The 109,603-nt window shown below is 41.1% G+C and overlaps 3 protein-coding genes and 2 long non-coding RNA genes across 5 annotated transcripts; 3 read left to right on the top strand and 2 right to left on the bottom strand.

Moving 5' to 3' along the window:
* Positions 1 to 21,944: 21,944 nt before the first annotated feature.
* LOC115800696 (uncharacterized) lies at positions 21,945 to 26,387 on the bottom strand. Its single transcript, XR_004021690.1, has 4 exons — positions 26,311 to 26,387; positions 22,771 to 22,844; positions 22,462 to 22,530; positions 21,945 to 22,015 (listed from the first exon to the last, which is right to left on the bottom strand). It is a non-coding gene; the product is annotated as an uncharacterized LOC115800696 (long non-coding RNA).
* Positions 26,388 to 32,082: 5,695 nt separating this feature from the next.
* LOC115778393 (cyclin-dependent kinase-like 5) lies at positions 32,083 to 82,126 on the top strand. Its single transcript, XM_030726495.1, has 20 exons — positions 32,083 to 32,156; positions 36,120 to 36,154; positions 50,751 to 50,796; positions 50,889 to 51,025; positions 51,440 to 51,560; positions 51,870 to 51,929; positions 52,864 to 52,954; positions 56,549 to 56,651; positions 59,296 to 59,382; positions 59,835 to 59,915; positions 60,048 to 60,223; positions 62,601 to 63,457; positions 63,745 to 64,085; positions 70,843 to 70,944; positions 71,288 to 71,393; positions 71,764 to 71,899; positions 73,717 to 73,822; positions 74,226 to 74,348; positions 75,767 to 76,027; positions 78,947 to 82,126. The coding sequence occupies exons 1-20, from the start codon at positions 32,120 to 32,122 to the stop codon at positions 79,355 to 79,357; spliced, it is 3,417 nt and encodes a 1,138-aa protein (XP_030582355.1). The 5' UTR covers positions 32,083 to 32,119; the 3' UTR covers positions 79,358 to 82,126.
* A 40-nt stretch (positions 82,127 to 82,166) lies between these two features.
* rs1a (retinoschisin 1a) lies at positions 82,167 to 88,754 on the bottom strand. Its single transcript, XM_030726496.1, has 6 exons — positions 88,621 to 88,754; positions 88,371 to 88,396; positions 87,990 to 88,116; positions 85,135 to 85,276; positions 84,243 to 84,438; positions 82,167 to 83,439 (listed from the first exon to the last, which is right to left on the bottom strand). The coding sequence occupies exons 1-6, from the start codon at positions 88,673 to 88,675 to the stop codon at positions 83,287 to 83,289; spliced, it is 699 nt and encodes a 232-aa protein (XP_030582356.1). The 5' UTR covers positions 88,676 to 88,754; the 3' UTR covers positions 82,167 to 83,286.
* A 1,010-nt stretch (positions 88,755 to 89,764) lies between these two features.
* On the top strand, positions 89,765 to 90,477 carry LOC115778396 (uncharacterized). Its single transcript, XR_004019777.1, has 2 exons — positions 89,765 to 90,051; positions 90,212 to 90,477. It is a non-coding gene; the product is annotated as an uncharacterized LOC115778396 (long non-coding RNA).
* A 2,047-nt stretch (positions 90,478 to 92,524) lies between these two features.
* On the top strand, positions 92,525 to 109,343 carry ppef1 (protein phosphatase, EF-hand calcium binding domain 1). The gene is made up of 18 exons (XM_030758097.1): positions 92,525 to 92,677; positions 93,576 to 93,608; positions 95,229 to 95,356; positions 95,440 to 95,500; positions 99,684 to 99,847; positions 99,948 to 100,062; positions 100,533 to 100,579; positions 101,252 to 101,418; positions 101,524 to 101,560; positions 101,690 to 101,839; positions 104,238 to 104,389; positions 104,510 to 104,747; positions 104,851 to 105,036; positions 106,614 to 106,756; positions 107,013 to 107,119; positions 107,218 to 107,381; positions 107,722 to 107,806; positions 107,916 to 109,343. Exons 1-18 carry the CDS (start codon positions 92,536 to 92,538, stop codon positions 108,143 to 108,145), a joined length of 2,349 nt encoding a protein of 782 aa, XP_030613957.1. The 5' UTR covers positions 92,525 to 92,535; the 3' UTR covers positions 108,146 to 109,343.
* The last annotated feature ends 260 nt before the right edge of the window (positions 109,344 to 109,603 follow it).

Raw genomic sequence — 109,603 nt, 5'->3', positions numbered from 1 at the left:
CCCTAAACCCGAACAGAAGTCCGCCATTTTGAATTAATTATGCAAATTTGGCGATTTGCAGCCCTCACACTTTTTCTAATAAACTCAGAGGTTTTAGACGTTATCATCTTCATATTTGGTTTGTCTAACCTACACCCCCAGGGGAATCTAAATCTCGAAAATGGTGAGTTTTTTGCCAAGGGGGAGGGGTCCTTATGCCCCTTTGAACTTTGATCATTCGCCATGAAATTTTGATTGCCTCTCATTCATACCTACATGATCCAATGTGCATCAAACTTCTCCAGTAGGATGAGGGTGCCCCCCTGAACACATACATATGACAATATTTAATATCAGTCGCAGCGCCACCTAGTGGGAACAGGAAATGTCATATTTTACACTTGGAGGTCCAGCTCCAAGGTGGTTTAGCAGAACCATCTCAAATTTCACCTGGAAAGCCTTAAGAAGTTGGACTTACTGTGTTTTCAAAACTGTGACTTTTTGACAAAAGGGCGTGACCCTTATGGGACGGCAAAGTTCGATGATTCGCCATGAACACAAAAATGGCTGTAACTCAAAGCCAACTTGCCCAATCTGGCTCAAACTTCAGTGGTGTGATAAGCATGCTGCCCTGAACACACTCATATGCATAAAGTCCATAAACGTAGAGCGCCGCCTAGTGGCAGCTCGGAATATCTTAAAATAGCATGTTTTTTGAGTAGCCCCGGAGCTACGTTTTATCTACATGTATGAAAATGTACAGGCTCATGTAACATCCTAAGACGTACAAAAAAGTCTCTTGGACCCATACCCCAAACCCTACAGGAAGTCGGCCATCTTCAATTGAAGGTGTCAATTTTTGCGATTTCCACGCCTGCTATTTGAACGAACTTGTCCTAGGGCATTTGACCCAGTGAGACCAAATTTGCTCCACATCATCTAGACAAGGAGCCCATCAAATATTGTGGAAATCTTTACAAAATATTAAATGGCCTTATCACACCAGGCCATTGAAGTTGGCCTTCGTTTTTCTCCCTCACCACCAAAATTGTTTGTGCACTTGTTCGCACATGCTTTGTCTGATCAGGCTGAAAATTTAATCACTCATGTACACACCCAGGCTGAATCCATAACTACAGATTCAAGACTGTAGGCGCAATAGCGCCCCCTACAGAAGCAAATGAAAATTTGTATGACGTCCACATAATTAGTTTTGCTCTGAAATGCATGAAACTATCTTTCACCATTCCTTACGAAATCCTCATCAATTTGATAAGCCTCCTGCCCTGAACACATTGATATGCATAAAGTCCATAAATGTTACAGCGCCACCTACTGGCAGCTTGAAATATCATAAAATAGCATGTTTTTTAGCTAGCCCCAGAGCTACATTATATCTACAGCTCTGAAATTCTGCACACTCATGTAACATCCTAAGACGTACAAAAAAGTCTCTTGGAGCCATACTGGAAACCCTACAGGAAGTCCAGCATCTTCAATTGAAAGTGTCAATTTTTGTCAATTTTTGCCATTTTCAGGCCTGCTATTTGAATGAACTCCTCCTAGGGCATTTCAGCCAGTGAGACCAAATTGGCTCCAGATCATCTAGACAAACAGCCCATCAAATATTGTGGAAATCTTGACAAAATATTAAATGGTGTTGTCACACCAGGCCATTGAAGTTGGCTTTCATTTTTCTCAATGGCGACCAAAATTGTTTGGGCACGTGTTCGTACATGCTTTGCCCGATCTGCCTGAAAATGTAATCACTCATGTACACAGCCACTCTGAACCCATAACTATGGATTCAAGGCTATACGTAGCTGCAAGAGCGCCCCCTACAGAAGCAAATGAAATTTTGTATAGCATCCACAAACTTAGTTTCTCGGAAATGTATGAAAATGTGTTTCAACATTCTTGACATCATCCTGATCAAAACAGTCTATCAGACCCATGCCCTATTTTGCATGCTGGAGCCGTGACCCCACCCCCAAATATTCCATTGCGTCTATGCCGAGAGCAAAAGATATCTTTTCCTATAAAAGAATTCAACTTTCTACAGACCTTCTGTACACCATCACGATCACAAGACCTCCGAGTGCGGCACGGGTCGACGAGCGCCACGGGTCGACGCGCAGGGAGTGCGAGGGCCCGATATCACCGCTTGCGGTTTTAATTATTAGGGCCCGAGCACGAACTGTGCGAAGGCCCTATTGTAATTGCTTCGTTTATTATTATTATTATTAGGGCCCGAGCACGAACTGTGCGAAGGCCCTATTGTAATTGCTTCGTTTATTATTTTTTTTTTATTATTATTATTCAGGCAAATGAATTGGCTTTTTGGGGGCTTTATCATATTCAAAAACTCATGAAACTTTGCACATGCGTCACACCTGGTGAAAATTTACGTATTTTAATGGGCTCGGGCAAGGGCGCGCCCAAATGGCTCGCTAGCGCCCCCTAAACTGGAGCCCCACCGCTGTGTTTCACGTACATGAATGAAACTTCATACACATGTATATCATGTCCAGGCGCACAAAAAATCCTCTTGGAGCCATGCCCTAAACCCAACAGGAAGTCCGCCATTTTGAATTAATTATGCAAATTTGGCGATTTGCAGCCCTCACACTTTTTCTAATAACTCAGAGGTTTTAGACGTTATCATCTTCATATTTGGTTTGTCTAACCTACACCCCCAGGGGAATCTAAATCTCGAAAATGGTGAGTTTTTGCCAAGGGGGAGGGGTCCTTATGCCCCTTTGAACTTTGATCATTCGCCATGAAATTTTGATTGCCTCTCATTCATACCTACATGATCCAATGTGCATCAAACTTCTCCAGTAGGATGAGGGTGCCCCCCTGAACACATACATATGACAATATTTAATATCAGTCGCAGCGCCACCTAGTGGGAACAGGAAATGTCATATTTTACACTTGGAGGTCCAGCTCCAAGGTGGTTTAGCAGAACCATCTCAAATTTCACCTGGAAAGCCTTAAGAAGTTGGACTTACTGTGTTTTCAAAACTGTGAGTTTTTGACAAAAGGGCGTGACCCTTATGGGACGGCAAAGTTCGATGACTCGCCATGAACACAAACATGGCTGTAACTCAAAGCCAACTTGCCCAATCTGGCTCAAACTTCAGTGGTGTGATAAGCATGCTGCCCTGAACACACTCATATGCATAAAGTCCATAAACGTTAGAGCGCCGCCTAGTGGCAGCTCGGAATATCTTAAAATAGCAAGTTTTTTGAGTAGCCCCGGAGCTACGTTTTATCTACATGTATGAAAATGTACATGCTCATGTAACATACTAAGACGTACAAAAAAGTCTCTTGGACCCATACCCCAAACCCTACAGGAAGTCGGCCATCTTCAATTGAAGGTGTCAATTTTTGCGATTTCCACGCCTGCTATTTGAACGAACTTGTCCTAGGGCATTTCACCCAGTGACACCAAATTGGCTCCAGATCATCTACACAAGTAGCCCATCAAAAGTTATTCATGGTTTTGTAGAATATTGAACGGTGTTGCCATAGCAACCCTCTGAATTTGGACTTTTTTCAATTTCAAATTCACAGAGATTCTAAACATCAGCCCCTGGGCTGTGCTTTCTCTATGTACCTGAAAATGTGCCTGCTGATGTAAGATGCTAACATCTACAAAAAAGTCTCTTGGACCGATAGCCGAAACCCAACAGGAAGTCAGCCACGTTCACTTTAAAGTGTCATTTTTGCAGCATTTTTCGCCTTTTCAGGCCTTTTTGCCTCAACTCCTCCTAGGGCATTTGACCCAGTGACACCAAAATGGCTCCAGATCATCCACACAAGTAGCCCATCAAAAGATATTCATGGTTTTGTAGAATATTGAACGGTGTTGCCGTAGCAACCCTCTGAATTTGGACTTTTTTTCCATTTCAGGCCCAGATAGGTTCTAAACATCAGCCCCAGGGCAGTGCTTGGTCTGTGTACCTGAAATCGTGCATGCTGAAGTAACATCCTAAGACGTACAAAAAAGTCTCTTGGACCGATAGCCGAAATCCAACAGGAAGCCTGACATGTTCTAATTAAGGTGTCATTTTTGCAGCATTTTTCACATTTTTCAGGCCTGCTATTTGAATCATCTTCTACTACAGCTTTTCATCCAGTCACACCAAAATGGCTCCAGATCATCTACACAAGTAGCCCATCAAAAGATATTCATGGTTTTGTAGAATATTGAACGGTGTTGCCGTAGCAACCCTCTAAATGTGGGATTTTACTCATATACCACAGTGCACCAAATTGTTACATCTCTGACATACATTGTCCGATGTGCCTCAAACTTCACAGGCTTAATGGGAGGGTAAGGGAGACTGGACACACCCCTCTATCACCTTTGTTTCACACTCATAACGCCACCTAGTGGCAACAGGAAATCAGTAGGACACTGATAATATTCATCCTATGATCATTGCAATTTATTTGATGGCTGCAGGCATTACATAGACCATTGTGATACTTTCATTAGTGGGCACTCACCGATGCCACCTAGTGGAAGCGGGAGAGGAACGATGCGAAGTACGGCTAGCCTGCTGAGCTGTCAGCAGCCGGGTGAGCCCGCTACTCTCTCGTCTGCGAGAACCTCCGAGCGCGGCTCGGCTGGAGCGTGCCATGGGTCGACGCGCGGCTTGGCTGGAGCGCGCCACGGGTCGACGCGCGCCGGGTGCGAGGGCCCGATCATCGCCGCTTGCGGCTTTAATTAGGGCCCGAGCACGAACTGTGCGAAGGCCCTATTGTAATTGCTTCGTTTATTATTTTTATTATTATTTTTATTATTATTTTTATTATTATTCAGGCAAATGAATTGGCTTTTTGGGGGCTTTATCATATTCAAAAACTCATGAAACTTTGCACATGCGTCACACCTGGTGAAAATTTAAGTATTTTAATGGGCTCGGGCAAGGGCGCGCCCAAATGGCTCGCTAGCGCCCCCTAAACTGGAGCCCCACCGCTGTGTTTCACGTACATGAATGAAACTTCATACACATGTATATCATGTCCAGGCGCACAAAAAATCCTCTTGGAGCCATGCCCTAAACCCAACAGGAAGTCCGCCATTTTGAATTAATTATGCAAATTTGGCGATTTGCAGCCCTCACACTTTTTCTAATAACTCAGAGGTTTTAGACGTTATCATCTTCATATTTGGTTTGTCTAACCTACACCCCCAGGGGAATCTAAATCTCGAAAATGGTGAGTTTTTGCCAAGGGGGAGGGGTCCTTATGCCCCTTTGAACTTTGATCATTCGCCATGAAATTTTGATTGCCTCTCATTCATACCTACATGATCCAATGTGCATCAAACTTCTCCAGTAGGATGAGGGTGCCCCCCTGAACACATACATATGACAATATTTAATATCAGTCGCAGCGCCACCTAGTGGGAACAGGAAATGTCATATTTTACACTTGGAGGTCCAGCTCCAAGGTGGTTTAGCAGAACCATCTCAAATTTCACCTGGAAAGCCTTAAGAAGTTGGACTTACTGTGTTTTCAAAACTGTGAGTTTTTGACAAAAGGGCGTGACCCTTATGGGCCGGCAAAGTTCGATGATTCGCCATGAACACAAAAATGGCTGTAACTCAAAGCCAACTTGCCCAATCTGGCTCAAACTTCAGTGGTGTGATAAGCATGCTGCCCTGAACACACTCATATGCATAAAGTCCATAAACGTTAGAGCGCCGCCTAGTGGCAGCTCGGAATATCTTAAAATAGCAAGTTTTTTGAGTAGCCCCGGAGCTACGTTTTATCTACATGTATGAAAATGTACATGCTCATGTAACATACTAAGACGTACAAAAAAGTCTCTTGGACCCATACCCTAAACCCTACAGGAAGTCGGCCATCTTCAATTGAAGGTGTCAATTTTTGCGATTTCCACGCCTGCTATTTGAACGAACTTGTCCTAGGGCATTTCACCCAGTGACACCAAATTGGCTCCAGATCATCTACACAAGTAGCCCATCAAAAGTTATTCAGGGTTTTGTAGAATATTGAACGGTGTTGCCATGGCAACCCTCTGAATTTGGACTTTTTTCAATTTCAAATTCACAGAGATTCTAAACATCAGCCCCTGGGCTGTGCTTTCTCTATGTACCTGAAAATGTGCCTGCTGATGTAAGATGCTAACATCTACAAAAAACTCTCTTGGACCGATAGCCCAAACCCAACAGGAAGTCAGCCACGTTTACTTTAAAGTGTCATTTTTGCAGCATTTTTCGCCTTTTTCAGGCCTTTTTGCCTCAACTCCTCCTAGGGCATTTGACCCAGTGAGACCAAAATGGCTCCACATCATCCACACAAGTAGCCCATCAAAAGATATTCATGGTTTTGTAGAATATTGAACGGTGTTTCCATGGCAACCCTCTGAATTTGGACTTCTTTCAATTTCAAATTCACAGATATTCTAAACATCAGCCCCTGGGCTGTGCTTTCTCTGTATATCTGAAAATGTGCCTGCTGATGTAAGATGCTAACATCTACAAAAAACTCTCTTGGACCGATAGCCCAAACCCAACAGGAAGTCAGCCACGTTCACTTTAAAGTTTCATTTTTGCAGCATTTTTCGCCTTTTTCAGGCCTTTTTGCCTCAACTCCTCCTAGGGCATTTGACCCAGTGAGACCAAAATGGCTCCAGATCATCCACACAAGTAGCCCATCAAAAGATATTCATGGTTTTGTAGAATATTGAACGGTGTTGCCGTAGCAACCCTCTGAATTTGGACTTTTTTTCCATTTCAGGCCCAGATAGGTTCTAAACATCAGCCCCAGGGCAGTGCTTGGTCTGTGTACCTGAAATCGTGCATGCTGAAGTAACATCCTAAGACGTACAAAAAAGTCTCTTGGACCGATAGCCGAAATCCAACAGGAAGCCTGACATGTTCTAATTAAGGTGTCATTTTTGCAGCATTTTTCACATTTTTCAGGCCTGCTATTTGAATCATCTTCTACTACAGCTTTTCATCCAGTCACACCAAAATGGCTCCAGATCATCTACACAAGTAGCCCATCAAAAGATATTCATGGTTTTGTAGAATATTGAACGGTGTTGCCGTAGCAACCCTCTAAATGTGGGATTTTACTCATATACCACAGTGCACCAAATTGTTACATCTCTGACATACATTGTCCGATGTGCCTCAAACTTCACAGGCTTAATGGGAGGGTAAGGGAGACCGGACACACCCCTCTATCAGCTTTGTTTCACACTCATAACGCCACCTAGTGGCAACAGGAAATCAGTAGGACACTGATACTCATCATCCTATGGTCATTACAGTTTCATTGATGGCTGCAGGCATTACATAGAGCATTGTGACATATTAATTAGTGGGCACTCACCGACGCCACCTAGTGGAAGCGGGAGACGATCGACGCGAAGTACGGCTAGCCTGCTGAGCCGTCAGCAGCCGGGTGAGCCAGCTACTCTCTCGTCTGCGAGAACCTCCGAGCGCGGTTCGGCTGGAGCGTGCCACGGGTCGACGCGCGGCTTGGCTGGAGCGCGCCAGGGGTCGACGCGCGCCGGGTGCGAGGGCCCGCTCATCGCCGCTTGCGGCTTTAATTATTATTATTATTATTATTATTCAGGCAAATGAATTGGCTTTTTGGGGGCTTTATCATATTCAAAAACTCATGAAACTTTGCACATGCGTCACACCTGGTGAAAATTTAAGTATTTTAATGGGCTCGGGCAAGGGCGCGCCCAAATGGCTCGCTAGCGCCCCCTAAACTGGAGCCCCACCGCTGTGTTTCACGTACATGAATGAAACTTCATACACATGTATATCATGTCCAGGCGCACAAAAAATCCTCTTGGAGCCATGCCCTAAACCCAACAGGAAGTCCGCCATTTTGAATTAATTATGCAAATTTGGCGATTTGCAGCCCTCACACTTTTTCTAATAACTCAGAGGTTTTAGACGTTATCATCTTCTTATTTGGTTTGGCTACCCTACACCCCCAGGGGAATCTAAATCTCGAAAATGGTGAGTTTTTGCCAAGGGGGAGGGGTCCTTATGCCCCTTTGAACTTTGATCATTCGCCATGAAATTTTGATTGCCTCTCATTCATACCTACATGATCCAATGTGCATCAAACTTCTCCAGTAGGATGAGGGTGCCCCCCTGAACACATACATATGACAATATTTAATATCAGTCGCAGCGCCACCTAGTGGGAACAGGAAATGTCATATTTTACACTTGGAGGTCCAGCTCCAAGGTGGTTTAGCAGAACCATCTCAAATTTCACCTGGAAAGCCTTAAGAAGTTGGACTTACTGTGTTTTCAAAACTGTGAGTTTTTGACAAAAGGGCGTGACCCTTATGGGACGGCAAAGTTCGATGATTCGCCATGAACACAAAAATGGCTGTAACTCAAAGCCAACTTGCCCAATCTGGCTCAAACTTCAGTGGTGTGATAAGCATGCTGCCCTGAACACACTCATATGCATAAAGTCCATAAACGTTAGAGCGCCGCCTAGTGGCAGCTCGGAATATCTTAAAATAGCAAGTTTTTTGAGTAGCCCCGGAGCTACGTTTTATCTACATGTATGAAAATGTACATGCTCATGTAACATACTAAGACGTACAAAAAAGTCTCTTGGACCCATACCCCAAACCCTACAGGAAGTCGGCCATCTTCAATTGAAGGTGTCAATTTTTGCGATTTCCACGCCTGCTATTTGAACGAACTTGTCCTAGGGCATTTCACCCAGTGACACCAAATTGGCTCCAGATCATCTACACAAGTAGCCCATCAAAAGTTATTCAGGGTTTTGTAGAATATTGAACGGTGTTGCCATGGCAACCCTCTGAATTTGGACTTTTTTCAATTTCAAATTCACAGAGATTCTAAACATCAGCCCCTGGGCTGTGCTTTCTCTATGTACCTGAAAATGTGCCTGCTGATGTAAGATGCTAACATCTACAAAAAAGTCTCTTGGACCGATAGCCGAAACCCAACAGGAAGTCAGCCACGTTCACTTTAAAGTGTCATTTTTGCAGCATTTTTCGCCTTTTCAGGCCTTTTTGCCTCAACTCCTCCTAGGGCATTTGACCCAGTGAGACCAAAATGGCTCCAGATCATCCACACAAGTAGCCCATCAAAAGATATTCATGGTTTTGTAGAATATTGAACGGTGTTGCCGTAGCAACCCTCTGAATTTGGACTTTTTTTCCATTTCAGGCCCAGATAGGTTCTAAACATCAGCCCCAGGGCAGTGCTTGGTCTGTGTACCTGAAATCGTGCATGCTGAAGTAACATCCTAAGACGTACAAAAAAGTCTCTTGGCCCGATAGCCGAAATCCAACAGGAAGCCTGACATGTTCTAATTAAGGTGTCATTTTTGCAGCATTTTTCACATTTTTCAGGCCTGCTATTTGAATCATCTTCTACTACAGCTTTTCATCCAGTCACACCAAAATGGCTCCAGATCATCTACACAAGTAGCCCATCAAAAGATATTCATGGTTTTGTAGAATATTGAACGGTGTTGCCGTAGCAACCCTCTAAATGTGGGATTTTACTCATATACCACAGTGCACCAAATTGTTACATCTCTGACATACATTGTCCGATCTGCCTCAAACTTCACAGGCTTAATGGGAGGGTAAGGGAGACCGGACACACCCCTCTATCAGCTTTGTTTCACACTCATAACGCCACCTAGTGGCAACAGGAAATCAGTAGGACACTGATACTCATCATCCTATGGTCATTACAGTTTCATTGATGGCTGCAGGCATTACATAGAGCATTGTGACATATTAATTAGTGGGCACTCACCGACGCCACCTAGTGGAAGCGGGAGACGATCGACGCGAAGTACGGCTAGCCTGCTGAGCCGTCAGCAGCCGGGTGAGCCAGCTACTCTCTCGTCTGCGAGAACCTCCGAGCGCGGTTCGGCTGGAGCGTGCCACGGGTCGACGCGCGGCTTGGCTGGAGCGCGCCAGGGGTCGACGCGCGCCGGGTGCGAGGGCCCGCTCATCGCCGCTTGCGGCTTTAATTAGGGCCCGAGCACGAACTGTGCGAAGGCCCTATTGTAATTGCTTCGTTTATTATTATTATTTTATTTTTTTATTATTATTATTCAGGCAAATGAATTGGCTTTTTGGGGGCTTTATCATATTCAAAAACTCATGAAACTTTGCACATGCGTCACACCTGGTGAAAATTTAAGTATTTTAATGGGCTCGGGCAAGGGCGCGCCCAAATGGCTCGCTAGCGCCCCCTAAACTGGAGCCCCACCGCTGTGTTTCACGTACATGAATGAAACTTCATACACATGTATATCATGTCCAGGCGCACAAAAAATCCTCTTGGAGCCATGCCCTAAACCCAACAGGAAGTCCGCCATTTTGAATTAATTATGCAAATTTGGCGATTTGCAGCCCTCACACTTTTTCTAATAACTCAGAGGTTTTAGACGTTATCATCTTCATATTTGGTTTGTCTAACCTACACCCCCAGGGGAATCTAAATCTCGAAAATGGTGAGTTTTTGCCAAGGGGGAGGGGTCCTTATGCCCCTTTGAACTTTGATCATTCGCCATGAAATTTGATTGCCTCTCATTCATACCTACATGATCCAATGTGCATCAAACTTCTCCAGTAGGATGAGGGTGCCCCCCTGAACACATACATATGACAATATTTAATATCAGTCGCAGCGCCACCTAGTGGGAACAGGAAATGTCATATTTTACACTTGGAGGTCCAGCTCCAAGGTGGTTTAGCAGAACCATCTCAAATTTCACCTGGAAAGCCTTAAGAAGTTGGACTTACTGTGTTTTCAAAACTGTGAGTTTTTGACAAAAGGGCGTGACCCTTATGGGACGGCAAAGTTCGATGATTCGCCATGAACACAAAAATGGCTGTAACTCAAAGCCAACTTGCCCAATCTGGCTCAAACTTCAGTGGTGTGATAAGCATGCTGCCCTGAACACACTCATATGCATAAAGTCCATAAACGTTAGAGCGCCGCCTAGTGGCAGCTCGGAATATCTTAAAATAGCAAGTTTTTTGAGTAGCCCCGGAGCTACGTTTTATCTACATGTATGAAAATGTACATGCTCATGTAACATACTAAGACGTACAAAAAAGTCTCTTGGACCCATACCCCAAACCCTACAGGAAGTCGGCCATCTTCAATTGAAGGTGTCAATTTTTGCGATTTCCACGCCTGCTATTTGAACGAACTTGTCCTAGGGCATTTCACCCAGTGACACCAAATTGGCTCCAGATCATCTACACAAGTAGCCCATCAAAAGTTATTCAGGGTTTTGTAGAATATTGAACGGTGTTGCCATGGCAACCCTCTGAATTTGGACTTTTTTCAATTTCAAATTCACAGAGATTCTAAACATCAGCCCCTGGGCTGTGCTTTCTCTATGTACCTGAAAATGTGCCTGCTGATGTAAGATGCTAACATCTACAAAAAAGTCTCTTGGACCGATAGCCGAAACCCAACAGGAAGTCAGCCACGTTCACTTTAAAGTGTCATTTTTGCAGCATTTTTCGCCTTTTTCAGGCCTTTTTGCCTCAACTCCTCCTAGGGCATTTGACCCAGTGAGACCAAAATGGCTCCAGATCATCCACACAAGTAGCCCATCAAAAGATATTCATGGTTTTGTAGAATATTGAACGGTGTTGCCGTAGCAACCCTCTGAATTTGGACTTTTTTTCAATTTCAGGCCCAGATAGGTTCTAAACATCAGCCCCAGGGCAGTGCTTGGTCTGTGTACCTGAAATCGTGCATGCTGAAGTAACATCCTAAGACGTACAAAAAAGTCTCTTGGACCGATAGCCGAAATCCAACAGGAAGCCTGACATGTTCTAATTAAGGTGTCATTTTTGCAGCATTTTTCACATTTTTCAGGCCTGCTATTTGAATCATCTTCTACTACAGCTTTTCATCCAGTCACACCAAAATGGCTCCAGATCATCTACACAAGTAGCCCATCAAAAGATATTCATGGTTTTGTAGAATATTGAACGGTGTTGCCGTAGCAACCCTCTAAATGTGGGATTTTACTCATATACCACAGTGCACCAAATTGTTACATCTCTGACATACATTGTCCGATCTGCCTCACACTTCACAGGCTTAATGGGAGGGTAAGGGAGACCGGACACACCCCTCTATCAGCTTTGTTTCACACTCATAACGCCACCTAGTGGCAACAGGAAATCAGTAGGACACTGATACTCATCATCCTATGGTCATTACAGTTTCATTGATGGCTGCAGGCATTACATAGAGCATTGTGACATATTAATTAGTGGGCACTCACCGACGCCACCTAGTGGAAGCGGGAGACGATCGACGCGAAGTACGGCTAGCCTGCTGAGCCGTCAGCAGCCGGGTGAGCCAGCTACTCTCTCGTCTGCGAGAACCTCCGAGCGCGGTTCGGCTGGAGCGTGCCACGGGTCGACGCGCGGCTTGGCTGGAGCGCGCCAGGGGTCGACGCGCGCCGGGTGCGAGGGCCCGCTCATCGCCGCTTGCGGCTTTAATTATTATTATTTTATTATTATTCAGGCAAATGAATTGGCTTTTTGGGGGCTTTATCATATTCAAAAACTCATGAAACTTTGCACATGCAGTCACACCTGGTGAAAATTTAAGTATTTTAATGGGCTCGGGCAAGGGCGCGCCCAAATGGCTCGCTAGCGCCCCCTAAACTGGAGCCCCACCGCTGTGTTTCACGTACATGAATGAAACTTCATACACATGTATATCATGTCCACGCGCACAAAAAATCCTCTTGGAGCCATGCCCTAAACCCAACAGGAAGTCCGCCATTTTGAATTAATTATGCAAATTTGGCGATTTGCAGCCCTCACACTTTTTCTAATAACTCAGAGGTTTTAGACGTTATCATCTTCATATTTGGTTTGTCTAACCTACACCCCCAGGGGAATCTAAATCTCGAAAATGGTGAGTTTTTGCCAAGGGGGAGGGGGCCTTATGCCCCTTTGAACTTTGATCATTCGCCATGAAATTTGATTGCCTCTCATTCATACCTACATGATCCAATGTGCATCAAACTTCTCCAGTAGGATGAGGGTGCCCCCCTGAACACATACATATGACAATATTTAATATCAGTCGCAGCGCCACCTAGTGGGAACAGGAAATGTCATATTTTACACTTGGAGGTCCAGCTCCAAGGTGGTTTAGCAGAACCATCTCAAATTTCACCTGGAAAGCCTTAAGAAGTTGGACTTACTGTGTTTTCAAAACTGTGAGTTTTTGACAAAAGGGCGTGACCCTTATGGGACGGCAAAGTTCGATGATTCGCCATGAACACAAAACTGGCTGTAACTCAAAGCCAACTTGCCCAATCTGGCTCAAACTTCAGTGGTGTGATAAGCATGCTGCCCTGAACACACTCATATGCATAAAGTCCATAAACGTTAGAGCGCCGCCTAGTGGCAGCTCGGAATATCTTAAAATAGCAAGTTTTTTGAGTAGCCCCGGAGCTACGTTTTATCTACATGTATGAAAATGTACATGCTCAGTGTAACATACTAAGACGTACAAAAAAGTCTCTTGGACCCATACCCCAAACCCTACAGGAAGTCGGCCATCTTCAATTGAAGGTGTCAATTTTTGCGATTTCCACGCCTGCTATTTGAACGAACTTGTCCTAGGGCATTTCACCCAGTGACACCAAATTGGCTCCAGATCATCTACACAAGTAGCCCATCAAAAGTTATTCAGGGTTTTGTAGAATATTGAACGGTGTTGCCATGGCAACCCTCTGAATTTGGACTTTTTTCAATTTCAAATTCACAGAGATTCTAAACATCAGCCCCTGGGCTGTGCTTTCTCTATGTACCTGAAAATGTGCCTGCTGATGTAAAATGCTAACATCTACAAAAAAGTCTCTTGGACCGATAGCCGAAACACAACAGGAAGTCAGCCACGTTCACTTTAAAGTGTCATTTTTGCAGCATTTTTCGCCTTTTCCAGGCCTTTTTGCCTCAACTCCTCCTAGGGCATTTGACCCAGTGAGACCAAAATGGCTCCAGATCATCCACACAAGTAGCCCATCAAAAGATATTCATGGTTTTGTAGAATATTGAACGGTGTTGCCGTAGCAACCCTCTGAATTTGGACTTTTTTTCCATTTCAGGCCCAGATAGGTTCTAAACATCAGCCCCAGGGCAGTGCTTGGTCTGTGTACCTGAAATCGTGCATGCTGAAGTAACATCCTAAGACGTACAAAAAAGTCTCTTGGACCGATAGCCGAAATCCAACAGGAAGCCTGACATGTTCTAATTAAGGTGTCATTTTTGCAGCATTTTTACATTTTTCAGGCCTGCTATTTGAATCATCTTCTACTACAGCTTTTCATCCAGTCACACCAAAATGGCTCCAGATCATCTACACAAGTAGCCCATCAAAAGATATTCATGGTTTTGTAGAATATTGAACGGTGTTGCCGTAGCAACCCTCTAAATGTGGGATTTTACTCATATACCACAGTGCACCAAATTGTTACATCTCTGACATACATTGTCCGATGTGCCTCAAACTTCACAGGCTTAATGGGAGGGTAAGGGAGACTGGACACACCCCTCTATCAGCTTTGTTTCACACTCATAACGCCACCTAGTGGCAACAGGAAATCAGTAGGACACTGATACTCATCATCCTATGGTCATTACAGTTTCATTGATGGCTGCAGGCATTACATAGAGCATTGTGACATATTAATTAGTGGGCACTCACCGACGCCACCTAGTGGAAGCGGGAGACGATCGACGCGAAGTACGGCTAGCCTGCTGAGCCGTCAGCAGCCGGGTGAGCCAGCTACTCTCTCGTCTGCGAGAACCTCCGAGCGCGGTTCGGCTGGAGCGTGCCACGGGTCGACGCGCGGCTTGGCTGGAGCGCGCCAGGGGTCGACGCGCGCCGGGTGCGAGGGCCCGCTCATCGCCGCTTGCGGCTTTAATTAGGGCCCGAGCACGAACTGTGCGAAGGCCCTATTGTAATTGCTTCGTTTATTATTATTATTATTATTTTTATTTTATTATTATTCAGGCAAATGAATTGGCTTTTTGGGGGCTTTATCATATTCAAAAACTCATGAAACTTTGCACATGCGTCACACCTGGTGAAAATTTAAGTATTTTAATGGGCTCGGGCAAGGGCGCGCCCAAATGGCTCGCTAGCGCCCCCTAAACTGGAGCCCCACCGCTGTGTTTCACGTACATGAATGAAACTTCATACACATGTATATCATGTCCAGGCGCACAAAAAATCCTCTTGGAGCCATGCCCTAAACCCAACAGGAAGTCCGCCATTTTGAATTAATTATGCAAATTTGGCGATTTGCAGCCCTCACACTTTTTCTAATAACTCAGAGGTTTTAGACGTTATCATCTTCATATTTGGTTTGTCTAACCTACACCCCCAGGGGAATCTAAATCTCGAAAATGGTGAGTTTTTGCCAAGGGGGAGGGGTCCTTATGCCCCTTTGAACTTTGATCATTCGCCATGAAATTTTGATTGCCTCTCATTCATACCTACATGATCCAATGTGCATCAAACTTCTCCAGTAGGATGAGGGTGCCCCCCTGAACACATACATATGACAATATTTAATATCAGTCGCAGCGCCACCTAGTGGGAACAGGAAATGTCATATTTTACACTTGGAGGTCCAGCTCCAAGGTGGTTTAGCAGAACCATCTCAAATTTCACCTGGAAAGCCTTAAGAAGTTGGACTTACTGTGTTTTCAAAACTGTGAGTTTTTGACAAAAGGGCGTGACCCTTATGGGACGGCAAAGTTCGATGATTCGCCATGAACACAAAAATGGCTGTAACTCAAAGCCAACTTGCCCAATCTGGCTCAAACTTCAGTGGTGTGATAAGCATGCTGCCCTGAACACACTCATATGCATAAAGTCCATAAACGTTAGAGCGCCGCCTAGTGGCAGCTCGGAATATCTTAAAATAGCAAGTTTTTTGAGTAGCCCCGGAGCTACGTTTTATCTACATGTATGAAAATGTACATGCTCATGTAACATACTAAGACGTACAAAAAAGTCTCTTGGACCCATACCCCAAACCCTACAGGAAGTCGGCCATCTTCAATTGAAGGTGTCAATTTTTGCGATTTCCACGCCTGCTATTTGAACGAACTTGTCCTAGGGCATTTCACCCAGTGACACCAAATTGGCTCCAGATCATCTACACAAGTAGCCCATCAAAAGTTATTCAGGGTTTTGTAGAATATTGAACGGTGTTGCCATGGCAACCCTCTGAATTTGGACTTTTTTCAATTTCAAATTCACAGAGATTCTAAACATCAGCCCCTGGGCTGTGCTTTCTCTATGTACCTGAAAATGTGCCTGCTGATGTAAAATGCTAACATCTACAAAAAAGTCTCTTGGACCGATAGCCGAAACCCAACAGGAAGTCAGCCACGTTCACTTTAAAGTGTCATTTTTGCAGCATTTTTCGCCTTTTCCAGGCCTTTTTGCCTCAACTCCTCCTAGGGCATTTGACCCAGTGAGACCAAAATGGCTCCAGATCATCCACACAAGTAGCCCATCAAAAGATATTCATGGTTTTGTAGAATATTGAACGGTGTTGCCGTAGCAACCCTCTGAATTTTGACTTTTTTTCCATTTCAGGCCCAGATAGGTTCTAAACATCAGCCCCAGGGCAGTGCTTGGTCTGTGTACCTGAAATCGTGCATGCTGAAGTAACATCCTAAGACGTACAAAAAAGTCTCTTGGACCGATAGCCGAAATCCAACAGGAAGCCTGACATGTTCTAATTAAGGTGTCATTTTTGCAGCATTTTTCACATTTTTCAGGCCTGCTATTTGAATCATCTTCTACTACAGCTTTTCATCCAGTCACACCAAAATGGCTCCAGATCATCTACACAAGTAGCCCATCAAAAGATATTCATGGTTTTGTAGAATATTGAACGGTGTTGCCGTAGCAACCCTCTAAATGTGGGATTTTACTCATATACCACAGTGCACCAAATTGTTACATCTCTGACATACATTGTCCGATGTGCCTCAAACTTCACAGGCTTAATGGGAGGGTAAGGGAGACTGGACACACCCATCTATCAGCTTTGTTTCACACTCATAACGCCACCTAGTGGTGACATGAAATCAGTAGGAATACTGATACTCATTATCCTATGATCATTATAATTTCATTGATGGCTGCAGGGCATTACATAGAGCATTGTGATACTTTCATTAGTGGGCACTCACCGACGCCACCTAGTGGAAGCGGGAGACGAACGACGGGAGGTACAGCTAGCCTGCTGAGCCGTCAGCAGCCGGGTGAGCCCACTACTCTCTCGTCTGCGAGAAACTCAGAGCGCGGCTCGGCTGGAGCGTGCCACGGGTCGACGCGCGGCTTGGCTGGAGCGCGCCACGGGTCGACGCGCGCCGGGTGCGAGGGCCCGCTCATCGCCGCTTGCGGCTTTAATTTTTTTTATTATTATTCAGGCAAATGAATTGGCTTTTTGGGGGCTTTATCATATTCAAAAACTCATGAAACTTTGCACATGCGTCACACCTGGTGAAAATTTAAGTATTTTAATGGGCTCGGGCAAGGGCGCGCCCAAATGGCTCGCTAGCGCCCCCTAAACTGGAGCCCCACCGCTGTGTTTCACGTACATGAATGAAACTTCATACACATGTATATCATGTCCAGGCGCACAAAAAATCCTCTTGGAGCCATGCCCTAAACCCAACAGGAAGTCCGCCATTTTGAATTAATTATGCAAATTTGGCGATTTGCAGCCCTCACACTTTTTCTAATAACTCAGAGGTTTTAGACGTTATCATCTTCATATTTGGTTTGTCTAACCTACACCCCCAGGGGAATCTAAATCTCGAAAATGGTGAGTTTTTGCCAAGGGGGAGGGGTCCTTATGCCCCTTTGAACTTTGATCATTCGCCATGAAATTTTGATTGCCTCTCATTCATACCTACATGATCCAATGTGCATCAAACTTCTCCAGTAGGATGAGGGTGCCCCCCTGAACACATACATATGACAATATTTAATATCAGTCGCAGCGCCACCTAGTGGGAACAGGAAATGTCATATTTTACACTTGGAGGTCCAGCTCCAAGGTGGTTTAGCAGAACCATCTCAAATTTCACCTGGAAAGCCTTAAGAAGTTGGACTTACTGTGTTTTCAAAACTGTGAGTTTTTGACAAAAGGGCGTGACCCTTATGGGACGGCAAAGTTCGATGATTCGCCATGAACACAAAAATGGCTGTAACTCAAAGCCAACTTGCCCAATCTGGCTCAAACTTCAGTGGTGTGATAAGCATGCTGCCCTGAACACACTCATATGCATAAAGTCCATAAACGTTAGAGCGCCGCCTAGTGGCAGCTCGGAATATCTTAAAATAGCAAGTTTTTTGAGTAGCCCCGGAGCTACGTTTTATCTACATGTATGAAAATGTACATGCTCATGTAACATACTAAGACGTACAAAAAAGTCTCTTGGACCCATACCCTAAACCCTACAGGAAGTCGGCCATCTTCAATTGAAGGTGTCAATTTTTGCGATTTCCACGCCTGCTATTTGAACGAACTTGTCCTAGGGCATTTCACCCACTGACACCAAATTGGCTCCAGATCATCTACACAAGTAGCCCATCAAAAGTTATTCAGGGTTTTGTAGAATATTGAACGGTGTTGCCATGGCAACCCTCTGAATTTGGACTTTTTTCAATTTCAAATTCACAGAGATTCTAAACATCAGCCCCTGGGCTGTGCTTTCTCTATGTACCTGAAAATGTGCCTGCTGATGTAAGATGCTAACATCTACAAAAAACTCTCTTGGACCGATAGCCCAAACCCAACAGGAAGTCAGCCACGTTTACTTTAAAGTGTCATTTTTGCAGCATTTTTCGCCTTTTTCAGGCCTTTTTGCCTCAACTCCTCCTAGGGCATTTGACCCAGTGAGACCAAAATGGCTCCAGATCATCCACACAAGTAGCCCATCAAAAGATATTCATGGTTTTGTAGAATATTGAACGGTGTTGCCGTAGCAACCCTCTGAATTTGGACTTTTTTTCCATTTCAGGCCCAGATAGGTTCTAAACATCAGCCCCAGGGCAGTGCTTGGTCTGTGTACCTGAAATCGTGCATGCTGAAGTAACATCCTAACACGTACAAAAAAGTCTCTTGGACCGATAGCCGAAATCCAACAGGAAGCCTGACATGTTCTAATTAAGGTGTCATTTTTGCAGCATTTCTCACATTTTTCAGGCCTGCTATTTGAATCATCTTCTACTACAGCTTTTCATCCAGTCACACCAAAATGGCTCCAGATCATCTACACAAGTAGCCCATCAAAAGATATTCATGGTTTTGTAGAATATTGAACGGTGTTGCCGTAGCAACCCTCTAAATGTGGGATTTTACTCATATACCACAGTGCACCAAATTGTTACATCTCTGACATACATTGTCCGATCTGCCTCAAACTTCACAGGCTTAATGGGAGGGTAAGGGAGACCGGACACACCCCTCTATCAGCTTTGTTTCACACTCATAACGCCACCTAGTGGCAACAGGAAATCAGTAGGACACTGATACTCATCATCCTATGGTCATTACAGTTTCATTGATGGCTGCAGGCATTACATAGAGCATTGTGACATATTAATTAGTGGGCACTCACCGACGCCACCTAGTGGAAGCGGGAGACGATCGACGCGAAGTACGGCTAGCCTGCTGAGCCGTCAGCAGCCGGGTGAGCCAGCTACTCTCTCGTCTGCGAGAACCTCCGAGCGCGGTTCGGCTGGAGCGTGCCACGGGTCGACGCGCGGCTTGGCTGGAGCGCGCCAGGGGTCGACGCGCGCCGGGTGCGAGGGCCCGCTCATCGCCGCTTGCGGCTTTAATTTGTGTTTGTTTTTTTGTAAACACTTGTATGGCCTTTTATCATTGTACTCCAGCTTCAGCCAAATACATTGTGCCTTTCATATGTTTGAAATAATATAAACAATGATAATCAAACTTTTGACTGCCTTTCTTTAATATACACAGTACTTGTACTTTTACTTGTACTTGTACTTTCGGTACTTGAGTAGCAATTTTTGAAATACTTCTACTTGCAATACTTAAGTACCAAAAAAATTGAGTACTTCTGTACTTCCACTTGAGTATGGTGTTGAAAGAACACTTCAACTTTTACTCAAGTCAATTTTTTTATATAGTACTTGTACTTCTACTCCACTCCTCTACTCCAGTACTTTATACATCTCTGCAGCCTTTATTCTTCAACACAGCCTGAACTCTCTGAATGTTGGCTGCCTTTTGTTTCATTCTTTGTCAATAATGTGGAGGTCCGGGCTCTGGGGAGGCCAATCCATGACCTCCTCTGTACACACTGACAACAATTTCCATCCATCCATCCATCCATCCATCCATCCATCCATATTAAAAATATTAATAGGGGGGGGGGGCTAAAGCCTATCCTACCTCATTTGGATTAATCACTTCATAAGACCTGTCGCCACCAATTTTGAGTCCAGTTCTTGCATAATGTGGCATACCTCAGCCTTTTCTCCCTGTTTCCCTACATTAAGAATGGCTTCTTGACAGCCACCCTTCCACTGAAACCATTTCTGATGAGGTTTCAGTGGACAGTAGATGGGTTAACTGAAGGTCCGGATGCATCTCTTAGGTCCTGTGTCAGGTCTTTGCTGGATTTTTTTTTCCAGCAAAGACCTGATATAAATGAAATATGAAGAAATGAGGGGTGGCTGAAGAATAATTCAGTTGAACAAATCCAGGTAATATGGGAGGTGTGTTGCTTGTAGATTGTGGTGTTTTGATTCTTAGTGGCATTGCTGCTGTTGTCGCAGAGCTCTTTGAGGTTAATGCATGTAATGACTGTAACTGTGATGTCTCTTTTGTTCTTGAAGTGTTCACTGACAGCTGAGGCAAATCTCTGAATCTCTGAAAGGCTAAAAAAAAACCTTACTAACTGATAGTAAAGAAGAGGAAACATTCAAGGTAAAAAGCCAGCTTTCAACTAATACCAGTTCATATTACATAACTTGGTCCTGAGCCTCATCTGTTTGGGAGCCAGTCCAGGTTTCCTTAAAGTTGAACATAATGTTTGTTTAACATTAAGACTGATGTGCAGTGTCAGGAAGGTTACTTTCAAGTTGCAATAGCTTACTACTTAAACTATGCAACTTATTGTTCTAAGAGGCTTAACTTATTACATTTGATCACTTTTTTTTATTATTCTAACAATTGTAACTGATGGCATAAAGCTGAAAAATACTTAAACCAGCAGGGTGAACCTCATAATGGGTGTGCAGCTGTGCAAAACGCAGCTCTTAGCTATAAACCAATTCATTTGTCATGAGCACTTCACCATACCGAGCCATTTTTGATAATGCTATGCTTCCAGCTTTTGTGGGAACAGTCTGGGGAAGGCCCTTTTCTTTTCCAGCATGACTGTGACCCAGTGCACAAAGCAAGGCCAATAAAGGCACGGTTGGAGTTTGGTGTGGAAGGACTTGACTGGCCCACACAACAACCCTTGCCATAACCGCGTCGAACGCCTTTGGGATGAACTAGAACAGAGGCTGTGAGCCAGGCCCCAGCATCAGCATCTGAGCATCTGACCTCACAAATGGTCTTCTGGATAAAGGGGCAAAAATTGTCACGAGTACACTCCAAAAATTATGCTCAGTCAAGCTCAATTTTTTTTTTGTTGGCATTTCTTGGTGCTTTTGTTTTTTGGCTGACAGTAAATCATCACCTGAGCAACACTTCTTTATAAAACATTTTGTCTGAAATTATCACAGAATGTTTTCATTCAAGGACAAATTGAAGACAACAATACACTCAAAGGGGAGATTAATGATGTGGCATATTAAAAATTCTTCTTAATGATCAGGTACCTGCTTGAAGCACGAAGGCGATGCTGCAATGGAGGACGTTTCTCTCAGATATTCCTCCCAGCTGAATGGTTCTAGCAATATGGACAGAAACAAAATGCTGATCACTCAGGTACAGAATTTGTGATTGAAAAAGGAAAGTGACAAAAATCAAGTGTTAAAATAAAACGAATCAATTTGTACTCAAAGTATTTTTTGTTTGAAAAAAGCTGTTTACAACACTAAGACTGATTTAAGTAAAAGAAAAATGTTATGATTGTTAATTCAAAGTAAATCTTAATCTGTACAGGATGTTAGAAACAACCAAAAAAAAAGTGATAGATGTGAGTAATACTGGCAGAAAAGTAAGGGTGCTTTTGTGATCCTACCCCCGAAACTTCCTAAAAAAAGATATAATGGGTTATTAACTGTGGAAGTGGTGACACTGAAGTGGCTGGATTAATAAAAATAGGTTTAAATTAGACTGATAATGAGAGGGTTAACAATGAGGAGTGACAAGGCAGAGATCTGCATAGCTAACCATTAGACTTGTCAAGAGCAGAGCCTGCTGTGATGCTGCTCCGTCTCTCCTTCTTCTCCTCCTTTTGATCTGAAATCAAAGCGGTGATTGAACGGCTCATCAGAATTATGAAGCTTCTGATATACAGACTTTAATTACTGTGAGAATGGAGGCATTGTAACAGTTCTCAAACTACCTCAAACATACCAAACACGAAAGACTCCAATCATGTCTTTGTAAAAATCAGTGAGGATTTTCATCGTTTTGGTGATGCACCTTTTGAGGGTTTCTTTTGGATCAAATTGGCACAACCGCGCTGTGCAGGCTTACCTCTGTGTGGTGTTCGGCCCATGATGACGGTGCTTCTTCAGGTCAAGTCAGACAGGCAGTCACCCCAACAGATGCTAGAAATAACACAGTCCAAAAAGTTCATCTCACAACAGACCAAATGAAATCATCTAATAGTACAGGTAACTTTTCTTGAGAGTTTTCATGTAACATAAAACTATATTTTAAGTATGGCAGCCTTTAGCTGTTGAAATTTAATTATTCTGGATAATTAAGTGTAAATTACTCTGCACTAAGCGTACATAACTTAATTAAGGGATTATAAACTTATGCTAAAAATTAATTTCACTTTTGTTATACTGCGAAAGATGACATCCCTCTATGTGTCCATGTTGGAGAATTTACTTTAGAATGCTACTGCTGGTTTATAAACACTAAATAGTTTAGAGCTAAATTACATTTCTGATCTGCTGCTACATTATGAAATATCCAGATCTCTCAGATTGTCTGGAACATGTCTGCCTACTGTCCACAGGATCAAAAATAGACACTAGAAAGCTGCATTCACTTTCTAAGAAACATGCATCTGAATGAAAGCTTGACATCTTTTTATTAAATTAAATGTCGGCTCATATAATGATCCATTCTAATGTATACTCCCCTGTTTTATCTTCAGCTCTATTTCATGCTTGTTTAAATGTCTTTTTCACTGCTCTTTTGCCTTTTCTGTCCTCTGTAAAGTCTACTGATTTGCCTCGTTGTTCAAAATTGCTCTGCAAATAAATTTGCTGGACCTTTTTCAAAAATGGGATTTTTTTTTTTTTACTCTCAACAAATCACATGGAAAGACCAAAACAAAAAAGTGACTTTATCCAACAAACCTAAACTGTGTGGCCAAAGCCCACTAACCCATTCTTGTTACTGTCAGTTACCTGAAACATTCACAACCGTTATTCTGAGTCAAGCACATCTATAATCACATGAATCCAGCCACGGCTAAAAACAGTACCTAACAAACAACATCCACACTTGTTTGAGTAACATTTGTGGCACCATACAGACAGGTTAGCAAAGCTGGAAAGAACTGACAGAGGTGGATCAACACATGCAGGTTTAGTCATTTTATGGGTTCTGTTGAGAGTGAGAAAAACTAAATATCATACATTCCAGACCTTCTTATTTATCTGACCGCGATCTATAATTTACTTCAACTTTGCCCATGAAAATGTCAGAGGTCATAAAGGATCCACGAGCGCTGTTAAGTGTGTAAAACAAATAAAGAACTTCAATCAGAGGCAAGGAGGTAACTAAAACCTGTCCTGCTTACGATTTGGATTAAAATATCTTGCTATTCAATTCCATATGGACTTCTCTGGTAGCAGCTTTTTCACCATTACCACTCCTTTTTAAGAAAATAAAACTGTTACCCCGCTGTTTATGCTGAAAATCTGGCCCAAAACTATAGATCAATTTTAAGTAAAACCTCAGCACAGTCCCACGCCATGCGAATTCTGTCCATAGTTACAGCAGAAATAATCCACAGCATACAAAAGAGGGAAAAATACAACTTAAATCCATAAATTCAAAGGCTAAAATTTCTTCAGAAGCCTGGCAGTGTCTCCTCTCTTTGTGCTTCAAAGTTTTAGCATCTGCAATATATTGTGGCTGTCCCTCCCTCTGAAGATCCCCCCCCCCCATCTGTGCAATGAATCCCACTGAGTCAGAAGAAGTCATAAAGATTCCAAGCTGCCATAAAAGGCCATTAAGACGTGTGGATGTGGGACGTCTCCGGGCAGACATGAAAAGGATTCCAGCTCCAGACCGGTTCAGTGTTTGCATTGGTTTGTCCTCCTTTCTCAAGAGGGTCAGACAAAACTGCCCCGCAGACCAGGAAGCACTTAATTTTTACAATCTCCATTTCCACTCAGGCAGCCACTGATCTGGGATTAGTGCGATGTTCACAAAACTGAACAGTGAGAAGATGCGAAAAAGCTGTGACTCTCACTCAACAGGAGGAGCTGTCACAGTGTTTGTCACTGATTTCTTTTTTTGTTTGTTTGTTTCTTATAAGGAACACATTTTTCATATCAAAATTTCTTTTTTTATACTTATTTTATTTTTTCTATACTTTTATATCAATAAAACACATCCCAGTTATCTTCCAAACAAGCTTTTGATTTCTGACTTTCAAACTAATGAAGAGTCAGATGCAAGTAATTTATTGCCATCATTAATCAAACTTTATTTTAATTATTATTGTTGTTTTTAGATTGGAAGGCAAAATGTGGAAAGAAATGCTGAGAAACATCCATGGCAGTTTTATAAACCACCGGGTAATGTGGCATAAAAGTTTGTTCACATTAAGATAAAGAGGAGGGGAAAGCCTGGGAGTGAACCAGGTAGTGGATTACTTTACTTTTGATAATCAATAAATGGTTTAAGTAATTTCTCAGCCCCAAATGCTGCATATTCACAGGTTCTAACGTCCTTTATGAGGCTGTAAACTGCACGTGTCTTAGTTTTTAATGTTCTCATTATTTCACAGTTGGAGCTGCATTTCAGAAACAAGCAGAAAAAAGTAAACGAGAAATTGTTTGTCAGATCAAGAATGAATCAATTACCAATGACCAAATTATAGGAGGTGACTTATTGATGTTTAGATAACATCATAGCGTGTTCGGTTAATTGTTAAATAATATCACTCTAAAAATGGTGAGGGGTGTTCACCCTACATCACGCCCTTCAGACTCTTTTTTTTTTTTTTTTTTAATTTGACAACAGTGAGCTCAGCTCGCAAACCCTGCTCTCGGCCTCGCCTGGTGTTTCCTCTGTGAGGCAGGACAGTTTGGAGACAGGACAGTGGATGGATCGCATTACTGCTGCTGGGAGGCTGAGGGGTGTGTGAGTCGCTGCAGGGCGTCACCTCCGCGATCATAACTTGGGAGATCGTCTCACACCCTACAACTTTCACGGCAATTTATTTTTTATTTATTTATTCTTTTTAAACCCAAACTGCTTTCCTAACACCAGCGTTGAAGATGAGTCTCATAAAACCTCTGCGGAATGAAACAGCGTGTATGTTTGGGCAAAAAATAAACGCGTATTGTTCTCTTTTATTTTGCAGCCTGGGAGGAGTGAGGTTAAATAAGCAGAAGATACCAATTTAAATGTGAAGAAAAGTCTGTGACGCATTTTCATTTGGGTTACGGTCACATTTAGTGGGCGGGACAGCGCTCCTCACGCAGGCTAAACACTGCTAACGATACAATGTATCCACGGCGGTGTTACTACGAGGCTGCAGGATCGCGCTAAACGTTTTTTGTTTTTTGGGGGGTGTTTTTTCTCAGTTGCAGTGCAATCCTCTGCAGGAACCCTGTAGACAGAAAGCGAAGGGAAAGCTGCAGAGTTCAATGTAGCTGCTGTGAGCAGCACCGAGCTCCCCGTCTGCACAGAATCCAGTATAAACACGCTCCGCTCTCTATCACTGCGCGCACTAATAGCAGGAAAGCCGACCGCTTTTGATCGCAGCACGGAAAACAAAACAGCACACGAGAGGAATAAAGAGACATGAGCCGTACCAACCGTGTGAAACCGGGTATTTTGATGCGAGATTCCTCACTTTCTATCAGATGCAAGCCGCCATATTCGCTGCAGCATCGCGCATGTCCACCGCGCAGTGCTGTAATTCATATTTTAACACAGGAGGTTAAAAAATAACTGGGGTAGAGGAGGGGAAATATTAATAGCATTTTATTAAGGAAGGTATTGTATCATGTTGGGGTTTTGTATTAAACAGTAGGTCACGTGGAAACGAAAATTTCTCTCTTGTGTATTTTTTTATTGTGGCATGCTAATTATCATACAGGAGGCGATGAGAATAGAGATGACATGGAATAGCAAGGGATGGAAGGTGAGCTATGTTAATGATTAAAAATGAAAATATTCGTCAATGAATTAGATAAACAGGTAAAAAAAAACCAGACTGTTCCTATAATCTGTGTTACTACAACGACAAAACACGTTTAAAAAACTAATTTAAGGAAAAGTGGGAGATTATCAGCGTCAGGTGGTCTGATTGCTAGTTAATGTGGGAAGAAGTACTTAAATCATGTTTTATTCAGGTAAAACTATAAATTCTCTTTCACAAAAGTTATGCATTCAAAACAGCACAATCAATAAATTACACTCAAATATCACTTTAGAGCAATTTGTGTTATATTATCAAATTTGTAACTGCTGGAATAGGATTTCATTTTAATTGCCTTGTTATTTCATTTATAACAATGTGATGTGATATATATATATATATATATATATATATATATATATATATATATATATATATATATATATATATATATATATATATATATATATATATATATATATATTTCACTTTGTATTAATTTAATTTCATCATTATAAAAAAACCAGACCCACCTTTTAGGCTAATTTTGGTATATTTTCTTTGATTCTTTAATTATTTAATCTATGATATATCAACATTGTAATTTATAGTGTTAATGAATGAACTGTTTCCATCTTAAATGGAGTGGACAAAGAAATGTCCAGTAGGTAAGGTACCTCAAATGTGTCCTTAACAAAACTACATATTTTAAAGATACCTACAGAGTAGTCAAGAAATATTGTCACATCAAAGTAGTTCAAGTCAGAATAACAGCTAAATATTAAGATTCTTTTCCAGTAATGAAACTGTGTCTGTCAGATAAAAAAAAGAAACAAAAAAAAATGAGGGGAAACTCTTTCAGATTAAAGTCTCTAAACAGTAATTAGTTTTTGCTCTTATATAATAATTGTGGTATGAAATCTAAGTGAGCAGGTTTTTTATTTTTTGTTTTCCTTTGTAAGATGTAATGCACATTCATTAACCAATGACACCACAATATGTTACCTAGTAATAAGTTGGCTACAATCCAATAAAATACATTGTATAAAGCTGAACTCTTTGAAACTGACACATTGTCACCTATAAAGTAACAAAGCAATTAAAATGTAATCTTTCTCTACAATAATGCACCCCACATTGAGGAGTTAGCTTTCACAACCCTAATGTGTTAAAACTATGTGCACATACAGTACTTAATAGCAAACTAAAATACTTGTATTTTAAATTGATTTAATATTTGCACTTTCTGTACCAAAAGGAATGAGCTGAACATTTACGTCACAGCTATATTTACATATTCAGATTTACACAATACAGAGTAAAAAAGTTTTTTCTTTTGTATTTTGTTTAATGGTGCATTCTAGTATTATTTTGTTTTATTATAATTTTACAAATGATCGTCAGCCTTGTACTACAATTATTGTGGTATCTTATTACACTGGAATTACTTTATAGACTTTAACACACAGCTGCCTCAGCTGTGATGCATTGACATGTGAAATTATCCAATACAGGCAAATTTTGCTAAAGAAAAAAAGAAAATTAAAGTACATTTGCTGATGATACCTACAGTATTTCCATCAGGACACACCTAAGTGAAACACATTGTCATGTCGATAATCTATCTTTTGAATCCATGAAACGGTCTTCTCGGCAAAGATAAATCACACCTGCTTGAACACAAATCCTGTTATAGCACAATGGCTTTTTATGAAGGCAATTTCCTTCATTTTCACGTCCTACTAAAGTTGTTGCAGTGAGCACAATGTGCCAAAATGAACCCGAGAAGGTCAAACGGAGACAAGAAGCAGGCAGCTATTTTTTTTTTCCCACAAACAAAAATAAGGCAGCATCTTTGGAACACCTGCTCATTATGAAGCAGGTCGATGCAGTGTCTGTGAGTCCAGTGAATACACACCGATTTCGACAATTAGTGCAGGCATGGAGGGGAAGTGTAGGTGAGACAGAGTGGAGATGAGCTGCAGGAAGATTTTTAATCAGTGACACAACATGGGTTGACCATAGGGGAGGGGGGGGAGGCAGCAGCGGTAATTAGCAGTGTAAAATCTGCGTGCTGCTGGAAGGCGATTATTATCAGGCAAATCAAATGCTAAACAAATAGTGAGCTCGTCTGCATTTCCTTCCCAAACTTTTATTTTATCTCAGCTCGCTGTGGATGTTAAACCACTGCTGGAACGCGCAGACGTCCGTGTTTCTATTGGCTGTGCGCGGCGTCGCTCAGAGGAATGACGATTTTGCTGCTATAACCAGCTGATGCTGAGGCTATGAATACGGAGCCTCTGAAGAACTGTTGACGGTACACTGACACCCCGTCATCGGCGTTATGCCTGCGGATTCGGTCTCCCCTCCGTCCAAAGACTGAGTGAGTAGGACATTTGATCGTGTCACGACGCGCAGGCCCCGGGTTTTCCCCCCGTCGCTCCCCATGATGTTTCTTCGTCTTCCCACATCATCATTTTCACGGGCATGATGCTCTGCGCTTCACAGATTGAGCTTTCTCACCTCGTACAAGCGTCACATCGCATCTGCAGGTAAATCTTCGCTCGGTTTAAAGGTGAATGGGCTGCGATGTTTTTTATCCATTTTATGATTTCTGTGTGCTTGAAACGATCTCTTATTATGGATTCACTAGTAAACGTTATTTGTGGGTGATGTTGTGCAACACTGTCGTGAACATGGACCGTTATAATGTATGCACTGGTTGCTGTGTAGGCTGAGAAACGCGTGGACAGCGATGGAATGATGGTGCGCTCCGCAACGCAGCGACGAGAGACGCAGTTTCGGTGCAGAGAGAGCAGCATTACTATCCCCCCACCACCAGCACCTCTCCCCTTCCCTCCCCCCTCACCGCAAGCAAACACACATAGTCTCGTGCACGCCGACGCACGCACCTGCCTATTAAATTCAGGCTCCCAAACTCACTTATTGCCATGGTTTTCTTTGCATGCTGACTCCAACCAGCATTAGTTTCGATATTATGTTGTCCTCCATTCTGTCAATATTTTCTGGACTTCTACAGTGATGTTTTCACCTTATTTCCGTTTCGTTGCAAGAAGAAGCAGCAGCGTATCAACAAACCGAATCCATGCTGTATCCTTTTTAGGAACATTTTTTTTTTCTAAAGTACAAGCTCTAATACCTAATAGGTCACTCTCGATGTTGGCTTTTAGTCTATACCTAAATTGAATCACTACCCAGTGTCCTTAAATGACAAACCATGGGTGGCCTCAACGTCCACTTTATCTCTTCCCCTGGAAAGACTTAGCTGTGTGGAGCATACACTGCATAGGAAAACGCCCACACAGGCACATGAGCCAAGTCAACATTAAAGTGTTTTTTTTTGCACTGCTGAATAAATCAAATGAAGCTGGACTGATACTGTGAGAAGCTTTGATGGTTCCAGTCCAGCAGCATCCACATTACAAAAGAGGCATTTAATAATCGTGGTCAGTTTTGGATGTGTGACAAGAGATGATCTGCCTTTAGATGTAATTGTTCTGAGCCTTTTTTCTCTCTCTTTGTTTAAAAAAATAAAATAAAATTGTTGTGCATAAATGTACAGCAGAATAACCTCATAGAAACCGGAATGTAAAGGAGGGGGGGGGGGGTGAACATAAGCAATGAAAGAAAATGTTAGTTGTGAAAATATTAAATCTTCACATCAGCCAGCTCAGCTCAACATTTTGAATGTGTCAGATTCAGAGATCTGCAGATAAAGCGGTCACTTTGTAAATTGCAACTAATGTGAGTGTTCTTGCAATTTTTGGGGAGCCTGCTGATCCTATAGCTTAAAAGTCCAGACGTCACCAGAATTATTCAAAATCATCCCAACGTGGACATGAATTTGTACATCACCTTTCAAGTTAGTACATTTAATAGCATTCCACCCAATAATTCACCACATAATCACGCTGTGTGCATGCGTGCGAGGAACAGCAGTGCTGTTCTTACCTGACAGGGTTATGCTGAGGTCTAAGTCATCGTGAGAACCCCAACTTTTATATTTTGGAGAAAGACAAAACAGACTTTTTTAAGGAGAAAAGTGAATAGTTTTTGATGCTTGTCAGTTGGGCTGATTACTTTCTCTTCTCTTCTCTTCTCTTCTCTTCTCTTCTCTTCTCTTCTCTTCTCTTCTCTTCTCTTCTCTTCTCTTCTCTTCTCTTCAAGAATGACATATTTTGATTGTCCAGATTCAGAGTTGGTGTTTGGGCTTGGATTGTTACTGATGATATCTTAGATATCAGAGGGTTAACTTGCTGATAGCAAGGAAGTGTGATATGTACTCTGTTCAGCAGTTTCCCACATTAACGGTTCTTTGTTAGCACAAACACAATTTGTAATTGTCAAAAGTTTTGCAGTTATTTTTATAAATAAGTACTTGACAAATTGCATTTTTGGAGCCGATAACAGGAAGCATGAATGACGATACGGAGTGTAATAGTTAATCAAATAGAGACCTTTCACTGAAAACCGCAATGATCACTCAGCTGGTGGCTTCAGAGGAAAAGTCAAAGCAAAATCTGTGTAATACATCATGCATCACTGTTTGTTGCAAAATTGTGCCAACCCATTTAGTAAATGTTGAGATGTTTTATCGGCTAACTGAAAACTGACCTGCTGATGGTGCCGAGCGCTGTAGGCAAATCTAGGAGGATTCATTCTCCTTGCACCATGGATATTAAAGCAATCCATCCAGAGGATGTCAATAACTTCATTAAATAGCAAAAATGTGAATTTTCTTTTTTTTTTTTTTTTGTAGTGCTGCTAGAGGAAAATGTAGGGGATCACCCAGAGGATTCCTCTTCAGAGGACCAGCAGCATCTATATAATATTTACTGGTCATTTTCAGTTGCTGTTGACATACTTTTTTGCAGCATCCTCTTTGTTGATGGATAGATAATTAGAATAGTGTAGAAGTGATGCTTAAGTCATCCCTTATTTAAACATGCCCTCAAGGAAATGTTGCCTTTCTGTACATCTACATGTCCCACTTATTCACCATCTGTGTCAGGAATACCAACAGCATGCCACTGCTTGTGCAAGGAATGATGGTGTAGTTGGACCTTGGAGGGACCCTTTGATAACACATTTGATTACATCTTGCTTTTTGTCTCTGGTCTTCCAGGTGTGCCAGTGTGCAGTTTTGGATGGAAGTAGAAGACGGACATCAGGACATGGAATAAAGGGAGTGCAAGGACAACTGAATAAACTTGAATCAGCTCCCTAATAATAATAAAAAATAAAGCAAAATTATTTTCAGAAGTCTGGAAGAGAGGTAGAGAGAAAGAGAGAGAGAAGCTATGGTGGAAGAGGAGTGAAGATGGGCTGTGGTCAGACGCTTACAATGCTTCTCCTGGAGTCTGCAGTTCACTCCGTCAGCTGTTGGTCAAAGCAGGAGCCTCCTCGCTAAAACCCGAGCAGCTCATTTCACCTGCTGGAGGAGCCCTCACTCTCGGTGATGTAATGAATAAGTTTGAAGTCCTTGGCATTGTGGGCGAAGGTGGGTGGATTTACACTGCAGATTTAACTGCATGTTTTAAAACTTGAAGACTTTATGTACTGTTGCTGGTAACACTGGGGGCATAACCAGTGTACATTTTAATGGGATTTGGGAGTCTTACACTGCACAGCTGAAACCTACACATAGCTGTTGACAGATCTTATATATCCTACTTTAGCATTTTTGAGTGCAGGCAGATTTTAAAGTAGAGTGTGAGCCTTGGAGTTTGGTGAAGTCTTTAGTCATTAGGTCATCAAATCTTTTCGCTTACTTTCTGGAGCATTTGTTTATCTTGAAACAGGATTGTGTAACAGGCGGATCGTTTTATACGTTTGCCTGTTTGATAAGCATACCTTATTAGATTTTAGTGTGAAGTCTCCCTGTTTCCGGTTTTAGTTTACTCCTGATACAAACTAAAAACATCCTCTGCACATACCTGTTGTTTGGCTACTTTCCACAGTACTAATTTAATCAGTATAACAGTCAAGGATACTCACCACTCTGCTGCTCAGTTTCTCTTCTCTAACTGTGGCTGTTTTCATTCCTTGATTACTTTGAGTTGCCTCTATTCTGTGTGTTATTTTAAAGCATGGTGAGGTTACCATCAATGCGATCTGACCCTTTTTGGTCTGGTGTAGCATTTGAATATAAAAAATCTGCAATCAAAGGACAAGATTTTTGGACCCTAAAGTCTTGTCTGCATAGTTTTGACCAAACATGTTTCATTGGCTCCCTGTTAAATTCAGAACTGAATTTAAAATCTCTCTCCTCACATACAAAATCTTGAATAATCAGGCCCCGTCATATCTTAAAGACCTCATAGTACTGTATCAGCCTGATCTCGGACTGCAGGCTTACTTGCGGTTCCTGAAGTAGACGCCCTCTTTGCTTTTAAGATTAGGCTTAAAACCTTCCTTTGTGATAAAGCTTATAGATAGGGCTGGATCAGGTGACCTTGAACCCTCCCTTAGTTGTGCTGCAATAGGCCTAGGTAGCTTGGGGGCTGGGCATGTTTCTGCTTCACTCATCTCTTTTCACTCCCCACTACTGCATTAGTAATTATTACACTCTTCCTCCCATAGTGTGTCTTTCGTCCTGTCTCTCAGTGCTCTCTGCTCTTTCCCCTACACCCCCAACCAGTTGTGTTTCTTCCTGTTAAAAGGGAGCTTTTCCTTCCTACTGTCACCAAGTGCTTGCTCATAGGAGGCTGTATGATTGCTGGGGTTTCTAGGCTGTGTGATTGCTGGGGTTGCTAGGCTGTGTGATTGCTGGGGTTTCTAGGCTGTGTGATTGCTGGGGTTTCTTTCTAATATTTTAGGGTCTTTACCTTGAAAAATAAAGTGCGTTGAGGTGACTGTTGTTGTGAATTGGTGTTATATAAATCAAATCAAATTGAATGTAAGAAGGTGTTTTTAGCGTACAGGTAAACAGCTTGGAGAGTTAAAAAAAAAAACTGTTATATGTTTATTCAGTTTCACTTTTTTAAATTTGTCTCCATTTCTAAACATGGGATCCGGCTATTCCGGAAGCCCCAAAGTGTTTTCAGATGATAGCCGATGGGTTCCCATGCTGAATGCCTTTAGGTCAAAGGGTATGATCAACCACTTCCTGGCCAGAAGGAAGTGTTGAGTTTCCGAAATGCTGCTTGGAAAATGCAGCTGAAATTTAATTTGCTTATTGAATGAAAAGACACTTAAAGCAGAAGAGCAGGACCTGATTGGAGTACTGATAAAACTGATATTCTACATATTCTACAATACGCTGAATTTACCATGTCATATATCGATGTAAAGGTAATTCAAACCTTAATTTTTTTTTTTTACTCCAGCCTTAATTTGTTTGTGGTTTGTATAAAATCATTTAGATACGAACACTTGTTTAATAGTTTATATAAAAAAATAATAATCAATGCCTGTTTGACAAAGACCTCTGGTGTGAATTATGACTCTTTTCTGCTAAAGTATGTTTCTGCAGTTTTCTGTTCATATTGATACCTCTTTTTTTTTTTAGCTTTATACCTTTTTAGTCCATATATGAGGGTAATTCATTATTTTCTCAACCAGAAATTTATTCCTGTCAGCATGGCAGGGAAATCTCTAAAATACTTGTTTCAAAAACATGAACATGTGCATCAGTTATGTTTGTGTGCATGTTTGCCTCTATGTGTGTGTTTTGCTGTAAAAGGCTGAGCAGTCTTGCTTAGCAGATTCATTGACTATGAAATATATTCTATGCTTAGAAAATGGAAAAAAAAAATTGGGATAAAATTTGACTTTTAGCTGTGAATGACTCTTAAATGCCCTTTAAACAACAATCCATGAAATTTCTATGTCTTTTAGCCGGATTTCATTTGGCTGGATGGACATGCATTCCTACTTTACTCTAATGTGAGAAGACAGAGGAGCCAAGTGTTTATTCTGCTGTTGCTTATTCTCATAAACTGTGATCTACACCAGCACTCGTTACTACATCTATCAAAAAGTTATATCCACAAGGAACTGCAATTAACAGTTTTCTGATTTTTTTTCATCTTAAAGGCACTATGTGTAAAATGTATTTATACTTTACACAGAGCATCTTTTACATACACAGCGTGATGGTGGCATATATTAACTTTTTGTCACTTTTTTTTACTGTATTCCCATTGTTCTTCAACATAGACACAATATCTGCTGGGTAATTCGGCTGCATTTTAAATTTACACTGTCACTAAAAATGTTTTTTTTGTCAGTTAAATTGTGTTTTGATTTTCTTTTTTTTTCTTTTTTATACAGTTAATGAATCTTGATTCACCTCAGCCAGCAAAGTACTCTAACTACCATAACTAAGCTATCATGGTTCATGGCAAAATTAAGAAAGTGCTATAAGTATTTACTGCAGGAATCCTGAAGCCACTTCATTTTATTTTTCATTTTTTTACAATTTGCAACACATCTCCTCATTTTAATAATCAAGCCAAATGGATTTGTAACTCATGCACAAGCTTGTGAGAGGTCTGTACCATGGAAATCACAAATTTATCAGCAAATTATGAATAATTATGAAATGTTTGCTATGTGCATGTGATTAAATCAAATTTGCATAGCTCTGGAACAGCATAAATGTTATCACAGACTTTTTAAAAACTATTTTTATGAATCCTTGTTTTTCCTGAAAAGATAAATGATGTTGCTGCAGGTTACCACTTTCCTGGATAGACCTATTCACCCCCATGTAGCAAACAGATAAATATATACAGTGAATTTTTACAACTACAGCTGCACAAGTCTTATGATAAGACATGCCATTGCAAAAATAATTATTATTTAAGGTTTTTTAGTTCTTTTGCAAAAAAATGCTGAAAGCAACTCTGAAAGCAAAGTAACAGATGGTGGCTATGCAAAAGGGTATCGCTCTCCATAAGAGCAAAGCCGTAAAAACCTCCAAAACCCTGCACAGAAATCAGGCCATTGCCACAAAAACATTGCCAGATTCTGGCAGAAAGACAAGCATTATCTAACCTATTACGCTGCATATGTGATCTGAACAGCAACAAAAGCAGTTTGGAAATGTGGAAAACAATTAACTTTAGAAAATGCAAGCCTATCTGACATCTTTGCAAGACAGAGCCAGAGATTCGGCTTCTGAAACATCAGCAGTCATCCGAGTTTTGTTAAATGGACACAATCGCCTGTCTTAGCAAAGACAGAAACAGGGACACAGTGTACGTGTGTGTATTACTTGTGAAAGGTATAGCTGTGAGTGTGTGCTGAGTGTGTGGGAGAGTGAGTATGGATGCCTCCGCCTCACCTATTAACTGTTGTTTCTCTGGTGGTTCTCACCTACTGTACTTCTTTTTCATGAACCTGTCTGTTTAAGGTTTGGAGGTCGAAACATAATTAAGATGCTAAAACTTAACAACACATCCCAGCCTCACTTCCTTATTGATCTTTTGTATCTTTCTGTCTATTTCTCGTTGTCCAGGAGCATATGGAGTGGTGCTTAAGTGCAGGCATAAGGTAAGATAGCATTTCTGATTACTCGGAAAGTCTTATAGTCTTTTGCAGAACGGTATGCTTGGTTTGCTTTATTGTGATGTGAAGTGTTTGTATGGTGGTACATGTTCACTTAAAAGAATCAGACAATGGCAAAGATTCAAAGAAATATAAGTGGTATTTTTTTTCTTATATGGTTTAAGTACTGCATATCTCAGAAAACTACAATGCCAACAGTGACCTATTTTGTCCCTAATGTTAGCTACCATATATTAGCCTGATGTACCGTATTTTTCGGACTATACGTCGCTCCGGAGTATAGGTCGCACCAGCCAAAAAATGCATAATAAAGAAGAAAAAAACATATATAGGTCGCACTGGACTATAAGTCGCACTTTTTGGGGGGGGGGGGGGGGGGGGGGGTTAGGGTTAGGGGGGGGGGGGGGGGGGGGGGTTGATAGAATCCGAGACTCAGAGCACAAATTCCATCTTGAACGGCAATTTAAAATAATAATGGATTAAAGAACAGGACGAACACGGTTACACCTACGTTATGCTAACGTAGCACATTCAGCTACATGATGCACAACGAACACGTGTTCGGTATTGTAACGTTGTAAACACACTTCCAAAGTCGGCGATATTCACAACAAAGGTCGTCTTTATTAACAGAAAAACGGCTGCTGTAGGCCACAGCCACGCCAACCACAACTACAACAGCGGAACAGCAACACACACACACAGGCAAGCTCTCGGTCTTTTTCTCTCTCTCCATGCTGCCTTCACGAACCTCCCGAACAGTCCGAAATCCCACAACATCAACACGCTCTCTAACTAAGAGAATCGCTACAGTATGTTAACGTAACATTAAGTTATTCAGATAACCATAGCATAAAGAACATACTAACAAGTTAACCAAACCATCAATCCATTGAATTCTTCATCCTCGGTGTCACTTCTAAACAATTCCGTACACTCCGTAGACGAAGCGCCGCTTCCTCTTCTGTGTCGCGTTAGTCAGACTTGTCGTCAGCTGCAGTTCCAATTATTCCAGCCTTTCTGAATCCCAACAGGATGGTTTGTCACTGAAGCCCATGTTTTCTTGATCCATCCAATGACTTCCAGGAAAGTTGGGTGGCGCATTCTCCCAGTTGCCGTTAAGCTGTGCTCTCCATCCATCATCCACTGCGCCCACAGGTTACGCAAGACTGCCTTAAAGCTGCAGTTCACGGAGATGTCAAGTGGCTGGAGTATTTTGGTTCATGTGTTATAAATGTCACATATACGTCGCTCCGGAGTATAGGTCGCACCCCCAGCCAAACTATGAAAAAAAGTGCGACTTATACTCCGGAAAATACGGTAAAAGCATGCAATAATGGTGTTTTTATCATGTTTAATATAATTACATTTTCAGTACAAAAACAGTTTTCTGGCAGTAACTAAGCAAGAGTAACAGGCATTTCATACAGGACACAATAACTCTGCTGCCTACCTAAACCAAATATTTCCAGTGGCTTCTGCTATGCATCAAAGGTTTATTGCTGCACTGTGCACAGCTAGAAATTAATGTTCAACCAATAATTAAAGTCCTAGTTATTTAAACGTTGACCACGGTATGCTCTGACAAATGCCCGTGTGGCCTGGAGAAATGAGGCCTCTAGCAGACACAGAGGGGAAAATGGATGATGAGCTGATCTTGTCTCCCTGAATTCCCGTACAAGTTTGCCTTTGTATCGAGACCTCTGGAGGAAACCCTTTGCTTGGGAAACAGGCTTCCATCCAAGTCAATATACTATTTGAACAAAAGTGCTGTGCCACCTACACGTTACACCTGCAGTAGCTGCTTGGCCTTGGAAACCCATGCCACGAAGCTCCCAGCTTACAGTTTTTGTGCTTCAGCACTTGGTGACCCCGCTCTGTAACTTTATGGGGTCTAAAATTTTGTGGCTGAGTTGCTGTGGTTCCTTAACATTTCTACTTTACTTACAGTTGATCATTGTCTAGAAGGGTTTTAACAACCAGGTTCTGCAGCTTACTCTAGGCAGACAAGCTGTATAAGCACAGCTTAGACTTACAGGTGTAATTAACTTCATAAAGAAAAGATGTACTGTTTCATACAGAATATTATTGATGCATCGCCTTAGTTGTGAACATTCTGATCCCTATAATAATGCACAAAACTGACACACCCACAGTTGCTCCATTTGTTTTGCAGACAGTGTGCATGGTCACAAAAATTTTGAGCTACAGACCACTGTGCTCATTGGCAGATGGCATAATTTACCTCACATGCACCAACATTTGCAGCCTCACCAAAAGCACATCTCAGAGCTGTGAGGCTAACCTTTATTTATGCTAACATAGTTATGCGTACAATGCCAAGCAAGTGTAATTTTCCCCATGTTCACCATCTAGTTTATCATGCTAGTCATCATCAAAGTGATTTATTTACCAGATGATGGGAAAGGTGAGTAGACAGGGAATCCCTTCAGAGTGAAAGAATGATTTCAACTTCCTTAAAGGGCGATTAGAAACTTTAATGTCACCACTTGCACATGTGCACACTCATATGAATCACTCACTTGGTGCTTACTCACTGTGTAACACTGTAAGCATGAATCTGAACGTTCTCTGACAAATGTCGTTGGATCACGCTGAATTCTAGTGGTGGCTCTTTAAGTATTTAAATGGATGTCATTAATATACTCTACATGCATGAATGAAAGGCCTGCAGGTGTGACTCGTCCAGCCACGTCTTACTTTGTGTAATTGTCTCTAGCTTAACTTTAGCTGTTATATGGTCCTGTTACTTGTTTCTCTGCAGTCTGTTTGTGAGGCAAATGAATGTTCTCAACATGTGACAACATTGCAAATTAAAGTTACTAAATGATATATATATATTTTTTTTTTATCTTTTTGACTTGCAATGCTCAAGCAAAGCTCAAAGGTTTCACACTGTTGAAATTTTTGACTTCAGTCCAAATTTAATGAAACAAAAATTCCTCTATGAAACACCAGTGACACGGCAACCAAAGACTGCCTGCAGTAGAATTACAGATGTTCACAGTGTGACTTCTAATAAGACTCCTATATGCACACCAGCTGGTCAAAATGAAATGAGGTAGAATACAAGGAGCCAGTTTTGTAATATTTGAATAAATGTTAGGAATAAAACATATTTCTTCCTTGCCAGGTCAAAACTTTCCTTTCTCATAATCCCATCGTGTGTTTAGAGCTCAGCTGTTTGGACTCTATGGACTGAACTGATGAGTTGTGCAGTTGCATCATAATGCAATGCTTTTATTTTTCATTTTTTTATTATCATTATTATTAGTAGTAGTAGTAATAGTAGTAGTAGTAGTAATAATACTGAAATTCACCACCCATTCATTGGAATAGATGACACGCCTCACAAGGATATTGCATTCTATAGATTTAATTGGACTCAGCCCACACAGTGTGACGTTAGGTAAACATGCATGATGATTATTGCTACACAGTCCAAAGCTCTCTACATAACAAGTAGTCAGCTAGCAGGCTCAGTCAGTTTGCTCTAGTGGCCATATTAAACGAGGGCAGTCGGTCACCTTTATCGACATTTTAATGTGTCAGATTCAAAAGGCCTCCACGCATTTCTGTGGTTTGGCATCGCGGGTGTTCTTTCAGCACAGTTCTTTTTGTTTTCCGTTAGCACAGAGAACAAGCAGAGTTTAAAGTACAAATCAATGTACAGTTATGGGAAGACATTTACAGCCACTCATCATGGGCATGAATGTCATGGAAATTTTGGGCTTTTGATTTTTTTTCCAGGGTGGAATGATTGTATGGCATGCATCGTTAATGACCTTAAAAAAAGCAAGTTTTTCTTTTTTTTTTTCTCTCTAATCCACACAAGGACAACAGTATACATACAGGCTCAAACATATACATACACTCACTTAAATCTTCAATAAGTGGTGCTGAATGTTCTATACTGTCTTTTTACTTGACAAGACCAAGGCCTATTAACTTCTCATTAGTGATCATGATTGACTACTACTGGTAGTTTCTCTTTGCCAGCATAAAAAGGGTTTATTTGACAGCACTTATTAGACAGACCAGTACTCAGAACAATGGGAAATCCCAAGGAACTCAGTGAAGATCTAAGAAAGAGAGCTGTAGATTTATTCAAATTGGGAAGGTCTGTTGGAGTCATTTCTAAACAGCTGCAGATTCCAAGACCATCAGTTCAAACAACTGTACATAACCTTAAGAACACTTTACCAACTGTTATGGCTGTTTTGCTGCCAGTGCTGGTCCATTGTTCAAAGTGGATTGAATAATAAAGAAGGAGGTCTACCTACAAATTCTTCAGCTTCCCAGACAAAACTGGGAATTCCAACATGACAATGATGCTAAACACACATCAAAACTGGTTCTGAATGGATAAAGCAGGTTAACATTAAGCTTCTAAAATGCTCCAACCTCAAGCCTGGTCTGTGTCAGGAAACCAACTAGTTAAAATGAACTCTACCAATTCTGTCAAGAGGAGTGGTCAGATATCCAGCTGGAATTATGCCAGAAGATTGTTGATGGCTACCAAAAGTGTCTGGTAGAGGTGCAACTTGCTAAGGGACATTTAACCAAATATTAGTGGGGTTGTATGTATATATTTAAGCCTGTATGTATACTTTTGACCCTGTGTGGATTGGCAAAACTCCAAAATAAATTCAAACTCACAAACCAAATTCTTGTTTTTTAAAGTCATTAAAAATATATGCTGTATAATCATTCCACCCTGGAAAAAGAACAGTTCCAAGAAATCATTAAGAGCCCAAAATTACAGTAACATTCATGCCCATGATGAGTAAACCTTTGTCTACAATTGTAGTTTAAATAAAGCAGTAGCATAAAATAAAATAATTCAAATGAAGTACAACTCAAAAACCTTGCAATACTTGAGCAAATGTTGTTACTGTTAATTCCAACAGTGACTATAATTTGTTATGAATGATAATTGTGTTTCATAGTACTTAATTCACTACCACTAGTTATTCATTTATAATAATTTATAAATAACTAATGTCTTGAAGTGCTTCTCGAGAAAGTGGGAAGAAAAAACCTTCTAGATGGTTTCAAAGAAATGTCTTTTATGTGCCAAAGACTGATGAGATTGATGTTTAGAAAACGTGACTTTCACTCAGGAGACTTCTAATTAATGTGATTATTTTTCCAGCACTTTTATTTATTAGACCCTAAGATTCACAATGCAGTCTTTTCCAATACATCTCACCCGTTTCATGTGGTGGAGGATAATGACCAGACAGCCCATTGGGAAGTGTTGCACATAGGGGTTCGGATTGATAGCCTAAGGTTTTCCATTCATCCTTTCAGATTTTTTTGTATTGTATCTATTTATTGATCTAGCGTTATTCAGGGCTTTCCCAGGTTTTTGAATCAGTCTTATGCAAGTTGACTGCCAGCATGCCGTATGGAGCACTGATGTTTTAGAAAGCAGAAATAAAATAGTTGGAAAGTTACAAATAATACAGCTGATCACGCACATTAGTGGATAAACATGGAAGCAATCTTGGAATATAAAACATCTGTGAATGTAAAACATCTGTTATGAATGAAACACACACACACACACACACACACACACACACACACACACACGCACATACCGGTATTCTGCCTCGGTCAAAGAGGAATGGGGTTAATGGTGGATTACTGCAAATATTTTGAGCACCTGTATTTAGGCCTTCATTAATAAATAGACATTAACAAAGAGTTTAATCACAATGAGAGCAAAAATGGGGCCCTTTTTGATTCTAAGTATTGATGCAGTTTACATATAAAATAGATTAACCCACGTTGTGCCTGATGAAAGTAAGTAAATTTTCTGGGCTTTCTTTAATATAAACATTAAAGAAGCTACAATGTACATTGTCTTTAAATATATTTACTCTTTAACATGTGGAAACATTGAAATTGCCATCTGTTCAGTGACATCTGGAAGTTATTTGACCTCCTTTTGTGTTTGGGTTCTATATTTTTATAATTAGTGTTTTTTTTTTATATATATACTGTTTGAGCAATATGTTGCTCTCCAGTGCACACAATAGAGTCTTATGGCTATTTTGTGATTTCATTTATAGCTAGAAAATTGAATGTTTGACAATTGAATTGCTAACAGCAGAGATTTTAGGGAGTCCTTTGGATGCTTAGTGTTTTCCCTGAAGTCCATTTTCCAGCATGCCACACAGTTTGAGCATGTTTCCTTCAATATAGGTCCTATCATTCTGAAGTCATTTATATTCTGTGCTTCATAAAATTGAAAAAGAAAAAAGTCATAAATTAAATACAACGAGTGACATTTTAAATATACATACATGTGCATTCTGAGACATGAACAAAATGACATTAAGAACACAGTGGTTAGGCAGGAAGTTGAAATTCAAAGAGAAACAGATAAAAGAGAAGCTGGATACCAGATGTATCAAAATGCAGGACACGACCGAATGTGAATTTGGACAATGCCTCATCTTTCAAACATATTGGCCTGTTGTGGGGGGAAGGCTTACGTTTTTATGCCCTCTGTAAGGTCTTTGTGTTCTAAAGATAAGTGCTGCATTTGTGAGAGAAACCTTTGCCTATCAGTAAACTTCATTTGTGTCATTTTTGTGAATTTTAATGGCACAGAGGAGCGTCAGGGGTGCATTCTTCTGGTTTCTGGCTACATTCCAGAGTACTAATACGTCTAAACATAAAGAAATGCTGCAGCAAAGTCAGTAGATTGCACCCAGTCGTTTTTTTTTTCCTAAAATGGTAATTAAAATATGTCTTTTAGTAAATTGCTTTCCACTGGTTATTGATACTGTGTGTATTATTATATGTATTTTACTGAAACACAGAGTGAGCAACCAGGAAAGACACCTGAGAGACAGAGCAGGAGAACAGACACCATTAGATGGTAACCTTTACTCTCTAAGCTTTATCATACTATATTGATTACTAGGCCACAATTAAAAGGCTTCTCAATCATTAAATTTTAATGAAATATATGCATAAAAATCCATCCAGAGCACTCTAGTGACTATAAAGACTTTTAAATTTCAAGCCTTATATAATGCATTTTTTGGTCAAAGTGGTATAAAACATGTGATCTTAACAAAAAAAGGCATAGAGTTTATATAAAGAGGCTTTTAGGCTTTGCAGATTGTAAATGAAACCCAGACTTCTGGATGTATTGTTAGGTAGCTAGAAGGCTAACTTTATGCCTTAAAGGAAAACAGGTTTTCAGTCTGTCATCTAGCGATTGCTAAACACACCCTGGAGCTCCCAACTTAACATGCAGAGGTGAAAATACCACCAAACTTAGCTAATGCTTTACTTATACCATCAGCACATTCATTCAGCTGTTAAGTCTCATTGCTTTCATGGACTCCTCATTGGCAGCCTTTCTAAACAGCAAAGCTCTCATAAAACCACAATGCACTACCTGCCCACAGTCAGTCTTTACATTATTATTAATGTAATATTACATTATTATGTCCATGGTTTCAAAACATGACCTGTCTTAATTCCATGAATTGACTGTGTTTGTGCGTGCACTTCACAAAACCCCCTGTGGCACAACATCAGTGATTTTTCCATGTTTGCATAGCACAAATAGAACAGCTAATAACACAGCATATCTTTAGAATTCATAATTTTTTTTGCGTCACAGACTTTTTTGAGTTCATTGGACCATGGATTTGTTCTTTTCAGCAAATCTCCAAATCTCTCCATAAAAAAATTAAATACCAGCTGTCAAAGTGTGGGTATGCTGAACTGGGTATTGCTTCTGTTTCTCTGGGTTACTAAGAAGTGACATGCGACATATTTATAATAGTGTAGAGCTATAACGGTGTAGGGATTCATTTTCAGACACACTTAGAGCCAAAGATTCAGACCATTGCAATAAAAGCTTTTTTAGCTTTGGTGCAAGAGAGCAGATATTTTTACTTTTCTCAGCTGGAAGCAGGGCAAAAGAGAAAAGGGTAGCTGAGGGAGAGAGCTACAGAAGCAATGTTTGTGTGTGTGTGTGTGTGTGTGTGTGTGTGTGTGTGTGTGTGTGTGTGTGTGTGTGTGTGTGTATGTGATGGAGAGAAGGAAGGAGGTGCAGAGGAATGTATGGAATAGGGAGAAGAGGCTGATGGTAAATGGGTCACCCTGTTAGGAGTCTACAGCAGACCTGTGTATAATCAAGGCTGGAGTCTGTGTGCACTGGGCTAAAACCTTACCTGGTGACACAGTAACTGTACAAGAAAGAAGTTAAATGCATTTTAAATGCATGTTCCTGTGTAAATTATATATGCTTCACCTCACAGTATGCGTCTGATGGAACATTTAATTAGTGTAGTGAATGTGTGCCAGTGTTTGTGCAATGTTCTGCCACTTTATGCAAGTGTTTTTATTAGCGTATGTGGGTGTGTGCATAGAAGCTTGTGTTATCTTGAATTTGTGTTTTTGGAGTGACAATAGCACAACCTACACAGCCAGTGTTTCCTGGTGCCTATACAGTATCTCAGCACAGTGCTGGAGGGCTGAGAGGACCTGTTAATTAATAACTGGTAGGCGATCAGTGGAAAATTCATCAGTGACTCTTTGATAATTGATTATTTGTTTAAGTGGTTTGTCACATTAAAGCACCAAACATTTACTGGTTACAGATTCCCACATGGAGTTTGATTTTCTCAGTTTAAAAAAATCTTTGTGTTTTTTTCACTTTTCAATGCAATTTGAAAATAGAAGAAGAAGAACTAGAAAATTTCTAAAGAAATTTTGAATATGTAAAATGCACTTGCTGCCCGTTGCGATGTCAGCATAAATATGAGCTAACCAAATAAAAGCTTTGGGGAAGCTGTAAGAAATTTAGTAAAATCAAACAAATAAATAAAAACCTAGATAAAGAAACTGGTGTAGAATTGTCATTTTAATATGAAAGGAATTTCACAGGTATCCTGTTCATACAATAATAGTCATAAATTGAGCCAATGATGCACCCTGGAGATAGTGAATTATACATAAAAACCTCTTTTCATAAACCCTGAAAAGCAGCTTTAATATTTGCAAGCTTTTATTTTGACAACCTAGTACTATTTGGCTAATCTTTCTCACAAAGTGAAACTAAGTGTAGCTGTTGTTCAGCAGTCACCAAGTATCTAAGTGTGAAAGTGACAGCTAGAAACATGTTAACATTCTGATTATTGAGTGGGCTTTATTTTGGAAGGCCAAAACATTTAAACACATTCACACTGAGAGTCATAAAAGGGCACTAGGACACCAGGGCAGCCACACAACAGTTCATTATATAAAGAAGCACCATTTATAGCCCACAATAAGTGGCTTTAATATTTGCAAGCTTTTATTATGAAGGACACGGTTTGCTTAGAGTCTGATTTTGAAGGTGAAACAAAGCATAGACAGTCTAGATCACCTTCCCACTCTTTGCCGTCCTTTTGGCAACACTTATCCTGTCCAAATGATATCCTGATGTCCTCGCTGTAGATCCTAATGAGATGTATCAGTGAGTCAGTGTCTCACTTGCTCCTGGCATACAGCTTGATGCCATCCATGTGCAGGAGGTGGCAGATGGTCATTCCACTCCTGAATGTGTATCTGTAACCACTTGCTGCGATGAGCTGGCTGAGGGGGTTGAGGCCTATGCAGCAAAGCAGCAGGGACAGTGTATCACCTTGGTATATGCTGCACCTGATGGTGACTTGTGTGACTGGCATGGAGTTATTGTCTTCCACAGCTGCATTCAGTTTTTGATGAAGGTTATCAGTGCACTGTTAATCTTGTATACAGCCAAGCACTACATATTAGGGTCACTGAGTTGCAGGCTTTCTTGTGGGCAGTCCAGGCAGTGCTTAGGCTGGCCTGCCTGGTCTTATAGTATTTGCCTCTGTGGCTGGATGTGTCTTTGGAAAATGGGCTACTTGTTCTCTTGACCTCTACTTACCTTCAGTCTAGTAGTCAGTGGTGTAAGCCTTTGTTTAGTTATGGATATCTTGTACATCTTATCCTCAATTTTAGCTTCCAACATTCTTCTCCATGGGAGGTTTCCAGTGGCACTGTGGCAGTGACTTCTCTTCACTGACTGCCTGTTAAATCCAGAATTGAATTTAAAATCCTTCTCCTCACATACAAGGTCTTGAATAATCAGGCCCAATCTTATGTTAAAGACCTCATATCACCCCAATAGAGCACTTTGCTCTCAGACTGCTGGCTTACTTGTGGTTCCTAGGATACTTAAGAGTAGATGGGGAGGCAGAGCCTTCAGCTTTCAGGCCCCTCTTCTGTGGAACCAGCTCCCAATTTGGATTCAGGAGACAGACACCCTCTCTATTTTTAAGATTAGGCTTAAAACCTTCCTTTTTGATCAAGTTTATAGTTAGTTATGTTTAAGCTTTGCAGTTTTGTGACTTATTCACATCAGCCAAAATAAGTAAATAAATAAAAAATAGCATTGCTGAGGCTATTTTTGGGTATGCTGACCTAACCGTGGTTCCAAAGGTAAATCGGTGGCGGTCAGAGAGACCACGCACGAGCAAAAGTATCATCAGAGCTTTAGATATTGCTGCTTACAGAGCTTGAAATGACCCATACGCTGCATAGCTGCTGGTGTGTGTGTTTTTGTCTGTCTGGTAAACACTGTAAAGCTCCCAGTTTGCGCTTCACATTTTTTTTCCCCTTGGCTAAAATCTCTGACTTTACTCTCAGGATTAAGTGCTGTCAGAGCTCTAAATCCTTGTTGTTTTATTTCATTTGTCTCTCATGTGAAAATCTCTAAACAGACAACTTTGTATTTAAAAACACAGACGCAGTCAAACAATTTGTTTGTGTGAGCAGAAGCACTGCAAATGACGTGTAGCTCATCATCGCGCTGCTCTTTCCAACACTGAGACTGATTCTGTTGCCTATCCCACTGAAAACAAAAGGACAATAGAGGAACATAAGAGCAGCCAAGGACACTGAAAAGTATGTTGTAATTCCCACTGGTCTGCTATCTTCACCCAACAGAGCCTCAGAGTATAACATTAACACAATAGGCAAACAATATCGTGATAGCAAAGACATGTCCTTCTTTGTTTGTTTTATGTTGTGACACGCGTGTAACAGTTGCTGTCTATAATTTTATATGATATAGCACATGTTGAGAGACATCACTGGTATCTTACCTTTAACATGCATGCAGTTAAAAGGACTGTGGTTTAGAAACATGGAGATTCCACTTAGTCCTAAAATTACTGCTTTTTTTTAGTGAAGTAAGTCTGATATTGGGTGGTTAAGGATGTAGGCAGGTTTTCTACTAATTGGAAGGCTGGTGGTTCAATTCCTTGGACAAGATGCTTATTATTTTTTTTTTTTAGCCTGTCATGTCTGGCAGTTTTCACAGTCAGTAATGATCCGAATGCATTGTTGTACCAAACATACTTGCTTTTACAAGAAGAGCTCTATAGGTTCTCTATAGAGTACTCTTGTTAATGTTTGTCTTTTTCTTTAATTTATTCATTCATTTTGATTATTGTTCACAGAATATGACGGACAGGTCTGACAGGCAGGAAGGCAAGAGTAAGAGAAGAAGAGAGAGGGGAGAAAACAGAAGAAATAAGGGGACAGAGCTAGATACACACACATGAACACACTGACATATATACATACACACACATACACACAATTTTGCTGTGTTATGTTGTAATGTATGCCTGTGCGTGACTCTGTCTTGAAACATACTCAATAATAAGGGTGATAAGCCGCAGCAACACCCCCTGGGATCTAGAGGTAAATAGGGAAAGACCCAGGAAACCCGGGCCATCCACAGCCCACCAGGAGCTCAGAAGACCTGCGGCCACACATCCCGATGATAACCGCACACACACACACCCCAGAGGAGGAAGGAGCTCCCATGGCCAAAGAGCAAGAGCCTCAGCGAGCCAGAGACGATGAGCATATATAGAAAATAAAAGAGAATGTATAAAAATATATAACACACCTCAGAGCCCCACTGCACTCAAGGCCAGCACCCCCCCCCCCCCACCCCCCACCCACACCGCAGACAAACATGATGCAAATGGAACCACACACACACAACACACACACACACACACACAAACACACACACATAAAAGACAACAAACATCACACACACATGCGCTGGTCCCCCGCGGGAAACGGCCACTCCCTCATCTGAGCACCCCCCCACACACACACACACACAATCTGCGGGCACCCTAGACAACCAGGGCCAACCCATCCCGCATGATGGTGCGCCCAAGGGGGCTCAGACCCCCCCCAGCACACCCCACCAGGAAATAGGCAATCCCATGCACCAGGGCACCAGGGTGCCAGATCCCACACCCTGACCCCCACAGAGGGGGCCAGCCACCTGGCCAGGGGTCAGCACCCACCACCACAGGCACCCCAGCCCCCACACCCCCAAACAATAAGAGCATCTACCCAAGCCCCCATCGCTAACAACCAGGGCCTGCACACAGACATCACAAAATGGCAGCTGCAGTCCCCAGTCCAAGAACCATTAGACACCCAAGACACCCAGACACACAGACACTTGGGCAAGATACTGAAACCCAAGTTGCTCCTGATGTGTTCATCAGAGTGTGAATGTTAGATAGAAAGTACTTAGATGTTGAAAAAGTTCTTGTATGAATGTGTGTGAATGAAACATGTTGTATACAGTGAGTAGCAGGGTTATAATAGTTTTGGATTTTACATTATAGTTTAGTTTTAGTTAGTTTTTACTTTTTTCTCTCTAATTCAGTTAGTTTTAATTAGTTTTCAGAGTGGTTTTGCTCGTTTTTATTAGTTTTTATTTTTGGTTTCATGCTTAGTTTTAGTTAGTTTCAGTTAGTTTCAGTATTAGTTTTAGTATTTTCATACCTGATCAGGTGCAAGATTCAAGGCGCAAAAGTGACTATTGTGTAATGAAAACTTGACAAAAGATACAGTTTAAAGAAATATAGTCAACAACCAACTGTTCACAAGACATGCTAAATTTGTGTAATATTAAGGACACACATGAACATCAACAGGGAGAAACAAAGAAAAACATGAACTCCCAAACTCAATAAATTCTACAATAAACTCCACAATAAACTTCAGCATCAGTGCAGCAGATTAATAACGCCTACATGTGGTGTTAAACAAAAACAAACTCTTTGAAGGAGTCAAAGCTCAAATCCAGCTGCATCCTGATGTTCTCACCACCTGAAGCTGCTTCTGTTTTGGAGCTAGCTTGGTTAGATGCTCGCTAATTAAACATGCAGGGTCTTTGCGGCCTCTGTACACAACCTACGGAAGTTGTCGACCTCATGTCCGCATTTATGCTTGTGTAGCTGGATTGTGTATGTTAATTACCTTGTGGTCGTGTGCAGGTGTTTGTACTCAAAGAACCTCCATACGGGACTCTGCCGCTTTCTCGGCAGACCGCAGCAATTACTTTGCGGACCAGCGCGGTGAGCGCACGCACATGCGCACTCACACACACAGTTGTCCTGTGGCGCTCCCAGCTTAAACTCCGAGAGCGGAAACAATGATTTCATATCAATCCACAAGGCTTAAAATGAAAGTCAGTTTATCGATAATTTCAGTTAGTTTTAGTTAGTTTTGTAAACTCACAATTCAGTTTTAATTAGTTATCGTTTTTTCCTTTTAATTATAGTTTTTATTTATTTCAGTTAACGACAATGTTTTTTCAATTTCAGTTTTCGTTATTTCGTTCGTTTTCGTTAACTATAATAACCCTGGTGAGTAGAAAGGCACTATATAAGAACCAGTCCATTAACCATATTAAATTTTCAGTGAAAAAGGTCATGGTGCCACAGTACAGGCCTGCAATAATATTGTATGAAGGGAAATTTCACCTACCATTAAAAGGGACGGTTACACACCTTTTACCTCTGAAAAATCCTAACATGATGCATTTTCCATCCACAACTGTCCCTCAGTCCATATAACATGGACTGAAAAAAAGGAATCCATATGCTATAGATTGCGGGTCTATCTGGGTTACTGAGGGTCCATCCGTTTGCACTGTTTGCTAAAGGGGCTGCTATTTAATGTGCTGTTGCTGGACCATAGCAGTCGAGCAGCAGCACAAATCTCTGTGATTGTGTTGTAAAATTCAGCAAGGTCAATCACGAAACCTGCAAGAAGCCAAAGGAGGCCTAAGAGCATTTTAGCTACACCAAAGAAGTGCTGTTTTTTATGCCTCTGTGCATGTGTGCATGTGCCTGTGTGTGTGCGAACGTGTGATAGTGCATGCGGGCGCGCGTGTGTGCATGCATGTATGTGCACATGAGAGCCCTGTGGTAAAATAATTGAAATGAGAGCAACAGCGTCGCTCTTGTGTTGGCACTGCCACAACAACTTTTCCTTCTTAATGTTAAGAGTGGGCAGGAATGGAATTTTAATGTCCTCTGTGTTTCTTTTTACCTTTTTTGTTCTGCAGATGCCTTCTATTTCTTACTTCTACTTTGATCTCAATGGTCTGTGTATACATCTAATTGTTGAGCCCTTCGTTTGGCCCAGTAAGAGCTTTTATTTTACGTTGATCCTCATGTCTTCACAGGAAACCAATGAGCTGGTGGCAATTAAGAAGTTCAAAGACAGTGAAGGTGAGTAGAGGTGGCAGGAAGTAAGGGTAAGAGAAGAGGAAGAGGAAAGGAAGAGCTGTTGCATAATTGCTGCCTCTTTAATTTCCACTCAGAAAATGAGGAGGTCAAGGAGACCACTCTTCGGGAGCTGAAGATGCTTCGGACACTGAAGCAGGACAACATCGTGGAACTGAAGGAGGCTTTTCGCAGGCGGGGGAAGCTCTACCTCGTCTTTGAATATGTTGAGAGGGTCAGTTCAGTGATGATTATTTTTTGACTTTGCCTGCATGCTATGCACACATTCCTCTTCTCTGCTTGGCTGTATCTAGATTCCTAGCCTACTTCTAAGTTTCAGGATGTTGAGACTGCTCACTTAAGCATTAAAAAGTGTCACCATGGCAACATATGAACTATGCTGTTGGTGAGTAATGGTATTCCCCACTGTGTTGCCAGGGTACTCGGCCAAGTGTTTATTTTATGACAGGTTTTATTTTCATACTGTACTCTAGTCATTTAGCATGGTGTCCCCTCTCACCCCCTGTCAGGGTTAAAAGAAAAAACGAAATTAAAGGTTAACACCATTCATATTTTTAGAGCACACTTTCACCAGGCTGCAGCTGAACAGCAGTGCTCTTTCTAAAGGGGAATTTCTTGTGGTTGGCAGAATATGCTGGAGCTATTAGAGGAAATGCCCAATGGTGCACCACCTGATAAAGTCCGCAGCTACATTTATCAGCTCATCAAAGCCATCAACTGGTGTCACAAGAATGAGATTGTGCATAGAGGTGAGGAAATGATCTTTATGTCTGCATTTCAGTGTCACATGGTCTGATGTCACATCTGAAAATCACACTTTGTACCTTTCTTCTGGTGCACACATAAGTTACATTGCTGAGTCTTTTCTCACATCAAGTATAATTTTCTAAGAAAAAACATGTCACAGGAGGAAACTGAAGCTGAAGTAGACCTTTAACTCTCTGCAAAAGATGTAGATTGTAATGTTGTATTCATATTATGTAATCATATGGTGGAGCAATGTCTGAAGCATGTTGTTAATGAATTTTTTTTTTTTTTTTTTTGCATTTTTCGTCCAGATATTAAGCCAGAGAACCTCCTTATCAGCTCTGAGGATGTTCTCAAACTTTGTGACTTTGGTGAGTCTTCTTCTGTCCTTTACAGCAGCTGTATGGTCTGTATTGTTCAGATTTAGAGTCCGTGCGCAATGCAGGAAAAACCTCCAGACTATGCACATTTCACTGCTCAAGTAATAATAATGACTGCTTTTAAAATCAAGCAAATTCTTTAACACAGTGAATCACTTTCTGCAGTTCTTTTGTGTGTGCAGACTGATCGTGATTATTTGTGAGTTTTGCAGTTATCTCTGTGATTGCATTGTGCCCGGTTTGGTTTCTTGGGCTTAGTTCAGTGTGAAAAATCCCACCATTAATTTGTCACCTTGTAAGCTGTGTATCAGAAGGATCAATTCTGCCATTTGGGAAGCGGCCAGCTAGCATTATAAAATGCAGCCTGGTGGTTGTTAACACAATTAATCTGCCAAAGGTACTGTATATTTCAAAGAAGTCGGATTTATTAAGCGCCTGCTTTCTCTGTAAAACACTAATAAATTGCACCTACATGGCATACCTTTGCCATTTTACAGTTTCCTAGGTGTGTATCCTACATTTGCATGAGGATTACCAGAATCACATGGTCAGTTAGCTTTGCATAATTGGCTAATGCAATGCTATTTAGTCAGCTGGGGTGAGATTTGTTTGTTATTCACTGTTGGAGCTGGCATTCTGTTTATTGTGACTTTTTATGATTAAAACTGACTCTCTGTACACCACTTTTCTAAAGCACAGTCTCCAACCGCCTGCAGTGACATAACTAATTAGTGTGATCACATGGGAAGACCATGTTGTTACTGAAGCTGTCCAAATTATTTGAACACTAAGTGTCCTTTATTTGTATTAATTGACCATTTAAAGACGCTAAATTGTCTGCATATTATCACACTTCATGTGGTGGCTGTGTAACATACAGAATCAGGTCTATGTGATTTATTAAAGATCTGTTACTCTGGCTCAGGTTTTGCTCGTAACCTGTCTGAAGGAACAGATGCCAACTACACTGAGTATGTGGCCACAAGGTGGTACCGCTCACCTGAGCTGCTGCTGGGGTGAGTTCTTGTGTGTGGATCTGTGTGTGCATGCTGATATCTGTACTTAGAGCCAATTTAGAATCACTACTGAACCCCACTAACTGCATGTCTTTGGACTGTGGGAGGAAACCCACAAACACAGGGAGAACATGCAAACTCTGTACAGAAAGGTCCTGGTAATGGATTTGAAGCCAGGACCTTCTTGCTGGGAGGCAGCAGTGCTAACCACCACACCACCGGATTAACTCACTATAATTATTTTTACGCTGTATGTTTTATGTATCAGCTTGTGCCTCCAGCCTGTCGAGTAAATGAAAGAAAGTTATAGTAAAAACGTTTTATTATTATGCCAAAGAAACTATAAATAGAGAGTGTTTCTCATTCCCAGGGTTATTATAGTTAACGAAAACGAACGAAATAACGAAAACTGAAATTGAAAAAACATTGTCGTTAACTGAAATAAATAAAAACTATAATTAAAAGGAAAAAAACGATAACTAATTAAAACTGAATTGTGAGTTTACAAAACTAACTAAAACTAACTGAAATTATCGATAAACTGACTTTCATTTTAAGCCTTGTGGATTGATATGAAATCATTGTTTCCGCTCTCGGAGTTTAAGCTGGGAGCGCAACAGGACAACTGTGTGAGTGCGCATGTGCGTGCGCTCACCGCGCTGGTCCGCCGAGTAATTGCTGCGGTCTGCCGAGAAAGCGGCAGAGTCCCGTATGGAGGTTCTTTGAGTACAAACACCTGCACACGACCACAAGGTAATAACACACACAATCCAGCTACACAAGCATAAATGCGGACATGAGGTCGGCAACTTCTGTAGGTTGTGTACAGAGGCCGCAAAGACCCTGCAGGTTTAATTAGCAGCATCTAACCAAGCTAGCTCCAAAACAGAAGCAGCTTCAGGTGGTGAGAACATCAGGATGCAGCTGGATTTGAGCTTTGACTCCTTCAAAGAGTTTGTTTTTGTTTAACACCACATGTAGGCGTTATTAATCTGCTGCACTGATGCTGAAGTTTATTGTGGAGTTTATTGTAGAATTTATTGAGTTTGGGAGTTCATGTTTTTCTTTGTTTCTCCCTGTTGATGTTCATGTGTGTCCCTAATATTACACACATTTAGCATGTCTTGTGAACAGCTGGTTGTTGAATATATTTCTTTAAACTGTATCTTTTGTCAAGTTTTCATTACACAATAGTCACTTTTGCGCCTTGAATCTTGCACCTGATCAGGTATGAAAATACTAAAACTAATACTGAAACTAACTGAAACTAACTAAAACTAAGCATTAAACCAAAAATAAAAACTAATAAAAACGAGCAAAACCACTCTGAAAACTAATTAAAACTAACTGAATTAGAGAAAAAAAAGTAAAAACTAACTAAAACTAAACTATAATGTAAAATCCAAAACTATTATAACCCTGCTCATTCCAAACTAACTTTCCAGAGATCCCAAATGTGTCAAGCTAAAATGAAGAGCATTCTAATTGGTTTAAACAGTGAGGCCAGTAAAAACGGTTTTAGAGTATCTGAGCCAGTATGAGACCTATTTAATTGTATATGTACCAACATACACTCGTGGGCCATTCCATTAGGCATACCTCACTAGTACCGTGTTTTTTCCCCTTTTGTTTCCAGAACTGCCTGAATTTGTCATGGCACAGATTCAACAAGGTGCTGGAAACATTCCTCACAGATTTTGGTCCATATTGACACGATACCATCACATGGTTGCTGCAGATTTGTCAGCTGCACATCCATGATGTTCCACAACATCCCAACAGTGCTGTTCTGTATTGAGATCTGGTGACTGTGGAGACTATTTGAGTACAGTGAACTGATCGTCATGTGCAAGAAACCGGTTTGAAATGATATGAGCTTTGTGACATGGTACATTATCCTGCTGGAAGCAGCCATCAAAAGATGGGTATACTGTGGTCATAAATGGATACTATTACCGTTGCCTTCCTATCAGTTTGAAGCTGTCTGGACATTCTCCTCTGACCTCTGGCATCAACAAGGCATTTCCACTCAGAGACCTTTCACTCACTGGATATTTTCTTTTTCTTGGACCATTTGCTAAAAATCCTGGAGATGATTATGAAAGAAAATCCCAGCAGATCATCAGTTTCTGAAATAATCAGACCAGCCCGTCTGGCACCAACAACAGTGCCTCGTTAAAATTCATTTAAATCAAAATTCTGATGCTCAGTTTCAACTTCAGAAGGTAGTCTTGACCATGTCTACATGCCTAAATGCATTGAGTTGCTGCCACGTGATTGGCTGATATTTGCATTACCGAGCAGCTGAACAGGTGTACCTAACAAAATGGCTGGTTACTGTATTTAGATGAGGTGGGATTACAGATTTTTTTTGAAGAGTGCTATTATCCAAATAGCAGCTAAATCAATAAATATTACAATCTTGTAGAATTACCCTTAAAAGAAAACTGTTAATGGATTTTCAAATATGAAGTCTGAAGCGGATTCACTGTATCTGGAAATTAGTTGGTATAAAAAGTGTGACAGCACTGAACACAATTTCATCTTTTTGATTTATCCTGACATTTTTGTAATTTAATGAAAACTGATAAACTGAATATCATTTTTAATTAGTGTGCTACTGAAAGTGATGCGTTGATTCTGTTTAGTCCTCAGCTGTAAATCCTAGTTAAACATGATTCGATACGCTCTATATCTGCACTTCTAGCTGATACAAACACTCCCAAATCCTCAGTAAGTCTAATTGGATTGTGTTTATTTAGGTTTTATTACATCTGGCTGGAAACATATTTAATATTACTGCAGTATGTAGAATAAAATTTTATTGATTATTGTCCTATATGATAAATCATGATAAATCACCCAGTTAGTCAGCTCTAAATTATTACATTGTTTTTATTTGTATCTGTGTGTGGTTTCGAGCACAAAGCTAAGCTCACAAGCCATTTCAGTGTTCAGCCTTTCTTTTGCATTTCTTTAATTCAGATCGCTGGGAAAACAGCCAGTGAATCATGTGCTACATTATTACATGAGCCATCACGTACGCGCCACATCCAGAGATCAAATATCAGTTTCCTCGTTGACTTTTCTTGCCTATGTTGTTTTGGTGCTTTTGCTGCATTTTATGTCCATTCTAGCTTGGAGACAGCAGAACGTCATCTAGCCTCGGTGCTGTAGCCTGATTTAGTAAATGCCCTGGAACATTTATTGAGACAGCGTTTGAATGCCGCCCACTCAAATACTCTCTCCCTCCAACACCACCACTCCTCTGCTTCTCTGCTGCCAGATCTCTCGCCATTTCTCACCAGACTTCTCAGCTCTGTTCCCTCAGAAATGACCATCTTCTTTATGAGCCTCTCCATCAGAAACACGACATCGATCGTTTTATTTTAATTGCACCACCTCCACGAATTATATCACCCCCTCAGCATCATCCTTCTCATAATCATCTCCTCTTCATTTGGCGACTTAGCTTTCACCCCTATCCTCCCCATTTTCATTTTCTCCATCATTATTATCACCCTGCCATCTAAATAACAAGGTCTTCTTGCTCTCTTTGACATTCACATATGTGTCTGTTTTTCTCTGTCTCAGTGCTCCTTATGGAAAGGCAGTGGACATGTGGTCGGTGGGGTGTATCCTCGGGGAGCTGAGTGATGGCCAGCCCTTGTTTCCAGGGGAAAGCGAGATTGATCAGGTTGGTGAGCCAAAACAAGGGTGAAGCATGCGGTTAATTAAGCAGGCTGACTGAAAAGTAGAAACAGCTTTTGATGTGAATAAATCAAATTACAAAAAAACCTTAGATATGAAAGTTTAAAGAGGACTGACAGGTTTTATTTATTTCATATTGTTATAAAGGAAACAGTCATTCATAATACTTGATGCTCATGTACTTGACAGAACGCCTACTTGGGTTTTACTGGTTTCTTTCTGATATAATAAAATAACAAAAATGAGTCCTTGAGAGGTAAAAATCACAGTTACAGTTTTGTTGGACTCCATACCTGTGCAAGAGAGATGGCGATTATGGTGTCGGAAATTAAGCAATTGGGAGACAACAAATTGAACTGGTGGAGATCTTTGAGAGGTAATGAGCATTTTTGGAAATTTAATAACTACTCAAATAAAATTTTATTAATCCCAAAATCATAAGTTTGTCCAGCAGAACTTTACAACATGCAGTTTGTACAAAATAAAAAACCTTTCGCTCTCTCAGCTCACAAACAACCAATCAATATATTGGAGAATTAACATAAATAATCAGTGTCAGGCCTACCCTCAAAGACTTTATGAATTATGTGTCCAATTTTCTGTTCCAACAATTTTAGTAGGAAATTTATGGAAACAATGTGCATCACTTTCAGGTCAATGCACCTGGGCTCATGCTCTCATTATCAGCACTTTCCTTGATTGGACAGTGCACTCTAAATAATATAATAAAATATATATTCATGCAAATTAAAACTGAAGTGAAAATGCTGTTACCTGTTTTGGAGTTTTGGTGGTGGTGGGGGGGGGGGGGGGGGGGGGGGGGGGGGGGGGTTGTTATTCATCAAGGGCAACAGATAATAATTAACTATGCTATAAATCTTTAAGATTTAAGGGTTATACTGAGGGAAGCACAAATGTAAAACAAAACACATGATTATGTCTTTATGATATATTTCAATTAGCAAAAATGGAGCATAGGCTGTTCCAAACAGTGGGTTTTATTATTTGTCCAGTAATTCCATTGAAAATGCTCCAAAAGGCACCAACACCACAAACTTGGTCCTGAGGTTCAATGCAGTGACTTGAATTACCAGAGGTAGAGGTGAAGTCTCGCAGAAAGCAGTCGACTACAGCTGCCTCTTTCTGAAAAGCTATTTTCGGCTGCTCCTTGAAAATGTGTTTTTTGCCCTTCCTGATCCAACCCCGAAAGGATTTGTGCCTCCTTCTAAAACTGAATCAGGGAGCATTTTCTTATTAGGCAAATGTGTAAACCACTAAACCAACCACACAGGTTTTGTGAAGGGGGTAGCTAATCCTAGAGATCAAAAACATTTTTTGTACCAAGCTGTAAACATGCTTTTCATTCCTATTAAATTCACATTTTAACACAGGACTAAAGGCAGACTGAGAAAATGCACAGCATGGTGACAGGCAGGCAGGTAGGAGTGCAAGGGCCAGAAAGAAGTGTCATAAACAGCATTATAGTCTGGGAACACGGGGAAGGTGGTTCCAGTTGGCACAGGTGAGCCTTTCCCCGCTGACCAAGAAACACTTGCAGAGGAAAAGCTGAGTAAAGGGCCGGGGTCATCACAGTGGTGACTGACTTGACTGACTTGAAGCCAGCCTTCCTCAAGTGAGACCAGTGCCTTCAGGGAGTGCCACTGATTGCATGAGTACTTGTTCTGCATCAATTAATGATGCAGAACATCACTTTGCATCAAGATGATCAATTTTATTCACTTCACCTGTCAGTTACATTGTGGTTGAGCTGTGAATGATCTATAATGATGACACTGTAAAAATGTAAATCTGTAAGAATAAAACTATTCTGCTCTAATTAATATTTTTATGAAAACAACACAAAACAAAACAAATAAGTGCGTATAATAGGTTCTCTGACTCACACACCCACAGTAAATGAGGTCAGCTCTGCAGTTTCTCCTCAGCTTTACAGAGGTCTTCCTGCTGGTTTGATTTTCCAGCTCACGACTTTACTGCTTTGCTTTTACCATTCTCATGAACATTGCTTTACTTGGCAGCAAGTGGCTGCTGAAGATTGTGCTAAATCAACTGAGCAGACAGTCTGACAAAGGGTGTGGGGTTGGCTTAGCAGTGGAGCATTTAGCCCCCAGAGAGACATTCAAACCCCCCCCCCCCCCCCCCCCCCCCCATGAATGATAATGTTTCTCTGCATCTGAACTGTGCACATTATTAAATTTGTAAGGTAATAATACATCACTGTTGGAAATTTTTTAACAATAAAAACCCATAAGGCAGAAGAATGAACTCGTCATCTGTTCCCTAGTCTCTGCCACTTTTGATCGTGTTACATGATCTTCATCAGTTTGCGTAGCTGTCAGAAATGTGCTGTCGGTGTTTTTGAATGCTTTGAAAACTCCTCGTCCACAAATGCACCTTGAAGTGAAATTATTTGAAGTGGGATTAACTGCTGTTTACAAAGTCAAGAATGAACTTTGAAGCTCAAGATTTGCATACTTTTTTACAGGCTTTTTTTTTTTTTTTTTCCAATTGTCAATATTAAAAGAAAAAATTATTCAGGGAGCATTTCTGGATTCAAAACTTATAATGCACCATGTGTTTTCTATGATGTCTCTTTTTTTTATCTCCAGCTTTTCACCATTCAGAAGGTTTTGGGGCCACTTCCTGCAGAACAGATGAAACTCTTCTACAACAACCCTCGATTTCATGGAATCAGGGTACAAAATACTAACTGCCTTCTCTACTTTTTCTTCTTCTTTCTCCCCGTCCTCCTCATCTCTGATTTTTTTTTTTACCTCCTTTCCTTCTCTCTCAGCTTTGTCTCCTATCTCTCTCTCTCTCTTTTGTGGCAGTGTTCCCAGCACCATGACTGAGTGGATTGCTATGACTCATGAGTTAGGTGGTTGGTGTTCAGTTTAGCAGCTAGAGAAAATGCCCCAGAGGGACGATCAAGACTTTTTTTGTGTGTTTGTGTGTATGCACATGCTTTGTAGTTTGTTCAGCGTGATCCAGTGATAGATTTCTGTGTGATTTGAAGTGAGAACTACATTTTTCACTGGCAGCCACATCAACTGTATGTTGGAAATTGTAATAGTAATCTTCAATGCACAGAAAGTTTTGGGTTGGATATGAATTTGATCCAGTTTTTGTGTTTTTGCGCTTGTGCCAGTTTCCATCAGTTACTCATCCTCAGACTTTGGAGAGACGTTACCAAGGCATCTTGAGTGGTTTGATGTTGGACTTGATGAAGGTAAAATGCACAGAAGCACACCATCTCTCATATAAGAAACATATCTTGAGTTATATCCCTCAAATCATATCTGAGACACCAGTCACTAAAATGCATCCATCTCTCTATGATGATCTCTCTTTTTCCAATCAGAATCTGTTGCTGCTAAACCCTACTGAGCGTTACCTAACAGAGCAGAGTTTGAACCATCCAGCCTTCCAGCCTCTGAGGCAGGCAGAGAGAGAGAGGCCTCCGCCTGCATCTCCCAACCCGCCACGCTCCTCCAAGAGAAAAACACACCATCATGGCGAGAACACAGTTCCTACAAGGTTAGAATACGTTCCTTTATTTCAGTCTTCTGTCAGAGCCTCTACATGCCGTCACATTACAGTGCCCAATTTGGATGTCTCTGTGTTAACACTGGAACTAATGCTACACCTACACTGTACAGTTTGTATCTGATTATACTGAGATTTAATACTCTTTTAGTTCAACTAATGCTGTTTTAGTGCGTTTTCTATATCTTAGCAATATCCCAACCCAAGCTGGCACCCAAATTTACTAAAACATCTCCAGAGAGCGTGCAGTATTCTTAAAGCAGTGAAACAGCTCTGCAATAGTGGCCCTTACCACCACGCTGTACCAGAAAAAACACAGTATTCTGATGTTCTCTTGCTCTCTTACTCACACAGGCATGCAAACACACACACACACACACACACACACACAGTTAGCACAATTAGCACCATGGACAGCAACTGCAGTCAGCAATGAGGGCACATCTTCTTCAACTTGACTACCACAAGCCCAAAACAGATTTGGCCTCGCTGAAGTAACATAATGACAGCTTTAATGTCAAAAGCATGGAACAAAGAAGAGAAGCCCATAAATCACAGGTCCTCACATGCTGACTGGATGGAGGGGGGGGTCACCGCACCAAAGAAGCACACTCAATTATAGAATTCCTCACTCAACAGTCATTCCCAGTGGACCAGCTTCTAGATATATCACACACATATTACAGTATGAGTGAATAAATAAATGGGAACAACGTTTCAAAACACAAACTACTCACTCATTTTTCAGGTCTTCTTCTGGTGGTATACTCACCCTCTTCTGCTCTCTTCTGTCCTCCTTCTTTTGTGCACGGTTTTTTGTTTTGTTTTGTTTTCTTTGGCTTGCTAAACATAAAATAAAATGCTGCTGTGGCGGCTAACTATTCTATAAGACACTAGGCAAAAAAACTAATTGTTGCACAGTTGATGTCAACAGATACATGGAAATTTTTTCCAAAGAACAACGAGCGTGATCAGAAAGTACAAGTAATATATTTCCCAGCATTCCTCACTGCTGTCAAAACATTTCAGAAAAAGCGCCTATTTTTAGTCAGTGGAGTTTAAAATAATTGAGTAAACCATTGCAACAGTTGCCCTGTTGAAAGTTACACTACAAAGTCAAAGTTAGATGAAGTGTCTTCTGAAGATCTTTTCCAACTGTGTTTGGTAACTATAATATATAGAGTCAATTCTAAGGTTTTCTGTATCGGGGCATGAAAAAAGAAACATCTGCCCCTTAGCAAGTCTTAAAATTACCCATGACAAATTATAGCTTGTCATTATTTATTTAACAAAAACCATAAAGCCATAATGCAGAAGTGGTATTTGAAAAACTAAGTAAACCTCATAATTCAGTAGCTTGTAGAACCACTTTTAACTGCAGTAACTTGAAGTAATCATTTTCTGTATGACTATCCATCTCTCACAGCACTGTGGAGGAGTTTTGGCCCACTCTTCTTTATAATGTAGCTTCAGTTCATTGAGGTTTGCAGCAGTTGTGTAGCTGTCAGATAAATGGTCTCACATTTAACTCTAGAATACTTTGGTATACAGAGGAGTTCATGGTCGACTCAATGACTGCAAGGTGCACAGGTCTTGTGGCTGCAAAACAAACCCAAATCATTACCCCTCCACCGCCATGCTTGATAGTTGGTATGAGGTGTTTGTCTTGAATGTTTTCCACTTGTGAATAATCTTTTTCACTGTAGAATGATGGACTTCGTATTGTTCAGAAATGGCCTTGTAATCCTTCCCAGACTGATGAGCAGCAACAATCACTTCTCTAAGATAACTGCTGATATCTCTCCTCCATGGCATTGTGTTAACTCACACCTGAATGCTCCAGACCAGTAAACTGCCAAAACTTCTGCTTTTATAGAGGAGTTCACACTAGCTGATGATCAGTTAATCAACTGCATTTGATTAGCAGCAACAGGCTGCTACTGACCCTCTGAATTCCTGTGGAAGCAGTAATGTTGTACTTAGTTTTTCCACATGCTACTACTGCATTTTGACTTAGGTTTTGTTAAATAGATTATGATAATTTTTTCTTATTTTTTTGTTCAACTGGGACTCAACAAACATAAACCAAAAAGAACTTATCATTATTTTGACCCACTCATAGATCTAGCATTGAAAAAAGTAGTAAACAAACTATTGGCCTGAGATTGTATATTTTAAATTAAAATTCTCATCTAACACTTGAAAAACATCTAACAGTTCAGTGTGAAAGAAAGGCTGAAAAAAACTGAATTCTTTAGTTTCTTTTTTTTAAGATATTTTATTTATGGTTTTCAAAAGTAACTATCAGGACTTTGGGGTGAAAAGTAATGTGAGCCCATACTAATTGTCCCTCCCTCCATTCCTCCAGGAGTCACAGTAAGAGTACAAGTCGTCGTTCCAATAGCAAAGAATGTTCCAGCCTCCCTCGCCACGGAGACCTCCATCACCTCGGCAATGAGAGTTTTCTCAATGGCAACAAACCGGCGCCATCCAGTTTAAGTCCAACACTGCACCCCAAGAGCCAGTACATGTCCCAGACCCTTAATCGTTCTGTCTCATCCAGCAAAGACCTGGCTAACAACAACCTGCCACACCTCCTGAGTCCCAAAGAATCTAAAAGCAAGACAGAGTTTGACTTCAATTTGGGGCCCTCCCCAAAGCTGCCAGACCAGGGACATGGAGCGAAATATGGTCACGGCAAATCCAACTCCTCTCGCTCTCAGCAGCAACAGCAGCAACAGCAGCAGCAGCAGCAGCAGCAGCAGGCCAGTCGCCACACTTTCCTGGAAAACAAAACTAACACACTACAGTCTGGAGCAGAAAAACAACACAGCCGACATGCCCACAGTATGGCTGACTCTGCCCACGGGTCTATGTCCTCATCCTCTAAGAGTTCAGCGTCTTATCTCAGCCTGTCCAAGAGCCACAGTGGGCTAAGTGATGCCAAATCTGTGGGGAATCTCAGCGATGGTCGACTCCACCCAGATGACCCAAACTCTAACACGACAGCTGGAGTGGGACCCAGTGCCCGCTTCTTCCCTGCCAGCTGTTTGGACCTCAACACCCCTTCAGGTCCCTCTGGGCCTCCTGGGAGCCCCTCTACCCGACACAGTGATCGATCTGGACACAGTCCCGCCTCTCGTAGCAGCGGCAATGCCCGCATGGAGAGCAGCACACTGGACTCTTCATCCAGACACAAATCCAGACATAAATCTTTAGCTCCAGGTCAGTTTAATAAGTGCTCAAGAGTCAATTCATTTTACACTCTTGAAAGCTTTTCTTTTAAACTTTATGTTCAGTTCATCACAGCGAATTCCAGCACAAACTCTAACTCAACAAAAACAAATAAAGAAATAAATAAAGGTAGATAGAGAATTTAAACTAGAGTCTCTGTTTGGACTCCTGTTTGCACATTTTATAGAGTTAACAATTAAGCAGTCAGATAATAGTATATTTGTGAGTATTCACTTCTTATCACTCTATTAACTTGGACCTCTTTCTCTCATCTCCAGAGGATGCTGGGGCTCCAGAGCTCATGGACCCAGGAGGAGCAGGGATGCCCTCCACTCACACTCTGCCTTCCCCTCATGAGTCTTATCATTACGGACTCGGCTATACCTCGCCTTTCTCCTCTCAGCAGCGGCCGCAGCGTCACTCCATGTATGTGAGAAGGGAACGCCACCGACCCCACGGGGCAGAGAGCGTAATGGCAGGCTTGCCTCCACCGGGGCAAGCGATACCAACACGAGCGAGTAGCCTGCAGCTCCTCTCTCCACAGCTGCAGCACAGGACCACCCTCGCTGGACACTCAGTGAGCTCTTCAAGAGAGGACTGCACGGACGACATGACGAGGGTTAGTGGCAGAAAGCCTTACAAGTGTGGTGGGGACTGACCCTAAAATACCAACAGAAACACAATGAAAAGGTTAACTTACGACATATTATATTGCATGGTGATGTTACCATCTCCGTGGTAACAGCAATATCTGTAGTTTCTAAAAAGTTATAACATTGAAATAAAAATAAAAATTGTTAAACAAAAACAAAGAGACATACCATGACATACCCACACTCCCCCACCCATCTACAGTACCAACCCAACAGTAGTCATCACTCATGTTATCATATATATTGCACCCATTTCCATCCTTCATTGCAAAACATCTGACCAAGATCTCTCCGCACATTATGGACCAAGTCCAGAGTCAAAAAAAAAGAAGAGGATATTTGCCCCACTTTTAAAAATTCATTACAAATCATCTGTAGGACATCTTTCAAATGCTGCAGATTTTCCCATCTCCTCAACCCATTCTTGCATTGAGAGTACTCCCTTAGACTTCCATCTTTTCAGAAGAATCAATCTGCCTATCATAATGCTAGTTTGGACCCAATTTTTTCATTTTTATCTTTTCCCCCTACTTCTATATCCTTACTCAGCAAAGAGTGGGGGCCTGAATGGGATTTGAATTCCTGACATATCACAATATAAATTAAAGCCGCAAGCGGCGATGAGCGGGCCCTCGCACCCGGCGCGCGTCGACCCCTGGCGCGCTCCAGCCAAGCCGCGCGTCGACCCGTGGCACGCTCCAGCCGAACCGCGCTGGGAGGTTCTCGCAGACGAGAGAGTAGCTGGCTCACCCGGCTGCTGACGGCTCAGCAGGCTAGCTGTACCTCCCGTCGTTCGTCTCCCGCTTCCACTAGGTGGCGTCGGTGAGTGCCCACTAATTAATATGTCACAATGCTCTATGTAATGCCTGCAGCCATCAATGAAACTGTAATGACCATAGGATGATGAGTATCAGTGTCCTACTGATTTCCTGTTGCCACTAGGTGGCGTTATGAGTGTGAAACAAAGCTGATAGAGGGGTGTGTCCAGTCTCCCTTACCCTCCCATTAAGCCTGTGAAGTTTGGAATAGATTGGACAATGTATGAGAGAGATGTAACAATTTGGTGCACTGTGGTATATGAGTAAAATCCCACATTTAGAGGGTTGCTACGGCAACACCGTTCAATATTCTACAAAACCATGAATATCTTTTGATGGGCTACTTGTGTAGATGATCTGGAGCCATTTTGGTGTGACTGGATGAAAAGCTGTAGTAGAAGATGATTGAAATAGCAGGCCTGAAAAATGTGAAAAATGCTGCAAAAATGACACCTTAATTAGAACATGTCAGGCTTCCTGTTGGATTTCGGCTATCGGTCCAAGAGACTTTTTTGTACGTGTTAGGATGTTACTTCAGCATGCACGATTTCAGGTACACAGACCAAGCACTGCCCTGGGGCTGATGTTTAGAACCTATCTGGGCCTGAAATGGAAAAAAATTCCAAATTCAGAGGGTTGCTACGGCAACACCGTTCAATATTCTACAAAAGCATGAATATCTTTTGATGGGCTACTTGTGTGGATGATCTGGAGCCATTTTGGTCTCACTGGGTCAAATGCCCTAGGAGGAGTTGAGGCAAAAAGGCCTGAAAAAGGCGAAAAATGCTGCAAAAATGACACTTTAAAGTAAACGTGGCTGACTTCCTGTTGGGTTTGGGCTATCGGTCCAAGAGAGTTTTTTGTAGATGTTAGCATCTTACATCAGCAGGCACATTTTCAGGTACATAGAGAAAGCACAGCCCAGGGGCTGATGTTTAGAATCTCTGTGAATTTGAAATTGAAAAAAGTCCAAATTCAGAGGGTTGCCATGGCAACACCGTTCAATATTCTACAAAACCCTGAATAACTTTTGATGGGCTACTTGTGTAGATGATCTGGAGCCAATTTGGTGTCACTGGGTGAAATGCCCTAGGACAAGTTCGTTCAAATAGCAGGCGTGGAAATCGCAAAAATTGACACCTTCAATTGAAGATGGCCGACTTCCTGTAGGGTTTAGGGTATGGGTCCAAGAGACTTTTTTGTACGTCTTAGTATGTTACATGAGCATGTACATTTTCATACATGTAGATAAAACGTAGCTCCGGGGCTACTCAAAAAACTTGCTATTTTAAGATATTCCGAGCTGCCACTAGGCGGCGCTCCAACGTTTATGGACTTTATGCATATGAGTGTGTTCAGGGCAGCATGCTTATCACACCACTGAAGTTTGAGCCAGATTGGGCAAGTTGGCTTTGAGTTACAGCCATTTTTGTGTTCATGGCGAATCATCGAACTTTGCCGTCCCATAAGGGTCACGCCCTTTTGTCAAAAACTCACAGTTTTGAAAACACAGTAAGTCCAACTTCTTAAGGCTTTCCAGGTGAAATTTGAGATGGTTCTGCTAAACCACCTTGGAGCTGGACCTCCAAGTGTAAAATATGACATTTCCTGTTCCCACTAGGTGGCGCTGCGACTGATATTAAATATTGTCATATGTATGTGTTCAGGGGGGCACCCTCATCCTACTGGAGAAGTTTGATGCACATTGGATCATGTAGGTATGAATGAGAGGCAATCAAAATTTCATGGCGAATGATCAAAGTTCAAAGGGGCATAAGGACCCCTCCCCCTTGGCAAAAACTCACCATTTTCGAGATTTAGATTCCCCTGGGGGTGTAGGTTAGACAAACCAAATATGAAGATGATAACGTCTAAAACCTCTGAGTTATTAGAAAAAGTGTGAGGGCTGCAAATCGCCAAATTTGCATAATTCATTCAAAATGGCGGACTTCCTGTTGGGTTTAGGGCATGGCTCCAAGAGGATTTTTTGTGCGCGTGGACATGATATACATGTGTATGAAGTTTCATTCATGTACGTGAAACACAGCGGTGGGGCTCCAGTTTAGGGGGCGCTAGCGAGCCATTTGGGCGCGCCCTTGCCCGAGCCCATTAAAATACTTAAATTTTCACCAGGTGTGACGCATGTGCAAAGTTTCATGAGTTTTTGAATATGATAAAGCCCCCAAAAAGCCAATTCATTTGCCTGAATAATAATAATAAAAAAAAAAAAAAAAAAAAATAAAATAATAATAAACGAAGCAATTACAATAGGGCATTCGCACAGTTCGTGCTCGGGCCCTAAATATTTTCATAGATTCTAGTCCAAAATCCCTGAATTTTATTATATGTCCACAAAGCATAGACCTGCCAAATGTTTACATTGCCAACAGTTTGCTGTATGTAGTTGAAATAAACTGCATGGTGTCCAGCAAAGATTATTTTAAAATCTTAAATTGAATCATTCATATCTTGACATGATTTTAATGTTCTTTGCTCTTTCCGTCACTTTTCCATGCCTTCGTGAAAGCTTTCCAATATTCTGAATCAGCATAGAATAATATACAGACCTTGCAATCCCTGCCAAGGTCAGACAGTGCAATGCTCCGAGAAATTGCAAAAAAAAAAAAAAACCTGAGAGCTACATGTCAGACTCTACAGGCCTCAGTTAGCATGTTAAATGTTAACAAGTAATGACAAGTATGGCTTGTTTAAAAACATTACCAGGAAAAAGCCTCTTCTCTCAAAATGTAACATGGCAGCACGGCTTAGGTTTGCAAATTTTCATCTGAAGAAACGATACTTCTTGAACATTGTCCTTTGGAAAGATGAGATCAAAGTGGAGATGTTCAGCCATAATATCAGCAGAAACACCTCATACCAGCTGTCAAGATGGAGGGGTGACGATTTGGGCTTGTTTTGCAGCCACAGAACCTGGGCACCTTGTGGTCATTGAGTCGACCATGAACTCCTCTGTATACCAAAGTATTTTAGAGTTAAATGTGAGGCCATCTGTCTGACAACTAAAGCTTGGCTGAAACCGGGTCATGCAACAGGACAATGATCCCAAGCACAGCAGCAAATCTACAATAGTTTACTGAAAAAAGACTCGAGCTGTTCCAGTGGCCCAGTCAAGGTTCAGACCTCTGACTGAAATGCTGTGGCTGAACCTTAAGAGAGCTGTGCATAAACAAATGGCAGCAAACTTCAATGAAGTGCAGCAACATTATAAAGAGTGGGCCAAAATTCCTCCACAACAATGTGAGACTTCCTAAAACAGGGCTGAAGATGAGAGTTAAACATAGCCAAACAAAGCATCTTTTAAAATACATTTTAATTCAAAATGAGATTTAACTCAAGAATACTGCTACAATGCCACATCAGTCAAGCAAAAGACGTCAATTAAAATATGCTGAAAAGCAAAGAAATGGTTACTCAAACCAAAGAAAAACATTTCAGCTGCTAAAGGGCATAGCTAATCGCTAGTAGCTTAAACCAGAGGTGGCAAAATTAAAGACATTCTTTACTTAAGTAGAAGTATAGATATTTGTGTTGAGAAAATACTCTGAAAATACTGGTAAAAAGCTCAAGTATTGATTCAGGTTTTATTCAAGTAAAAGTGAAAAGGTACAGGCTCTGAAATATACTCAAAGTAAAAGTAGCTCTTTGGAGTACATTTCTACCAAGGATTTGTGCAAAGCTAACTTAACCTTGTGCTATATTAATATTATAATATAATATAATAAAACATGGGAATACAAACTTTTTTTACTTTGCCTCCACAGTCAGGGCTTAAAGTGGGATTTGGCAGTTGTAGTGGCTCAGCGTGGGGAAAAGAATCGCAACTCAGTCATTTCTGTTGTGCTGCTGCTCTGAGATTTACGAAAATGAATTCAACCAGATGTTTCACAAGCTATCTTGGCTGATTTCCACCCCCTATACTGACAGTATACGTTAATACTGTCTTTATACTGATAGTATGCAGTTGGTACAAAGGTGGAAATTCATCTCTGCTACACTTGATGTAACCTGTAACTCTGACCATGAACAACACAGCTGCTGTGCACCAGTCCAACACAGAGCTTTACTGTAAAATCACCACAACCAACCTGCACTAAACTGCTGTAGTTTCATGCAACCTTTGAAAAACTTAAAGTTAGTGTACCTCAGTTTGTTTTGCAGGACATTTCACAATATGAAAAACATAACTTCATATCATATACAGGTCTGAGATCTGATTTTAAAAATGAGGACGTTATATGTAAGCTTTAAACTTCCAGTTTATCAGATGTCACTGAGCAGTCCTTACCTTTAAATCTAACCTCTCTTCTTCCTTTCCTGTCCTCTTTCTTCCATCTTTCTCCATCTCTGAGTGAAGTTATCTCTCTTTTCTCTCCCTGGAAATACAGCAGCTGGACCTTTAGCTAGCAGGCACACTGTGTGACAAACTGCACAGAAACAATTTGTGGGTTTGCTGATATTTGTTGAGCAGTTGGAAACTTTGTATTTGAAATGACCTGCCATCTAAAAATCATTACTCCCTTTACTCATCACTCTTCTTTAGCACTAGCTAGATGCCAAAGTACCCTGACCACAAAAATACAGATATTTGTGAAAGTACAGATATTTGTGTTACGATGTAGGGAGTAAAAGTAAAAAGTTGTCAGAAAAATAAAAACTCAAGTAAAGTACAGATACCTGAAAGTTCTACTTAAGTACTTAATTAGTAAGTAATACTAGAATTTTACCCACTACAAAAAATAAACAAATGAATAAATAAAATCTGAGCTGGCTTATTGGTCCAATTGCTAGTAAAATTAATTAACTAGCAAGTCATGTTATGTCAGATAATTCAATAAATTTACTCCAAAAGGCACTAACACCACAGAGTCAAATGGTGCATTTCAGTGACTTGAATTAATCCAGGTGAGGCTGTTCAGACGGGAAGCAAGGAAGCACTAGACTCCCATGATTATATATATATATATATATATATATATATATATATATATATATATATATATATATATATATATATATATATATATATATATATATATATATAGAGAGAGAGAGAGAGAGAGAGAGAGAGAGAGAGAGAGAGAGAGAGAGAGAGAGAGAGAGAGAGGCTCATAGCCTTCCTATAGGCTTAATTTTTCAGCCTGTGTGGCTGAAAAATTATAAACAGTAGAAATAAGTCAGAAATGCGAGTTTGTATGTTTTGCTCTTTGACACAAGTAATGTGTCAAGATTAAAGGTGTTGCATTTGACATGAAATCACTATGGTCAAAAGGAAGGCAGGTGCCAAATTTCAGTTATTTCTAAAATACTGTGACATTTTACCTTAAATTCTGTTGAGATAAAGGGGGATGAAACGTGCAGCTTCAACATTTTAACTTTTCCAGAAGTGCTTGAAAACCTTTTTTTGTTTCCCAGAAAAAACTGAAACGCTGCATCTGCGATTTAAAAGCCTGTCTGAAAGCAATAATAACTACAGCTGTTTTCTTGGATTGTTCTAAGTTACTGAAAGATGATGGAAGATGAGGCAGGCTGATGAAAAATCACACAGAGACAAAAAATTACAGTTCCTGAAATGTATGAAAGCTCATTTACTGAAGATATTAAACAATGTAAGAGGAACAAAAGGAGAAATGTCCCTTTGTTATGTGCACTGACTTTGTGTGTGTGTGTGTGTGTGTGTGTATGTGTGTGTGTGTGTGTGTGTGTGTGTGTGTGTGTGTGTGTGTGTGTGTGTGTGTGTGTGTGTGTGTGTGTGTGTGTGTGCATTGTGAGTATGGGTATTTGATGCGTCTGTGTAGGAAGTGTCACTGTCTCGCATTATCATTGCCACTGCTTCATGCTGCTTCTTCAGTCTGCTTTGACCTGCAACTGTCCGTCTTCTCAACAGAGTGAGCAGTCCCCTAAAGACATGAGCCACCCTTGTGCCCCCATCAAAGACTCTACGAGGGACAACACTGCTGCCTTTCATACGCAGCGCTCTAAAAACGAGGTCCGATCCCCTGACTCCTCCCTATCTCCAGCCAGTTCAGCAAACACAGACAGTAGCCCTTCTGACTGCTTTTTTTTTTTTGTTTCTACTTAGGCCAACAGCTTCACTGCACGTTGTCGCTGGTATAAATGTAACCTCACTGAAAACCGCTAAGATGTCCTGAATGTTTGTGATGTGAGCCAGAAAAGATTGTTATAGCTAATAATAAGGGATGAAGTGAGATTAAACAGGAATGTCACTCAAAAAGCTGAAGACACTGAGAACATTTGTAAGGTCCTGCATCCATGTGTGTCTTTGTGTCTGCATGATGTGTGCGTTTTTTTTGTTTTTTGTTTTTTTTTAGGTTGGCATGTATCACGACCCTCATGTTGAGGATGGAGCTTCCTCCAAGGAGAACCGGATGATCTTCACCGAGTCCATGCCCCGTAGAGTAGGGAGCTTTTATCGAGGTAAGGAGCAGGAATCACCAAAAGACAGTGTTTGCAGTGTGGCACTGCGAATTTCACAAATATCCACACAGACCAACACAAATGAAACAGTCGTAAAACCTGCATAACAACAGGGTTGTTCAGCATAGTTCCTGTTTGCGCTGTTGATTGATTGTCTGAGGCAGGAGCTGGGACACTCTTTAGCATGTCAGGATTATCCCATAAATTTCTATTCAGGATTCCATGGAGCAGCAAATAAAACACTGTGGAAAAAAAGCACATCATGTCTAAATTATCAAAGACGTTTTCATTTTCACAGCAAACACTCCTCATTAAAATATTCAGAAATACACACTTTCAGTTATTTCCACCTTTTTTTGTTTCTCCTCAGTCCCTTCTCCAAGACCGGACAACTCCTCCTCTTTCCACGACGGTGTCGGCCAGGGTCGAGGACCAGTTGTGCCCGTTGTCCCTGGAGACCCTGTTGCCATGGTCAGCCACTCCAAACGCCAGACAGCTTTTGACTGGTGAGAATTCGTTTGTTGTCTTTACGTGGCTTGTTGAGGCAGTAGTAGAGCACATACAGGAACAAAGATGAATCAAAGAAACATGAACAACTATTCAGCTGTTAACTGTTAGAATTGTGCAATTTCAGTACAAAGTGTGCTGGAAGTGCAGCACGTTTATGGATGAAGACATTTTTTTCCTTTTCTTTATAGTTTCCTTGCTAAATATGAGCATCATCCCTGTTGTTAAAGCATCTGACACTTCTTCCTCACTGTCACACGAAGGTCTGTCGTTAACTCCGATCAAGATCTGTTTTTCAGGTTCCATGGTGTTACAGTGGAGGCATAAATAATGAATTCACAGTTCAAAAAAAATCTATAGTTCTAGTCCATACACTCACTGTCCACTTCATTAGGTATGCCTGTTCAACTGCTCGTTGATGCAAATATCTAAGCAGTCAATCAGATGGCAGCAACTCAGTGCCTTTAGGCATGTAGACATGTTCAAGATGACCTGCTGAAGTTCAGGATGAGGAAGAAGAAGATGTAAGTGACTTGCTTGCTGGTATAAGTATTTCAGAAATTGCTGATCTACTGGGATTTTCCCACACAGCGAGAATGGTCTGAAAAATGGTCTGAAAATATCCAGTGAGCAACAATTATCTGGGTGAAAGAGCCTTGTTGATGCCAGAGATCAGTGGAGACTGCTTCAAGCTGATAGGAAGGCAACAGTGACTCAAATGACCACTCGTTACAACTGAGGTATGCAGAAGAGCATCTCTGAAGGCACAACACATTGAACCTTGAAGAAGATGGGTTACAGCAGCAGAAGACCACGCTGGTTGCCACTCCTATCAGCTAAGCACAGGACATTGAGGCTATAGTTTGCACAGGCTCACAAAAATCGCACAATAGAAGATTGGGAAAGCACTGCCTAGTCTGATGAGTCTAATTTCTGTTGCAACCTTCAGATGGTAGGGTCAGAATTCAGTGTAAACAAGATGAAAGCATGGATCCCTCTTGCCTAACTTAGCATCATTTAAGTGCCACAGCCTCCCTGAGTATTGTTGCTGACCTTATCCATCCCTTTGTGACACTCACAGCGTACCCATCTTCTGATGGCTGTTTCCAGCAGGATAACATGCCATGTCACAAAGCTCAGATAATCTCCAATGGGTTTCTTGGACACAACACTGTTCTCAAATGGCCTCCACAGTCACCAGATCTGAATCCAATAGCGCACCTTTGGGATGGGCTGGAACAGGAGATTCACATCATGGATGTGAAGCCAACAAATTGCAGCAGCTGTGTGATGCTTTTGTGCCAGTAGGGACCATTATCTCTGAGGAATATTTCCCTCACCTTATTGAACTTTTGTTGAATTAAGGCAGATATGAAGGCAAAAGGGGGTCCAACTGATACTAGCACAGTGTACCAAAGTGGCCGGTGAGTGTGTATATAATAGTTTTTGTTCTTATGTTGACTGTGATGGCAGTGGCAGTAGAAGAAGCCTGAATTCCACATAAACTATATGATTATGGTTTTTACATGACTTTTATATTCAGAGTCCTTATTACAACATTTTTTTTGCATTTTCTGTTTCAAAGCATGAATAATTTGATTAAGTGTTTACATGCAGCTGATTTAAAATTGAAATTGTGAGGATTATTCAGTTTACTGTGCTGCATGTGTTATTTCAGAGCTGTCAAAGTATATGCAGTACTCTATTTATTTTGGTTGCCCCCAGGCAAATGAGACACACCTGAAGTCAGTATTTATTCCTGAGTTTGTAATTACAAATGCAAGTTATGTGAAACGTTTCCACATTTGCCATGCAGGACTGCTGCAGAAGCAATGGTCATGAATCCACCAGAGCCCACCAAAGAGAAGGAAAAACAAGGCTTCTTCAGAGCTATTAAAAAGAAAAAGAAGAAGACACAAATAGTAAGATTGTTGTTGCTGCCTGGTTTTTGATTCAAAACGCATCAAATATTTGTAGTCTGGTTCCATGTGCCGTTTGAGTTTAGCTTTGTCCATGTAAAGTGAATCTGCAATATTAGAAGTGTTTCATATGTGCTTAACAGTGAAAACAAGTAAGATTAAAGGGTAATTCTGATTTATTACACTCTTGGTCTTATATTTATTGAGTTCACATATAATTTGCACAAAAGTTGGTCTGAATTTCCAACATCTCTGTTTTGCTTGCTGTTCATCAAATATTATTGTGTAGCTCTTATCGTGTAGCTTGTTAAGTGTTATTGCCGAGGATCAGTTACTGCAGATATTTTTATGTTGGATGTCAGAGATTTGTGTTTAGAGTTGTGGCTGTGCATCTTCTGCTCCACAGACCGACGTGGAGGACGGGAGGAATCCCAGCATCAAGAAAAGCCTTTTCCCCCTCTTTAGCTCTAAGAATAGCTTAAAGCACAACTCAGCTGTCAAAGTCCTACCTGTAGTCGCATCGCCTATGGTACAACACCAGCCTACCGCGCCCTACCCTGCCTCACCAGTAATCTAACCTCGACACTACGGCTGCATGTTAACCTACTCTGCACTCACCAGAATGGCCTGGTTTGAAATCCTCTCAGTTGACCGATTGATTGGCTAAGAAATATTTCACAGTGAAAGGATTTCAAATGTGTTTTGGATCTAATACTGCACGTTGTTTGCACATCCATTTTGTCTTGCTATACTGTTTGTCAAATGCAGTCACTTTGCGCTCACTTTGCATTGTGAGACATTTCGGTCTGCACTGTGTGCTGTTTGTCAGGCCGACATAATGCATCATATTCAGCACATGAACACACACAACTGCTGTAGAAATTTCTGGTCTCTTTACTATATTGTGTAATAGAAATAACTATTCTTGATTCAAGCACTTTCTTTCTTTCTGAGAGACAGGTGGGGCTAACTAGTTAGCTTAGCAAGGCAGACAGGAAAGGAAACGGGAGAAACTGCAGGCAAATTTGACTTATCAGCACTTCACAAAGGGGACCTATTATGCTTTTCCCTATTTTCTGTTTCAATGCTCCATACTCATATTGAACATGGTTAAATTTTCAAATAATGAGATTAGTTAGTATAAGTGCAAGTAAACCCTATGTGCCAAAATCGCAGTCTAAGCTTCTATTCGTGACAGTTTATGGACAGTTTTTTCCTGCTCTTCTCAGTATGGTCAGCTCAGGTACATAGCTCTGGCAGTGAGCACAGCAGCCCCACCCACACTCTTTACTCCTTTTGTTCTTGAGGGGCAGCCAATCAGAAGAAAGTTGGCTTAAAAGGAGGGTGGCCTTAAAGGGAGAGGTGCTAAAACAGCTTGATTCAGACAACGGATGAATGGAAGGGCTGCACCAAGGCCCAGTATGAGATCAAATATTTTAAACTACAAATGCAAAACTATTTTAGTGCAGTCCAAAAAAATACAGAACTGGGAGTAAGAGTAAGAAGTCCACTTTGAACAGTTCTCATGTAACTAACTGATAGCTAAATATTTCAAGCAAAACACCAAATATTTGCCAGTTTCAGCTTATTGACAAGTTGATGACTTTCTTTGTTTTTTTTTAAATCATCATTTTTTTTTCTTTTTTACCTTTTCGTCAGATTAATTACCAACTATCACTCTGCACAGTAATGAAATTGTTAGTCACATCCCCAGTGTACATTCAAGTTTATCTGAACATACTCAGACACAAGAATAGAGAGCAAAGAAGCATTTTTTCATAAGATAATCATCATCACCATTTACTTGTGTCCTGTCTGTTGCTGCCAAAGCAGTGCATGAAGCGCCTCACTGGGATTTTAATGCGATGTGCAATGATCATTTCTGTGGTAGCCTTTACAGCAGTATTTCTTTATAATACTCCCGTATATTTATTTTTGGAATGCCAGGTTCCTGGGAACGGACAAGAACATCTATCCCTGCAGAGGAGCTCCAAGTCATCCTCTCACCACAGCAGCCGGCGGAAAAACCGCGAGCGATCCCGTGACAGAGATCGGGACCGGGAACAGAGCCGGGACAGAGACCGGGACAGGGAGAGAGAGAGGGAGAGGGAACGGGAGCGAGAAAGGGAGAGAGAGAGGGAGAGAGGGAGGGAGAGAGAGAGAGTCAATGACTGGCCACCAGACAAACAAGTGGACTCGCACTCTCAGGTATGTGCCTACTACTAGAGCATAGTCTCTCATTAAATTCATTGTTTTAAATTCACTGTTTGCCTTTCTATCCATAAGAATATGATCTTATTTTATACATTTTACTGTAAATCATGTCATTTAACTCACAAAGATGTGGTTGTAGTCCGGGATATGCTGAACAGTTCTACATGTAACACTTAAAAACACTTAAAGTCCAGATTTAGTGCATTTTATATGCTAAGTATGATAGGTAAATAAATACCTTTATCTATTTCAGTGACTGTTAGACTCTAAAATGCTACTCTGTGATATAAAACCTCTATGCCAGAACCCAGAAATATCATCCACTTCCCATGGAACTTGTCACAAATGTATAAATTTTGGGCAGTTAGCAGGGGACACAACTTAGCTCTTTTGCAACTGTAGCAAGTTCAAAAAAACAAAAACAAAACTAGAGTTTGGGAGAATAAAGCTCTCAAGACTCAAACTACTGAGAAATGAAAATTGTATAATCTACACTATATTGCCAAAAGTATTCACTCACCCATCCAAATCACTGGATTCAGGTGTTCCAATCTCTTCCATAGCCACAGGTGTATCAAATCAAGCACCTAAGGATGCAGACTGCTTCTACAAACATTTGTGAAAGAATGGGTCGCTCTCAGGAGCTCAGTGTATTCCAGCGTGGTATCGTGATAGGATGCCACCTGTGCAACAAGTACAATTTCCTCACTAATAAATATTCCAGTCAACTATTAGTGGTATTATAACAAAGTGGAAGCAACTGGGAATGACAGCAACTCAGGCACAAAGTGGTAGGCCACATAAAATGACACAGCGGGTCAGCGGATGCTGTGGTGCATAATGCACAGAGGTTGCCAACTCTCTGCAGTCAATCGTTACAGACCTCCAATCTTTATGTGGCCTTCAGATTAGCTCAAGAACAGTGTGTAGAGAGCTTCATGGAATGGGTTTCCATGGCACAGCAGCTGCATCCAAGCCTTACATCACCAAGTGCAATGCAAAGCATCGGATGCAGTGGTGTAAAACACGCTGACACTGGATTCTAGAGCAGTGGAGACATGTTCTCTGGAGTGATGAATCATGCTTCTCCATCTGGCAATCTGATAGACGAGTCTGGGTTTGGCAGTTGCCAGGAGAACGGTACTTGTCTGACTGCATTTTACCAAGTATGAAGTTTTGTGAAGGGGGGATTATGGTGTGGGGTTGTTTTTCAGGGTTTGGCTTCGGCCCCTTAGTTCCAGTGAAAGGAACTCTTAATGCTTCGGCATACCAAGACATTTTGGAAAATTTCATGCTCCCAACTTTGTGGGAACAGTTTGGGGATGGCCCCTTCCTGTTCCAACATGACTGCACACCAGTGCACAAAGCAAGGACCATAAAGACATGGATGAGTGAATTTGGTGTGGAAGAACTTGATTGCTTGACTGGCCTGCACAGAGTCTTGACCTCAACCTAATAGAAGACCTTTGAGCAGAGACTGTGAGCCAGGCCTTCTCATCCAACATCAGTGTCTGACCTCACAAATGTGCTTCTGAAAGAATGGTCAAAAATTCCCATAAACACACTCCTAAACCTTGTGGAAAGCCTTCCCAAAAGAGTTGAAGCTGTTATAGCTGCAAAGGGTGGGCCGACATCATATTAAACTTTATGGATTAAGAATGGGATGCGTATGAAGGCAGATGAGCGAATACTTTTGGTAGGGCAGTGTGTAAGTGTGTTTTCATTATAGTTCCATATAGTCTCCTGATAAAACAGTACAGTTCTTCTAGAGGCATGTTTACTATTAATACAATGAATGCATTAATTCCATTTTGCATTATTCCTACATCACTTGTGTCTTTAGGAGGATTTTAGGCCATTTTCATAGATGCAGAGCAGACCTGAACTTTTCCAGACATTACCCAGCAGCGGGGTGACCAGGTGTCCCACTTTATATAGGACAGCACAGTATTTTATCCCTTGTCCCCCCACCCCGCACAGCGAGACAATGCCCCACATTTTGATTTACATTACTCAACACATTAATCTCAAAGAAACAAGTGATGTGCAGGTTTACTCAAACCCAGCGCTGATTAGCACAGAGAACAGCTGCTGGAATAACAGTTAAGTTTTAATTGTTATTGGGATAAAAAGGGGATAAATGAGTGAAAGAAAACTATTGTGTAAAACCAAAGAAGCAAGCTTTAATTTGCACGTATGCTTATTTCATTTATTTAGTGAGGGACTTGGGATTTTGTAATTTGCAATTTGTCCGTATCATGATCAGTACCAAACCTGTAATCAAAATCAAAACAGTAACCCATCCCACATTTTCTCACCTAAATATACTCTCTGACCCATATTTAGTTTCTGAGATCCGGTCACCGTACCCAACAAAGATACATTAGGACACAAATATCTGTAAACAGTTTAAACTTGCTAACTTTCTGCTACAAAGTCTGTTTAATTTAAGAATAAAGCTGGTTATCCTGCTGGTAAGGACTATCTCTTGCTGTGTGCTGCATGTGAGACTGACCTAGATTTTCCCAACGTGTGTGAAAATGGCTTTTGTACTCGACAGACAGAAAACATTTTCACTCATCAGCTCCAGACAATGTCGGGAGAATCAGGTCGGGATATTGTCTGAAGGTGACCTTTTTCTCATGTAGCACACAGCAGGAGATAGTCCTCCTCAGTTGCATGCTCACTTCTCAAAATGCGTGGTTCAGGCAAGGGAGCTACCTGGGGAGAGCATCCTTGAGGCAGGACACGTTCACCACAAATTCACCACACAGTTACCTGCACTACTGTTGCATGGGCTCAGTCAGCATACATACTATTGGGGTTGGTCTTTTCATGGGATTTGTAAATGACAAAAATATAGTCTTATCTTTTAAGATAATTTATCAATGCTATCTCTTTCCCTCCTGCCAGAGCCAGCCACTCAAGTCACTACGTAGACTCCTTCACCTCTCCCCTTCTTCCTCAAATCAAGGACAGGCTCCCCCTCCTCCTCCTCCTCAAGACCTGCGCTTCCAAGCCCCTATTCCCAACCCCCCTCAGCCCTCCTCCAAAGCAGGCTACCCCGAGGGTCGAGGGCATGCTGAGAGCAGGGGGCACACTGGGGTGAGCAGCTCCGCCCAGGCTAAGAGCCGCAAGGCCAGTTACCCCTTACCCGGACAGATTGAGTCCACCTGGCACGTATCTGCTTTACAGCGGGCAGAGGGCGCTCAGTTCACCCCCGAACAGCTGGGCATCAAACCGGGTCAGAACGGACCCACCTTTACCCGAGCCTCCCGCACCAGGATGCCAAACCTCAACGACCTGAAGGAGACCGCCCTGTAAAACCTAACCACACCACCTCCAATGCAGCTCCATCCTGGAAGCACCTGCCAGAATGCAGACATCGTGGTACTGCAGTAAGGGTCTACACAAGAGCCTATTTCACTGGATCAAGTCCTCATTCAGAAATGTAGTCATCTGCTGATGCTCATGCCTCTGAAATCTAAAAGACTAGATGTTGACAGGCCAAACACCTGGGACAGTGTCGTTTAGGGAAGCAAAGACGGGGAAGAGCCCATCCTTTCTTGGGACGCCAGTATTGTATCAGCTTTGCATTGTTGTCTGTCTCTACTTACAAGGTTACATCAGAATAAGCTGATCATTCCTGTCAAGGAGACACTGCCCATGTGGCCTCTTTGCTGCCATCTTCTGCTCACAGGACACTACTGCATTAGACAGCTGTTGTCATTTCAGTGGCCAATAAACTCAAATGTTTTTCAAGCTCTGATATTTGATAAGAACACACACACAAAAAAAGATTTATATTAACATTATTTATTAAATATTTATTTGTTTTAAATTCAAGGATATAAGCTATAAATGACACAGTATGTAGGCTATATGGGAATATTATAAGGTAATATAGAATTAAATGTGTAATTGCAAGAGCTTTAGTTTCGACACAAAGAAATGCATAGATATTTATGTGTTGATAATACAATATGTCACAAGGAATATTTAATAATGGTGAATGTCTTTTTTGTTTGATTTGATATTATTAGCAGACTTTCATGTTATGTTATTTTTACCTTTTTTTTCTGATTGTTTCATCAAAATGTAAAAAAAAAAAAAAAAAAAAAAAAGGAAAAAAACAAAAAGCTTATAAATATATAAAATATCTGATATTACAAACAGTGCAAATCTGCCCATCACCCTCATGACATCAGTTTTGACGTTTTGTGACGAGTTGGGCTATTTGTCATCAGGGTTTGGTAGCAGAACAGCCAGAGTGAGACTGTTAGGCTCTGTGCTTCACGTATTGTAATCGTCAGGTCACTTTATGTCCCATTCCCATTGTCACAATTTTAAAATTAGCCCCATTTTCAGCCTCTCAGTTCTTTTAGTGACAAACAGCTTTCCAGCATTGTGTTGCTGCCATGTTGGTTCTGTCTACAGCCTTAAAAACAAATTAACGGGCATCTTCGCCCGCATCACCACGCAGCTCTGGTGAGAGAGGTTTTCCTAACATGACATAGAAAAAATTTTAAGTGTTTCGAGATGGCAGGAAAGCTCTCCGCGAAAGGGCATACCTCATCTGCAACCTTTAAGATATTAAAAGGTAAGTCTGGTTATATTTTATATTTTCTTTTGTCAAAAAAACAAACAAACTGGGGTGTATCAGCTCTGTGCCACTTTTAGTTTTTCCAGAAATGAACATTATTGGTTCATTTTGAGACAGCTTAGGAAATTCTTTACATACTAAAGTAAAGAATATTGTGACATTAATATAGTAAGTATAACACTTGAGTAAATGTAGTGACTTACATTCCCCCACTGGCTGGTTGTGGGCTTTTCGTGGGACTTTCCTGACACCATGAATTATATGAAATAACACCAGACTTATCCTGTGATGTGTGTTTACATTTTCTGTGTGCATTTTAAAAGCTTGTGTTCTCAAGGTTTTTGTAAAACGCCTTTTTGTAAATCTGAATTTGATTTTCCGATTTGCATTCCTATTAACATTAACAGTCATGATCAGGGATGATTTTACTTAACTTGATTGTTCATAAAAGCATTTATTAGAGTTGTCTTCTGCTCTGTGGGCGACAGAAAAACTGAGTTATGTGGAACAAAAAAACATTTTGTGGGCTAGTGGAAGTACACAGCATTGGTTCTTTTCCCAGTATCTCCATTATTTTTCATTCTGTCCTCCTTTGTATAGAAGAGTATTAGGATCACTGACAAAAATATTTTTTTTGGAATTCTGAGAAAGAAAAAGTCATGGCCCCTCCATTTTATTTTTTTATTTATTTATTTTACAGGCCCTAATCCTCTTCTATACCTTTGTGATTTGAAAGCATAAAGCAAAAAATAAAAATGCCATCACAGAAAAAAAGGGACAAAGGAAAGAAGAATGGATGCGTTTGGTTTGAAAAGTTTTGATCCTCATTTGTTGAAAGAAAAACAGAATCAATCACAGCAACTTCACGGTTGATTGAAAGCAATAACACTCATAAAGAGACTCCGAGTGATCCAGATTGTATTTGCCAAATTGGCAGCTAGATGAATTTGAGCCAAATATAGCACAAAAAAGAAAATTCCTGCAGGAGACTGTGATTACAGCAAGTCAACTGTTGACATATGGCATCTCCTCATTCTGCAATACATTTTTTATTTTCAGTTTGTCCATAAGTGTAGCCCACAAAAGGTAAAACTGCCCAATGCTGTGCGCGTGTGTAGAAAATCCTCACTGCTAATGATTGTAAATGACTGCTGACATGGGTTTGTTTATGTCAATGGGACAGAGTGACGACGAAGTTTGCCTTGCCAGTGACCCGAAGCCTTACATTAGCTTACCGACTCAACGTTTCAGATGGAAATGAAGGCTTCAACCCTCAGCAGGTCGCACACGCTGAAAACTGAGATGAGAAGAAGACTTTTTTGTTCACAAATATGAATGTGTTTCCTATAACATCAATTCTTTTTTTTTTTTCTCATTAAGCAGTTTCCCACTTCTGACAGGGTGTAAATAAGAAATAACAGAGTGTATCTATACTGACCGTTCTACTTTAAAAATTATAGGGTCTCATAATAAATGCCAACTGTACATTTTTGAATGTCTCAGAGTTTGTTTTGGAGCACAGACGCAACATGAAAAGAAACATTTAGTTTATTCAAGGACATGGTTTATAGATACAATAAAGAGCACATCTTCAGAGGAAATTCACCTCTGCAATGTATTCCCTAAGCATCATGGGAAATTGAATTAAATTGTTAAAGAAAGCAATCAGGAATTAACCACAATACCAAACCACATCTGAACGTTTGTGAATGCCTCAATATTTACACAGCACTGAAGATTCACTGAAAAACAAACAAAAAAATCAAGAAAACAGGAAGTCAAATTAGGCATTATGACCAAAAAATCATATTAACAAATGCAATGAGAAGACCAAAGACAGCAGTTTGTAATTCCTATCCAATTATCTAAAACGGCTGGGCACAGCATCTGGTGGTGACCGGTGCTTAAGCTGCAGAATAATACACTTTTGCTACACTCTGACCCCCTAGCTGCTAAATGCCGTATATGTGACTGATTAACTATAAACTGAATGATTAGAAATATAGAAAAATGCTTTATTAGGCTTTGGAAACCCAAGCTGTGATTGTAATTAGGACCAGCTCATTGTTGGTTTTGGTCTTTTCATGTGATTTGCTAAGAAGTATGAAAAATGTAGACTACCAGCACACTGATCCGTTAAGGTAAATAAGGAGGGGAAATTTGCTGTGTAAATTCCCAGTTACAATTAGACTATCAGGAGAAGCAGACACATTATTTATCGGCCTATCACAGAACAACGTAAATGATCTGGATTTCTATCAGAACTGCAGATACAACCGCCATAGCAACGCTGCCTCTCCCTCTCCATGCCTAATTACTGCTTTCAGTTTATGCCTTTTCATTGCAAATGGAGCAATCTATTGAGAACTCCCCAAATTGAAGTCCCCAGTGTGAGACTGGTTTAATACAGACAATGCAGAGTGGAGTGAATGAAAGCTCATTGTACATATCAAACAAACCTGTTTTAATGCAAGTATAAGTGTGTTTTAGCTGTTTTGTTTGTATTTAAGTGGGATGGAGGGATGGGGGGGGGGTCCATACTGAATATTTTAAAGGACAATCTGTTAAATATAATCACAGACCATACACTGAGGATGAGGCTTCATTTGGAGCTTTGGGACAAGGCCTCGGGGGCGATGACAGGAGCGGTTTACATGCATTTGTTCATGCAGAGCAGCAGCTCCAGGCGCAGAGCGATGCGCGTGTGCCATCCCAGAGGGAGGATGCGAATGTAGCGCGCCACGATGGGCGGCCGCAGAAGGTTCTGCACAGACGAGGACCGGTCGGAGTTCCCATAAAACACCTGAGGAAAGACAGACAGGCACGATCAAGGTGTAGTTTGGTTAAAAACTGGCATGGCTGCAAAGACTAAAACTTACCTTTTTAAAGCTACTATTTCTGGTACCACAGTTACAAGAAAACTGACTAACAAAAACATGATGATTCAGTTAGTTTTTAATGACTGATTAGGAGTTAAATCTTTAAAACCTCCGATCTAAAATTTCATATTTCATTTCATCTTTTTTAGTTAATTGTGGCACTCAGTATCACTATCAGTCAACTCAGAAATGCCCAATGTCTCAAGCAGCAGAGCCATGGAAGAAAAAATATGTAGTCTCATTCTTAGCCTAGTCAAAAAGAGACCTCTGCTGTCTGAGTATGGAGGACATAACTGCCAAAATCCAAAATAAAGAAAATACAAAATGACTAGTAAATGTCAAATTAAGTAAATAGTAAATTAATTTATAGGCCATGTTGACAGTAATTTAAAAAGTGTGACCTAAACTGTTTTTGTGTTTTTGTGTTACTGGTATATTGATTCCCCTATTTATTTGCATTCCATTTAATTTAGCATTTTATTTATAAGCAGCTGTTAAATAACACATAAACAAAATAAAATAGGAATGTAAATAAATACAAATTTTTATGCTTATGCATAAATATAAATCTATGTTACATTTTTAAAAATTGATGCCTACTTATTTTTAATATTAATTTTCATACATTTCATGTCCTATTATTTATTTATTTAGGCACTTTCAGTGCTCCATACATGAAGTGTCAAATGTTACATTATACAGTATATGCAAAGTACACTTAACTGACCCTGTTGTTTCCAGTCTGGTCTTTGTAATAGATCCAGTTGAGCTTCTCATCTGTGCGATACTGAACGCTGTACTTTGTAATCCACTCGTCGGCATCACAGCGGCCCTGAGTGAGGATCCCCGATACCACCATCACCTCGCTTAAGTCAATCTGCAGCCACTGACTGCTGTCCTGGAACTTAGACAGCCAGGCACACCTGCAGGAGAAGGACAAAGATTTAATATCAGCCGGCCGTGATTTATGCCACAAATATCACAGTAGGTCACGACAGTTCAACACAATACAGGGCTGGAAAATCTACTGTAAATGTGCTGTTGTTTTCTATTACTTCCACTGTGATAGCCAAGTCTCAGAAACACTGAAGCGATCAGTTTCATTAATAATGAAGATAAGTATGGCTCAGCAAGAACATGAATGAGCCATCTGTAGTAATGCTGGGGTGGCTGACAGTTTTTGATGTGACATAATATTTTGTTTTCTGAAAGAAAGAAAATGACAGAAAAGCTTAATATTTAAAAAATACAATATTTAGAATTTTTTAAAAAGTCCTGCCTCTAGATTCTGCATAGTTTCTTGCAGTTTTAGAAGTTTCTACTGTATGTTTTTTGCATTTTTTCTCATTTCAAGGTTTTTTTAAGCAAGAACAGATTGGTGTGTTAAAGTCACAAAATGTACTGTATATAATGAGTTTGTTTACTACACTTTTCCTCACAGATGGTAAGAGTCCTGATCTTTTTTTTTAAAATAAAGGGACCCTCAGTGAAACAGAACAGTTGACCATGGGCTGGAGGCAATGTGTTTAAAAAAACAAAGCTTTTGTCATATTTTATATATATATATATATATATATATATATATATATATATATATATATATAAAAACGTGGACCTACCCAAAGCCCTGGCTGTTGAGTCGGGCCTTACTCGGCAGCCATGAGGAGAACCAGCCGGTGTACTGGTCCTGGTTGGAGCAGGTGACCTGGTCTGGACTTACTGATCCAGCCTCAAAGCCAAGAGGCCTGTGGTAGGGACACTCTGCAAGGAGATCAGAGACAACTTAATAAGAGAGCTCTTTGTTTATTTATATATATATATATATATATATATATAAAATATATATATATATATATATATATATTTTTTTTTTTTTTTTTTTTTGTTGTTGTTGTTGCTCAAAGCCTACATAGATTTTAATGCTGTCACTCTGAGAGAAGAGAATACAAACAGCTAACCTAAGCCAAGCAGTACATCACAAAATAAAAGACCATCAAATGATCACCACTAAGCCTCTCCTGAATTCTCCATTTCTCAATCCCTTCCTCTCTCCTAACCCCTACAGACTCCTATAATCACACCCTCCCACTCCCATGGCCCCCACTGTTAGCAGCCTCAGTGTGACCCATATCCCATCCTAAAATCCTGCAGTTTAATTCTCTATGGTGAGAGATCAGTGATGTCCATTAGGGCAGCAGACGGACAGATGGCCATGTTCTGCTCTCCGTGGCTTTGGCTCTATGTTGCTGTCATGTTTTGAGCTGCCCCTTCACTTCCTTTAAAAACACACGAGAGCAACTCCTTTACTTAGTAAATAAAGCCTATAAATATGTGAATGAGAGAGGCAGTGGTACATGAGTGAGAAAAAAACATCAGCTGTGGACACATGGAACAGAAAATGTAGCAGAAGTAGCCTGCTGCTCTTTTGTTTACTACTGGCTTAAGCCTATCTGGCACAGGGTTGCATCCTGTCTAATCCCAGTATTACAACATACACGGCAGAAGCATCTGTGTGAGTCAGGAGCTAAGTGTTTACATAACAGTAATGCAAATGCCTCTGTAGCCCTCCCTAATGTGTTTCCTGACTAAGGTGCCGATTACACGAGACCGTTTTCATTTTGAAACGGTGTCGTTTTGATGCGTTTCGGCCTTGCGTTTACACGACAACGGTGTCGTTTTGATGCGTTTCGCCCTTCTGTTTACACGACAACAGAGTGAAAACGATGTGTTTCAGAAACGGGGTCCAGAGTGGAGCGTTTCAGAAACGCACCGGCTTGCGTTTTCGTGTAAACACTTGAAACCGGGGTGATTTGAAAACGCTCGACTCGCACATGCGCACTATGGTTGCGACGGCCAGTTTTTCGCGCACGCGCAAACTGATAAACAGTACTCGCGGATTCACGAGTGCTTCTTATGCTTTTCCTGTGTTTTTACCGTTTTGTAATTCAGCGTTGTGTGCAGCAGCGATCCAACCTCATCATCTGTCCACACAAAACCTCTCACATTGGCCGTTTTGTAAGTAATGAACAATTTGCCGCACTACCTACTGTGTCACTCCACGCATGCGCGTCTTGCGTAAACAAACTGCAAAGAGAAAACCAACGCCAACTTGTGGCCTGGCATGGGAACTACATCGTTTTCATCGTTTCACATGTCCTCGTGTAAACGCGGATCGTTTCCGAAATGCCATCGTGTAAACGAAAGGCTGAAACGCATCAAAACGACACCGTTTCCAGTGAAAACGGCTTCGTGTAAACGGCACCTAAAACAACACATATTCAGATGGCTGAATCAACAGGCAAACTAAGAGGTGAGACTCGGCGGACTGAGGAACTCTGTGAACCCCGATGCAGTGCAGGCAGGAAAGTCTTTCTCACTCATCATTTATCATCCACGTAGTGGTAATTGCTGGTTTCTGTAATTGTGAGCTCAGTACAGTCTATTATGAGCCTCGTAATCTCTGAATCATGTTCTGATATAATGATAGTCGGCAGAACTTCGTCCTCCTATCTGTTATCGTGTGATTTGCGGCTCAGCTGAAACACACTGATTCACTCGTATGTCAGCTCTTCTCCTCAAGTCAGACATGATTCAGATCTGATCTTTAGCTCTTGGGCTCAAGTGAGGCTGTCAGAAGCCCTTTGTGCTGGGATTTAGTTTAAAAGCTAAATCCCAGGCTGAGAGTTAGAGAGAGAGAGTTCAGTTTGAGGAGGATCATGCTATGATTGGCATTCTATTCACTAATGGACACTGCAGTGAGATTACTCTGACTGTTTTTGACAAAGATCCAGATGCAGGCCAGATTTCCTGTAACTGAAACAGTAATTCTGGAGGATTCTGCAGCATTATCGCAGGTAGCTTTCTGTTTCTTTTCATGGCCCCCCTCTTCTTCCCTTTCTCCAAGGATGTCCAGTGAAGCATGTCCGTCCACCCTGTGGTGTCAAATCTGGAGCATAATGCACTCATTGCACGTACACGAACTATAGACACACACAAATGCACACATGCTGAAACTCTTCATCTACTTGTATCAGCACTGACCATCATTTAAGCCATTTTTCCAACAAGATTCCCACAAAATTAATGCTTTCAGTCTCAGATGTGAAGATTTAGCAGTTTCTCTGATTATTCAGCAGGTTAATCAGTAACAAAAATAACCGTTAACTACAGACCTATCAATTTTGAGCAGGTTGAACAGATTTGTTCTTGTCCACTCTGTCAGCTCATCGCTCTGCATGCATATTATCTGAATCTAACACTCCCTTCACAATTTACCCCTCATTTCAAGAACTATTATTAATTTAATGTGCAATTCTATATGAGCAAAAGTCACTTAATAAGTCTCATTAGAAAGTAAGTCTGAGCACAGGGTGTTAAAGCGCATTGATTTTATGAATCCATAAATAATGTGTCTGAGATTTACGTTTACTATATGATTCATTTCAGAGTGATGACTGTGTTTAACGGCTCTTACCCGGCATGCAGTCTACTCCTCGCACCAAAGATGTGCCAGACCCAACGGAGGGAACCTCCGTCGGCGATTCTCCTCCATCGCAATCACATTTGCAAGACCTGCTGGTCCACGTCTCTGACACAGCGGTCTCACATAGACACACATAAATGATGTTTATTAGACGAAATTCAAAATAGTGTTACTGAAAAATTAACTAGAGTTCACTTGCAAATAATAAAAGGAGAATAATTTTATGAAATGACTGAAATGGTTCGGTTGATATCGAAGTGTTTTGCTGTTGCAGTTTTTTTTTTTCTTTTTTTTTTTTTTACAAGCAAATCTTAACACTCTGAGAGTCAAATCATCTGTGACATTTTGCTGTGTTGCTGAGATTTTTCATACCTCCTGAGCATAAATGCTGGTAAACACTTTTCAGCCAGATGGATAGAAAGGGGAAAAAACAGTTGATGTGGCACAGAGGGAAAGAAAAGACTGTTAGGACATCATAGTCACTCATTCTGGATACAAAAATCTGTTAATCAATCTGTCAGTTTAACCACATTAAGAAAAAGTAAATAAACACAACACACACAGGTAACAAAATATAATATCACTAAAAGTGTAAGCCAGACAGTAAATAGTGAAACTGTACCATTTGCTCCCAGAAGAAGGAGGCCCAGCAGGAAATGCAGAATGATGAGAGCCATCTTCTATCCTGCTCCAAACCAGACCAGACTGACCATAGACTGAGCATCCAAGCCAGCAGTGATAGGAAGGGTGGATTACAATAATCCACAGGACACTAATGGCCTTATCTAATGCCATCCTTATCTAACAAAGCCCCTCCTACAGCTATTTACCCATAACCATCAGCACCATTAACACCAGCATACCTGGAAAATCATCATGTGGTCGCAGAGGTCAAAAATCCTGCAAAAAGAAGAAAAAATTTTTAAAAAAGCCATCTTGGCCAATTGGCAGATTTAAGTTACGAGCGTGTGTGTGTGTGTGTGTGTGTGTGCTACAGAGTGAAAGCAAAGGGGATGGATAGTGGTGGTGGCTTATGCTGAGCCTGGTGATCCATATGATTGGACAGAAGGACCTGCAGTTGGGTGTCATTGTCCTGAAATGTTTGCAGTTCCCATTTATACTATCATGTTAGTTGGAAGGAAGGAAGGAAAAGAAAGAAAGAAAGAAAGAAAGAAAGAAAGAAAGAAAGAAAAAGAAATGGTGCTTTGCTGTGATGTAACATGAGTAAATAACAAAATATGCAATAATAATGCTAAATAATAAAATAAATAAGATTTTTTTAAAATAAGAATCCAGTTAAGAGTCTAGTCAGATAGACAATATTACTTTTTCATAAATATATCTAAATATATCAGCTGATCGCTAACAGAGACATTTCAGAACTAAGCACTGGCATATTTACATAAAAATCTTTAGTAAGTCATTTTAAAATAATTTCAATGAAATATTGAATTTAAGCTAGTATATTCTATCAGATTTTATTTTATATATATATATATATATATATATATATATATATATATATATATATATATATATATATATATATACACAATTTTTTCTGTTTTGTTTCATTTTTATGCATACAGGTGAAATTTCAGTTTTATTAAAAATTAACACATATTTTACTTTTTAGCAGTTTTGAAATGCTACAGGTGACAGAAAATTAGGATTAAAGTACATGGATAAATAACACTGCATGCAGCACAGGTTTAATGTCTTTTTCCTGTTTTTTTATCTGAGCGTGGCATTTCTCTCTCCTCCCAGGTGGGTGAAATAATTAAACCTAATCAACCAAAGCTGTTTCCAATTTGTGTTGATTAGAACATGATTTTCACTCTTTACACACTTTTGCACCCTGCTTTCATCAGCAGCGGTCTTATAAAAACGATGTCAGTTTCATCAGGTGATTTCTGTCTGTGACTTTTTGTACTGCGAGGAACTTGATGCCACAAATATGAAGCCTGCTGTTCCTGCAAAGCAGAGGGTTCGTCCAAAAACTAAGAAGAGGATTCATGCTTACTGCACGCTCATCTACAGAGCTCATAAAGAGGTCAGAACTTTTATTATACTCTGTCTTAAACAGGTCTCATAGTTTGTTCTCATCTGTAATGACTTTAATATTAAAAGGACCTAACCATCTGTCCTGTGCATGTTCCTGTGTGAGTGACTCATTTCACATCCTGCTCTTGCTTCATATTTTTCATCTGCAGGTTAGTCCTGCAGCTAGTCTGAGAAGTCCTGAGTTCTTGACCAGGAGGCATGGGTTCCCCAGACCCATCCTACTCAGGCTGGTGGCCTTGGAGGCTTGTAGGCTGTCAAAGGCAAACAGACTCAAAGTCATCACTCTGCAAGAGCTCAATGGTGCTGTTGCACACGTACAACGGAGGATTCATGGGAGAGCTGCTGCATGAGGCTACAGACTTGCTCTAATACAAACTCTTATTATTTTACTACAATTAAAGGGTTTTTAAATCTTTACTGTCTTTGTATGCAAGTTCCAAGCTGTCGGGTACCCAGCTCTAGTAAGCTGGTGGAAGGAAGACTAGGATTGACAAATGAGGTGTGTGTGTGTGTGTGTGTGGTTAGCTCTTTGGAAGCAAGTTATGGTCTAAGACAAGGATCCTGAAATCCAGGCCTCTAGGTCCAGTTTCCTGCAGGTTTTAGATGTGTCCGCTTCAACACAATTCCTCCATCCTCCAGGAACTGCCTGCATACTCTCACCACATGAGTTGTGCACTCATGTGGTGACCAGAAGGAACCCAGGACCCCCTGCACCAGCAGATACTGATCCTGCTGATGGGTTTAGGACAGGGGTGGGCAACTCCAGGCCTCAAGGGCCAGTGTCCTGCAGGTTTTAGATGTGTCCCTGATCCAACATACATGAGTCACATATAGAAGTCATTAGCAGGACTCTGGAGAACTTGACTGCATACTGAGGAGGTAATTCAGCCATTTGAATCAGGTGTGTTGGATCAGGGACACATCTAAAACCTGCAGGACACTGGACCTTGGGGCCTGGATTTGAGGATCCCTAGCATATGATCTGGTTTTGATGCTCTTAGACTTTCACTTTCAGTGTTTGCTTCAGGATGACACCTTTTTAAAGTTAGGTGGGCTCCTGTTTCCAGATCAGAGCCAGATATGCTTATTTGGTTCACCATGGAAAATTGGTAAGGTTCTTAACAAGCCTGAGGCAGTTTTATAGATGGACTGGGGGGAAGCTGACATTTCTAAGATGAAATGTTGCTGTTTTGCATAAAAATCACCACACTAACAAAGCTGAGGAACACTGAAAGGGTGGGCTTTTTACAGCCCCTTTCTCAGTCCAACCTGAAGTTTTAGGAGGGTCTGAGTAATGAAACAAGACTCCAATGTAAACCTAAATTAAAAGGAAAAAAAATCCATGATTTGAAATGGTCAAGCAAGAGTCCTGACCTTATCCCAGATGAAATACTTTGACATGAATTCTTAAATGTGATGCTTAAGAATAAAACATCCCAGAAACCATGGGGGAAGTTATCCAAAGTTCACACTGCAAATTTTCCCAGGCTCCACTGTCTTAAGATGGAAGGACAGCTGCTGCAGTTAGTGTTTATAACTTGGCAGAAAATCAGAGCACCTTTTTAATAACTTGGTAATTCCAAAATATTTTAGATGCAGACTATTTTCAGGATAACAGAAGCTGGAATAAGCATGAGTATGTGCTCAGTACTTTCTGCCAGACATGGTCGAAGATTTGAATCCAAAATCATCTTTGTATACTTAAATGAGGAGGTAGTTTTGTCACCTAAACCTAAACAGCTGAAAACTTAAAATGCTATTTAAAAAAAAAAAATATATATATATATATATATATATATATATATATATATATATATATATATATATATATATATATATATATATATATATATATATATATATATATATATATACACTACTCGTGAAACAGCCCCTCCCACGGTTGTGGTTTCAATCCAGCTGATGATGCATCCGCCTCTTCTGAGAGTTCTCCTGCAGCATCAGCTCCGCAGCTCCTGCGGAAACGCTCCGGTCATATTGTCGACCTTTTTTTTTTTAATTATTTTTAAGGCTCAAATCTATCTTAAAAGCCATTAAGAGGACACAGAGCGCAACCTTATTTTTTTGGTGCCAACGAACTGCGTGACCCTATCGCGAAGATAAGAGCCACAGGTAGGTTTGAGCAGATTTTTGCACAAAATAAACACCTCGTTGCAATATGATACAGTCTGAAAAGGCGATTCACAAAAAGCCGATTTTTCTATTTTCATTTAGTTTCTTTCTTTACTTTTTTTTTTTTTTTTTTTTTTTTTACTTTGATTTGATTTACCGCGATTACCCAGCAGGGCCATTCTTGGTGTCGATTTTTTTTTTTTTTTTGCAAGTTGAAGCCAGTCGTGCATTGCTTTAATACACTGAAGGCAGCATGATCATTGGGTACAACTTTAACAATGTGTATCTACTACAGAGGAAGCTTACAAGCATGTTTATACATAAATCAGTGTCACGTCACATGCCACCAAACAGATGTGACCCACCGTTAGCAGCTTGGAAAGAACTGACTCATGTGAGCCCTCCTGGACCCTCTGTGTTAGCCATCATGGGATGTGGCACTTCTGTCGCCACAGAAAAGCAAGGGAAAAAACTGGAGTCAGGTAAGCATGTGCAGCTGGTTTATGCTGGAGTGCACCGGATTCTTTTTTTAATTTCCCCCCACCTCCTGTTAGCTGGAAAATGTTGACAGTATACTGGCTCTACAGGGGTTTGTTGCTCCTGTGAAAAGTGGGAGGGAAAAACACAGCAACGTCATCACACCAACAAAAAAACAAACCATAGGTGTTAGATACTAATTGGAATGCAAATCTCATGTAGTGTAAACCATATTTATGCGTCCTTGCAGAGACTTTGATTTTCCTTTATTCCAGAATAAAATGTCAGTTGGTTTAAAAATTGATTAAACACTTTATTTACTGCAAAATGCCCATGTTAATGGCAGATTTTCGTATATAGTTTTTACCAGCACACCTTAAGATATTTCATAGTCTGAACAATTAATTGACCAGTTAAAACCAGAATAATTAATGACTAAAGATGATGCGGTCATTACTCCAGACATCTATGTGTGCTTGTGTTTATGCAAAAGCATTTTTATAATGTTAATATCAAGTGCTTGCTGAGTAGTGTAATAACTGTAAGCAATTATAGAACTACTGCCATGCTTTAGTATGATACTCACCTGTTACACTGCACTACAAGCTGATGATAGTTATTTTTGCTTTAGTAAATTTGCAGCTGATTTTTGACAGGTGATGCTTTCGCTTCTTTGCAGTCTGTCTTCTCTTCTCTTTAATGAGTGCTGCTGCTCCCAGAAGCTTGTTTAATTTGCTTAGTTCTCCCAATCCCGCTGTTGCACATGACCTCCCTTGTGTCTTGTTATCTGTCTTACTGTGTGTGTGTGTGTGTGTGTGTGTGTATCTCTGTATATGCTCATTTGCACACAGTTTTATTCAATTACTCATTGCTTATGCTGAATTGTAGTTTTTCTTCATGCAGATGAACCAGTTAAAACTCCCAGCCCGGCTCTGAGTAAGACCCTGCTCATCCTTAAACATCAGGCTGTGACATGTGTGGCATGTATATCTGTTTTTGTGTGCTTGTCTGCCTGCATTTTTACATTTTACATATTTACCATGGTGACAACATGAGTAAAGAAAGATTCCCATGGAGTTCTGTAGACTTGAGAGAAAAACTACAGAAAAATAACAGCTGGAGAGTCTTAAACATCTGAGATATGGGAAAGAGTTGTTTAAGCTAGGTTAAGAAGACAGGTGATGATCAGCGAGCGGCACTATGGCTTCAGGCCAAGAGAGCACTACAAATGTGTGTTTGCTTTGAGTGTTGATGGAGAAGCATAAAGAAGGTCAAAAGGAGTGGCACTGTGTCTCTGTGGCTCTAAAGAAAGCATATGATAAGTTGCCAAAAGAGGAACCGTGGTACTGTATGAGGAAGTCAGGAGTAGCAGAGAAGTACGTGAGGGTGGTGCAGGACATGTATGAGGACAGTGAGACAGTGGTAGGCTGTGCAGTAAGAGTGGCAGATGGGTTCAAGGTGAGTGTGGGATTACATCAGGGACTGGCTCTGAGCCCTTTCTTGATTGCGGTGGTGATGGACAGGCTGACAGATGAGGTCAAGCAGGATTCTCCATGGGCTCTGATTTTTTGCAGACAACCTTGTAATCTATAGTAAGAGTAGGGAGCAGGTGGAGCCTGGAGAAGTGGAGGTATGCTCTATAGAGAAGAGGAATGAAATTCACTAGAAGCCAGACAGAATACATGTGTGTGAATGAGAGGGAGACAGGTGGAAAGGTGAACATCCAAGGAGTAGAGATAGTGAAGGTGGAAAGGCAGGAGAAAAAAAGAAGACCACAGAGGGAATTCATAGATGTAGTGAAGAAGGACATGCAGCGGTTTGGTGTCGCAGAGGAGAACACTAGGGATAGCGTGAGACGGATGCAAGTGATCCATCTACATTTTTCTTTATGTATGTAACCACAGACACTCACTGGACACTTTTTTAGGTACACCTTAGTAGTACCAAGCTGGACCCCCTTTTCCCTTCAAAATTGCCTTAATCTTTCATGGCATAGATTCAGCAGGGTGCTGGAAACATTCCCCAGAGATTTTGGTCCATATTGACATGATAGCATCATGCAGTTGCTACATTTGTAGATTTGTAGTTGCTTTGACTTGAGCTTTGACATGGCACATTATCCAGCTGGAAGCAACCATCAGAAGATAGGTATCCTGTAGCTGTAAAGAGATGGACATGATCAGCAACAAGACTCAGGTAGGGTGTGGCAATTAAGTGATGCTCAATTGGTACTAAGGGGCCCAAAGTGTGCCAAGAAAGTATCCCCAACACCAGCAGCCTGAACAGTTGATACAAGGCAGGATGGATGCAACCATGCCACATTCAAAGTCACTTAAATCACCTTTCTTACACATTTTGATGCTTAGCTGGACCTTCAGCAGGTCATCTTGACCATGTCTACATGCCTAAATGCCTTGAGTTGTTGCCATGTGGTTAGCTGATTAGGCATCTGTTAACAAGCAGTTGAACAGGTGTACCTAACAGAGTGGTCGTGAGTGTATTTATTTAACATGTCTTGCCTGTAAATAAAAAATAACATACAATATTTTGCTGTAGCTATGAAGGCAGCTGTTTTGATCCAGCGATGGTACCGGCGCTACATGGCCCGTCTTGAGATGAGGCGCAGGTACACCTGGAACATCTTTCAGTCTATTGAATATGCCGGGGAACAAGACCAACTACAGGTGTCTCTCAGTACAGGAATCTATTTCAACACTTTCAAAAGTATCATAAAACTTAAACATGTGTTTCTTTTTCTTTTTTTCAGCTCTCTAGTTTCTTCACTTTCATGCTGGACAACTTCACTCAGCTGAATGGGAATGGGCCAGGTTAGGGGAGAAAATTCTCTTATCTACAGCATATAATTATTTATATGCCGTATTATTTTGCATGTCTAAAACTCAGATTTTGTCTTTGTATTTGGAAATTCTGATGTAATGTTTGCTTTATTTTGGAGTAAAATATCCAGCTGGGAGTGGGCACTCCACGCTTTTTCAGTGAGGACCATGGCCTCAGATTGGAGGTGCTAATTCTCATACCCACTGCTTCACACTTAGCTTCAAATCACTCCAGTGCAAGCTGGTGGCCACCACCTGATGAAGCCAACAGGACCACATTATCTGCAGAAAGTAGATTATGAGGCCAGAGAGGTAGAAGTGTTCTGGCTATGCCTAGAAATTCTGTCCACAAATATTATGAATAGAACTGTTGACAAAAGCCAGCCCTTGTGGAGTCCAACACCCACCGGAAACAAGTCCAACTTATTGCCGGCAATGTGGAACAAGTTCTCGCTGCAGTTGTGCAGGGACTGAGTGGCCCATAACAACAGGCCAGACAGCCCATACTCCCTCACCACCCTCTACAGTATACCATGAGGGACACATTCAAATGCCTTCCCCAGGTCCACAAAACACATATAGACTGGATCAGCAAAGTCCCACACACACTCAAATATCCTTGAGAGGATAAAGAGCTGGTCAGGCTGGTCTAGGACAAAAACTGCATTGTTCCCCCTGAATCTGAGGTCCGACTAATGGATGAAGTCTCCTTTCAAGCACCCTGGCATAGACTACTCAGGGAGGCTGAGGAGTGTGATCCCCTATAACTGGAGCACAGCTTTTAGTCCCCCTCCTTGAAAATGGGAACCACCACCCCAATCTGCCAATCCAGTGGCACAGCCCCAGATCTCCACCCAACATTGCAGAGGCATTTAAGCCAGGACAGCCTTACAACATGCAGGGCCTTCAACAACTCAGGGCAAATCTCATCCATCCCATGGGCCCTGCCACCAAGGAGTTGTTTAACTACCTCAGTGACCTCAACCCTGACCAGTCATCCCTCTTGCCCCCAGACTCTGCATTTGCTACAGAAGGCCTGTCAGTGGGATTCACAAGGTCCTCAAAGTATTCCTTCCACCACCTGACTATATCCTCAGTTGAAGTCAGCAGCACCCCACCCGCACTATACACTGTGTGACTAGAGTACCACTTTCCCCTACTGGGTCACCGATTCGCCAGAATTGCTCTGAGACGGGCCAAAAATCTTTTTCCATGGCCTCAGCAAACTCCTCCCGCACCTGAGTTTTTGTTTCAGCCACTGCCCGAGCCACGTTCAGCTTGGCCTGCCAGTACCCATCAACTATCTCCTAGTCCCACAGACTAACCAAGGCCGACAGGATTCCTTCTGCCGTCTCAGCAATGGAGGTGTGGAACATGGTCCACATGTCCTCAACCTCCCCTGAAATGTTGTCGAAGTTCTGCCAGAGGTGGGAATTGAAGATCTCACGGACTGGGGCCTCTGCCAGGCATTCCCAGCTCACCCTCACTATACGCTTAGATGCTCCAGGTCTGTCTGGCATCCTTCTCTGCTACCTCATCCAACTTACCACTAGGTGGTTATCAGTTGACAGTGCAGCTCCTCTCTTCACCCGAGTGTTCACAACATACGACCACAGATCTGATGATGCAATTACAAAATCAATCATTGACCTGCGACCTAGGGTGTCCTGGTGCCATGTGTGCTTATGGGACATCCTTATATTCAAACATGGTGTTCATTATGGACAAACTGTGATTTGCACAGAAGTCCAGTAAGAGAACACCACTTGGGTTCAGATCGGGTAGTCCATTCGTCCCTCACTGTTATTGTCCGCATGAGCATTGAAGTCTCCCAATAGGATGATGGAGTCACCGGATGGGGTGCCCTCAAACATCCCACCCAGCGAGTCCAATAAAGCTAGGTACAAATTGCCACCTTATCATGGTGGAGGGGTTGTGTGTTCCAGTGATCCCAGGGGGCTATGCTGTCTGGGGGCTTTTGCCCCCTGGTAGGGTCTCCCAAGGCAAATTGGGCCTGGTAGAGGGACCAGTCAAAGATGGATTCCAATGACCCTTATGAGAGGAAAAGAATCAGTTTACCCTACCTGGGACAGGGGTACCAGGGCCCCAACCTGGAGCCTGGACTGGAGAGGGTGCTTGAGGGAGAGTGCCTGGTGGGCACAACCCAAAGGCTTTGCCCTCCTGTAGGCCTACCACCCTCAGGAGGTGCCGTAGGGGTCAGCTGCAGTGTGTGTTGGGCGGCAGCCAAAGGTGAAGGCACCAAATGGCAGTTCAGTGTACCCAGCCTTTTTGGAGTAAAACATAATTTTCTGAAAATCTGGCTATGAAAATGTGATAAAATAGGTTTTCAGTGTATGCTGGAACAATGAATTTATTGCGCTATAGCTGCTGCATAAATGTACCTCATAGTGTCTTCACAGGTAGTTTTCTTAGTTAAAAGCTGGTGTTTATTGGTCGTTCTTTTTAACTTTTCTAACACCTAAATAGAATCCCTCACTTAAATTAATATCATTCTGTTTGTTATACCACTGTATTTTAGATATTTTGATCTTGATGAGAAAACCCATTGCATATACTCTGTTGCTTAGCAACTACTGTGAATGTGGAGGCCAATGTGTCTGTGTGTTGCACTGTGAAACAGCTGTGGCTTAAGTGTGTATTGACCCACTCTTCCAGCTCAAAAGCATAATGCTTCATTGGCAAGCTAATCCTCAGGGAAGCCCTTTTTGCTTATCATCTCCTGAACATCCTCTTCATGGGTTTTACATTTAGTCAACATAAGTGATGGAAAGAGTCCAGACTATGTTGTCTCCGTTTACTATATACGGGATCTGTGTTTTTGTGTGTTTGTCAGAGAGCTTATTTAACAGACACTATAGGGGAAATGAGAGAAATGGGCCTAATTTAGAGGTTCTCAGGATTTTTTCCCATATTTGAGCCCTCGGTGAGGTCACACAGAGCAGGATGCAGTTTAAAGAAAATACATACAGTATAGTATCTGTATATGGGATTTTGAGTACTTCATTTTATTTCTGTTCAGTGTCTTGTTACAGTGGAATAGGAACAACCACCTGACAGACCTGTGGCTCCCATTTAAAATTTCAGGCCATTAAAGGTCTTCATTAGGCTTGAAAATGATCTGTGATGGGACAGACATTGCAATATTGAAGTTAATATGGAAAATAGGTGCCTTGATGATGCAGTGGTTAGCACTGTTGCCTCACAGCAAGAGGCCCGTTGGTTCAAACCTGCCGGCCAGCTGGGACCCTCCTGTGTGCAGTTTACATGTTAACCCTGTGCCTGAATGTGTTCTCTCTGAGTACTCTGCTTTCTGCCACAGTGCAAAGATATGTACTGTATATTAGGTTAACTGGTGAGTCTAAATTTACTGTAGGTGTGCAAGCATGAATGACTGTTCCTCTGTTAACCCTGCAATAGACTGGTGACCTGTCCAGGGTGTATGCCACCTTTCACTCAGTTGCATTTTGGATCAGATAAATGGTTAAGAAAATGGATGGCTGGATAGATGAGGTCAGAGCTGTTCTTTCTATCTGTAGTGATTTATATTTGTTTCTTATAGCTCGTATATAGTACCAGTCAAAAGTTTGGACACACTCGTGAGTGTCCAAACTTTAGACTGGTACTGCATGTGATCTGGGACCTCGCCACTCTTCCACACAAATACGCAGAAAACCTAAAGAAATTTTAAAAAAGCAGAAAGACCCCCAATATAGACGAAGTAGGCACTGCTGACAATGAACATGACATTGACCAAGTCAGGCACAGCATGAAAAGGAGGACCTGTGTTGTAGGTGGGCTGCAAAGCAGCTTGTTGATGTGTAGCAACTTTAGGCATGTCAAAGCAGCTTAAATAGCATGACCTCTAAAAGATTTGCCAGTGGCATGCCTAGAAGGTCATCAGCTAAGCCATCATCTGATGCGGGCCGGCATTAACAGCGGCTCTGACTGAGATTGTTAAGGGATTTGTCATATAACCAAATATGGCATATGCCTGTTTTACTTCAAAAGGTTTTTACAGTCTGTAAGGGATAGAGGAAAAAGTATGGTATATGCCATTTACTCATCGTGCTTTGACCAAGATAAAAATGTATTTTTGTGGACCTCTAGCTTTCATTTTAAAATTTTAAATTCCAAATACATAATTGTGTTTCAGACTTGATATCCCAGCTGCTGGACCCAGTGGTCGACCCATGGTTAGACAGAGAGACCTGCTACAACTTGATCCATGTTCCAGAGTCCTACACTGGACCTAGACTATCATTTCCTCTCTCTGTCGCTGATACAAACACACTCCTGAGTGCATTTAAGGAGCAGCAGGTACCAAATATAAGCCTTTGACCTACTCACTTGAACTTCTGATCGTCTGGTGGTTTAGATTTGGAGTGTTTTCAGGGGCTCCTCACTTTTTTCCACACAGACTCTCCATGCCAGATACGTTCTCCAGCTTCTGTATGAGACCAAAAAGCTCCTAAAACAGATGCCAAACATAGTCCACTTGTCAACATCCTACTACAAAGAGATCACTATATGTGGTGGGTGGCCATGGCCTCGGTGTCTCATTCAAAATAATAATTTTTCAGGACAGCAGAACAAAAATATAAAAACATTTTAGTCTCATTGTGGCTTATGCTACATTGTGCACTGCAGTGGAGCACAGGCCAAATGAATGAGCTGCATGCTTTTTAAATGACAGATAATTCTTTTAAATGTTATTTAAATACAGTTGATTGTATCTTAATGGCAGCTTCCCAAGAAAGGGGAGTTTTATTTATTTGCACACTGATCAGCCACTTGACTCCACTTCCATAGCTTTCCTCCTCCTACGTCTGCATCTCATTAAACTCAAGAATACTTGTAAGAAAAATGAAAACACACACACTTATATGGTTGAGGTGGAGCCATTTGTCATCCTTATGATTAGGGAATTTTAGACTATTTCTGTAAATCCAGAAAGTGGCAGGATTTCTGTTTCTTGACTACAGTGATTTTTCTTTTGGTGCAGGTGATCTGCACGGGCGGCTCGATGACTTACTACTTATATTTTATAAGGTAAGGCTGTCTAACAGTTTTCTTAAGCATCACTTGTATGCAAAATTATGCTTCATGTAGATACTTGTGATTTTATTTTAATAAAAGAGTTAAGAGTTTTTTTTTCTCAGCTGTTTTGAAGAAACAGTCGAGCTAATTCATAGCCTTGGTGGCAGCCAGCGGTGGCTGTTTCAAAAACTATAACGTTGGCCATAACGTGAACAATGTGACCTAGAATGTTCAAATTCACACCATTAGTGCATCTACTAAAAATCTTGGACTGTTTCGAATCTCAGCAACCTTGACCTGAAGATAAAGGTCAGTGGTCAAGTTTTCTGAAAATCTTGTGAACACAATAACTCCAGAGAACTCTCATCTACGTTGTTCAAATTCACACCATAGATGCATACTGTTCAAGCTAGACCCATCAAATTTCACACACTTGTTCACTGACTTTATTATAACTGCACTTTGTTTGGAAACTTCACCCCCACCCCGTTTTTGTAAGTCTCTGCAATCAAAGACTCAGTTTTGTCTTTCTCCAAAATATAGGGTTAATATGGGTGGTTATCTATGATGACAGACCTCAGAGGGTTAACCAAGTAAATGTTTGTGACAGTCAAAACATTGTCAAACGAAGCTGAAGATCTGACTGTTTTTCTGTATTTTTTTTCTCATGCTGCTGCTGTTTAGAATGGTCTTCCTTCTGCAGAGACGCCATATGTGTTTAATGGGGATTTTGTGGACCGTGGAAAAAAGTCAGTCGAAGTGGTTATTCTGCTGTTTGCCTACCTTTTGCTTTTCCCAGACTACATGCACCTGAACCGAGGAAACCATGAAGACCACATAATGAACCTTAGGCAAGTCTGGAAAAGAGCAAAGTGAAAAATATTTATCCTTATGTCTAGGTTCACTACTAACAGTAGTACATCAGTTTAAAGGATTTACTTGTGTGTTTTTTTCAGATATGGGTTCACAAAAGAAGTCATGCAGAAGTACAAGGTAAAGTCCCATCCAGATGTCATCAGCCTGCTTTAATGTGCAGAACTCAGTAAGCACTTTGCAGCTTGGTGACTCACAGTTGGTGGAGTTGTTTGTTGTTGTTTTTTACTTGTGTGTGCCTGTGTGCAGACTCATGGCCCTGAGATCCTTCAGCTATTTCAGGATGTTTTCAGCCTTCTGCCTATTGCAACAGTAATTGACGGAAAGATACTGATTGTTCACGGAGGGATTTCAGACCAGACTGACCTGGACTTCCTGAGCTCCATCGAGAGACACAAGGTCAGTGGAAACAATCAGCCAACCTTCGCTGTCTGTCAGTCCAGTAATTACTTTGGCCACTGGGGTCAGAAAAGCGTGCTGACATACACACACCCACCTTACAACAATGTAGTTATAATGGCCAACGTGAAAAACATCCAGCAACAGGAAGCAGAATCCTGAGAAAAATATGAGATTTTCTTCAGCAGCTTGTTGCTTCCATTGTATCACCAGGGTGTGAATGTGTGTGTGTATGTTTGAAAGTGCTCTGTGAATGTGTGTGAATGTGTGTGATTGGGTGAATGAGACTTGCAGTAGAAAGGTTTTGAGTGCTCAACTGAATAGAAAGGCACTATTTACACCAATCAAGCATAACATTATGATCACCTGCCTAATATTGTGTTGGTCCCCTTTTTGCTGCCAAAACGGTCCTGAGCAGTTGTGGCAGGAACTCTACTAGACCCCTGAAGGTGTGCTGTGGTATCTGCACCAAAATGTTAGCAACAGATCCTTTAAGTCCTGTAAGTTATAAGTTGGGGCCTCCGTGGATCAGACTTGTTTGTACAGCACATCCCACAGATGCTCAATTGGATTGAGATCTGGAGAATTTGAAGGCTAAGTCAACACCTCAAACTCACTGTTGTTCTCCTCAAACCATTCCTGAACCATTTTTGCTTTGCGGCAGGGCGCCTTAACCTGCTGAAAGAGGCCACAGCCATCAGGGAATACTGTTTCCATGAAAGGGTGTACAGGGTCTCCAACAATGTTTAGGTAGGTGGTACTTGTCAAAATATCATCTACACGGATGGCAGGACCCAAGGCTTCCTAGCACAAGATTGGCCAAAACATCACACCAGCTTGACTTCTTCCCATAGTTCATCCTGCGGCCAGGTGTTCACCAGGTAAGCAATGCACACACCTGGCCATCCACGTAATGTAAAAGAAAATGCAATTCATCAGACCAGGCCACCTTCTTCCATTGCTCCATGGTCCAGTTCTGATGCTCGCATGCCCATTGTTGGCATTTTCGGCAGACCCTGACTGGTCTGCAGCTATGAAGCCCCATACACAACAAACTGTGATGTGCAGTCTGACACCTTTCTATCAGTACCAGCATTAACATTTTCTGCAAGTTGAGCTACGGTAGTTCGTCTGGTGGACCACACAGGCCAGCCTTCGCTTTCCACATACATCAGTGAGCCTTGGTCACCCATGACCCTGTTGCTGGTTCACCGCTGTTCCTTCCTTGGAGCACTTTTGATAGATACTGACCACTGCAAACCAGGAACACCCCACAAGAGCTACAGTTTTGGAGACGCTCTGACCAAGTCGTCCAGCCATCATGCCCATTTTTCCTGCTTTTAACACATCAACTCTGAGGACAAAATGTTCACTTGCTCCCTAGTATAGCCCACCCACTAACAGGTGCCATAATGAAGAGATAATCAGTGTTATCAACGTCAACAGTCAGTGGTCATAATCAGTGTAAGTACCAGTCAATTTACAATTTACTGAGAAATAAGTAACGTAATAACTTGTTTTGTGAGTTCCAGTAGATTTTTCTTTGTGTACAGGCTGTGATCAGCTGGCCTGTGCTGCTGCTCCAATATTTGCTGTTCTTTACAGATTAAGCCAGCTGAATTTATTAAGACATGAAAAATGAAAATGAAAACCACAGCCTACCCTGCACCAGTCCAGCATAGGGCATTACATTAAACTTCCCCACAGTACTACAAATTAACCAGTTTAGCCTGCACTAAACTACTTAGTAGTTGAGGCAACCTTTGAATAGCACAAAATTACTTCAGTTAGTTTTGCAGAATATTTCACAAAAACATAATTTAACAATACCATGCCATCAGTGGAAACAATGCGAGGCTGCAGGGCACAAAAAAATTAACCCATTTGACAGTAATATGCATTGTACCATGTACCTATCAGATTAAATTGCTCATTAACTGAAGGTGCTAGAAAGCCATTCGAGATCGTCCCAACCTACTTTAACCCCTGTTTGTGAGGCATTATTATTATTGTTGTATCAATCTGTATTCAAGTTCAATTAATGGACTCCTTCGACTGATTAAAACCAAAAAAATGCATGCACAGGGATTAGGAGAAACAGTTTTTTAGGGTCCAGCTTTCCTCGCAAGAATCATATTGTATAGATTACTTTGACTCGGATTCACTGTGTGATATCCAGGTGATGTACACTGAGTCAGGAAAGACTTTAATAATACTGATCTTAAGGGTGGATTTTTTAAAATTTATTTATTTATTTGCATTAGTAATACTTCTTTAGTGCTTGCAAAGTACTGCTCTAAAGATGTGGGGGTTTTTTAAGTTGCCTTACAATGTGTACTGTATGTCAGTATATCTTGTTTTTCACTTTATTGCTGTCTTCCATTCCTGCCTCTTTTAGGTGAAATCTGCCCTAAGGTTTCCCAGGTGCAGTTTGGAGCACCTGGACATCAGTCAGTCCTGCAGGCAGACCAAAAGAGCGAGATCGTCAGACAGCTCGCGTCCTGGCAGCAGTCGCAGTCAAAGCAAGAACCAAAGAACCCCGAACCTGAGGTGTGACTGCAGCCCACAGACACTTACAGGTGTTTTTATTTAGTATGGTCAGTGTGCAGTTAGACCTCTTGTTAACAGCTACAGACCTTGTCTTCTACCACTATTTCTTTTCCCCTGTAGAAAGAAGAGATGCAAGCTTAGCAGACAAGACAGCGCTGTTTCCACTTCTTCCTCCTCGTCTTCCTCGTCTTCCTCTTCTCTCTGCTCACCTCGAACCCCATCCTGCCTCTCACCTCGTCCTTGTCCATCTTCTCCTTGCATGCCTTACTCTGTTAACATCCTCCAAGTCCCTTTCCTGGACTCTTTGTCCTCCGTTCCCCTCCCATCACCTTCGCAGCATGAGCAGGAATGGAAACAGGTAAGAAGAGTGGAAAATATATTAATATTGTTTCATATTCACCTGATGTAAAAAGTTCCTTCTGTGTCTTATTCAGCCTTTTATCTGCTTTACTCTGGAGCAGATAGTGGATATATTGTGGAGTGACCCTAAAATCCAAGATGGCTGCAGTCCCAACACCTTTAGAGGGGGAGGCTGCTACTTTGGTCCTGATGTCACTCAGAGATTACTGCTCCAACACGGACTCCAGCTTCTCATCCGCTCTCATGAGTGCAAACAAGAAGGATACGAGCTCTGTCACAGTGGAAAGGTACACAAGATGCAATTATTGAATTTAGAATTGCTCATAAGTCTAGCCTTTTTGAGTCTACAGAGATACATGCATGCACAGTGGGAGAAATATTTGTTTGATCCCCTGCTGAATTTGTAAGTTTGCTCACTTACAAAGAAGTGAAGAGTCTCACTTTTATGGTAGTTTAATTTTAATGGAGAGAGACAGAATATCTACCACAAATCCAGAAAAAAAAACACATTGCATAAAAGTTATAAATTGATCTGCCTTTCATAGAGTAAAATAAGTATTTGATCCAAAAGCAAAACATGACTTAGTACTTGGTGGAAAACCCTTGTTGACAAGCACAGCGGTAAGATGTTTCTTGTAGCTGGTCAGGTGGGATTTTGGGCCACTTCCCTTTACAGAAACTCTCTAAATCCTGCATGGCAACTCGAAGCTTCAGCTCCCTCCATGGAGTTTCTATAGGCTTGAGGTCTGGAGACTGGCTAGGCCACTCCATGACCCTAATGTGCTTCTCCTTTGTAGCCTTTGTGGTACATTTTGGGTCATGCTGGAAGACCCATCCACAATCCATCTTCAGTATTCTTGCTGAGGGAAGGAGATTCTCATCCAAGATTCTATGGTACATGGTAGCTGGGATAGGCTCCAGACCTGGTGCAACCCTGACTTGGATAAGCGGAAGAAGATGGCTGGCCGGCCACATCCACTGGCCCCTCAATGTGGTGAAGTCATCCTGTATCAACCCTGTTTGACTGTAGGGTTGGTGTTCTTCGGGTCATACTCAGCAGTTCTCTTCCTACAAACACGGGGGGGTTGAGTTGATGCCAAAGAGCTCGAATTTTGTTTCATCTGACAACAGCACTTTCTCCCAAGCCTTCTCTGAATCATTTAGATGTTCACTGGAAAACTTAAGATGGTACTTGTGCCTTCTTGAGCAGGGGGACCTTGCGGGCACTGCAAGATTTTGATCTATCCATTACCAATGGTGTTCTTAGTCATTGTGGTCCCAGCTGCCTTCAGATCATTAACAAGCTCCTCATGTGTAGTTTTGGGCTGATCCACCACCTTTCTCATGATCATCCTCCATAAGGCACAATCTTGCATGCAGCTCCAGACTGAGGGCAACTGATGGTCATTTTTATATTTCTTCCATTTCCAAATAATTGCAGGCTCTTGTCCCTAATGTCCTTTGATAGCTCTTTGGTTTTGCTCATGGTCGTTGAGAGGTTTGAATGAAAGAAAGTGACTCTGTGGACTGATGTGCTTTATACACAGTTGAGATCAGGAGTTTCTGTAATTGAATGATTGATTTTGCTTGTAATCTGTGTCCCACATGGGCACACAACCAATCTGTGGGAGCCAGAATTTGTTTTTTTTTTTGTGTGTGTGTGTGTGTGTGTGTGTGTGTGTGTGTGTGTGTGTGTGTGTGTGTGTGTGTGTGTGTGTGTGTGTGTGTGTGTGTGTTTTCTGGATTTCTGGTTGATACCATAAAAATTAGAGACTCTTCATTTCTTTGTAAGTGAGCAAACTTACAAACTTAGCAGGGGGATCAAATAATTATTTCTCCCACTGTGTGTGTTTGTGTGTTGTAGGTGATCACCATCTTTTCAGCGTCTAATTATTATGAGGAAGGAAGCAACCGCGGTGCCTATGTCAAACTGGGGAGAGAACTGGTGCCTCGCTTCTACCAGTATCAAGTCAGCCGCACAACTCGCAAACTTACACTGACACAGAGGTAACACAAGTGTCTAGAGTGTGTGTGGGTGAGTGTATCTAATACAGGGCCAATTAAGTACTGCTGAGGATAGTAGCACCGAAACTAATAATTTGAATTAATAGTTTACTTAAATAGTGATGAGCATTGTTTGCTACTTTGTGACGTTTTAAAGACTAAATGATTCATTTATCATTTGATGTGAATAACAATTTAATAATAAAAATGTCTATTAAATATAAGAAACGTTAGTGTGAGTTAATGTTTATGTCTGCAGAGTACGAGCCGCTGAGGGATCTGCTCTCAGAGCCTTAAAGGAGAAACTGTTTGCTCACCGCTCGGAGCTGATGGCCGGCTTCCAGCAGTACGACCAAAATGACACAGGTGCCCTCTTCTTCCTCCGTTTCCCTTTCTTTTAATGTTCAGGTCTGATTTTCAGCCTAACATGTAGAGTTTTTACATTGACACATACCTTGTTTCAGGTCGTGTGTCAGTCTGTGAGTGGGCTCTGGTGCTGGAGTCTGTACTGCGACTGGACCTGCCATGGAGGACCCTTCGTCCACACTTAGCCCGCCTGGCGCCAGATGGCAGCTTGGAGTATCAGTCCTGCTTCGAGGATATGGGACCAGGCATTCCACTGCCACAGGTCAGAAACGAAGGGGTGAAATGGGTATGTGTTTCATTTTACATATGTTTCTGTCCCTTAATTGTGGTCGCATGTCATCAACCTGCCATGGGTTACCAGTGAAAGTTAGCCTGTGTGGCTAAATCTGTCTTATTTACATGATGAATGCTTGTGTTAATTAATATGCAGTCCCCTAAGTACATTTTACTGTTGATACTGTGTTTTTAACAACAATGTTTCACTTTTATCTGTGAGGGAGAATTCTCTGCCTCTTGAAACATTTACTTCTAGCATCACAGTACCTGCTCTAGCACTGCTGCTGTTAAACAGCTGGTATTTGTGTACTCTTTTCTCCTTTCAGGTCACTCCAAATTTGGCTGAAACTTTGTTCAGATACAGGACAGACATTGAGATAATATTCAACATTATAGATAAAGATCATTCAGGTAAATAAAAGGAAGAAAATGAATATTTCTTTTCAATATAACATTCAAATAAGCCCAAACTTACTTCTGAAAAATAAAGTGTGTGAGTGATATTTGTTTTAACCTTTAGGTCTGATTTCCATCGAGGAGTTTCGTCAAACCTGGCGTCTTTTTAGCGCTCACTTGGGGGTTGCCATTGATGACAGTGCCATCGATGACCTGGCTCGAAGTATTGACTTTAATAAAGATGGCAGTATAGACTTCACTGAGTTCCTAGAGGCCTTCAGAGTGGTACACAAACTGGACAGCAAGGATCAGCAACTCCATGAAAAGATGGATGGAGAGAAGAGAACAGTCTGAATACTGAACTGTGGAAGTACAAATGTCAAATGGAACACAGAAAAGCATGAATAAGATAAAGTACTTCAGTATATGTTTATTGGTAAAATCCATCTCTGAATACTTGAAGACAACACAACTGGAAGGGATGTAGTGATGATTCAGTGGCAGATTTCCCGATGGTGGTGTTATGGGTTAGGAGGGGTATGACTCGAGGAATGTCAGTGACAAAGGCTGAGCTGAATGAAGTGATATATCTCTACAGCTGTCAGACAGATGTCTTTTGTAGAATGACCAGCTTTTTTGGGGGGCTCATTGGGGCGGGATCTTCACAGCCAGTGGATGTAGTACCATGAGCATTTCACAGGACTGCAGCTCTTAAGGTTTTACGTACTTGAGGCGCAGCTTAATTTGCTTTGATTGCTTTTCCTCCACAACAATTGAAGGCTTGTGAAAAATATGGTGACTAACAGCGGGCAGAACAGCAGCCCCTTCTGAATATAAGACTACTATTATGATGCCTAAATTATTGTTGTTAAAATGTTTTGATGGCAGCAGGGCATGCTGGGAGACATGTTACTTATACTTCCTGACCTTGCTCCCTCTCATTTGTGGAAAACGGATGTGAACTTGTTGACATCAGCTATGAAATAATTTGTTTTTCAGCGCAGCAGCATTTTGAATTATGTTTAGCAAACAAAGCAAGAAAGTGGTGCTCAAAAGAGGAAGTTTAAAAAAAGAGAGCAGGTTGAGTATACTGCCAGGACTTTGGATCTGAGCAGGGTTGTTCATGACTTTGCTGAGCGCCACGTCTGGGCCAGATATCTCTTCCACTGCAAACCTATAAACTTGTAATGCAAACATTTTAAAATAATTTGTGTTTCAGTTTTGCTAGTGATTTTTCTGATGGTTATGTTGTCTTTAAAAGTCACTCTGGCACACTATAACACTTTTTCATAGTTAAAGTAATCATTATTTGATGTTCTTTTTAATTACTTAAACGGTAACATATAAATGTCCAGTGTGAGGTCCCTAAACTGTTTGTCGAAAACTAAAAGATGTTTAGTAAAATATATTGACATCTCCACCAGAGATGGATAGTAGGCTGCTACAAATTGGCATCATTTTATACTATGTATACATACATTTTCTCTTCATTTAGTAGTTGGTCTAATTATATATGATATTCTGACTATAATTATAGAACAAATAGAGAGTTTTCTTGTGTTTTGGGTTTTTTTTGTGTGTATGTGTGTGTTTGTTTTTTTGTTTTTAAAGAAAAGGTATGACAAAAGGAGGTTACTTGAGTGCACCGTGGCAGATTTTCCAAAGAATGTATAAAAGCAGCACAGCTGTGCAGGTGCAGTGTTAAACTGTATGGCTCTGCCTTCAGATAAAAATGTAACCAAGAAAAACAGCTCTTGATGATGACCAGGTACACGGGCCATAAATCTTTTCAGGTTCTCTTTTCTTTTCCTC

The sequence above is a fragment of the Archocentrus centrarchus genome, chromosome 3, assembly GCF_007364275.1.
Source record: "Archocentrus centrarchus isolate MPI-CPG fArcCen1 chromosome 3, fArcCen1, whole genome shotgun sequence".
Lineage (NCBI taxonomy): Eukaryota > Metazoa > Chordata > Actinopteri > Cichliformes > Cichlidae > Archocentrus > Archocentrus centrarchus.
This window is presented reverse-complemented; position numbering and strand designations above follow the sequence as displayed.

Excerpts from the sequence above, each read along its gene's own strand:
- LOC115778393 (XM_030726495.1), top strand. The coding sequence starts at position 32,120 with ATGAATAAGTTTGAAGTCCTTGGCATTGTGGGCGAAG. Across the intron at positions 50,797-50,888 it reads GAAGTTCAAAGACAGTGAAG|AAAATGAGGAGGTCAAGGAG; the intron begins GTGAGTAGAGGT and ends ATTTCCACTCAG. Across the intron at positions 73,823-74,225 it reads AAAAGAAGAAGACACAAATA|ACCGACGTGGAGGACGGGAG; the intron begins GTAAGATTGTTG and ends TCTGCTCCACAG.
- rs1a (XM_030726496.1), bottom strand. The coding sequence starts at position 88,675 with ATGGCTCTCATCATTCTGCATTTCCTGCTGGGCCTCCTTCTTCTGGGA. Across the intron at positions 85,277-87,989 it reads AGGAGTAGACTGCATGCCGG|AGTGTCCCTACCACAGGCCT; the intron begins GTAAGAGCCGTT and ends ATCTCCTTGCAG. Across the intron at positions 83,440-84,242 it reads ACCAGACTGGAAACAACAGG|GTGTTTTATGGGAACTCCGA; the intron begins GTCAGTTAAGTG and ends GTCTTTCCTCAG.
- ppef1 (XM_030758097.1), top strand. The coding sequence starts at position 92,536 with ATGCCACCAAACAGATGTGACCCACCGTTAGCAGCTTGGAAAGAACTG. Across the intron at positions 104,390-104,509 it reads CAAAGAACCCCGAACCTGAG|AAAGAAGAGATGCAAGCTTA; the intron begins GTGTGACTGCAG and ends TTTCCCCTGTAG. Across the intron at positions 104,748-104,850 it reads ATGAGCAGGAATGGAAACAG|ATAGTGGATATATTGTGGAG; the intron begins GTAAGAAGAGTG and ends ACTCTGGAGCAG.